Source organism: Mercenaria mercenaria, chromosome 3, assembly GCF_021730395.1.
Source record: "Mercenaria mercenaria strain notata chromosome 3, MADL_Memer_1, whole genome shotgun sequence".
Lineage (NCBI taxonomy): Eukaryota > Metazoa > Mollusca > Bivalvia > Venerida > Veneridae > Mercenaria > Mercenaria mercenaria.
Genome location: NC_069363.1, coordinates 34,456,927 through 34,582,832, shown reverse-complemented (window position 1 = coordinate 34,582,832; position 125,906 = coordinate 34,456,927). Strand labels below are relative to the sequence as shown.

General features: G+C 35.6%; 4 protein-coding genes across 12 annotated transcripts; 2 read left to right on the top strand and 2 right to left on the bottom strand.

Moving 5' to 3' along the window:
- Positions 1 to 14,604: 14,604 nt before the first annotated feature.
- LOC123525108 (rRNA-processing protein UTP23 homolog) lies at positions 14,605 to 41,865 on the bottom strand. Of its 2 annotated transcripts, none has more exons than XM_045303860.2 (4): positions 41,732 to 41,865; positions 19,743 to 19,981; positions 18,327 to 18,466; positions 14,605 to 17,922 (listed from the first exon to the last, which is right to left on the bottom strand). In XM_045303860.2, the coding sequence occupies exons 2-4, from the start codon at positions 19,957 to 19,959 to the stop codon at positions 17,545 to 17,547; spliced, it is 735 nt and encodes a 244-aa protein (XP_045159795.2). In that variant the 5' UTR covers positions 19,960 to 19,981; positions 41,732 to 41,865; the 3' UTR covers positions 14,605 to 17,544. The 2 variants fall into 2 exon arrangements, with proteins under 2 accessions (XP_045159795.2, XP_053394146.1); XM_053538171.1 differs by lacking the exon at positions 41,732 to 41,865 and adding an exon at positions 28,516 to 28,534.
- A 109-nt stretch (positions 41,866 to 41,974) lies between these two features.
- LOC123525107 (RING finger and CHY zinc finger domain-containing protein 1-like) lies at positions 41,975 to 65,120 on the top strand. The gene is made up of 8 exons (XM_045303859.2): positions 41,975 to 42,124; positions 45,343 to 45,462; positions 54,141 to 54,259; positions 55,468 to 55,546; positions 59,380 to 59,483; positions 59,917 to 59,946; positions 60,345 to 60,489; positions 61,614 to 65,120. Exons 1-8 carry the CDS (start codon positions 42,035 to 42,037, stop codon positions 61,845 to 61,847), a joined length of 921 nt encoding a protein of 306 aa, XP_045159794.1. The 5' UTR covers positions 41,975 to 42,034; the 3' UTR covers positions 61,848 to 65,120.
- Positions 65,121 to 66,109: 989 nt separating this feature from the next.
- Positions 66,110 to 95,851, bottom strand: LOC123525111 (uncharacterized). 8 transcript variants are annotated; one of them, XM_045303861.2, is made up of 13 exons: positions 95,571 to 95,851; positions 84,552 to 84,735; positions 83,364 to 83,396; positions 82,996 to 83,040; positions 78,787 to 78,924; positions 78,096 to 78,331; positions 77,344 to 77,563; positions 73,627 to 75,193; positions 73,072 to 73,215; positions 70,768 to 70,935; positions 70,208 to 70,488; positions 69,508 to 69,693; positions 66,110 to 67,878 (listed from the first exon to the last, which is right to left on the bottom strand). In XM_045303861.2, the coding sequence occupies exons 2-13, from the start codon at positions 84,690 to 84,692 to the stop codon at positions 67,762 to 67,764; spliced, it is 3,276 nt and encodes a 1,091-aa protein (XP_045159796.2). In that variant the 5' UTR covers positions 84,693 to 84,735; positions 95,571 to 95,851; the 3' UTR covers positions 66,110 to 67,761. The 8 variants fall into 8 exon arrangements, with proteins under 8 accessions (XP_045159796.2, XP_053394140.1, XP_053394139.1 ...); XM_053538165.1 differs by having other exon boundaries at positions 95,691 to 95,842; XM_053538164.1 differs by lacking the exon at positions 95,571 to 95,851 and adding an exon at positions 87,519 to 87,645.
- A 1,874-nt stretch (positions 95,852 to 97,725) lies between these two features.
- On the top strand, positions 97,726 to 122,531 carry LOC123525112 (endoplasmic reticulum metallopeptidase 1-like). Its single transcript, XM_045303862.2, has 14 exons — positions 97,726 to 98,299; positions 99,412 to 99,539; positions 99,909 to 100,014; positions 101,334 to 101,480; positions 101,984 to 102,076; positions 104,763 to 104,975; positions 105,976 to 106,205; positions 109,152 to 109,335; positions 110,062 to 110,252; positions 114,411 to 114,566; positions 116,584 to 116,789; positions 117,495 to 117,607; positions 119,162 to 119,346; positions 120,010 to 122,531. Exons 1-14 carry the CDS (start codon positions 97,732 to 97,734, stop codon positions 120,178 to 120,180), a joined length of 2,691 nt encoding a protein of 896 aa, XP_045159797.2. The 5' UTR covers positions 97,726 to 97,731; the 3' UTR covers positions 120,181 to 122,531.
- The last annotated feature ends 3,375 nt before the right edge of the window (positions 122,532 to 125,906 follow it).

The window sequence follows — 125,906 nt, the reverse complement described above, 5'->3', positions numbered from 1 at the left end:
GACCTAGTGACCTACTTTTTGACCCGAGATGACCCATATTCAAACTCGACCTAAATTTCATCAAGGCAATCATTCTGACCAAATTTCATGAAAATCAATTGAAAAATAGTCTCTATCACATACACAAAATTTTTCTATAATTTGACCTAGTGACCTAGTTTTTGACCTCAGATGACCCATACTCAAACTCGACCTAGATGACCCATTTTCGAACTTGGCCTAGATTTCATCAAGGTTATCATTCTGACAAAATTTCATGAAGATCAGTTGAAAAGTACAGCCTCTATCGCATACACAAGGTTTTTCTTTGATTTGACCTAGTGACCTACTTTTTGACCCCAGATGACCCATTTTCGAACCTGGCCTAGATTTCATCAATGTTATCATTCTTAAATTTTTTTATGAAGATCAGTTGAAAAATACAGCCTCTATCACCTACACAATGTTTTTCTTTGTTTTGACCTAGTGACCTAGTTTTTGACCCCAGATGACCCATTTACGAAAATGGCCTAGATTTCATCAAGGTTATCATTCTGACCAAAATTCATGAAGATCAATTGAAAAATACAGCCTCTATCGCATACACAATGTTTTTCTTTGATTTGACCTAGTGACCTACTTTTTGACTCCAGATGACCCATTTTCGAACTTGGCTTAGATTTCATCAAGCTTATCATTCTGACAAAATTTCATGAAGATCAGTTAAAAAGTACAGCCTCTATCGCATACACAAGGTTTTTCTTTGATTTGACCTAGTGACCTACTTTTTGAACCAAGATGACCCATTTTCGAACTTGGCCTAGATTTCATCAAAGTTATCATTCTGACCAAAATTCATGAAGATCAATTGAAAAATACAGCCACTATCGCATACACAAGGTTTTTCTTTGATTTGACCTAGTGACCTACTTTTTGACTCCAGATGACCCTATTCAAACTTGACCTAGATTTCAACAAGGCAATCATTCTGACCAAATTTCATGAAGACCAATTGAACAAGAGCTGTCTGATGACAGCGCGCTCGACTATTCGAAGAATTGATTGAAGAATGGGGTCAAAATATTTCCATGGATATTCAGACAAAAGAAATAAATAGATTAGACAAACAATGTTCCTGTATTACTTTGATTTCGATAAGTCTTGCACTAAATGGCAATATATGAGCCAATTTCAAAGTCCAAAAAGGGCCATAATTCAGCCAAAATAGTTATGTACTCCTGCCTACAGATGGAAATCATAATGATAAACAAGTGTTCAAAGTTTAAAAGCCATATGTCAAATAGTTTTGACAAAACATGGACTTGTATGAAAACAGAACCAATTTCAAAGTCCAAAAAGGGCCATAATTCAGCCAAAATAGATGACAGAGTTATGTACTCTTTCCTACAGATAGAGACTATTATACTAAACAAGTGATAAAAGTTTAAAAGTCATATGTCAAACACTTTACAAAAAATATGAACTGGTACGAAAAACTTAACCAAGATTTCTAAGTCAAAAGGGGCCATAATTCAGCCAAAATCTTTGATGGAGTTATGTACTCTTGCCTATAACTGAACATGGTGATGGTAAACAGGTGCTGAAAGTTTCAAAGCTTTATCTCAAAAGACTTTGTCAAAATATGAACTGGTACGGAATATTAACCCAGATTTCTAAGTCAAAAGGGCCATAATTCAGCCAAAATCCTTGATGGAGTTATGTGCTCTTGCGTATAACTGGACATGGTGATGGTAAACAAGTGTTGAAAGTTTCAAAGCTTTATCTCAAAAGACTTTGTCTAAATATGAACTGGTACGAAAACTTAACCAAGATTTCTAAGTCGAAAGGGGCCATAATTCAGCCAAAATCCCTGATGGAGTTACGTACTCTTGCCTATAACTGGCCATGGTGATGGTAAACAAGTGTTGAAAGTTTCAAAGCTTTATCTCAAAAGACTTTGTCTAAATATGAACTGGTACGAAAAACTTAACCAAGATTTCTAAGTCGAAAGGGGCCATAATTCAGCCAAAATCCCTGATGGAGTTACGTACTCTTGCCTATAACTGGCCATGGTGATGGTAAACAAGTGTTGAAAGTTTCAAAGCTTTATCTCAAAAGACTTTGTCTAAATATGAACTGGTACGAAAAACTTAACCAAGATTTCTAAGTTTAAAGGGGCCATAATTCAGCCAAAATTCCTGATGGAGTTATGTACTCTTGCCTATAACTGGCCATGGTGATGGTAAACAAGTGTTGAAAGTTTCAAAGCTTTATCTTAAAAGACTTTGTCAAAATATGAACTGGTACGAAAAATTTAACCATGATTTCTAAGTCAAAAGGGGCCATAATTCAGCCAAAATCCTTGATGGAGTTATGTGCTCTTGCCTATAACTGGCCATGATGATGGTAAACAAATGTTGAAAGTTTCAAAGCTTTATCTCAAAAGACTTTGTCAAAATGTGGACTGGTACGAAAAACTTAACCAAGGTGTGACGCCGACGCCGACGCCGACGCCGACGCCGTGGTGAGTAGGATAGCTCTACTTATTCTTCGAATAGTCGAGCTAAAAATGCAGTCTCTATCGCATACACAACGATTTTCTTTGATTTGACCTAGTGACCTACTTTTTGACTTCAATGACCCATATTCAAACTCGACCTAGACTTCATCAAGGCAATCATTCTGACATAATTTTATGAAGATCAATTGAAGAATACAGCCACTATCGCATACAGAAGATTTTTCTTTGATTTGAGCTAGTGACCTAGCTTTTTACCCCAGATAGCCCATATTCGAACTTGACCTAGATTTCATCAAGGCAATCATTCTGATCAAATTTTATGAAGATCAATTAAAAATACAGCCTCTATCGCATACACAAGGTTTCTTTGATTTGACCTAGTGACCTACTTTTTTGACCCCAGATGACCCATTTTCGAACATGGCCTAGATTTCATCAAGGTTATCATTCTGACAAAATTTCATGAAGATCAGCCTCTATCGCATTTAAGATTTTTCTTTGATTTGAGCTAGTGACCTAGTTTTTTACCCCAGATAGCCCATATTCGAACTTGACCTAGATTTTATCAAGGCAATCATTCTGATCAAATTTCATGAAGAACAATTAAAAATACAGCCTCTATCGCATACACAAGGCTTCTTTGATTTGAGCTAGTGACCTACTTTTTTGACCCCAGATGACCAATATTCAAACTCGACCTAAATTTCATCAAGGCAATCATTCTGGACAAATTTCATAAAAATCAATTGAAAAATACAGTCTCTATCGCATACACAAGATTTTTCTTTAATTTGATCTAGTGACCTAGGTTTTGACCTCAGATGAATCCATATTCAAATTAGATTTCATCAAGGCAGTCATTCTGATTTCATGAAGATCAATTGAAAAATACAGCCTCTACCGCATACACAAGGTTTTTCTTTGATTTGATTTGACCTTGTGACCTACTTTTTGACCCCAGATTACCCATTTTCGAACTTGGCCTAGATTTCATCAAGGTTATCATTCTGACAAAATTTCAAAGAGATCAGTTGAAAAATACAGCCTCTATCGCATACACAAGGTTTTTCTTTGATCTGACCTAATGACCTAGTTTTTGACCCCAGGTAATCATTCTGACCAAAATTCATGAAGATCAATTGAAAAATACAGTCTCTATTGCACACACAAGGTTTTTCTTTGATTTGACCTAGTGACCTAGTTTTTGACCCTGGATGACCCATTTTTGAAGTTGGCCTGGATTTCATCAAAGTTATCATTCTTACAAAATTTCATGAAGATCAGTTGAAAAATACAGCCTCTATTGCATACACAAGGTTTTTCTTTGATTTGACCTGTTGACCTACTTTTTGACTACAGATGACCCATTTTTGAATTTGGCCTAGATTTCATCAAGGTAATCATTCTGACAAAATTTCATGAAGATCAGTTGAAAAATACAGCCTCTATTGCATACACAAGCTAAATGTTGACAGACAGACAGACGACCGGACATCGAGCGATCACAAAAACTCACATTGCTCAGGTGAGCTAAAAATATAATGATATCCATCTAGCGAGTACAATTATTTGGAGTAGGGTACAATTGCCGGGGACGCCACAACGACGTTTCTAGACAAATGTGTTTGAAATCGTTCGTCCGTCTTTGATTAATGTGGGGAAGTTGTCAGTTATGTGCAAAAAACATGTTTGTATAGGTACAGAATCCAGGAACACTGGTAAGGCTAACGTTAATTAAACTTAAGGTGTCTCAATGCTCAACTGGCTCAAGTCCTGTTCATACATCATGTCATAATTTAAAAGCAACAATTGCTTGCTGATGAAGCTTTATTTTCTTTCAAAGGCTGGCATGATAATCACAGAAGTATAAAATCAATGATTTTTTTTTTAAGTTCAATAACTTATCTAGAAATGAAGAATACATTATATTTACAACTGTAACTTTATTTTGAGTAGTTTTTATCAAAATAATGTTTATTCCTGGCCATTCTAAAATATTTCAGCTAACTGTCATTACAACTAAATCATTACTGTTTATTGAACCAAAAATGTTATTTTGTTAATAATATAAGGTCGTATCTGTTACTTATTACCCAATTTTAGTCTGTTTTGGAAATAGCTACAGAAGAAAAAGGTCATATATGCCACTTACAACTTTTAAGATGGCATCTTACGTGATTTTAGATACAACGTTTTATACAGTAAAACTGTTGTAAGTCATTACTGGTGGCTGTATAAAGGCATAGCTACAATTTCTAAATTATCATATTCTGATAAACACATAACCATCGGTTCTGTCAGTATATGAAAGCTTAAGCTATGAGGTTGAAATGAGCTGTGCCATGAGAAAACCAACATAGTGGTTTTTTGCGACCAGCATGGATCCAGACCAGCCTGCGCATCCGCGCAGTCTGGTCAGGATCCATGCTGTTCGCTTTTAAAGCCTATTGTAATTAGAGAAACCGTTAGCGAACAGTATGGATCCTGACCAGACTGTGCGGATGCGCATGCTGGTCTGGATCCATGCTGGTCGCAAAGCCACTATGCTGATTTTCTCATGGTGCGGCTCAAATATAGATATCAACAGTTTCAGTGAGAACTATGAAATAAAATACAATGTATTAAGCTTTTTCAGTTTCTCAAAAGCACTGTTTTTCACTTACGACATTTTATTTCTAGGGTGTCGAATTATTGTCAATACCCATTACGAAACATAGACAGAACTGGAACCCATCCAGGACAATTTCAGGAAAATTTTCAAAAATATCACATGTTGTATGATTTCAGTTATCAAACAGCTTTATTCTCCTCCCTGTACTTCAATATGTTTTTTTTTTTTTTTTAAGAATTCAGAAAATTAACAAGAGCCAGGAAGACCCTGTTTTGCTCACCTAAGTGAATAAGATGACCTAATGTCACACCTGTTACAGATTCCATAAAGACAAAGTTTTTCTAACATTTGAGTCGTGATTTGACCAAATAATCTCCATATGACGAAGATTCAAACTGTTCTGTCCATTTCCCATGTAAATCAGGACAAAGATACAGCTGCTAGAGTTTTACAAGTTTTTTTCATGACTTTACCCAGATGACCAGGTTTTAGTGTTGACCTAGGTTTCATCAGGGCAAACATTCCAACAAGTTTACATGTAGATCAGATAGAAAATGTGGCCTCGAGTGTTAACAAAATTTGTCTATGATTTCACTTAGTGACCGTTCTGTTTAACCCTGATGACACAGTTTCCACATTGGTCCGAATTTCATCAAGAAAAAACTTTCTACCAAAGAATAATGTAAATCAGGTAAACAAGAGGGCCATGATGGCCTAGATTGCTCACCTTAGTTTCGGATATTAAACAGGTTACAGATTGTGCAACTTTGAAAGAGGAAATATGCTCCAGGTGTGGAACGTTTCATGGGCAGTAGAAGCTGATTACATAAATTAGTAAGACAGATGACAAACAGTTTAAACAAAACATGCTTCCTCGTTTTTTGTTTTTGTTTTAACTGGGTGGAAAAAACACACAAAGAGAATTGGAGCAGACAGAGGGCGTTTTGAAAGATTTCTTTACAATGGCTTCTATTTCACCTGTAGTGGTCCCTAAAAGGGGCCAAGTGCCCCTATTTGCATATAACTGGGAGAGGACTTTATTAAGATGCTACAGAACAAGTTTGATAGAGATTTATCTAGCAGTTCTTAAAAAGAACTTGCTTAAAGGTATTTCTATATTTAGCCCTAGTGACTATTAAAAGGTGCTGGGTGCCCCCATTTGAACAAGTTTGTTTTTTAGCGTATAAACATTTAACAAGAGGGTCATGATGACCCTGAATCGCTCACAAGAGTAATATGAGCCACATGTTTAAAATGGCAAACTGATGCTAAAATATTAGAAAGTAGGTCAGTAGGTCACATTCATGGTCACTGAGAGTCAGTTTTAAGATTGGTGTGAAAAACTGTACATGTCATCCAAATTTCAAGGCTGTATCTTAAAAAACAAGAAAGTAGGTCAGTAGGTCAAGGTCACAGTCAAGTGACCCCTAATCACTTCGGGTCATCAGGTAATTATGATTAAGCACTCTAGGAAATATGATTTGATAATTTTTGAAGTATTTATTCCTATATAACTCATATAACAAGTGACCCCCAGGGCGGGGCCTCTTTTCACCCCAGGGGCATAATTTAAACAATCTTGTATGAGATCCACTAGGCAGTGCTACATACCCAATATCAAAGGCCTAGGCTTTGAACTTTCAGACAAGAAGATTTTTCCCCTATAGATATGTCTATGTTAAATTTGGGAACCCTAGGGCTGGGCCTCTTTTCACCCCAGGGGCATAATTTGAACAATTTTGGTAGAGGAACACTAGGCAATGCAACATACCAAATATCAAAAGCCTATGCCATGCAGTTTCAGGCAAGAAGATTTTTAAAGTTTTTTCCTATATAAGTCTATGTAAAACTTGAGACCCCCCCCCCCCCCCCCCGGGCAGGGCCTCTTTTCACCCCAGGGTTATAATTTGAACAACTTTGGTAGAGGACCATAAGGCAATGCTACATACCAAATATCAAAAGCCTAGGTATTGTGGTTTTAGACAAGAAGATTTTTAAATTTTTTTCCTATATAAGTCTATGTAAAACTTGTGAACCCCGGGGCGGGGCCTCTTTAAACCCCAGGGACACAATTTGAACAATCTTACTAGAGGACCATTAGATAATGTTACACGCCAAATATCAAGGCTTTACGCCTTGCGGTTTTAGATAAAAAGATTTTTAAAGTTTTTCCTTTCGGCTTCCATGGCAACCAGTGTTCTGCATGGAATTCAATTCTTTGAACAATTTTGAAAGGGGGCCATCGAAGGATCATTTCTGTGAAGTTTGGTTTAATTCTGCTCAGTGGTTTTCAAGACGAAGAATTTTTTAGAAAATGTTGGGGGACGGACAACGCACAACTGACGACGGACATTGAGCAGTCATAAAAGCTCACCATGAGCCTTTGGCTCAGGTGAGCTAAAAATTGTAAAATCACCCAAAGATGTATTTAGATTAATTTCACTGCCTTATCATACTGCTCTGAGCGAAGAATATTGAACGAAGTTGAAAAAAACAAAAACACTTCAATTGTAAAGAAAGATTATTTTAGCCCAAATCTGGAGGTTAGTGCCTTTAATACATGTAGTAAATATATAATTACGTAAACATATTAAGTTGCAACAAAATCAAGTTGCAAAAAGTCACGGTATCACCCGATTCATTTTACTATAGGCAGATGTACCCGTTAAAAAAATTACAGCAAAGTAATTGTAAAATTATCTGGCCTATGAATATCATTTAGATTTCCTTTTTTTTAGATTGCCATTGATGAAATTCATGATGTTCAGTGGGGAAACAAGGGCCAGGTAGATATTGCTGTAATCATTGCATCTGGTTCAGAGAAGGACATGCGGACTTGTTCAGGACAGAAACAAAGGAGCAAGCTGCAAAAGAGGAAAGCAACGGAATCAAACAAAGTAAGATGATAATAAGAATACTGTTTTAATGCCTTCTTAGGAACGCACAAAACTGGTTTTCTCAACGCTTTATATTTATTTTGTCTCTGTACAGAAAAACATTTAACAAATGATTACATTCGTTGTCAAACAAAGAGTATAATTCCAAAGACTAACAACACATTTTGACGGACCTTTGACCTTTGGGTCTTGCGCGCGACACATCGTCTTACTGTGCCACACATTCATGCGTAGTTATTTGAAAATCCATGCATGAATGACAAAGATATGGACCGGACACGCCCATCAATGCACTATCATGAAATATGACCTTTAACGTCTAAGTGTGACCTTGATCTTTGAGCTACAGACCTGGGTCTTGCGCACGACACGTCGTTTTACTGTGGTAAACATTCATGCCCAATAATTTTAAAATCCATGCATGAATGACAAAGATATGGACCGGACACACCCATCAATGCACTATCATGAAATATGACCTTTAACGTCTAAGTGTGACCTTGACCTTTGAGCTACAGACCTGGGTCTTGCGCGCGACACGTCGTCTTACTGTGCCACACATTTATGCATAGTTACTTGAAAATCCATCCATGGATGACAAAGATATGGACCGGACACGCCCATCAATGCACTATCATGAAAAATGACCTTTAACGTCTAAGTGTGACCTTGACCTTTAAACTACGGATCTGGGTCTTGCGCGCGACACATCGTCTTACTGTGGTACACATTCATGCCAAGTTATTTGAAAATCCATCCATGGATGACAAAGATATGGACCGGACACGAAAATTGCAGACAGACCGACAGACGGTTCAAAAACTATATGCCTCCCTTCAGGGGCATAAAAAATAAACATAGGTATCATGCTAAATATGTGTCGAGGATGGAAATTTTGATTGACAAGTAGTCATTTTTAAGAGACAAATAAGCTTTAGTACTTTAAAGGTTAGGTCACGAAATCATTATATAGAGTACCTACTAAGTGGTGGTCGTATCGCTAATGCTGTATATAGCTTTTAATATTGTGACAGGGTGATGTTTATGATGTAAATTTTTATATTATATATAATGTTTAAAATAAATATTCAAGATACATTTAACATTTAGACAATGAGATTTATGTAAAGGTAATTAGTTATAAAGCATTAGCTTCAGGCTGATAGTAATTGATAAGTCTTTGAATGTGGGTTCCATACAGGTGTTACAAATTGATGCATAATTATAATCTATGTCTACAATACTGGACCAACTATTGAGGATAGTTATGCCTGATTAAGGTTCAAAGAAAGTAACACCTACTTATCAAGTTCTTTGAGTCTGGGAGTTCTAGTAGCAGAAACCATATTGGGATGAGAATAATTAATTATGATTGATATGGGAAGCTACATGTCTATTGGCTAATATTTGTAAAAGGGTGTGTTAATACATGAAAATCTTAAGGGCTGAAGAATGAATGAAAGAGTCGTGGGGGAGGGAGAAAAAAAGAGGTAGTGATAGAAGGAAGTAGTGTTAGAAGTTTGACGGAAGAATATTAGTAAATAAATGCAAAGTTATAAGTGATGGAAATGGATATTGGAATTAAATATTGAAAATAAATATAGTAGAACACAGAAAGCGAGTTGTATGTGTTAATTCCCCAAAATGAGTAAGAATAGTCATAATACTAAAGACACGAATATGAGCCGGTTATAATATGTATATAATTAACGTTTCAATGTTATAATTATTTTATATTTCTATTTCAGACACCAAGTGGTAAACCAGCAGCCAAGGTACTAGATGCATGTTCTACGCCAGGCTTTTACCCAGCGACGACTTATAGGTGATCGGAAGCAGCATCACCGTAACCATGATGACGACCATCAACAGTTCGCCTGTAACTTGTGTGTCAGCAATTCCAGTGTTGACAGCTATACCAGAGCCCACAGATCCGCTGCCGGCTGTACCTGAGACTGTGCTCACAAGCACACCTCATATATCTCTACCATCAGCAACTCCAGTGTTGACAGCTACACCTGTCCATGTAAATGAAGCTCCAAAATGACTTATACTAGAGCCTGTAGATCTGCTGCCGGCTGTACCGGAGACTGTGCTCACAAGCACACCTCATGTATTTTTACCATCAACAAACACTGATGCACTCATACCATCAACACTGTCATGGCTGGAGTTCAGTTTTCGTTCAGTACGACCAGCCTCAGGTAACCAGCTTCTTACTTACCTGCAAAGCATAGAAGCCGCCCATGGATCGCTCCTGCGAGAGGTTGAAAAGTTAAAGAAACAGGGTGAGGCGACATCTAGAAAATACACCAAAATCATAGACAATCAGAGGGCAATCAGGGAGTTACTGGAGAGGTTAGTGGCCCAGGGATCGGCGCCTTCAGGAACAACACAGAATGCTAAAGCAGCACAAGACCTCCGATCTGATGATGTACCCTACCAATACACGATCAACGATGGAGTACTGAGGCAAATGGTTGCCGATTCACACTGCCCGGGACACTTTGCCGGAAAACTAGTCCTTAGGTTCTTTCCGGAACTCTTCGGAATCAGGAATTTAAGGTTTCAATATAACTGGTACGGTGGCGGAAAACTTCAAACAAGATGGCCATAATGGCCCTATATCGCTCACCTGTTAACATTGCACTTAAGGACAAGAAGTTGAAGAAATTTAACCAAAAAGACAAAATAAAATCAAGTGACCCCTGGGGCAGGGTCAATTTTGACCCTATGTGTCATGATTTAAACAAATTTGTAGAGGTCCACTAGGCAATGCTACATGTGAAATACCTAAGCTCTAGGTCTTCTGGTTTATTTTTAGAAATTTTTTGAAGATTTTCCTATGTAAAATCAAGTGACCCCTGGGGCGGGGTCAATTTTGACCTCAGGGGTCATGATTTGAACAAATTTTGTAGAGGTCCACTAGGCAACGCTACATGTGAAATATGTAAGCTCTATGCCTTCTGGTTTATTTTTAGAAAATTTTGAAGATTTTTCTATGTACAGTCAAGTAACCCCATGGGGCGGGGTCAATTTTACCCCAGAGATCATGATTTGAACAAATTTTGTAGAAGTCTACTAGGCAATGCTACATGTCAAATATCTAAGATCTAGGCCTTCTGGTTTATTTTTAGAAATTTTTGAAGATTTTCCTATGTAAAATCAAGTGACCCCTGGGGCGGGGTCATTTTGACCCCAGGGATCATGATTTGAACAAATTTTGTAGAGATCCACTAGGCAATGCTACATGTGAAATATCTAAGTACTAGGCCTTCTGGTTTATTTTTAGAAAAATTTTCAAGATTTTCCTAGGTAAAACAAGTGAATGAAGTATTGCCATGCAATACAAAGTCCCCTACTGGAAGGCACCTAATTTTCTCTACTGCAGTATAACATAATGAACTGATATCTGTCAATGATGTATAAATAATATTGTACTACATATACAATATGTTATAACAACACACTTGGATTAAAATGTGCATATATAAAAACCCACAGTTGTTTTCATATTGAATTTTTTTGGCTGATTATAAAAATGTTATCATGTAAGTTATTTATAGTAACAACAAAGGGAAATTAATCTTTAAAAAAAAAAAAAAAAAAATCTATATAATATAAGTCCACAAGAAACTCTTTACCAGGTAGAGATAGATCAAAATACACCTAAAAATTGGATGTAACATGCATGCTGTACCACAGAAAAGTGGTCTCGATTTTTCTCTACCGCCAGTAATAAAAAAGTTACAATAAAATCTATTTATAGTAACAACAAAGGGACGTAATTCTAAAAACAAGGGTGCCTCATGGTGGTGAACATTTGTTCCAAGTTACATCAAAATCCCTCCATGCATGAAGAAGAAATGTTCCGTACAAAGTCATTCTTGAATTTGACCTTTGACCTCTAAATATGACCTTGACCTTAGACCTAGGGACCTGGTTCTTGCGCATGCCATGTTGTCTCATCCAGGGGAATATTTGTGCCAACTGATATCTAAATCCTGCTTTGCATGACAAAGTTATAGACCGGACAGGAAAAAAATCCTCTTGACCTTTGATCTCAGTGTGACCTTGACCTTTAAGCTAGGGTACTGGGTGTTGCGCATGACACGTCGTCTCATCATGGGAAACATTTGTGCCAAGTAATATTAAAATCCCTTCATGGATGGCACAGTTATGGACGGGACAGGAAAAAAACTCTCTTGACCTTTGACCCCCAATTGTGACCTTGACCTTTGAGCTAGGGATCCGGGATTTGCGCATGACACGTCGTCTCATTATGGGGAACACTTGTGCTAAGTGATATTAAAATCCCTTAATGAATGTCAGAGTTATGGACCGGACACGAAACAGACCCTGTTTATGCTATGTTAACATTTGACTGCTTAGTGTGACCTTGACCTTTGAGCTAGGGGTCTGAAAGTTGTGCATGACACATTGTCTTATTATGAGGTACATTTCTGCCAAGTAATATTAAAATCCCTTCATAGATGGGAGAGTTATGGACCGGACAGGAAAAAAGCCTTGTTGACCTTCGACCTCCAATTGTGACCTTGACCTTTAAGCTAGGGGTCCGGGTTTTGTGCATGACACATCGTCTCCTCATGGGGAACATTTGTGCCAAGTAATATTAAAATCTCTTCATGGATGGGAGAGTTATGGACTGGACAGGAAAAAAGCCCTGTTGACCTTTGACCTCCAATTGTGACCTTGACCTTTGAGCTAGGGGTCCGAGATTTGCGCATGACACATCATCTCATCATGGGGAACATTTGTGCCAAGTAATACTAAAATCCCTTCAAGGATGGGAGAGTTATGGACCGGACAGGAAAAAAGCCCTGTTGACCTTTGACCTCCAATTGTGACCTTGACCTTTGAGCTAGGGGTCCGGGTTTTGCGCATGACACGTCGTCTCATCATGGGGAACATTTGTGCCAAGTAATATTAAAATCCCTTCATGGATGACAGAGTTATGGACCGGACACGAAATTGCAGACGGACGGACGGACGGATGGACAGACGGACAGACAGAAGGACGGAATGACGGAAAGTGCATTCCTATAGTCCCTGAAACTGGTTTTCAACCAGTAGGGGACTAATAAAGTGACCCATGGGGCAAGGTCAATTTTGACCCCGGGGGTCATGATTTGAACAAATTTTGTAGAGGTCCACTAGGCAATGCTACATGCGAAATATCTAAGCTCTAGGCCTTCTGGTTTATTTTTAGAAAAATTTTCAAGATTTTCCTATGTAAAATAAAGTGACCCATGGGGCGGGGTCAATTTTGACCCCGGGGTCATGATTTGAACAACTTTAGTAGAGGTCCACTAGGCAATGCTACAGGTCAAATATCTAAGCTTTAGGGCTTCCGGTTTTTGAGAAGAAGATTTTTTAAGATTTTCCTATGTAAAATCAAGTGACCCCTGGGGCGGGGTCAATTTTGACCCCGGGGTCATGATTTGAATAAACTTGGTAGAGGTCCACTGGGCAATGCTTCACACCCAATATCTAAGCTCTAGGGCTTCTGGTTTTTGAGAAGAAGATTTTTAAAGTTTTTCCTTTTGGTTGACAGGTGAGCTAAAAAGTGAACTTTGCCCAATTAGGAAGTGTGTTATTAGAAAGTATGTTACATACTATTATTCTGATTAACTGCCGAAATAGTGTGGAAAGAACGCGTTGTTCCCAAAATTAATGAACTCTTTAAGACGACAGACCCGCTAGGCTGAGAATGATCAGAACCTAGGGGTGCCGTTGACGGACTTGTCACTGGGTCAGTTCATGAACTTTTTCAACATGGATTAAGATGGGGACGCTCAAAACCCCCTCGGTCATGAATCATGAGTATATTTGTCATTTTTGTGCAGGCATTGTTGATAAGTATTTTGTTTTGTTTTTTTATGTTCACGTCCCTGTTATTCTGTCCACATGTATTAGTGTCTATGTGTAATTTTCTGCTTCTTATTATGTTTTTTATTTGTCTCCTTGTGTACATGTATGTATATTGCTGTATATAATGTTATTCGGTCATGACTCCGAAGTATATTTACGTCAAATCTGTGTAAGCAATGCTGATGTGTTTTATTTGTTTTTGTTATTTTATGCTCACGTTCCTGTTATTTTGTCTACATGTCTACATGACATGTGTAAGCGTCTATGTACAATTGTGTGCTTGTTATTATGTATCATTTTTGTCTCATTGTGTAAATGTATGTATATTGCTGTATAATGTTATTCTTAATAGATGATTATTATATGATTGAAGAAAATAAAAGAAAAACTTCTCACTTTTTTATTGTTTGCCCAATAAAAGTGCCAGTAGTTGAGTCCATGTAGTTATTAAGAGTCCCTACAAAAAAGCGACGTCTTCACAATGAGTCGCAACAACTGTCCTTATCAATGTGAAAAATATGAAAATCACGCTAAGACTTCCTATGTACATGAAACATGCTATTATTTAATATCACAATATAGTCGGTCTATGTCTGACTTTTATATTTTATATTAGGAAAATTGTTAAGTACGGACCAAGGTTGTTGGTGAATTATAACATTAATATCCGTATCTGGATATCTGGATACAAACTGGATCTGAAGAAATCAAGCGAAACAATTTATTATTGTCGGCACATGTTAAATACAAATGCGATGCAAGTTGCAAGAATTACTGTAACAAATTACTTTCATTCATTATTTAGAATTCAGATGCATTAAAGCTGTTATGTTATATTAAAGCTGCACGATTTCATGTGCATAATGTAATGATATCCCGTACGCTTCATGCAGGTATCGTAAAGTATGATCACATTCTATCACATCTATTATAAAAAAAAGTAAAATACTACAAAATCATTGAAATTTAATACTATATATATCATACATATTTAATTTTTAAGTAAAACAATATTAGTGAATAAACTGAACAAATAAAATCGTGAAAAAATGTAAATTACTGGTTCGAGTCGTAAATTCGGCCACTTTTTGCGGTTTTTCATAAATATTTCTTTCGTTTTACAACTGATTTGTACAAAATTTCTACCATATGTGCTTTGATACAAGCAAAATTGATTGTTATCATTAACGGCCGTTTACAGTATAGTAAACAATGCAACCGCGCTAAAAATAACAGACAGGTTTAGCATCCACATTATACCTTCTAGAGGTTGTAAATATTCGGCCACTTTTTAAACATAAAGTTGGTTGTATTTTCAACATTTTGTTGGAAATAAATCGATGCAACAGCCAAAATTGTTCTTTTATCAACCAACTGCAATCAATTTTCAACAGCATACCTCGTGGGAAATATTTGCCAACAGAGATTTAAAAAGCGCCTGTCATTCTTCTCACACTGGCATGACGTAGTTGAATTTTTACGTCACTGTTTTATTACACATTCTAGCAAAAACTGCTGTTCTTGTTATTTTCCGTATTGTTTTAACAAGAGAGAAAACGTGTGTTAACAGAAAGATTCTCGCGCTCACGTGCTGTTATAACACCTTTTTATATATGCAGGTCCGTTGCAAAGCGTAAACGTATAAGGGCCCAGTATGGATAATTCAAAAGGAATTGACGTCAACGTGAAACAACGTAGATTTTACCGCGCATATCATGTAAACTCAAAGACGTTGAGGGACAATACATTCATTTACTTGGTTTTTACGCGTTTTATGCTAGTTAGCGCATGTTTTTATGTTTATAAATTTGAATTAACCCTTGCCGGGCCTTAGCATAAACAAGCGCATGCGATGACGTCACGCGACCCGCGAGACAAAATATTTACTATTTAGAGTACGCAACTTTAGGTAAGGATAACTTTTTTTCTACTCACCTCAACTTGTTGTTTTTGCCGACTTTGTTGCCTACGCATGCGCTTGTGATGACACAGATGCATTCTCAAGCATCTGGCTCCAAAATAAGGTTTAAAGTGGGTGGCCGAATATTTACGACCTGGCCGAATTTACGACTCAAACCAGTACTTCTAACATCGCTGAAATTTATTCCTGTATTTAATATTTACGTAAAACAATATCAATACTATTATTAAATATAACAAGAGCTGTCGGAGGACAGCAACACTCGACTATTCAACAGCCTTATCAATAGAATGAATATTAAAGTTGAAAAGGGGCATAATTTTGTTAAATTGCAAAACAGGGTTATGGAACATGTAAAATGCGTATCAGCTCATGACAATGGACAATTGTGTGAACTTTCAATCCATTGAGATACCAGCTTACATACAAAAACTTAACCAAAAAATGCTAAGTTGAAAAAGAGGCATAGTTTTGTAAAATTGCAAAGTACAGTTATGGAACATGTGCGCTGCAAGTCAGATCATTGCAGTAAACAAGTGTGTGAAGTTTCAATCCATTCTCATCAGTGGGTACTGAGATACCAGCTTACATACAAAAACTTAACCAAAAACTGCTAAGTCGAAAAAGGGGCATAATTTTGTAAAAATGCAAAGTAGAGTTATGGAACCTGTGCACTGCATGTCAGATCATGACAGTGAACAAGTGTGTAAAGTTTCAATCCATTCCCATAAGTGGATACTGAGATACCAGCTTACATATAAAACCTTAACCAAAAATTTCTAAGTCGAAAAAGGGGCATAATTTTGTAAAAAAGCAAAATAGAGTTATGGAATTTGTGCACTGCAAGTCAGTTTATTACTGTGAATAAGTGTGTGAAGTTTCAATCCATTCCCATTAGTGGTTACTGAGATACCAGCTTACATATAAAAACTTAACCAAATCAGGATGCCAACACATGGGTGAGTCCAACAGCTCTACCTATTCTTTGAATAGTCAAGCTAATGAACAAATAAAAAACTTTGAACTTTTCGCATTCATCTCAAACAGCACTGAACTACAGCAACCTGTTAATAACAAGAACAGTATTTTCAACGGGTATATAATAAACAGAAAACACGTGATCAACATATAGAGTGATAATATCATTATACTTAAGTTTACGACAAGTGCCTGAAATGTACGACGTGACTATTGTTTTTCACATAATGAACATAAACGTTAAACAAATCAAATAATTTCTTTTTTTATTTATACCTACAAGACTCAGTTTTAAGAGAAAACATCTGCATTTCGTTAATAGAAATTACACATGACACCATTATTATTGATTTATCAATTGAACACGGAGACGCATGATGTCCGGACACCGCAAATCACCATGTGCGCATTGCAGTGCAGACTTAAATAAGCAATCATGGTGTCCGTTCAGGACTACTAGCGTGTCCAGGACACCGAAACTGAACACGCTTGGTAAGTTTTTGTTGCGAGGGTCACACGAAAACTTGACTTTTCATCTTGGACGCACTGTAGCTACTTTCTTTCAAATAACCAAAATCTTAGTAAATGTAACAAGAAATAGCTTGTACATAATTCTTGCCTCCAAGTAACAAGTGTTATGTGAGTGTAAGAAGAGATATGTTGCATACAGCTCCTTACTTTCAACTATGTTTGTACACAAAACCTCTAATGAATTTGTACGTACAAGCAGGTCTATTACTGTTAATCAAGATACATTTTCCATAGCTGCTATTGTTTCTAAAGTCACTTTTTGTTTCTTTGTCTTTTTTCTTTTCTTTTTCTGTTTTAACATTTGAATCTCTTCAGCAGTTCTTTTCTTTTTCTTTTTACAAGACAAGGGATTTTTTCCTTTGATTTTATGTTTTTTCTTCTTCTTTTTCTCTATTTCTTCACCAAAGGTTTCTCGCTTCAGCTCCTTGATCTGACTCATAGCAAAGTCTGTTGGAGCAAGTCTTCTTTCTAGTTTTTCATGAGCAACACTTTTAGACATCTCTGCTGGTGATTCCAGAATAATTGTGTTGAAGGCTATAAACAACAGTGGAACTCCCGATAATGATCGAATTAACTCGGTAAACTCTGGGTCCTAAAATGTAAAATTGTAACTTACAGAGAAAGAATTTAGACAGGTATGTCATCACAGTATGCTTTAAATTACTGAAAATCAAGGGTTATCTATGCAAATTTTATCAATGGAGGGGGTGACGGGTCAATCAAAACAATTAAATTTATTTTAATGGTTTTGCTATTGATTTTAAGAGGAATTTTAAGGTGACAATCCTTCTCAAAAATAAATGTGACAATAATTCGTTTCAACAAGAAGACCAGTTCCTGGCAAATTCCTAGTAACTTTTAAGGTAAACGTTTTCCATTGAATGTTTGAGACATGGATACAATGACTGAAATATTAAATAAGTCAATGATTTCTTAACACCAAAATGTTACTACAAGTTGTGATAGATATTTGTTTGAATCAATATCTTCACCTACCTGAGTAGCAACAAAGAACTTATGTTTGTTTCTTTTCATCACTGATCGTATACATTTTGTAGCTGGTTTTGGAGTGTCATGTTTACAAGGCTGGACATGAAACTGTCGTAGAACTTTCAGTGGGCCATACAATAAGGTTCCTGCAAAAAAAAATTCAGAGGCATGTTTTATACATTTCAATAATTTTGTTTGAATGTGCAACTGCTTAAATTTCCTTCTGTTTTCATTACACTTACTTTATTACCAAAATACTGTAAAATCATTTATAGTTTAACTTGTCAAAACATATCTGCCAGCTAAATGATCAACTTTGTGAATTCACTTATTATTAAAATAGGAACTATATAACCTGGGATAAAATACAAATCAGTCAGATTTCAATTTTATTTAAAATGAACACTCTGCTTGTCATTTAGAAATACTTATTTCTTGTTTATCTGTTTAAAACTCAGTGTATTTGAAATAAAAAAACCATAATATAAGGGTTGAGAGTAAAAGTCTTACTGCCTCTTGATTTATATGCAATTTTACTTTCACCAATACCAGTAATTTATATGCACTTTTGCTCTCACGCAGGATTTATAAATTACAGAATGACAAAACCAACTTTATATAAATTTCATAAGGCCATTGAAATACATGTGTTATGGTTACCCTACTAAACCTTAAATTAAGCCCTGGCCCTAACATGTGCTTTTTTCAATCAGAAGTGAACCTGGGATTTTTTGGTAGCATTTCTTAAAATTCATTCATAAAAAAGTTTACCGGTATTTATAACAACTATATTCACATTTTTATGACACATTCTCCTTGAAATAAAAATAGGGAAAGAATTTAGGAAATAAACTAGAATTGTGTCCATAGGACACGGATGCCCCCACATACTGTGCCATCCTCTATACAGCACAAACTATCAACGGACCATAATTTCAGTACAAATATTCACAGAAACAATTCCGTCCTTTATGGTCATATGCACATTAAGCTCGTTCATCTATGAAAGTTTGAAGCAAATCAGGCTAATAGTGAGTGAGGAGTTGGACACACAAGATTTTTCTCTATATTCTACATAGCAAAACTATTAAAGGGCCATAATAGTGGTAAAAATAGTCATAGAAAAAATCCTTTGTCTATCATCAGACTATGGTCATCTGCACATCTAGGTTGTTCAGCTTTGACAGTCTGAAGCAAATCAGGCTAATAGTGGGAGGCATTGGACACACAAGATTTTGGGATGGACGGACATGTGGCTGTACGGACGTACATACAGACGGACAGCAGCAACGCTATATGCCCACCACATAAATGTGTGGGGGCATGAAAATTGCCAACCTGCTCAATTTTCTTTGTCAAGTATCCCGAAATGTAAGTATCTTTTATGGCCTTAAAAATTCTGCAATGACAGGCTACATGTACCTAATGCTTCACATTCGGCAAGTACACATTTTGTAGTGAAGTACTTGACTTCAGCATCCAGATATTTAGGCATTTGATCCCTAATGTTGATCTTGTTCTGGAGAGCTGCCTTACAGAATGTCCCATCAATCAATACACTGTATGGTGGACTAAACTTGAAAAAGTTCTTGTAAAATAATAGGCACTTCTTGCGATTCTTCTGTCTTTTCCCCTTCATGGTGTAGGCAGTGACAGATCACCTGTAATAAAGCAACAGAGATGTTTTATAGTGACCATAAATCAAAATCAAGATTTTTTTTTCATTTTACAAAAATCTTCTTCAATATGTACTCTATAATTTTCAGCAATCATAAGGATATGTCACACTGTCCATTTTTATGTTATAGACAGGGTAAGTGCCAGAGTTGCAGCAAGACCATTTTGAAACCTAGAACTGGTGCAAACTGTATACTATAGGCACATTATGATAGTTGTGAAAATTTAAATATTACATGAGGCAAAGAAAACAATATTTTATAATCTGACTGGCAATTTAGTGGTCCACTTATGAATATGTGGAAACAAATTTGTATATAAATTATATTGAAGCGTTAGCTTCATTTTTAGTTTATACATAATTTATTTCAGGTCGATTGTGAAGAAAATTCTACAACTTATTATAAATATTAATCACTCTCGGCACCTCATTCCTGATGGAATCCATCGCCACGAGGGTATGAGAGAAGAGGCCAGTTTCCCTTTTAATGTTGGGCGTCAAGCAATGGAGCTACTGGTACCATTTTTCACATCTTTGGTATGACGCGGCCGGGGATCGAACCCACGACCTACCGCACTCGAAGCGGACGCTCTACCACTAGGCTATATAGGGGCAGTAAGTTTCATTTTTATTTTCTGAAAAAGGTTTGGAATAAAAATGTACCACCAATGCTTTTGACACTGAAGTGTGTTGATGTGTACTGATCTGTACCGCAAAATCTTTTCCAAGAGGTACCAATCCTAACCATTAGACAATACTGCAGAGGTTGTCTAGGAGTATGGACCTCCTTTTATCAAACAGTGTACCTTAATTATAACTTTAATTTTGTTGCAAATGAAAAATCAAGAAAGATTAGAACAATAAATTATTATTCACATAAAACTTGAATCTAATAATATTATGGTCCACTCCTCGAACACTTACTCAATTTGTTTTGAAATGTAAATAAGCAAGGATCACCAAATATATCACACTGAATTGCATGATTACAAACAGATTGGACAAAAAGATGTTACAACAAACCACTTTTCGTTTTTCATTAAAACATAAAACTAAATATGACTGGGATAATTATGTTTTCTGTATGTTCAGTGGCAACATAGTGAGCATTTATGAGATGAAAGTTCCACAAACATTCTACTCATGTTAATAGATTCATTATTAAACTAGATGTGTGTACCTAGGACACTGGTACCCCCATTTCCTGTCACTGAATGATCATATGTTACTTGATGTCAGACTGTGTAAACTTTCATCTTATTAAGATGAGGTGAAGGCATGTGATTGTGGGGATGGGGCGGGGGAGTATATGCTAGGTACACAACTTCACATGCTGAAAAACATTACTATAGTTTCATGCCATCACCTCAAACACTTTTTTGAGATGTGTGATACAACACCGTGTCCAACGTATACATCGCATTTACGGCGGGTACGCTACATACATGGTATATTGTACGTTCCATTACCGGCATTTCCTGTTTATTTTGTCAACATCCTGTATGATGAGGTTAGAAAAACTACTTATTTTCATTGAAGTTCAATGAGTTTAAAGAAGCGATATATTCAGTACGAGCTGCAGATCATTCACGCTCCCCATGGTAATGTGGTTTGGCCAGTAATTCTCTAGTTTCTTCAAACATTTGAGTAAACTGACGTGTGAAGTCGGTTTCAAACTCAGAGGCTCACTTTCAGGTTCATTTTCTGTCTCTCAAAATCATTCTGTTGACTGTTCACCTGTTTGACACGATTTACAAATAAACTTATATATCACAGCGTAAATTCATGTTTTAGGGGAGCTTTATGCCAAAATTAGCGATGTACGCGCCATAAAACGGCGCGTCTACAGAAGTACGCCACATAAAAAGGCCGTTATCTTATGCCATTCAATTAGTACTTACTGTATTTTTCACTTGAGAGCTGGTTTGATATAGTATTTTTGACTTTGTGATACATGTTTTGTATAGATCACTCATAGAGCTATATGATAAACTATGGCTTAAGATAAAAAGTGTCACACCAAATTGATTACCGTAGGCTGTTCACGGATTTCCTGCTCCATTTTTCCCAGAATAAAAGAAAAGTGTTTTTTTTTCTTTTTGTTGGAAATCAGCTTCCGCTCGCTTCAGTTTCTGCAGACTGATTTCAAAATTTCAAAGCAGGCCTTTTTTCACTGTTTAGGTGCCTTTTTTTTGATGTGAAGCGACATGAACTAATAAAATTTAATACTTTGAATCGTAATTGTCCATTAAAACACCACAAGAACATGTTTCAGGCCCTGTATTGCTTGACAGCCGATATAACAGTTAGATTGTGTAAATAAATCTGGGAAAGGTCATACTTAGAACAGTGTCATCTAATAATCATTGATGATAAGAACAAAAGTTTTGCTGCTATCCTTAAAACTATACAGCTGTATTTAAATTGCGGAAATCGGAATTCACTCGAAACCAATACATGTATAAGTTTGATGGACACTTTAGAACGGACAATGATGTAACACTGGATGTGTAGTCCAAACTGAATTTTACAACCTGTTCATCATTTAACTGCTACCCAGTTATTGCTGATATAATTTTATGTGTATAATTTTAAGGATAGCAGCAAAACTTTTGTTCTTATCAATGATTATTAGATGACACTGTCCTAAATATGACCTTTCCCAGATTTATTTACACAATCTAACTGTTATATCGGTTGTCAACTTTGCAAACTGGTGCAACAGAGCCTGAAACATGTTCTCGTGGTTATTTAATGGACAATTACGATTCAAAGTATTCAATTTTATTAATTCATGTCACTTCACATAGAAAAAAGGCACCTAAACAGTGTAAAAAGGCCCGCTTTGAAATTTTGAAATCGGTCTGCAAAAACTGAAACGAGCGGCAGCTGATTTCAAAAAAAAAAAAAATTCTTTTATTCTGGGAAAAATGGAGCGGGAAATCCATTGACCAAGTAATCAATTTGGTGTGGCCTAACACTTAAAAAATCTTATGCCATAGTTTATCATATAGCTCTATGAGTGATCTATACAAAACATGTATCACAAAATCAATAAGGGTCATCTGCTGGTCATGATTAACTTTCCTATCAACTTTCTTGATCCTAGGCCCAAGCATTCTCAAGTTATCATCCGGAAACGGTTTAACTGTTCTGGGTTACTGTGACCTTGACCTCTGGTCTCAAAATCAATAGGGGTCATCTGCTGGTCATGACCATCCTCCCTATCAATTTTCATGATCCTAGGCCAAAGCGTTCTTGAGTTATTGTCTGGAAACTGTTTAACTGTTCCGGGTCACTGTGATCTTGACCTTTGACCTACTGACCTCAAAATCAATAGGGGTCATCTGCTGATCATGATCAACTTCCCTATCAAGTTTTGTGATCCTAGGCCCAAGTGTTCTCAAGTTATCATCAAGAAACGGTTTAACTGTTCAAGGTCTCTGTAACCTTGACCTTTGACCTACTGACCTCAAATTCAATAGGGGTCATCTGCTGGTCATTATAAATCTCCCTATCAACTTTCATGATCCTAGGCCCAAGCGTTCTTGAGTTATCTGGAAATCATTTAACTGTTCCGTGTCACTGTGACCTTGACCTTTGACCTACTGACCTCAAAATCAATAGGAGTCATCTGCTGCTCATGACTAACTTCCCTATCAATTTTCATGATCCTAGGCCCAAGCAATCTTGAGTTATCATCCGGAAACCGTTTAACTGTTTCAGGTCACTGTGACCTTGACCTTTGACCTACTGATCTCAAAATCAATAGGGGTCATCTGCTGGTTATGACCAACCTCCCTACCAACTTTCATGCTCCCAGGCCCAAGCGTTCTTGAGTCATCATCCAGAAACCGTTTAACTGTTCCGGGTCACTGTGACCTTGACCTTTGACCTACTGACTGAAAATCAATAGGGGTCATCTGCTGGTTATGACCAACCTCCCTATCAACTTTCATGATCCTAGGACCAAGCGTTCTTGAGTTATCATCCGGAAACGGATTGGTCTACATACCGACCGACCGACATCTGCAAAACAATATACCCTCCTTCTTTGAAGGGGGGCATAATTACCATGACTACCATCTGTGTTGTACCACAGAAAAGTGCTCTTGGTTAATAAGTTATGCTCCATGATGGAAAGGTTTGACCTTTGAGCTCAATTTGTAACCTTGACCTTAAATCTACAGACAAGGTTCATGTTCTCTGCACATCCTCTCATTAAGACTTGCCTACATGTCAAGTTTGAAGTCAATACCTTGGATGGTTATTTAGTTATGTTCCGGACCCAAATATGATGGACATTTTTGACATTTTAGCTCAATTTGTGACCTTGACCTTTGACCTACAGAGCCAGTTGAAATGCTGTACACACTGTCTCATCACCATCTACCTATATGCCAAGTTTAAAGTCAATATCTTTAATGGTTATAAAGTTATGCTCTGGACACGAATTATGACAAACAGACGGATGCACATGCCATCACATAATACAACCCGTTTTTCCAAAATGGGCTTATAAAATGATGTTTTTTCTTTGTCCTCTTTTCATCATTTCATTGCTGCATAACTGCGTAAATACCAAGTAAAATTTATAAAGTACTCAATCAAAACTCGTATGTAAAACCAAAATTACCAATTCTCCTAATGCATGCGTATCATCATATATGTACCCCCAACTCGCTATAATGTCATTCAAAGTACTTTTTACATCCTGTTCTCTAAATGGAGCCGACTTACTGCTATGAAACCAATGTTGGGCAGTTAAAATGGGCCCCCCCACCCCACCCCTGTTATAACTGGCAGTTCGACCGCCCCAGTCAATACTCCCTGAAGTGGTCAATACTGGTCATGCAATTAGTCAATACTGACTGGGTAGATAATTTACAGGGTTTTTGAACAATTAAATAATGACTGTTTAAGAGCATTTAGGGCTTTGATTTAGGTGAATGAAGGCATTATTATTTAGTTAAAGCAACCTAATCAATACTCCTAAATTGGTCAGATGTGGTCGATTGGTCAATACTGGTTGATACTGGTCATTGAACATTTTCTGTTAGATTAGATTACAAAGATATATCATGTTACTACTAAAATGTCAAAATAAGTGGAAAAACTGCTAATTTAACTGAACTAAATTTGTAGAAAGTATTTCATAAACTATAGCAGTAAGTGTTTGATTCACAAGTGATATTTACTGGTATAAATATTTTAATGAAAAAATGCTGTGAACACCTGGACCCTTTCATTGAAGTGGTTTATTTGATGGATCCGGGCTGTCAATCAAACTAATTGTTATCTATGATATTGACAAATAAGATAACGCGGATTATTCAGTGCACTTCCCTTGTTGCTAACCAGCCACTGATTCCCACAAGCTTTCACTTAGAAACCGTCACTGATTAATTCTTATAAGTTTGATACATTTTTTTTCGAAGGAAGTGATGTTGAGGTGTGAGTTGGGAATATGTAACGCCGAAGAGTGGTAATCCGAAAGGGTAGAAGGGGGAGAATTATTTTTTTCCGTAAACCAAGGCAGATTTAGAAAAAAGTAAGCGTTGAACGATGAACGGATCAATAATAATCTGTTCAAATGTAATTCTAATAAACTTTATGTTAAAACTGCCGTGTGTGTCACTAATGTGCATGGTATAATATGATAGCATACGTAATACATCATGAATTGTCTGTCTCTCTTTACTAGAAATTTTAATATGAATTGGCTTGATTTATTTTGATTTAGGCCGATCGCGGAATTATTCAGTTCAAGACATTAGATATATAAGTCATTTATATCTTATTTCATACAAAGGAATCAGCTAACCTTCTTCAGCAATATATTCTCGCCGTTCAAAGTATGATCTATATTTTCGCATTTGACTGTATGTTAACTACTAGTATACCAGCCCGCCCGCTTAGCTCAGTAGGTAAGAGCGTTGGTCTACGGATCGCGGAGTCTTGAGTTCGATCCTCGGGCGGGGCGTATGTTCTCCGTGACTATTTGATAAACGACACTGTGTCTGAAATCATTAGTCCTCCACCTCTGATTCATGTGGGGAAGTTGGCAGTTACTTGCGGAGAACAGGTTTGTACTGGTACAGAATCCAGGAACATTGGTTAGGTTAACTGCCCCCTGTTACATGACTGAAATACTGTTGAAAAACGGTGTTAAACCCAAAACAAACAAACAAACAAACATAAAAATGCTTTATTAAGCGACCAATCTTCTTAATAATTTTACAAAAAATACCAACATTACTATTCATAATATAAATAAGATCTGGACAGTGCACAGTATATTAACTTTATTTCAAGACGTTTTTTTTTTGTGAAAGATGAAACGTAAGCTTTTATTAAACAGACATTAAATTGAGAGCATACAGATAAATATTTGAGAGTGGATTTTAATACTTTCTCAATATTTATTATACATATAACGATATTTCTTTAATATCTGTAGACAGCAAGTATGACAACAGTTTCCCCTGTTTCGACACCATTCTGCTTTATTCTAGGAAGTCTGACAATTGATAAGTTTAAACTGATGTTCCTGTCAATGGCTTGCTTTTAAATGCAATTCAAAGAAAACTAGAGCTATCACTAAAGGTGATGAATGTACCCCCCGCATGCACTGACACAGTACATTGCAACTGGACGCACACAAAATTGCATAATTATGTGGACTGTATGTATATAGACTGTGTGTATACAGTATAGTAACAAAAAACAAAGTCCCATAACTATGCGCACAAGATTGCGTCTACGGACAGATGGCCAGCTGGACAGACAGACAAACGGACTAACAGACAACCTGAAACCAGTATATCCCCCCTTACAACTTTGTCAGGGGGTAAAAAAATAAATAAATATACGCACATATCCATGCGGTTTAGAATGTCGCTAATTATTTTGTTTCATTTTTTTTACCTTACGACTATCGTAAACTATTTATAACTACCATTAATACTATGATATAATAAATGCAAATGGATTCATTTTATCTGTTTTCTCTTTTTTCATGTTTTTTTTTCTTTTTTCTTTTTTTCTTTCAAAATGAATATACATGTATATTTAATTATATGAACTGTCAAGTTGACAGATCACAGGTTTTTGTTTCCTTGTTTCCAGCGGTCTAGACACAACAACATGGTTAATAGGTTTCGGCAAGATCTTTGTCCCTCTTGGTTTGTGCCATTGCTGTGATAGATTTGTACAACTTTGCTGGTCTGGAATTTGTTTAACTTAATTGTGGAGGAGATTTAATCAGCCCTATGATATGCGAGCAATGTCCGTCCGCACTGAAACAAAATTAATAAGACTACCAAATGTTCAAAATTTGTAAGTTTGTACGCAAAAATTAGTGCTGAAATATACACCAAGCATGGACATATGTTTATTTTTAAGACAACTGCGTGGTATTTTACAAATATATATTATAATATAATGGAAAAAATTAACTTGATTGATATCACAGCGGTGATCGACAGATCCGCAATCAGTTGCAACAGCAGCGCAAGCGCAAAACATACTTGTAAAATGAGAACAGCTGAGTATTACGCAACGTTAATAAAGAGCTATTGAATTAATTAATAAAGGAAATTGCATAGTTATGATAGTTGAAGATCATTTCTTGATAAATGCGACTTCATTTTACAAGTTTATGAACAAAAAAGAAGACTTTGTAGAAATTTCTCATTCTCTTTTCTATTAAAATATGAACATAAATCATTTTTACGTTTTAAACATCTTTCCCACCAGTGACGCAACAAAATAGTTCACATGCCTTTGTAAATAATTATTATATACGTATGCTGCAAAAATGGCACTTGGTCACAGGTGGGAAAGTGTTTAAAACTGAAAAAAACTATGTACAGGGTGTTAGTAAATAAATTTTTACATAAATATTGACACTTATTGCATGTGTTTCCTAAACCTTACATATATACAGCTTTATTCATTTTTGTAAATATTTCAAGTATAGAAAACACTAAACTAAATAAATAGCGGACATAGAAAGTCGTAAGTCAAGAACCAAGCAAGTGGCCTCGACATATTACATATGTGTCTTCAACTTAAACATAACAAAGAAATACAAACGAACTTCTATGGGAATAGCGCCACTTAGGTGCAATTTAATTTTTTTACCTTTTGTAGGACACAGTAGAAGCGAACCTAGAATGCATTTTAAGAGCAACATTTGCTTTTATTCGATCCAGCATACTATATCCTAACAGAACTACACCAGACACAATCTCATTAACTAACCTAGTTGCTTCTAGAACTTACACTGACACCCATAGAACTAATACTGACTCGCCCATAACTAACACTGACACTCCAAGAATAAACATCAATTCACTCACACGTCTGAAACTTATTTCGAAGCCAACCGAAATACTAGTAAGGACCTCAAAGAACTAACACAGACACCCAAAGAATATCTATATAAATGTTGATACTAATTAGTGAAGTTCTGTTCCACTGATATAAAATGCTAAAAGTAAGGCATCCATAAACCCGCAGTGAAATAGGCAGTCTCCTGCACCCCTCCGTCTCAATTGAAAAAGGCCAACTACGCCAATGTATGGCCAGCTACAACACTGCATGTATTCAATAATAATCCTCCACATAATGCCCGGTCAGTATTGTACATGTGTATAAATACAGTATATAATAGCAATAGATGTATAGAAAACAAACAATAGGATATGATCAATGCATCAGTGTTATCATGGGCACTCGGGTGGAAATAACTGAAGTACAGTTAGGGACCAAATGTTTTGTTCTACTTTTATTTTTTCTGTTTCGTTTATTTTCAAAAATGTCAGTAAAACTGATAATCTGCATGGTATCAGTTTATTTATTGTGTTAAAATATTTCATAGTAGACATACCTTAAATACCAATGCTTATTTTAACTAAAAATACACATTTTAAATTTTTCAAAAATATGACCCTTAGTTACAAACTGTTCGAATTTCAATTTTTTTTTGTTTTTTTTTTTTTGGGGGGTTTAACGTCGCACCGACACAATTTTAGGTCATATGGCGACTTTCGAATTTCAAGAAAACGAATATGAAATAAAACTAATTTTTGTGACAATTTGATAGGAATATAACTTATTTATCAGTATTTGAAGCTGTTATATAAAACTATCAGCTACTGAAGTGAAAACATAGCATTGAACTTAGGGCAAAATCCCTAGCATAATGTCCGATGTCCTTTCTTTATCTGTTGAAAATGTTATCTAGATGTAAGAAATCACTTACACCATATGTGACTGCACATAGTGTTTGATATTTTATCGTATAAGTCTAGCGTGGAAGTACAGTCTCTCTATATATACGACAGAAGTAGACATAATATTTTGATCAAATAAATTTATATAATAATCTAAGACGTAATTTCTTTTCAAATGTTGCTTAAAAGATAACTATGATTATGATTATACCATGCATCTGCATACGGACGCAACAATTTTCCTGCCAATAATATCTAGCGAAAGACGGAAAGTGTTCTTTCTTTGAGAACGCCGGCATTTGGCGCTAACTTTTAAAGTGGTTTCTTCCGAGTCAACTTTAATGTCATGTACATAACATTTAGTGAAACAATTACGCCTCTTTGACAGCTATTTTGATGCACTTTTGTTCATAATTTGATAAGTTTTTCACATAGAAATCATCTGAAATACTTTCTATCGAGTCAATTGCTAATGTACATTAATCCGCCATTTTGAAAGAAGCTTGTGGGAAGCAGCAACAGTAACTAAGGGGCGGAGTTTATTGATCGGTTTACGGATCCATGCATTGTGTTTTGATAGCAACTGTCACACTGCCTAATTGACACCATGTCTTACAATATACAATAGATATATTGCTAGCCTGTTTATCTAGTCACTAATTATTTTCCGCAAGTATTGACCTGGCACTCATGAATATTCCGTATTTTTCCGTAATTTAATTCTTGTAGTCCAAACCTAAATAGCGATATAACTATATTAAGACAAGAGGACCATGATGGTCCTGAATCGCTCACCTCTTCCCACATGACCCAGTTTTGAGTATGACGTTGTTTTTTCTATTATTTGACATAGTGACCTAGTTTTTAAGCTCATGTGTCCCAGTTTTGAACTTGACCTAGATATTATCAAGATAAAAATTCTGACCAATTTTCATGAAGATCCATTGAAAAATATGATCTCTAGAGATGTCACAAGGTTTTTCTATTATTTGAATTATTGACCTAGTTTTCGAAGGTACGTGACCCTGTTTTGAACTTTACCTAGATATCATCAAGGTGAACATTCTCACTAATTTTCATGAAGATCTCATGAAAAAAATGGCCTCTAGAGAGGTCACAAGGTTTTTCTATTTTTATATACCTACTGGCCTAGTTTTTGACCGCACATGACCCAGTTTCGAAACTGACCTAGATATCATCAAGGTGAACATTCAGATCAATTTTCATGAAGATCCATTGAAAAATATGGCCTCTATAGAGGTCAAAAGATTTTAATAATTTTAGACCTACTGACCTAGTTTTTGACCGCAGTTGACCCAGTTTCGAATTTGACCTAGATATCATCAAGATGAACATTCAGACCAACTTTCATACAGATCCCATGAAAAGTATGGCCTCTAGAGAGGTCACAAGGTTTTTTTATTATTTGACCTACTGACCTAGTTTTTAAGGCACGTGACCCAGTTTCAAATCTGACCTAGATATCATCAAGGTGAACATTCTGACCAATTTTCATGAAGATCTCATGAAATATATGGCCTCTAGAGAGGTCACAAGGTTTTTCTATTTTTAGACCTACTGACCTAGTTTTTGACCGCACATGACCCAGTTTAGAAATTGACCTAGATATCATCAAGATGAACATTCAGACCAACTTTCATACAGATCCCATGAAAAATATGGCCTTTAGAGAGGTCACAAGGTTTTTCTATTATCTGACCTACTGACCTAGTTTTTGAAGGCACATGACCCAGTTTCGAACTTGACCTAGATATCATCAAGATGAACAATCTGACCCATTTTCATGAAGATCTTGTGAAATATATGGCTTCTAGAGAGGTCACAAGGTTTTTCTATTTTTAGACCTACTGACCTAGTTTTTGATGGCACCTGACCCAGTTTCGGACTTAACCTAGATATCATCAAGGTGAACATTTTGACCAATTTTCATGAAGATCTTGTGAAATATATGGCCTCTAGAGAGGTCACAAGGTTTTTCTATTTTTAGACCTACTGACATAGTTTTTGACAGCACGTGACCCAGTTTCGAACTTGACCTAGATATCATCAAGATGAACATTCTGACCAACTTTCATAAAGATCACAAGAAAAATGTGACCTCTAGAGTGGTCACAAGCAAAAGTTTACGGACGCACGGACGGACGGACGACGGACACCGCGCGATCACAAAAGCTCACCTTGTCACTTTGTGACAGGTGAGCTAAAAATATTGCATGTGCAAGTAGCTGTGGGGACAAAATGATTAGCCATCAATCTCAGTGCGTGGAAGTCAGACACCTTACCACTATGCCAACGTGTCACCGGTTAACTATAAAGGTTATTTCTGTAATAATAGATATTTTCAGGATACATTATTGCGTAAACTAATGAAAATGCCAAAAATATTAGTGAAGATTAATGAGTGCCAGGTCAATACTTACGGACAATAGCTGGCATTAAGCCAGTGGTAAATTGAAAATGTCATGATCAATAATGCCAATGCTTGTTGTTGGGTTTAACCTTGCACCGACACAATTATAGGTCATATGGCGACTTTCCAGCTTGATGGTGGAGGAAGACCCCAGTTACCCCTCCGTGCACTATTTCATCACGAGCTGGCACATGGGTAGAACCACCGACTTTCCGTAAGCCAGCAGGGTGGCTTCCTCACATGAAGAATTCAATGCCCCAAGTGAGGCTCGAACCCACATCGATGAGGGGCAACTGATTTGAAGTCAGCGACCTTAACCACTCCCCCCCCACCAATACTTGAACATGATAAATTTATTTTTAAAAAATAAGTAAAGCAATCAAAGTATTCAATTGACCAGTATTGGCCACTACATGTACTGATGAGGAATATTGCGTAGGACCAAAATTTTAATTGACCAGTATTGTCCGTTTCAATTAGTGTAATTTTTAGTAATAAAATCTTTAATTAATTTGAAATAAAGGCACTGTAAGAAGATAAAGGCATTGAATAAACTAGTATTGACCAGTCTAAGAATATTGTCCAAAATGGAGCCTGACCAGGACACATTACCTACCATAACACCTTCCGTATACATATTCAAACTTTGAAATGTATAAATGTGTCACTAATGAAATGCGTTTAAAGTATAACAAGATTTAAAAATAAACCGACTGATACACACACAGCTTTACTTGACTGCAATGTTGGGCGGTTAACCAGCGGTTTTAACCGGTTAAAACCGCCCTGGTCAATACTCCCTGAAGTGGTCAATACCGGTCAATACTGATCGATTGATCAATACTGGTCAATTAGTCAATACTGACAGTTAAGATATTTTGCAGAGTTTATGAACAATTAATCAATGACTGTTTAAGAGCATTTTGGGCTTGATTAAGGTGAATGCAGGCATTATTATCTAGTTAAAGCAACCAAATCAATACTCCCTAATTGGTCAGAAGTGGCCGATTGGTCAATACTGGTTAATACTGGTCATTAAACATTTTCTGTTAGATTAGATTACAAAAATATATTATTTTTCTTCAAAAATGTCACAGTAAGTGGAAAAACTGCTAATTTAACTTAAGGTAGTTCTGCACGTTTGATAAACCGGAAGTAATGGCGTAACGTCTTTTATCCGGAAAACGTAGAATAAAGCCTGAATTCGGCGTACGGAAATGAAAATTATTTTATGAAGTAATGGCACCCTGTAAGTAAATCTATTACAACGGATCTGTTTCTATCTGTCTAAAGTTAAAATATGATATTAAAACATCTGACACGTTAAATAATTCAAAACAATGTCTTAAAATTAGCATGAAATGTGTGGTTTACTTTTAAGGATGAGAATCAGACCTTGAGAAACAAAACTCAAACAACACTAAATCATAGAAAGAAAGAGTTGTTTGACATGAAAATTGAACAGCGTGTAAAGCATGTATATTACTTTACGAAACTAGTGTCAGTAGACTGATAAAAACATTGAATTCCGGAAAAGGACCGCCTAAAGGGGCTCCACTTCCGGACAGTTAAATGCCTTTAAAAACTCACCATTTTTAAAGAACAGTTACACATGTTTTTTTTATGCATTTGCAATAGCGTGCGAGTGGAGAAATTTCGCATAACAAGGTGGAACACAGTTTTCAGCAATTGTTTATCTTTATTTCTTTACAAATGGCATTCTTTGTCAAAGGGAGACAACTTTTCCGGAATACTTTAGGTACAAATGGCATTCATTTTCAAAGGGAGACAACTTTTTCGGAATACTTTAGGTACAAATGGCATTCATTTTCAAAGGGAGACAACTTTTTCCGACTATTTTAAGTAATCGTCGAGAAAAAGTTGTTTCCCTTTGAAAATGAATGCCATTTGTAAAGAAATAAAGATAAACAATTGCTGAAAACTGTGTCCCACCTTGTTATGTGAAATTTCACAACTCGCACGCTATTGCAAATGCATCAAAACGAACATGTGTAACATTTCTTTGAAAATGGTGAGTTTTTAAAGTGGTTTGACTGTCCGGAAGTGGGGCCCCTATAGGCAGTCATTTTCTGGAATTCAATGTTTATATCAGTATACTGACACTTGTTTCGTAAAGTAATATACATCTTTTACATGCTGTTTAATTTTCATGTCAAACAAATCTTTCTTTCTATGACTTGGTGTTGTTTGATTTTTGTTTCTCAAGGCCTTTTTCGTAACCTTAACATGGTCAAATATCTCAAAAATAAGCACATGGACCTATACATTTTATTTCACCACATTATAGACCATATGTTTATTTACAACTGTGAGAGGTTTCATTAAAATCTACATTGTAGAAAAATTTCTATTCGCGAAAATGTTTTGAAAGTTATAATTTTCCCATAGACTCTCATTATGAAAAATTGCACGAGGTCCAAATTTTTCAAATCAGTCTAGCAAAAAATCAAGCACACGACCCTATCTTTTTTTACTTGCTGATTTTTCTAAGTATATTCTGAAGTTTTGAAAAATCAGAGTTTAATGAAATTCTACATTGTAAAAAAAATTTCGATCCGAACGTGCAGAACTACCTTAATTTGTAGAAAGTATTTCATAAATTGTAGCAGTAAGTGTTTGATTCACAAGTAATAAATCTAATTATTTTTACTGGTATATAATTTAATGAAAAATGCTGTGAACACCTGGATCCTTTCATGGAAGTGGTTTAATTGTGTTTTGATAGCAATTGTCACACTGCCTGACTGACACCATGTCTTACAATATACAATAGATTATATGTTGCAGGCCTGTCTATCTAGTCACTAATTAGCTGCCATGATCAATAATACCTCTGTCTTTATTATTGAGATACTTGAACATGAAAACTTTATTTAAAAAAATTAAGTTATGCAATCAAAGTATTCAACTGACCAGTATTGGCCACTATATGCATCGATCAGGGATATTGTGTAGGACCAAAGTTTGAATTGATCAGTACTGTCCATTTCACTGAGAGTAATAAAATCTTTAATTAATTAAAAATAAAGGCTACTACATTAGAAGATAAAAGCATTGAATAAACTTAGTATTGAACACTGACCAGTCTAAGTATATTGTCCAAAATTGAGCCTGACCAGGACACATTGCCAAGGTCCAAAACTGAATCGACCAGTATTGACCACTACACTTTTTAATGAACAAAATTTCATATTATTCAAAGTGCTTTATTACTTTTATATAACTACTACAGCCTGTGCTAATTTGTGAATGTACATTATTATATATATTACAAAAGTGTTGAATAAACCAGTATTGACCACACAAGAGTGACCATTATATTATGTATTGAATCAACCAGTATTGACCGGTATTGACCGGTTTTAACCAGTATTGACCGCCGGCCCAGTCAATACTCATATTAACCGGCCTTTTGCCAACATTTCTTGACTGAGGTAGAAATTTAACGATGTAAGCGGAAAACACACTGACACACATGGAGTTTAAAAGTGTTTTGCCTACAAAATGGAGGTTTTCTCATTAGTTAGGACATATAATGATTGTATTTGGAATGAGCTTTCCAGACATGTATAAATTTTTAGTGTTAAAAAATTGGTTTAAATATGTATTTGAAGCCTCCAAAGTTATATACACATAGAAAGAAAACTTTTCACATTGTTTTGAATGGTAAGTGGGTTGTGCACGGAGAAACAATACAATACAAATTCTATTTAAAGTCGGTGCATATATATATAAACAGGAAAACATTAGCTATGTATAGCTATTTACCGACATACATAACACAAACAAGTAACATGCATATCAACTTATGGGTTATACATATATATTAATCATGAAAATAGGCATATGAATTAAATATATAAATATATGTTAAGACCTGTGAGAGTAGCACTAATCTTGACCATGGGCCTAAATACTTCTCTAAAAGAAAAAACAATACAAGAAACGCGGCAATGCCACTAAACCAGGTTTTCAACACTTTTCATAAGAATAAACAAGAGTGCCAGAATGTCACAATATACGCCCGTCACAGCAAATTTCTTTACTCTAGCACCTGTATTTGCAGATGTAATTTTAATTTTGTGGTTGTTTAGTAATCACTGTAATTCTTTTGTTTTTTCTAAGTCCACAAAAAAACTCCTTACCAGGTAGAGATACCTTAAAATACACCTAAAATTAGAAAGTAACAACTATGTTGTACCACAGAAAAGTGGTCTTGGTTTTTCCCTACGGTCAATTATAAAAAAAGTTACAATATAAGTTATTTATAGTAACAACTAAGGGAAGTTAATCTTAAAAAAAAAAAAAAAAAAAAAAAAAAAAAAGTTTTAAGTCCAAACAGAAATCCTTACCAGGTAGAGATTGGTCAAAATACACCTAAAAATTGGATGTAACATGCATGTTGTACTACAGAAAAGTGGTCTCGATTTTTCCCTACGTCTAGTAATGAAAAAGTTACAATATAAGCTATTTATAGTAACAACAAAGGGAAGTAATTCTAAAGAAGGGAACTGCGCAAGACACTTCGTCTCATGATGGTGTATAATTGTGCCAAGTTACATCAAAATCCCTCTATGCATGAAGAAGATATGCTCCGGACAAAGTTTTCATTCTTGTATCCTTTGACCGCTAAGTGTGACCTTGACCTTAGACCTAGGGACCTGGTTCTTGCGCATGACACTCCGTCTCATGATGGTGAACAATTGTGCCAACTTTCATCAAAATCCCTCCATACATGTAGAAGATATGCTAACCCTAACCCTAACCTAACCCTAACCCTATTTTTAGTAACAATGACCTTGACCTTGATCCCAGAAACCCCAAAATCAATCCCAAGCTACAACTTTATATAAGTTTTCTATACACCAAGTTTCATCATGATAGCTCATTCTTAAGTTAAGTTATTGACCGGAAACCCTTTTTCTATTTTAAGTAACAGTGACCTTGACCTTGACCCTAGAAACCCCAAAATCAATTCCAGCCTTTGTCTTGATATAAGCTACATACATACCAAGTTTTATTCAAATATCTTTACCGAAACAAAAGTTATTGACCGGAAACCCTTTTTCTATTTTAAGTAACAGTGACCTTGACCTTGACCCCAGAAACCCCAAAATCAATCCCAGCCTTTGTCTTGATATAAGCTACATACATACCAAGTTTTATTCAAATATCTTTAACGAAACAAAAGTTATTGACCGGAAACACCAGTTTGACGCCGCCGCCGCCGCCCGCCCGCCCGCCCAACCGACATCTACCCCAATCTAATAACTCAGGTTTTCGTTGAAAACCTGGTTAAAAACCTGCAAAGGGAAAAAGACACAAACTGTGTATAATTAAGAAACTGTATAAAATCAACTATTGACCTGTGCAAAAATTATCACAATATCGCGATTCGCGTACAATTAGTTGGACTAGACATCAGGAGTTAACTGACCAATCTGACAGATAGCTGCATTTACAAGTGGGTCGGGGTAATCACCTCGGGATACCCTGTGACACCCCAGGATACCTTTATTTTACATAGAAAGTTTTGAATTTAACTTTTTTGTTGCATGTTTTCCATGTATAGCGATAATTTGAGCATTTATATAGGTGTATCCTAAGAAGCAGACTCATAACACAAACACCAGGCACCTGATTCATTCGAGAATTGCATACTGCATAACACTGACGAAACAGGCATCCTGGAGTATGCATTATGAGCAGTATAGCCTACTTAGAATTTCTATCTTTAAATTTATGCTTTATTTATTTAAGAAATAAGTACATCTTCAAAACAAAATAAGTATTTGCAAGCTTTCTTAAGGTGTCCCAGTGTATGCAGTTTATCACTGTAATCGCGAAGAAGAATCGGGCGTCCCGGGGTTCGTGTTATGAGTTTTCTACATATAAAGCTATATACATACTCAATCTATTGCTTAATATGATAAAGCTGCAATAAAAACAATTATATTCAAAGCTTTCTATAAGATAAAGGTATCCCGGGGTGTCCCGTGGAATTAGGGACAATACGAACCATGGGACGACCCGGACCAGACAACCCGGACCATATTCGGGACAACCCGGACCATGTTCTAGGACGACCCGGACCACATTCTAGGACGACCCGGACCACGTTTTAGGACGGCCCGGACCGTAATGTTACATTTTACTTCAAAATCTATATATGTGAACAATATTCTTATCAAAACAAAACGGAACATCTCTTTTATTCTCTCAAACATGTACAAAACATGCAATATGAGGTATTATCAGGGACGACCAAGACCATCATTTAATGAAGTTTTGTAATCCGTTAATTGTTATCAAAATTGTCAAGTGTGTCTGTTAAACATGATTATTGAAATAATTGCAATTATGCTTGCCTTTTCATGTAGGTGCAACATACGTATCTTTAGGGAACCAATCAAAATCCCCTTGATCAAAATCCCCTACACTGAAAAATGACAGGGTGTTACAAAACCCCCTTCATACTTTTGCAGGGGGTATCATAATCCCCTCTGTGATTTTTACTTATTTCATCAAATTCAAATACAACTATATACAACTTAAAAGTCTGTTGCATAAAACACGTAAATACAATGCCTTTAGCAAACATAATATCATTTGGAGCACTGATATCTATATATCTATAATGTTAATCACAGAGGGGATTATGACACCCCCTGCAAATGTGGAAGGGGATTTTGTAACACCCAGTCATTTTTCAGTGGAGGGGATTTTGATATACACTCGTATCTTTAATCATACGTTAATTGAGATACTTACCTTTTCATGTTTTAAATGTTGAGATACATAAAATATGATAAATTAAATGGTAAATGAGAAGGAGATATATAAAAGCCACACAATCCATTTAGTCCATACCTGCTTTTTATCAGTATTCTCTGACTTTCCTTCAGTGTGCTACATTTTAACTTGGATTATTTGCTTAGTGTTATACTAGTATTTTATTTAATTGTGGATTATTAAAAATGTGCTTGTGTTCTGTACTTTATTTGTGTCTGAGTTTATGGTGTAAGTTATGGCAGAAAACTGGGTCTTTTGTGATGAATTACTAATTATTAGTGTGCTCTCGACAGCAGGCATTGTCTTGTGACATATGCACAAAATGGCAGCATCGCACGTGTAACATGGGTAAGTTTGTTTGAATTCGAAATAGGTAATTATATAATATTAAAGACCATGCATAAATATTTATATCATATAGCTTATACGATTATAAAAATTTCAATTATTAAAACATACATTCGATTTTGAAGTCTTGTAAGATAACGTGTATCATACTTTATTAAATAAATTCCACTATTCATTTATATTTATTAAGACTTACGAAGAAATACTAATTTCCTTATTAAACAGTGATGTATTTTTTAATAATATCTAATCCATTAAAAGGGTAATTTCTATATACGACTCTTGATATGTATCGGGTCAAAAGTTTTAAAAACTTTGAAAATGTGCAAATTCAAAGAATTTACAAGATGAAGGACAAACCTGGGCATAACTTGAATAAATGAATCTGAGGTTTTGTATTTGAATAGAAAGTCAGCTCATTGTACATTTTATGGCTGGTTAATCATCACAGACAATATTCAAAAGAAAGTAATTAGAATGAATTACTCCCCTTGGACAAGTTGATGCAAGTCCTTCTGCAGTTTTTTTGTGATGTCATTTAAATGGTTAAAGCAAGCATTGTAGTATTTTTGCAGTATTTTGTGATTACATTAAACTGCATAAAACTGATCCTGCAGTTTTTTGTGACATCATTATACTTCTTAGCTCATTTACATATATCGGCCAATTTAACTGCTCTTTCACTACATTTTCACTGCTTTCTATTAAATATGTTAATGCAGGCATTTGAAGACAAATAAGGGCTAAAAACTGCATTTTGAACGCTCTGAAAAATAATGCTGAAAAACTGCAGTTTTACTGCCTTCCTTTCTCCTAATGGATATGTATCCGTTGTGTTGTGTTCATCATTTGAAATAAAAAAAAAAAAATATTACAGGGATAAGTGTTACACAGTATAGAGCTGCTGTACGTGATGGAACCACTCTCCAGTTTTTCTGCTACCTTTGTAAGAATGCCATGCCCGAACCAATGGATGTTACAGAGTCGGACCAGGTAAAGCTTTCATATGTTATTTCCTTGATATAATTTATAAAAATGATCGGTCTTTAAAATGGAAATTGAGGTCAATTTGTTATGCATATTAAAAGAATATAATCGCTTACATACATTTTATAATATTAGAATATAATCGCGTACAACTTTACAAAACACAGCTCAGTTTCGTTCTGAAACGTGGTCCGGGTTGTCCCAAATATGGTCCGGGTTGTCGGGTCCGTATTGTCCCAGTACCGTCCTGTGGTATCCCTGGGTGTTTACACCGACCGTTTACAAGTACCTGCCAGTTTCCACTTGGGTAAATAAGCAAAAAGTGACTTTAGAAATAGATATCTCACTATTTCACTTTCAGAAATCAAAATTAGATTTTTGACTGCACAAGTGAATCATACACTGTCAGGGCTTTTTTCCCCTATGAATCTACCTCCTGTAAAAGGAGGTAATCCCAATGCCAAAAAGTATGTTTTTTTCCCAAAGTTGAATTTAAAATTCCCAAATGATTATACCTTTTAGGGTTTTTGCTGTTTTAAGATAGTTTTGCTAATATGTATGTATATTTAGGTAAATTATAATACTGTTGAACAATTACTGAAATGCAATTCATTAATATTTCACATAAAAACACATTTATGTAGATTTTGGTAATTTGCAAATGGAAGTGTCTAGGGGTACGGATCCGTATTCTAGAGGTACGGATCCGTACCTCTAGACAAGCCTGTTAGGGGTTTTCTAGGGGTACGGACCTCCCTTTTCTAGAGATTTATAGTTATTTACATGTTAAATTTTGTTGAAAATGAAATAACAAATAAGTCTTTACCAGTCTTCACTTAAAACTTGGATCTAATTGGTTTACAGATACCAGCGTTCACCCGATTGTTTACCTTCTCTTTCAAAACCTAAATAACCGAGGAACTCCAAATGAATACACACAGTTCCTATCGATTAGATTGTTGTCAAATAAACTGTTGATAAAAGCTAGATTAATGAATGAATCTATTCCTTAAATGAATTCTATTTGAAATTCAGCAAAAATAAATAAATAAATTTGGCATGATAATATGAACCAATTTATGTTGTTATTTAACAAGGTATAATGACAATCGGCACGGAACTGATTGCTTAGTAATCAATCAAGCGAAAAGAAACTGTTTGTGAAAATGTCCCATGTTTCTCATCATGGCTACCAAATGTGTGAAAAACATAAATACACTAAGGGTTAATTATCAATTTAAAATATTTTTCCCAACATAATTTATTTAACATTATTTTGTTTAATCTTTATATTTTTTCTGCCAGTTCGAATCCTCGTGATTTATTTGGTGTTCCTCGGTATATTTATGTTCCGAAAGAAAATGTAGAAAATCGGATGAGCGTTGTTATCTGTAAACCATTTAGATCCAAGTTTAAGGTGAATTCTGATGAAATGTTATTTGTTCTTCCATTTTAAACAAAATTTGAAATGTAAATGACCCTTAATCTCTAGAAAAACGGAGGTCCGTACCCCTAGAAAACCCCTAACAGGCTTGTCTAGAGGTACGGATCCGTACCTCTAGAATCAGATTCTAGAGGTACGGATCCGTACCCCTAGACACTTCCTTTGCAAATTGTCCCAATTAAGATAATTTCCGAGAGCATTTTCCCAATTCCAACGGTGTCGGTGGCATTCCCAAATTGATGAAAAATAGGCCTGACTGTCATACTCACAGATTAGTCGAACTAATCCGACGTATACAGTTTGTTTTATATTGTGACGGTCAAACTGCAAAAGTCAGAAATTAAAAAGCAGCCACTCAGCGACAGTAAGCTTGTCTAACTCACAGATTAATCATTTACTCCCAACTCTCTGTGCAAATTGACAAAACTGCAAAAAGTTCATATATTTTGATAACATAACAAAAATCCTTACATTAGAAAATATTGTGACAGACTGGTATGAAGCACAGTTCTTTTCTGAACACCAAACTCGATTCACGTTGTTTTAGGACTAAGTTAACGAGAATATTCCTACAAAACACCGCTTTCGGCTGCTTCCAACATCAATAAATTTATTATTGAATTGAAGTTGGTTATTGTATGTTTCGTCTGATTGATAATCATTTAGGTTGTTAAAAAGTCTATTTTCTTCATTGATAATTCGTTTTAGCCGATTTTTAAACATTTCAAACCACGAGAATTTTATTATATTGTATGATGTAAGAGACTAAAGAAAATGTCAGAAGTTGTGGAAAAAGATACCAAAGATTCCAGCGCGACTGGAAGACTTGGATGCCAGCATTACGCGAGAAAATGCCAGTTCGTTGTACGTTATAAATTCTTTCCCCATAAATTGTTCTTTCAGATGTTTTCAGTAAGCTTTACGTTATCTGTCGTTTGTTGACATCAACCAAAGAAGTATAAAATACACAGAAATGCCATTATGGCAACTGGCTGTAATCTCGCGTGAGCTCTTGTCAGAGCGTGATTCGGCGTTATCTTACTAAAAACAAATCGGCGAGCATGCAGTTACAATTTGTACCTTTAAAACTACATTTAAAATACATGTTAGCTTCTAAAACAAAATTAGTTTAATGAGAAATGGTCTTAAGACACGAAGTACAGGGGTTTTTTTTGCCATCGAAAGAAGCGTGGTCATACGGTGATAATTATTTTACCGATGAATAATTGCTTTCGCATACAAAATGGCGCGTGGATAAAGCGCCACTTCCGGTAACGAGATCTTGTTTTTTTGTCACGGGAGGTTGGCGAGATTTGCTCTATATGCCTTTCAAGTTGCCAATCTATTTATTTTATAGCTCTTTGCATCAACAAATCTTTAACAGGCTGGGCACATCTCCCAATCGGGGTAAACAAGAACAACAGAAAGATACAAAATATTTGATAACTTTTTTATAGGCGAGATCGCCATGACTTCACGCATAAATACCTGTTTATCTGATGGTGGGTAAAACAAATGTTTTTACATCGTTTGTGTATGGGATCTGAATTTTTAATTTTTAATAACTTTTTCGCTCATTTATGGATTTTAAAAATTCAAAAAGTTTTGAAATGCTTACGATTTTCATATTTTCCCATTTAAATATCTTTTTAAAATGAATAACCGTTTTAAATGACATAAGATTTTAATAGCGGCGTAGCGATCCTCCAAACTTTTTGAAAAAACACTGTAAGTTAAGCGTTCATAATTAATCCAATAAATTTCGAAATTATAATCAAAAGTAATCAATAAATTGCTTGTTTTATACACTTTCCATTGATCAAAAAATTATTGATATTATTTGTGTTTTAAGAAAGTTTAAGCCGTTAGAAAAACATCACTGTTTACAAAAAACATGGACGCTCGGCATCTGCCCACACGGTCTTTGTCTTATCAGTTCTAGAAATAGAAAATACAATGGATTTGTTTACAAACACGATCTCTCCTATTAAGGAAGTGCTAATGCTCATAATCTCAGGTCAACTTTGTAATATGAAAAAGGCAAAGCCACTGAGTGAGCATAGCTTAAACGACAAAGAAACTATTCACAGCTTAAAATAATTCGCGAGAACCTATTCACTTGAAAAGAAACAAAAATTTAGTGTCATCATACCTGTAACAGCGAATATCATATGTTGCAAAATATAGGGAAAGCCTGTGTCACGATGACGTCATTACCTGTTAACCGCGTTCTTATGGCTTTATGCTTATTAAGGACATTTTATCCCATTTTCTGGCCAATGCTTGATCTTTTCAAAGAAAATAATATTTATTCCTACCAACTGGAAATCTTTTAGCATTATTTTTGAGTGATGGATAATATTCAGCAATCAAATGAAGTTCTGTATTCACTGCTAACAAAGCATTTCCTGTGAGCACCTATCCACTAGGGACGCGCTTTTCGTAAAATAAAAGCAAAACTGAATTATTTCCATAACATAACTTTTTAAAAATGAAGACACCTAAATGAATATAGAGACTGTAACTCAAATGTGAAATTAAAAAAAAAAAAATCCCGACTTTGACAGAAGTAGAAAAAAATGGCGGCGCCCAGATGTCGACGAAAATTTTTCAGCTACATCCCTTTGCCTCATTCGGCTAACCTTTGTTATATTCACCTACACATTGCCGTAAGAAACATAACTCCATCCTGCTTCTTGCAAGAATTATTGCCCCTTGGCCCCATGTGGTTCTGGGACAATCTGTGTATGAAAAGAATTGGAACCACTGCCTTACCCTTGCATGATCGTAAGAGGCGACTAATAGGGTCTTAACACTTGGTTTTGCAGTAACTCTGTGATTTCAGCAGGTATGCAGATTTTGATTCCATACCTCATGTTTTTATTTCGATGTAAATGAGATGTGGAACCAAAATTTGTAGTCCTGTTTGGCACCGTATAACCTATACTGTGTTGGTGCGCCGTAAAACCCAAATAGATAAATAGACCTTTTGGACTTGGAAAATCAGTTTTCTTGGTCAAGTTTCATGTTTAGGTCAGCTTTTCTCCTAAACTATCAAAGCTATTGCTTTAAAACTTGCAACTCTTGTTCACCATCATAAGCTGACCCTGTACAGCAAGAAACATAACTCTGTCCTGCTTTTTGCAAGATTTATGGCCCCTTTTGGACTTAGAAAATATCAGATTTCTTGGTTAAGTTTTATGTTTAGGTCAACTTTTCCTCTTAAACTATCAAAGCTATTGCTTTGAAACATGCAACACTTGTTTACCATCATAAGCTGACCCTGTACATCAAGAAACATAACTCCATCCTACTTTTTGCAATAATTATTACCCCTTTTGGACTTAGAAAATCAGTTGTCTTGGTTGAGTATTTTGTTTAAGTCAGCTTTTCTCATAAACTATCAAAGCTATTGCTTTAAAACTTGCAACAGTTTTTCACCATCATAAGCGGACGCTGTATGTCAAGAAACATAACTCTATCCTGCTTTTTGCAAGAATGATGGCCCTTTTTAGACTTAGAAAATCATGGGTAGGACAATATTTCTATTATACAAAAAAAATCAGATGAGCGTCAGCACCCGCAAGGCGGTGCTCTTGTTTGAAATCATCTCATGTTTTCGAAAGATAAATTATAGTCTCCTAGAGCTTCAAATACCATTTTCAGTATTCATATTGATAACCCGACCCTAGACAGCACTATACAGGTTGTCTAGACGTCTGGTAACCGTACCCCTAGACTACGGGTCTTGAGGTCCAGTTACTGGACCCCTAGCCACTGTCTTAAGTGTAAAGTAAATGGTTCATAGATACCAGCATTCACCTGATTTTAACAATTTTCTTCTGAAAAGTAAATAACCAAGGAACAGCAAACATTGATAAATCACTACAAAAAATTTTGGCCAGTTTACTCACTGTGTGTTTCTGGGACCTCAAAATCTTGCCATTTATTTATGTATTCTATTATCAAATTTTGCTAAAATGATCTGTTATTTTTACATTTAGTGTTACTGAATATATACAATGTAACATGATGACTCAGGTTTTTAAAAACAAGCAAAAAATATAATTATTTACTTTCAGTCTCCATGCTGTAAGAAGTATTATGCCTGCAGGGTGTGTCATGATGAAGCAGAAAGTCATGAGATAGATCGCAGTGCTGTTTCTCAGATCAAATGCTTGGTCTGTGCAGTTGTACAGAAAGTAAGTTTCAGTAGTGTTTTTAGTCCAGTACTATGTTTCACTGGATAGGTCATATGAAGTGGAATCCTGTGATGACTTTGAAAATCAAAAGATATTTTTTTCATGAAACGTGGTACATGGATGCATGGCAATATGGAGAACATGCACATCTTTTTATTTTATTACTAGGGCAAAAAATGTGGTTGCTGTGGCAACAGTTAGTCAAAATATGACCCAAAAAAAATGGCAGAGTGGGATCCTGCAGTACCTTGAAAAAGAGTAGATATTTTTTCATGAAACTTGATACATGGATAGATTGCAATGTGGAAAATATGAACATTCTTTTATCTTGTTGCTATGGCAAGAAGTATTTTAAAAAAAGACAAAAAGTGGACTTTGCGTTAAGTTTAAAAGTACAAGAGATTTTTTCATGAAATTTGGTAAATAGATAGAAGACAGTCTTGAAAATGTGCACTTTGTGTTATTTTCTCTGTTTGTCTGTCTGTCATTCTGTCAGTCACAAATGGTGGATTCTGTCATAACTTCTAATGAAAGTTCTGTTCTGATTTTTAGCTCACCTGAGCCAAAGGGTCATGGTGAGCTTTTGTGACCGCTCAATGTCCGTCGTCAGTCCTCCATCGTGCGTCCGTCAACATTTTATAAAAAAATCTTCTTGAAAACCACTGGGCAGAATTACACCAAACTTAACAGGAAAGATCCTTGGTTGCCCCCCTTTCAAAATTGTTCAAAGAATTGAATTCCATCCAGAACTCTGGTTGCCATGGCAACCGAAAGGAAAAACTTTAAAAAATCTTTTAGTCCAAAACCACAGGTCATAGGGCTTTTATATTTGGTATGTAGCATCATCTAGTGTTCCTCTACCAAGATTGTTCAAATTATCTCCCTAGGGGCAAATATTGCCCCGTCCTGGGGGTCACATGGTTTAGATATACTTACATAGGGAAAACTTTGAAAATCTTCTTGTCCGAAAGCACAGGGCATAGAGCCTCAATATTTGGCATGTGATATCATCTAATAATCCTCTATAAAGACTGTTCAAATTATGTTCCTGTGGTAAAAAGAGGCCCCGCCCAAGGGGTCCCAAGTTTCACATAGATTTATATAGGAAAAATCTTAAAAAATCTTCTTGTCCAAAACCATAAGACCTAGGCCTTTGATATTTGGTATGTAGCATTGCCTTGAGGTCCTCTACCAAGATTGTTCAAATTATGCCCCTGGGGTAAAAAGAGGCCCTGCCCTTGGGGTCCCAAGTTTTACATAGAATTGGAAAACTTTTGATAATCTTCTTGACTGAAAGTTCAAGGCCTAGGCTTTTGATATTTGGTATGTAGCATTGCCATGTGGCTCTCTAACAAGATTGTTCAAATTATGCCCCTTGGGTGAAAAGAGGCCCCACCCGAGGGTCACTTAGTTTTTATAGGAGTTATATAGGAAAAAATACTTCAAAAATTGTCTGATCATATTTCCTAGACTGTTTAATTATAATTACTTGATAAACCAAAGTAATTAGGGGTCATTTGACTGTGACCTTGACCTACTTTCTTGTTTCTTAAGATACAGCCTTGAAATTTGAATGACATATACAGTTTTGCACACGGATCTTTAAACTGACTTTCAGTGACCATGAATGTGACCTACTGACCTACTTTATTAATATTTTGCATCAGTTTTACATTTGAAACATGTAGCTCATATTACTCAGGTGAGCGATCCAGGGTCATCATGACCCTCATGTTTCATGAAACCTAAGACATACTGCAGGGTTGTTTTTTTTTTACCAGGAGGGGAAGGGGCCCAGACCTGTGATTTGGGGGAAAAAATAGCTCGGTATTTGGGCAAAGGGGAATAAAAATCTGATGTAAAGTAAATTTTTGGGGAAAACTGCATTATTTAAAAGAAATTTTCTGAGGGGAAGGAGCCTATTAACGGCCCCTATTATGAAGGGAAAAAAACCTGCATACCGGTAGATAGAAAGCAGTATGTAGAATATACAGATCAATTTTAGCTCGACTTTTCGAAGAAAAAGTAAATCTATTGTACTTGCCCTGGCGTCACCGTTGGTTAAAGTTTTTGATGAAGTCAAATATCTCTGTTACTATCAAAGCTATTGACTTGAAACTTAAAATAGTTAATTATCAAATTTTACACCAGGAGAAACAATCCCCATAACTCTGATTGAATTTTGACAGAGTTATGCCCCTTTTTAACATAGAATTTTTTGGTTAAAACGTTTTGATAAAGTCAGAAATCTCTGTTACTATCAAAGCTTTTAACTTGAAAATTAAAATAGGTATTTACTATCAAAGTCTACACCAAGAGAAACAATCCCCATAACTCTGATTGAATTTTGATGAGAGTTATGCCCCTTTTTATCTTAGAATTTTTTGGTTTAAGTTTTTGATAAAGTCAAATATCTCTGTTACTATCAAAGCTTTTGACTTGAAGCTTAAAATAGTAATTTCTATCAAAGTCTACACCAGGAGAAACAATCCTCATTTAACTCTGATTTGAATTTTCACAGAGTTATGCCCCTTTTAGCATAGATTTTTTGGTTAAAGTTTTATCAAGTTTTTACTTGCAAAGCTCTAATTCAGAATCAAGCACTGAGAAAAGTTGAGCATGCTGTCTTACGGACAGCTCTTGTTATTTTGTCAGTTAATCCATGTGTTTTTCCATCCATATATCATAAAAGATAGATCCTTTTTATCCCCCGCCGATGAAATCGGGAGGGGGGTATTGAAATGGCGTTGTCCGTCCGTCAGTCCGTCCGTCCGTCCGTCCGCAGCCATTTCTCAGTAACTACTTGGTAGAATTTCATGAAACTTGAAATAAACATGAACCAACATACTGCGATGATGCCCGTCAAGTTTTTTTTTTGATTGGTCAATTTCCCTCAGAGTTATTGCCCTTGATTTAATAAAAAATGTCTGTCTGCAGCCATTTCTCAGTAACTAACAGGTAGAATTTCATCAGATTTGAAATAGACATGAACAAAGATACTGCCCTGATGCCCGTCAAGTTTTTTTTTTGATAGGTCAATTTCCCTCAGAGTTATTGCCCTTGATTTAATGAAAAATGTCCGTCTGCAGCCATTTCTCAGTAACTAGCAGGTAGAATTTCATCAAACTTGAAATAGACATGAACCAAGATACTGCGACGATGCCCTTCAAGTTTTTTTTTGATTGGTCAATTTTCCATTTAGTTATTGCCCTTTAATTGTTTAAAAATCCACAGATCTGTACATAACAAACCAACCAATTGGAAGAATTTCATTAAACTTCTTCCATTCTTTTCCATGCACATTTATTATAAACATGTGATGTTGTGTACCTACACCTGGTCACCACCTTACATTGGTCACCCCCCTCCCTCTCACCCCCCCCCCCCCCCCCCCCATTTTTTTTTTTTTTTTTTTTATTTCATTTTTCGTTTTCTACCAATATTTATAATCAACATGTAAACTGTTGTATCCTCACCCCCCCCCCCCCACACCCAAACAAACCATTCATTTTCTTTTAATTTGATTTGGCTAATGAAATTATTTGCTTCTTGGTAACATTCTTAACTTTTTGCAGGATATTGCCGTTCCTCAACTCTGACCCTTTCGGCGGGGGATTCCAATTCATCGAATTTGCTTGTTTTACTTAAATTTCAAGGTACAAGATTTGTTTTCATGACAAATGGCTAAAGAATGGTAGTTTGTTTTTTTCAGAGAATATAAAGATTTTTCAAATAAATTTCAATATAAAAATGTGGTACTTATGGCAGAAATTATGACAGATGCCACTTCTGGTATGGGGCTTTTATTGATGGGCAATAGTGTTGTTAGATCATAATATAATCTTAATTATTTGTGTGTTTCTTTTTAACAATAGGTCAATCAATAACAACACTTGTTAGCTTGAAACAGAACTGGCAGTTTCAATGATGATTTTTTTCAGGCATCTTTGTGAGTTTCTGTGTCATTTTAAAACATTTTGCAATAGTATCACATTAAAGATGTACTAAATAAAGCTCTGTAATTTTTTACATTTACTCTTTTTAGCTCACCTGTCACATAGTGACAAGGTGAGCTTTTGTGATCACCCTTCGTCCGTCGTCAGTCCGTGCTTGCGTCCGTCCGTGCGTCAACAATTTCTTATCTGCACGATAATGGTTTCATTTATGATTTTTAATCAAACTTGCACACAACTTGTATCACCATAAGATCTTGGTTCCTTTCTTGAACTGGCCAGATCCCATCATGGGTTCCAGAGTTATGGCCCCTGAAACGACCAAAATTAGCTATTTTGACCTTGTCTGCGCAATAGCAGCTTTATTAGCTCACCTGTCACAAAGTGACAAGGTGAGCTTTTGTGATCGTGCGGCGTCCGTTGTCCGTCGTCCGTCCGTCCGTCCGTCCGTCCGTGCGTCCGTCCGTCCGTAAACTTTTGCTTGTGACCACTCTAGAGGTCACATTTTTCATGGGATCTTTATGAAAATTGGTCAGAATGTTCACCTTGATGATATCTAGGTCAAGTTCGAAACTTGGTCACGTGCCATCAAAAACTAGGTCAGTAGGTCTAAAAATAGAAAAACCTTGTGACCTCTCTAGAGGCCATATATTTCACAAGATCTTCATGAAAATTGGTCAGAATGCTCACCTTGATGATATCTAGGTCAAATTCGAAACTGGGTCACGTGGGGTCAAAAACTAGGTCAGTAGGTCTAAAAATAGAAAAACCTTGTGACCTCTCTAGAGGCCATATTTTTCATGAGATCTTCATGAATATTGGTCAGAATGTTCACCTTGATGATATCTAGGTCAAGTTCGAAACTGGGTCACGTGGGGTCAAAAACTAGGTCAGTAGGTCTAAAAATAGAAAAACCTTGTGACCTCTCTAGAGGCCATATTTTTCATGAGATCTTCATGAATATTGGTCAGAATGTTCACCTTGATGATATCTAGGTCAAGTTCGAAACTGGGTCACGTGGGGGCAAAAACTAGGTCAGTAGGTCTAAAAATAGAAAAACCTTGTGACCTCTCTAGAGGCCATATTTCTCAATGGATCTTCATGAAAATTGGTCAGAATGTTCAGCTTGATGATATCTAGGTCAAGTTCGAAACTGGGTCACGTGGGGGTAAAAACTAGGTCAGTAGATCTAAAAATAGAAAAACCTTGTGACCTCTCTAGAGGCCATATTTTTCATGAGATCTTCATGAATATTGGTCAGAATGTTCACCTTGATGATATCTAGGTCAAGTTCGATACTGGGTCATGTGGGATCAAAAACTAGGTCAGTAGGTCTAAAAATAGAAAAACCTTGTGACCTCTCTAGAGGCCATATTTCTCAAAGGATCTTCATGAAAATTAGTCAGAATGTTCACCTTGATGATATCTAGGTCAAGTTCGAAACTGGGTAACGTGCGGTCAAAAACTAGGTCAGTAGGTCTTAAAATAGAAAAACCTTGTGACCTCTCTAGAGGCCATATTTTTCAATAGATCTTCATGAAAATTGGTCAGAATGTTTACCTTGATGATATCTAGATCAAGTTCGAAACTGGGTCATGTGGGGTTAAAAACTAGGTCAGTAGATCTAAAAGTAGAAAAACCTTGTGACCTCTCTAGAGGCCATATTTTTCATGAGATCTTCATGAATATTGGTCAGAAGGTTCACCTTGATGATATCTAGGTCAGGTTCGAAACTGGGTCACGTGGGGTCAAAAACTAGGTCAGTAGGTCTAAAAATAGAAAAACCTTGTGACCTCTCTAGAGGCCATATTTCTCTATGGATCTTCATGAAAATTGGTGAGAATGTTCAGCTTGATGATATCTAGGTCAGGTTCGTAACTGGGTCATGTGCCATCAAAAACTAGGTCATTAGGTCAAATAATAGAAAAACCTTGTGACCTCTCTAGAGGCCATATTTTTCAATGGATCTTCATGAAAATTGGTCAGAATTTTTTATCTTGATGATAACTAGGTCACTTTGTCAAATAATAGAAATAACGACGTCATACTCAGTTCAACACTGGGTCATGTGGGGATAGGTGAGCGATTCAGGACCATTATGGTCCTCTTGTTTTTTATTTGGTTTTTACCAAACTTGCACACAACTTGTATCACCATAAGATCTTGGTTCCTTTCTTGAACTGGCCAGATTCCAATATGCGTTCCAGAGTTATGGCCCCTGAAAGGGCCAAAATTAGCTATTTTGACCTTGTCTGCACAATAGCAGCTTCATTTATGATTTGAATTTAATCAAACTTGCACAAAACTTGTATCACCATAAGATCTCGGTTCGTTTCTTGAACCGGCCAGATCCTGTAATGGGTTCCAGAGTTATGGCCCCTGAAAGGGCCAAAATTAGCTATTTTGACCTTGTTTGCACAATAGCAGCTTCATTTATGATTTGATTTTAACCAAACTTGCACACAACTTGTATCACCACAAGATCTTGGTTCCTTTTTTAAACTGGCCAGATTCCATCATAGGTTCCAGAGTTATGGCCCCTTAAAGGTCCAAAATTGGCTATTTTGGCTTTTGCTGCCATATAGAGACTTCATTTATGGTTTTATTTGATACAAACTTCCAAAATATCTTCAACAACAATACATCTTAGATTCCATGACAAATCAGATCCAATCGTAGGTTCCAGAGTTATTTTATATCTGATTACCTCCCCTGATTGTAATCAAAATGGATTTATATCAGTAAGTACTTATAGGACTTATTTGAAATTTCATTATTGTCATTAGTTGGACTGAGCCAATCAGGGTAGATAACTATGGACTGATTTTATGTCAAATTACCTCCCTTTATTTCAAATTAAAATGGGTACATCTCCGTAACTAATGAAGATACTGGTCTGAAATTTCATTTATGTCAACAGATTTATTTGGCAGATCCTTCTTTTGTTCACTTACAATAAAAAATTTTTTAATTACTTCCCTTTTACGTTACTATAAATAGCTTATTTTTAGTAACTTTTTTATTATTGGCCATAGGGAAAAACCGAGACCATTTTTCTGTGGTACAACATGGATGGTACCTCCAATTTTTAGGTGTATTTTGACATATCTGTACCTTGTAAGAATTTTTTTTCTTTTTCGTTAAATTTCTTCCCTTTGTTGTTCCTGTCCTTTGGACTTAGATATTTTTTCTGAGGACTTTCTTGTCCTCAAGTGCAATGATAACAGGTGAGCGATATAGGGCCATCATGGCCCTCTTGTTTTTTTAGCTCACCTGAGCACTAAGTGCTCAAAGGTGAGCTTTTGTGATCGCCCTATGTCCATCGTCGTTGTCAACAATTTGACTGTTAACACTCTAGAGGTCACAATTTTGGCCCAATCTTAATGAAACTTGGTCAGAATGTGACTCTCAATTAAATCTTGGATGAGTTCGATATTGGGTCATCTGGGGTCAAAAAATAGGTCACCTGGTCAATTAAAGGAAAAGCTTGTTAACACTGTAGAGGCCACATTTATGATCATATCTTCATGAAATTTGGTCAGAATGTTAATCTTGATGATTTATAGGTCATGTTCACATCTGGGTCAGATGGGGTCAAAAACTAGGTCACCAGGTCAAATCAAAGGAAAAGCTAGTTAACACTGTAGAGGCCAACATTTATGACCATATCTTAATGAAATTTGGTCAGAATGTTAATCTTGATGATTTATAGGTCATGTTCAAATCTGGGTGAAATTTGGTCAGAATGTTAATCTTGATGATTTATAGGTCATGTTCAAATCTGGGTCAGATGGGGTCAAAAACTAGGTCACTAGGTCAAATCAAAGGAAAAGCTTGTTAACACTGTAGAGGCCACATTTACGACTGTATCTTCATGAAACTTAGTCAGAATGTTAATCTTGATGTTCTTTAGGTCAAGTTCAAATCTGGGTCATATGGGGTCCAAAACTAGGTCACCGGGTCAAATCAAGGAAAAGCTAGTGAACACTTTAGATGCCTTATTTATGACCATATCTTAATGAAACTTGGTCAGAATGTTAATCTTGATGATCTAAAGTTCATGTTTAAATCTAGGTCAGGTGGGGTAAAAAACTAGGTCACTAGGTCAAATCAAAGGAAAAGCTTGTTAACACTGTAGAGGCCACATCTATGACTGTATCTTCATGAAACTTGGTCAGAATGTTAATCATAATGATCTTTAGGTCAAGTTCGAATCTGGGTCATGCGGGGTCAAAATCTAGGTCACCGGGTCAAATCAAAGGAAAAGCTTGTTAACAGTCTAGAGGCCATATTTAAGACTATATCTTCATGAAACTAGGTCAAATCAAAGGAAAAGCTTGTTAACACTGTAGAGGCCACATCTATGACTGTATCTTCATGAAACTTGGTCAGAATGTTAATCATAATGATCTTTAGGTCAAGTTCGAATTTGGGTCATGTGGGGTAAAAAGCTAGGTCACTGGGTCAAATCGAAGGAAAAGCTAGTTACCACTTTTAAGGTCACATTTATGACCATATCTTAATGAAACTTAGTCAGAATGTTAATCTTGATGATCTTTAGGTCAGTAGGTCAGGTGAGCGATACAGGGCCTTCATGGCCCTCTTGTTATAGTGTTTGATCAATTTATAATACAATGCCATATGTATTGTCTTATTTTTCTATTACCAACGTTAGATATAAAGCAAAAGGATTTATTTCTCCAATATTTTTCTGTCAATATTTAGGTACAGAAGTCCTGTGAAAGCTGTGACACCTTATTTGGTAAATATTTCTGTGAGAAATGTCGTCTCTATGATGATGATGATAAAGGACAATTTCACTGCGATGACTGCGGACTGTGCAGGTTTGATAACCTTTTCTTTGTGTGTGAAACTTTTTAACTTTTGGATGATAAACAACAAAGAATAAAATCAGTTCTAGTATACAGTATGCAGGGCATGAGTACTTGTAAGTTTGTGACCAAGTCTACGGCTGCCTCAAAAGTGTTGATCAAGTAGGCCAAATTTTCCAGTCTGTATCAATAATGACGTCAGAGGTGGTAAATTATGCTGCATTGAACTACATTGTACAGCGGATATATACGAAATAGTTGTGAGACAGTCTATTCCTGATTAAGTTCTGCGCGGTTACATAGAGAAGGTGATTTTGATTTTGATAAATCACCTTCAAAAATGGTTAAGTTTTACATGCAAGTTACTATAATTGCAATGCCATTGTAAAAAAAATGGTTGGAGTTTTGCAAGCAAGTTACTGTATTTTGCAGTTCCATAGTCAATAATTTGGTTGGAGTTTTCCATGCAAGTTACTGGTATTTGCAATGCCAAAATTAAACTTTAATTTGTAATGAATTGTAATAAAATAACTCAGTTACTTAAGTCTTGCAAAGTTATGGCCCTTGTTTGACTTGGAAGTTGTTGAATAGCTAAGTGCACTGCCTTATCGACAGCTTTAATTACAACAATTTTAAGGTGCAACTGCAGAAATCCATAAATCTGTCTTTATATGAAATAAGGATATTAAGTACATGTACGTCAATTGATTAAGAAATAATATATCTCATCCAGTGATTTGTCGTTGATTAAATCATTGTTTGGAGTTCAGATGCGAAGGAATTATATCACGAGGGCAAAGCCCGAGTGATATAATAATACGCATCTGAACGACAAACAATGATTTATTCAAGAGCAAATCACTGGATGAGATATATTATTTTGATTCTAACACATTAACAAGGATTTTTAAGTACATCCTTGACGACATTCATTAAATATTTGCCCGTTTTCAATCGGTTTCTTTTCTAGCGCGCCGCTATGCCGTTTGACGCCATGACATAATAACTGTGACGTCAGAACAGTGATTAATTGTATTATAATTCACTGTTTTCTGCCTTCTTTGTTTAATAAGAAAATGAATCAGATCGTGTTAGAATGTATAATTAAATATGTTTAACTAAGTGCTTTTTACTAATATCTTATATATTTAATTTGTTAACTGGCTTAGCTCAAGCATAAGAGGTGGTTTTATTAATTTGTGTCATTTATAATATTGCAGAGTTGGGGGCAGAAGCAAGTTCTTCCATTGCAAGAAATGTGATATGTGTCTTTCTGTTAAACTTAGAGATAACCATAAGGTAGGTAACAAGGCAGTATTTTCAAAGTTTTACTGAAAGTCACAAATCAGAATCATAAGTTATTATTTTAGCTCACCAGAGAATAATGTGCTCAGTGGATATTATTATGATCACTTATCATCTGTCTGCAGGTGTCAACATTTTTGTCCAATGACATCTCTGAAACATTCAGTTTGAAATAGATGAAGTTTGGCCTGGATGTTCCTTGTGTTGTTCACTTTCAAGTTGTTAAAGCCAATCTGCTTAGATGCACAAAAGAGCTGGAGGACATAAAACATGAAAAAACTTGAAATGACATCTCCCTAACCTCTGGCTTTTAGCTCACCTGAGCACAAAGTGCTCAAAGGTGAGCTTTTGTGATCACCCTGTGTCAGTCGTCTGTCGTCGTCCGTCCGTCCGTCGTTGTCAACAATTTGACTGTTAACACTCTAGAGGTCACAATTTTGGCCCGATCTGAATGAAACTTGGTCAGGATGTTACTCTCAATAAAATCTTGGATGAGTTCGATATTGGGTCATCTGGGGTCAAAAACTAGGTCACCAGGTCAAATCAAAGGAAAAGCTTGTTAACACTCCAGAGGTCACAATTTTGGCCCAATCTTAATGAAACTTGGTCAGAATGTTACCCTCAATAAAATCTTGGATGAGTTCGATATTGGGTCATCTGGGTTCAAAAACTAGGTCACCAGGTCAAATCAAAGGAAAAGCTAGTTAACACTTTAGAGGCCACATTTATAACCATATCTTAATGAAACTTGGTCAGAATGTTAATCTTTATGATCTTTAGGTCAGTAGGTCAGGTGAGCGATACAGGGCCTTCATGGCCCTCTTGTTTTTAGAAATAATTTCAAAGCAGTGTTTGTTTAACAGTCCTCTAACAAGATTGTTCAAATGTTTACAATTCAAGTTGTCACTGTTCCTTTTATGCATATAGTTGAAATTTTAAAAATCTTCTTATGAGGAACTGTTGTCCTGATCTTGAAATAATTTTATTTAAATTAACCATGGATGAACCAGCTTTAATATTTTTCAAATTATATTCCATTTCATCAAAAGACAAGGCTGCCAGAGGGCGTGGTCACTTTTTCCTATCTGCAGATATATTTTTAGCTCACCTGAGCATGAATTGCTCAAAGGTGAGCTTTTGTGATCGTCCTGTGTCCGTCGTCCGTCCATGGTCGTCAACAATTTGACTGTTTACACTCTAGAGGTCACAATTTTGGCCCAATCTTAATGAAACATGGTCAGAATGTTACCCTCAATAAAATCTTGGACGAGTTCGATATTGGGTCATCTGGGGTAAAAACTAGGCCACAAGGTCAAATCAAAGGAAAAGTTTGTTAACACTCTAGAGGTCACAATTTTGGCCCAATCTTAATGAAACTTGGTCAGAATGTTACCCTTAATAAAATCTTGGACGAGTTCGATATATGGTCATCTGGGGTCAAAAACTAGGTCACCAGGTCAGATCAAAGGAAAAGCTTGTTAACACTTTAGAGGCCACGTTTATGACTGTATCTTCATGAATCTTGGTCAGAAAGTTAATCTTGATGGTCTCAACTTCCAGTTTGAATCTGGGTCATGTAGGGTCAAAAACTAGGTCACCAGGTCAAATCAAAGGAAAAGCTAGTTAACACCGTAGAGGCCACATTTATGACCATATCTTAATGAAATTTAGTCATAATGTTGGTCTTGATGATTTATAGGTCAAGTTCGAATCTGGGTCAGGTGGGGTCAAAAACTAAGTCACTAGGTCAAATCAAAGGAAAATCTTATTAACATTCTAGAGGTCACATTTATGACTGTATTTTCATGAAACTTAGTCAGAATGTTAATCTTGATGATCTTTAGGTCGAATCTGTGTCATGTGAGTCAAAAACTAGGTCACCAGGTCAAATCAAAGGAAAAGCTAGAAAACACTTTAGAGACCACATTTATGACCATATCTTAATAATACCTGGTCAGAATGTTAATCTTGATGATCTTTAGGTCAATAGGTCAGGTGAGCGATACAGGGCCTTCATGGCCTTCTTGTTTAGTGGAAGCTGTAAAAATCTCTTTGTTGAGAAGAAGTCTTGCATACAGACCACAGGCCCTATCTTCAAGGTAAAGATCATACTGGGGTGTCAAAGGTTATATAAGTTCTTGCGTGGATCAAAACTTTATCTTGCATTTTTATACGCCCATCTCTGTAAGAGCGAGGCGTATTATGTGAACACCCATGGTGGGCAGATGGGCGGGCAGCAGTTGGCTTCCAAAGCATGTCCGCTAAAGTCGAATAGTTTTCATCCGATCTTCACCAGACTTGCTGACAGTGTTTGATGGCATAATATCTCAGCCATATTTGATAACCAGCCAAATCGCTCCAGGCACTCTTGAATTATGGCCCTTAAATTACTCAAAAAACTGCGAGTTTAGCCTTGTCTACTCTCTCAGTCGAACAGTTTTCATCTGATCTTAACCAAACTTGCTGACAATGTTTGTGGTCATAATATCTCGGCCAAGTGTGATAACCACCCAGATCGCCCCAGGCACTCTTGGATTGTGGCCCGTGAATTACTCGAAAAACTGCGCATAGAGTCTGCATATGCAATCTTGTGCATACCTAATCTCCTGAACCCTTGCACACAATTTAATGAAACTTCACACAAGTGATCAGTAGTGACCCTAGTTGAGCATGGTGCATGTTGGCTTCTTTCAGAAAAATTTTGCAGAGTTACGGGACTTTGTTTTTTTGTTACTGTACTACAGTGTAACTTCCGAAAACCAGACCTTTTGAAAATCGGAAACCTTTAAAAACCGCACGAAAGTCAAGGTCCCGTTTTTTTCTGTTTTTATTTCTATATATTTTTAACCTCTGAAAACCGGAACTTCCGAATTCTGAAAACCGGACGATTTTTGAAGCACCGTTTATATTTTAACACTAAAATTGACTTCTGAAAACCGAACAGCAAAATATTTTCTGGATTAAAAGTGTCACCTGATAATCCAGAAATGCTGTCAACATGTTCTTTTGTTTAGTTATTAACGGTGCGCGTTTATTATGACATGCTGTATAATCACAATGATCATTTGATGCAAAAGTAAGGAAGTAAATAGCGGTTATTTTCATTTGTATTCAATTTATGAAAACGTGATGAATTAAATATCTTATGTGTTAAAAATGTTTGCGTAAATGCTATTATTAAAGTTCGGTTGTTTCTTTTTATACTTGTTATTTATGTATTTATTATCCTTAATGTTTGTAAATAATTAATTAATTATCTAATTAATTAATTAATTAATTAATATGAAATTGTAAAATTAAAAAGGATAAAAATCTCCGTCATCTAACGTGTAAGAAAACGAAACATAACTCATGTGCACAACGTCCACTTTGCCTACAAACATTCAAACTTCTGAAAATTCGGAAACTTCCAAAAACTGAACTTTTAGGCTGGTCCGGAGGTTGTTCGGTTTTCGGAAGTTACACTGTATATACATAGAGTCTGCATGTGCAATCTTGTGCATGCATTATTTCCTGAACCCATACACACAGTTTAATGAAACTTCACACAAGTGATCAGTACCAACCCAAGTTGTGCATGGTGCATGTTAGGTTCTTTCAGAAAAAAAATCTTCAGTGTTATTGATTTTGTTTTTTATTACTTTACATTGTGTGCGTCAAATTGCAATGTACTGTGTCAGTGCCTGCGGGGGGTACATTCATCACCTTCAGGGATAGCTCTAGTTGTGTCGGTGCGATGTTAAACCCAAGAAAATAAAGAAACAATAGTCATATTATCATGTTTATAATAACATTGCTTCTAAATAAAATATTTTATTGTCACATAGTGTGTAGAAGAGAATTCAAGAAGAAATTGTGCGGTATGTCTTGAAGACCTGCATACATCACGGATGGATGCACATATACCCAGCTGTGGTCATCTAATACACAGGTACATACTCTGCCAATAGTGTTTCTTGAAAAGCTTTTTAAAAATGTAAAATAGTAGATTGTATATTATTTATTGGTTTGATGTCTTAAACGTTACTCATTTTAGAGCTTTTGTATCCCAAACTAAAATAATATTGTGATATGCATACATAAATTAATTAAAACAAAACTTCAGGGATGGCTTGTGTCATCCTTACTATGCCCAACTGTGCATACAAGATATCTTGCATAACTTTTTCAAGATATAAGGTATGCATTCTTATTGGAATGTTTCTTTCTGTGAAAGCTCTAGAGGAAATACCATGTAATATCAGTAAATTTATCAGGAAAAGACTGAAGATTATTGGTTTTCATCATTTTATATGCATAAATATATATTTGTAGAAAAGGGGACGTTTTTTTGTAGTTGAACAAACTCACTTTTTGTATTGTAGGGTATGCTTAGAACAGTGTATTAAAACTGGGTAAGTAAATTTAGAAATGGCAATGGTTATCAAAAGTATTATTTTACTTTGTTGGCAGTCTGATCATTTCATGCAAATATACTTAACATCATTTAATACTGAAGCCATCATATATATATATATAAATATACTGAATTTTAGAAAAATGCCAACAATTTTACAGTTAAACAATACTGTTGTTATGACAGTTTTTGAGTAGGCAGTGGAATCAGTCATGATTAAGAGAGAGAAAGAGGGGTTCTCCATGCCTGAAATAATACCTACTAAGAGGGCCACCTTGGTTCTTTGTCTACCATTAATTGCTGGAAGTGGCAGAGCTATATAACTGTGATTTAACCTCCACAACAAGTAATCAAAGTATCAGAATGAAAGGTGACGTAAAGTGTTACGTTTTACAGCAATTATTCGTGTCCTACCTGTGGCCACAGTCTATATGACATGCAGAAAGCTTGGGAAATGCTAGACAATGAGATTGCCAATACGCCAATGCCAGAAGAGTATAGGAACTTCTATGTTTATGTTCTTTGTAAAGACTGTCATAAGGTTAGTTTTCATCTTTTGTATGTAGTAATGTATGTTATAGTGACTTAGTGTTTTTTTTTTTTATGAATATGAGATTTTTCAAGACTCCATAGATTACTGAAGTCTATGTTCCACAAGAGCCTCTAAAATATAGAAACACTTTCGGACTATAAATTTATTTAGTGTTAAGGGTTTATTTCTTTAATTTTTTATGCCACATAATATATGTCAAATTATATTGGGGACATTGAATTTTTTACTTAATAAATGCTAAAAGGTAGCTTTAAGATTACTTGTTAACCTTATTTGGAAATAGTCTAGCCTTGTGTGTTTCCTAAATATATACAGCAATGATCCTGTTGTCACAGAATATGAAATACAAAATTGACTAAGTGTTCCTGCAGGTAGGTTGCCGCAACTCGGGCCAGGTAAGTGGATATATAAGCCCAACTTGGTATGTGATTGCACTCCTCAACTCCTTCAGTTGTTTTGCTAATAATACAGACACGATAGTTATTCCTAGAAAATTTAAACAACGCTTGTGAGGAGCAAATGCTTCTGTAAAAAGGCAAATACATTTTTTTCTAGCAGAGTCCAAGACTGTATAATTGAGATTTGAGACCAGATTAGAAGTCTATATTTTTCCACTGGTCAGTTTAAAGTTTGTGCTCAAAATGAGTATTAGATGCTGGCTCAAAGACTTTGAGACCAGGCCCAGAATACAAATCCTGCCATTGGTCAACTTCAAATTCCAGCTCAGAAACAACCAGTCATACGCTGGAGTTTGAGATTGGTCTGCAAACTGAATTTTATAATCATGGACCCTGGAGATTTGAGACTGGTAAATTTTATATTACAGGAACCTGGATATCTGGCACTTATCTGTAAACTCAGTTTTATAACCTAGGACCTGGAGATCTAGAAATGATCTTGAAAATCAGTTTTATAATCTAGGAACCTTGAGAATGGGAATTGGTTTTCAAACTCAGTTTTATAACGTTTTTCCCAGCTCCTTCGCTAATTTACCTTCTTAAGAGCAACATTATTTATGCAACAAACAAGATCATAACATATTTATTGTGCAGTATGGTTGTTTTTAATGTATCCTCTACAATGTTGTATGTTTTATCTCATTGTTCGTACAGGAGAGCAAGGTATTGTTCCATGTGATCGGCTTGAAGTGTCAGGAGTGTGGCTCATACAACACATGTAGAACTGAAGATCCCAATAACTCTGCTTCAAAACTGGTTTCAGTACCAAATGGTGATGGGGCCGATTCATCAGGGGCAACAGGGGTCAGTCAGCCTTCATCATCATCACCAGAAAGGTCAACAGACAATAACAATATACCTCCAGAAGGTGCTAATAGTAAAAAATAGTTCAGAAAAAGAAGTAGATAGATTTACAGCTGTGAAAACAAATTTTTGTAGTGTTCAGCTTTTATAAATATTTTTGTAGTACATTTGAAGTAGAAGAATGTTATTTAACCCCACTAAACTTGGTTTGTTGGGGGAGGGGGCGGGGGCAGCTATATAGGAATCGCTTTATCCTGTACTGTCAGTCCTTGTCCTAGCCAAGCCTCACCTGTGCTGTCTCTGGAACCCATACAGATATTATGTTTAAACTAATAATATGTTTTTGGAATCATATGACAAGTTTATGTACTAGGTCCAATAACTGACTTTTCCTGTTTCACTTCGAAAAATTCCACGAATTAACATTTGGTTCAGTACTTCTGAATTTTTTTTTTTTAGATTTGGTTGCCATACTAAAATCTTATAAAATTTAAACTTGTTATTTATAGTAATACTGGTCAAATAACTTAAGTGTTGTCAAGTTAAGGCCCATGTTTGACCTAATTATGGACAGCCCTTGTTTTAAGAATGCTTAGTTATACTAGTGCCAAAATATTGTTTTTAAGACATCATTTTTAAGGGCTATCACAGATTTCTTTGATGTCAAAACACTTATTTTGTATGTTATAAGGTGTCCTGTTCTAATTCAAAACATTTCAAAATGTCTCAGGAACGAAATGAAGTAATTATTTATGCTATTGTATTACATCCATAGTTTAGCTCTTTTTAAGCATTCACTTTATTTGAAGGATGATGAAAAAAAAAGAGTCTTCAAATGATAAAAAGAGCTTTGTTTGTATGCATCAAGGTTATAAACATATCTCAGAATCACAGCCGTTGTCTTTTTTCTTGTAGTTTCTTTTTTTCATATTGTCTAGCTTCTCATTTTATGTTGCTGATATTTAGCTAGTGTAATACAAGTTGCTTTTACTACATACCCGCTATGTAAAGCACCTTTGAACGTGTTTATCATGAAAAGGGCTGTTATAACATCACATTACATCTGTTACACTGGTAAAAAGATATGTATAAAATGTACTATACTTGACATATGGAAATCATTGGTTTTCATGAAAAAATAGAATGCTCATTTTTGACTTTAACAAATCTTCAGTGATTTCAAATGCCATACTGTATAAGTGGTAAAGTTCGCAACATGGAAAATATCAGCCAATGTTAATATCCATGTTCACCGAGAGCTTCGTTATAGTCAAGTTAAGATAAACAAAGTAAGCTTTTGCGCTTCAGTTTAAGGGAAATCACAAATGTTTCCGTGCACGAAACATCCGGAAAAGGCAATTCGCTAACTTTTTGACCTGCAAATATACCCACTTATACAGTAACTCTGTTTTTAGCAGTATTGAGATTTTGGTACCATTTTGTTTGTCTTGAAGAGCTCTATCTTCTTGTAGTATGTTCATCTTGATAGAACTAATGAATACAGTAAAAAGAGGTTCCAGATAGCAGAATGTCTCTTTAACCATTAACAATTCAAAACTTAAAAACTTGTTTTCTCAGAATGCCAAAAATGGACTAATGGCATTGTGGAATTAAGCTGAAGGAAATGTATACAGAATATATTGCTGTACATATACTTGTAATGATGAATTGACCTTGGGTTTCATATTTGAATGATATTTAACTCAGTAGATTAAGTTACAAATTAATTTTTGTGTCTCTCCAAAATTCTTGAGAGGTGCTCTTCGATTTGCCATTGTCCGTCTGTCCTATTTTGTGTTGTGCATATCTCATAAAGTACTTGACCTTAAGTCATTATCTCATAGAAATGTTAATTAACATGTAAATTTGTGCCCCTGGTGTTTCGTTTTGAATTTCACTCTGCCAGGCCATAGTTATGGCACTGACTGTCAAAAATATGCATTGAGGACATAAAAGTTTGTGTCCGATATATCTCAAAATGTACTTGAATTAGGTCATAAAACTTTTAGAGGATTGTTACCGTACTTTGGGATATTTTCGTGTCGACAAATTTTCGCCCTTTTAACCCAAAATTTAGTGGTTTTATTTTGGCATGTGTATTTTTTGCCATCTTACATAGGTGGCGAAAATTTGCCTGAAAATTTCATCAAAATCCAACAACAATACCTGCATTTTTGAAGATTATCCAACAACACAAACTACATACATTGGACTTTATTATATCTGGTATATACATACTGAAATTTATTGCAAACTGTATTAAAATATAAAAGCAATAAAATTCGTTACAATTTTCACGAATATCTCAGGATACAATGTTGTACTTCCAACGTTGCGGCCGGGTGTTTCATTGTATATTTCTTGTAATTCCACATTACACAACTTGCGTAAATAACAGTCCTCGCTGCTTTTTTCTACTGGAAGAAGAAGAACTTCTTTTTCTTTCGGTTGAAAATATTTGAGAATAGACATGTTTGTTTTCACACTGTGACAACCATGTACAGTATGTGTATCAAAATTCTAACTGAGGATTATCAACTACACATATTCATATAGATTCAATAAAAATTGGTCAAGGTGAGAAAATCTCGGGTTTCATGTTTTTGTAACAATACAGGTAATACAAAAGCAATTATCATTTCATACCCGATGTCGGGTATTCTAGTGTTAATAATCATATGGTTTCAAATTTTGGACATAGGTATATTTTTGAGCGTTATATTTTCGCCACTTCATAAGGGTGGCGAAATAGGCGAAAAATTTACCGTGATGAAAATATCCCAAAGTACGGTATATAGCATGTGAAGTTCAGCACCTGGTGTTCTCTTTGGGATTTCACTCCACCAGACCAGACTTGACTTAGTGAAAAATACACTTAAAGTGCTTAAAAGTTTGTCCTGCATATACAACAGATATTTCACCTAGAGTCGTGAAACCATGTACAGTGACAGTAAGTGAGGACACACTAGTTTTTATTTATATTGAAAATATTTATACATCAGAACATTTAGTATACTAGGAAAGCATTTAATTTCATGCACACAGCGTTTCGTGGTTTTTCTGATGGGGGTATGAACTTGTGGGTTTCAAAATTTGAACAGAAGATGAATGGAAATTTTACTTGTTTATTGGAATTGATTTTCAGAAATTGACTCAGCCACAAAATTCGCCCCCACTAGGAAAATGATGACTTCACAGTAGACAAAAAGTAAAATCACTATAGCTGTTGCTAGATGAATTAGTGTGATACTGGTCTTTTTTGTATCCTGAGATAATACAATGTGTTTAATTCACTTTATTATATTCAGTTAACATTTAAGATGTTTGTTTGAAGCATGATTAAATAATTTTACAGTTTGAAGTTTTCGTTTTGACATGTAAGTCCATATGGACCTAGGGGTACAACAATCTGTATACTAGAGTCACCTACAAGATAAACTAAATTTACTTCAGCTCAAACTGTATCCTGGCAGAACCACTCTTATCTTGTTGACAATGATGCTCACTTTATGTCCTTGCTATTGACAATCAGTCCTTAAGAATTGACTTTACTGATTTGTGTAATAGTATCATATGAAGTAAAGTTAATAGTTTTGATGGCAATGAACTAAGACATTTTCCTCCTCTTTCTGACCACTTCATACCAACGACATTGAAAACGGTACTAGTAGCTTCTTGGCTTAGCATTCAGTATTAACCCTTACCATGTTGGACACAATTGGTTCTGCCTTGGCGACCAGTGTAGATCATGATCTGCACTGTTCACCATTCAGTCTGTATTTTTTTTTGTATGCACCCCTTTTAACAGTTAATGGTACTGTCCAAATTGAAAGATAGACAAGTTCATTACAGAAATTTAGCAGGGTAAGGGTTAATAGGATAGTTCAAGGACCGGTCAGCTGTTTCAGTTTAATATGACTGGGTAGGGTATCCTGTCACATGTCTGTATGGCATGATATTCCAGGCAGCGCTAAAAAAGTTGGGCACTGTACTGCTTTCTTAGAAGTAGACACTGTCCTTTGTATGACAGAGAAATTTGTGAAAAGATGCTTTAACTGGAACACAGGCACATACACACAAACACATCTCATAAACCATTTCATGTCATGGTGTATCAAAGATTCACCACAGATGCAAATGAAACTCCACTATATGTGTGCTGTCATGTCAGGACTCTTTCCTCTGCTGCAACTGTGATCAGTAGAGCCGAGCATGGAAGTCGCGTATCATACAATTCACCTACAGATTTGGGACTTAATGTTGTTCTAAAATGGAAATATGTCAGACAGGCCCAATCATGTATATTCAAAGGTAACTTGGGGAAAATGAATAAAAACTAAAAAGAGAACAATATGAATCTAAGTTTATCAAATACATTAAGCTATGTCAAGACATCTCCAAGAATGAACAAAGATATCCGTGCTGTATGATTGTAATGTTAAATAAATAAGTTATTTGATTGTGCATATTTCATGGAATATCACAAATGAACAAGACAGGACTCTGAGTAAACATTACTATTGAATAGAAAGTCACAAAATCACAATATAACTTAATGTTTCTAGAATGCAACCAACAGAATTGTTTTACACAATCCATCTATAGAAAGAGCTGTTTACGTCGCATTTTAGATGTAATGAATTCTACTTTTCACACCTTGGACCTAATGTCGACTTTTCACATCTTGGACAAAATGACGTCGACTTTTCACACCAAAGGCCTAATGTCGACTTTTCACACCTTGGACAAAATGAAGTCGACTTTTCACACCAAAGACCTAATGATTTTGATTTTTCACACCTTGAACCTAATGACGTCGACTTTGCACAACTTAGACCAATTGACACCGATTTCTCACAACTTAGACCTAATGACATCGACTTTTGAAATATTTCTTATGTACTGTATACTAGAATCTACAAAATACAATAGTAACGATACTCAAAAATACAAACAGAATGATGGGTAAAGTCTGAAAATGGGACTAATGCATGCGAATAACGCGAACTGAATTGTACATTAGCTACCTTGTATGCTAACTTTAACAACCGCGTCTGTGTTAAAATATAATCAAAATGTATAGAGAGGACTGAGCGCGAAACTATTGTATCTTGTTCTTTCTTTATGTACAGATACAATGATTTTCGCGCTTAGCTCTCGATATAGCGAAAGGAGGACCGTCTCTGCAGCTAGCAAGAAGATACTGCATTGCTTCTTTAATCAGTTGTAATGATGATATATTGTGAAATATTTTTTCTATCTAAAGTAAATATATACAATGCATCCCTATAATATTTTTGGGAGGATTAAAATATTCATATAATGTTAAAGATTAGTACATATTTCAACGATAGGTTTGCAGGTCCTCTGTAAAGACAATGCATGTATAATCGAATACAATTGAAGATAATTATCACAGTATAAAACTATTTCAAGTTATAAAAATATGTTGCGCATATATCTAATGTACAGACTTCCCTAAAGTTCTTATGTACAGAAGGACGGAACGAATATCTTAATGGATGGAATGTAAAAAAAAACACGTACTACATGTATATTTTCGACCAAGCCAAAAACGATGGTAAAAATAGACAGCATAGTGTAAAGCGACCTCGACTTGCATAGAGTGCGAAGAAATAGAACTGCAAGTAAATTTCATGATTTAGCAAAAATGACGAAACCCTACCATATCCTAGTTATCTGATGGAGAAGCTATTCCATGTCTACAGTTGAGTTTAGTCGTGACTAGCAAAACATTTAATCCTTTGTTAGTGATATTTTGTTCGAAGATTAGTGAAACTGCCTTCAATTAACATATCTTGAAAGTCATTGCCTTCAATTAACATATCTTGAAAGTCATGCCCTTTGAATATCCTTATTTATGTAAATTTCAGGAACAAACTTAGTTATCTACAAGATTATCGATTTTTCAAAAAAGGCTTATCAGCAGTCGCGTTTAGTACTGAAAGTTCGATATGTTTGCACGTGCATCACGAGTCTATCTCCTCCTGTTGCTACGGTTTGTCTTGGGTCGCTCTTGTTTTTGGGGTGGTTTACTGATAATGCCCACACCGGATCCACCAGTGGACTCGATTTCTTCTATCATACCCAAGGACTGAAAAACAAAGATAGCCGCTGTTGATCAATACACTGATTACATGAATTATACATGAATTTCGTGTGAGTCATTACATTAATTTTCATCTGATCGTTTATTTCAAACAGGTAGGAATAAGTTTTCTTTTAAAGAAAATTCAGTTAAAACGGTCTTTATTCTCAAACTGGAAACCCATTTTAAATAACGTTTATTAACTATTTACTATATTTTATTGACATCGGCCGAACATAAAATTTAGTAAACAGAAAGGTTCTTTTGACGTGAGAGCTCGAACTGTTTGAGAGCTTTTCTTTGATTAATGCAAGTTACATGAGTAGAAAAATATCACGTCATTAAAATCCAATAAATCACCAGAATAAATTTAAGCACGCGTTGAAACGTTTTAAAATACAATAAATTATTTACAATACCGTGCAGAGTGGTTGCATTTAATTGTTTAAGTTGACAATGAAAGAATAAGCGGTGATAAAGCATGTACAGGTACAACAATTATTTTACGACAATAATTATTAGACCTGCGACAACGCAAACAGAGAACATAGACTTTTTTACGGCAACGACAGAAATAACTCGCATGCCCACGAGTGCAGTGCAGACATAAAATCTAATTACCTTTTTGTCTAAGCACTTTTATTGTGCTTAGCCTTTCTTTCAGCAGCATTTGCTGATTTGATTTCTATCTCTTTAAATTTAGCAGATATCCTAGCGGTTTTCTTATCAACTTTTTGTTCTATTTCATTCTTTTTCTTTTTGGATTTTTTAATTTCAATAGTTTTAATGCGTTTTTTCTTTCTTTTAGAGTGATCCGGGTTTTCTCTTTCAGGAGCATGGAAAGTTTTTGCCCTTTCGTGAGTTATAGGATAAATTCTTCTCCCAGTTGTAATTTCTACTAATAGTCTTAACTGATTTATATCGTCTTCATCGTCATCATTTTCACTAGGGCAGTCACTTCCAAACCCGCTAGTTACGCTTAATGTGTCACTATCAATATCTACGTGTTTAGCTATTTCAGCCATTCGCTTCACACAATCCGAACATAAAATACTATTGTTATCATCACCGGCTAGAATGTATGCTATTTCCCGAATAAATTCATGCAGCTTGTTAAGAAATAATAAAATAGATATATTAGCTACTGTTTCTAAAGAAATCTCTTCTACTTCTAATAAAGAATGACAGAGAAAGAAGATACGTTGTACATGTATATGTCATATCTATCTATCGTGTTAGTCTCCTCAAGACCGTTAGTTAATTGACTGACACTAATCTAAAGTTTCCCAGATACATAAACATGCAATTGTTGTATATTCTAGTTTTGATTTTTCTAAGAAGAGTGCATGCAGGTAATATGTGCGAAATGAATTATTTTCGAAGTTGAGTGCATTAATCTACACATAGGTATTCCAAGAAAATGTAAGTCATTTATTTGGATAATAAAGAGTTTTCAGCATTAGCTTACTGAAGATATCGGCTTTAACAATCTACTTTTTCCAGAAGATTCGCGCACCTGATTCACAAGACTACTGAACAGAAGGCAGGGCAAAGATCACTAATTGTTATGAGATAGGCATTAGAAAGCATAACAACTCTACTCGAAAGTCTACACATGGTAAAGTGATTGCTTACCCATCCAAAGAATGTTGCTGCTCCAGCGCTGACGTCTCGGATCTGGGACATTGAGTAATTCTCTATCATATGTTTGGCTGTCTGGGCTACAGCCAGACTGCAGTCCTTCGGGTCAAAGGATGATATACGTCTCATTAGAGACTCTCGTCCTGTTTTACCAACCAATGCTTGGCATGTCCGCCAGTTCTGAAAAAAAATGATGTTTTATTATTTTCATTTTTAACCCCTTCCCTGCTAAATTTCTTTAATGAAATTGTCCTTGGACTGTACCATTAACTGTTAAAAGGGGTGCTTACCCAAAGATACAAAAGTGTACACGTTACAATTTAGATTTTACAGAAAGCTAGACGACTAGTTTAGAAAAAAGTAAATATGAGAGAAAATTTATGAACTATCGTATCAAGCCGATCAGTTTAGTATTTCACCTATAAGTTTCTAGTACAGAATGATAGCAACATAATACAAAGTGCAAAAACATCTCTGTGAATGAAAGGGGTTCCAACATGGCATCAGCAAGGAGTTACTATTGCAGCTCTTATCAAAGAGTATAGAAATCCAAACTTGGTACTTTCCACACCTAAATTTCTGCTTCATTAAATTACATCCTCAAAAATCTGTTTAAAAGAATTGGTGATACATATTATAACAGGTTTCTTTCATGTCTATAGCTGTAATTAAGGTCATAATATTTCATAATTACCCGGACTTCTTTCGGTGCGTTGCCCAGCAGTATAAAAGTTGCCATCATAGATTGGTGGACGCCATCTGGCGGGTTGGAATACGTTTTGATTTCAGCGATTGTCTTGCTATCAAGGTTGAGAACTGAATGCCTGAGTTTTTCTATTCTCTCAAGCTGATCCCTGAGTCTGTTTGCCAGGGCCAGCTGCAGATCAAGTTGATGTTCGTAGTTAACTTCCTTCGCACGTGCAATTGCTTTTTTCAGCGAATCTAGGTCACGTCTCTGACATGCCTGAATCAGTTCTAAAAATACGAAAAAATAATAGTACATTTGTATCTGAGATTTAAATGAAAGATGGTACGCTAACGTTTTGCCATGCTAATCATAGTACATATTATGTTGTTGTTTTTTTTCCAGAGTTATAGCCCGCTCGGACTTCTTAAGAGGAGTCGAGTTACTCTATGAATCACTATCGTATACCTTAACACAATGATTGTCTTTTTGTCAATCAATTTTAATGTGTTTGCAAAGTGTTTGACGAGGATCCATAATGAAGTGAATATAGTAAAGTTATAAGTTACCTTCTTTGGCGTCGAGTGCAGCCAGCGTTTTCCTGGCTTTAAGAAGTGCCTCGTCGTCGTACGGAGGATTTAGTTTCTCGTAGGCTTGTATATAGCGTTCTAACATTTCCGGATCTTTCATGTCTATCGCCTTCTGAATCTGTCGTCTAGTCGCTCGGCGTTGTTCCTCTACAAACGTTATGATATCGTTATTTAAAAATATTAATTTACACTGTTTGAAATTTTGTTTGTTCGCTAAGTAAAACAACATTGTATTGCGTCAACATTTGTATCAAGACGAAAAGATGTTTCTTTCCTTCATTTACATGGAAATAATCGAGGACAAGACATGTTATATGTAACATTCCAGTTTTATAAAGATGGTAGATCGTAATGACCCGGTATTGCAGATATATTTTATTTATTTTGGGGATCCATTTCATTTCCAATTCAGTGATAACTGATTTTGCAGACGGCTGTATTAGTATTATCAGTATAGTTAGAAATGTCAAAAGACATTTTTCATGTGGTTTGAACCCACATTAAATCGACCGAAAACGAACTTCCCCTCCGCGAATATTAAAAATGCATCGGACGTGGAGTGTGCACTTTTGTCCATGAAATAAAGGCTTTAGAAGCTGCATCTTCAAATATTTATAGCAGGGTGTCAGGTTAATAAATAGATGCAGTTCAATGCTTTTGAAATTTCATAACAAAATTATGTTGTATTTGTTTCAATTTATAACCAGTTACTGTCAAAATTCCATTGTAATGTATGATTTGAAGCTTCCTCCTTTTTGTTAATAAATTCTTTACACTATAATGTAGATTGGCATTAAATTGCATGTACAAAAAGCAATGCACAGAAGGGAATATGTTAACACAGATCCGGATGTTGCAATACAAAAAGTATATACATAGCAAATGTGAAAAAATGATTCAACGCAACAATGCTTTAGAAATTTACATTTTTTTTCTGGCTGATATCAGAACATATGTCGACGGACTGCAACATTCTTCAAACATTAATTTCTGGTTGTTTTTATGACAAAAGTGCGTCCTGTGGTATTTGAAAAATATCGAAAAACAATACTTGTATATTAATCAAGCATTTTATTGACAACTGTACCGAAACAAACTGACGTGCCTCTAATAGAAAAATGCCATTACCTAATTGCAGTATGTATACATAATACATGGCGTGGCATTTAACTACATCAGAAATTCAGAAGTATAACCAATCATAGTACCATAGTGTTGTAAAAAAAAAAGAAGAAAAGATATCGTTCATAATAAAAAAAAGCAAATAAGGATAATGTCATTAATACGTTCAAACTGTATATATGGTGTAAATCCAGCTCAATATTGTTTTTGATAAAAAAGGAATTTTACACGTAAAGGTATAGCCAAAGCAGTCAAAGATGCAAATTTAAAGTTCTTTCAAGCAAAATATGCTTAAGCAGTTTTACCAAAAGTTATATGCATTAGTTACGGATATAAAGGAGGCTTATTTCGATAAGACAGACTTCCTAACTGTGCATTTAAAACGACATCATCTAATTTCCTTACATACTGTATGTTATAAAAAAAAAACATTCTCGCATACCAGAGGTCTACCATGGTTTCCTGCTTTTTTTCCGGGACTATGGCGAACCTATGATCGTGTTGATGGAATCCTGCTTATATTGCTATCCGCTAAAAGATTTCATCTCAAATTATTTGCACCCCACCCCTCCCGAAAAAAACCCCCAGATTTAGTGCAGGAAGAATTGTAGAAGAAAGTTTAATATAATATATAATATTGGAGAAAAAAAGGAAATTCTGTGGCTATTATATTATCAAGCGTTAGATTCTTTTATTTCTATCTCCTTTATTTTTCAAACAAGATTTGCAAACTTTTATCTCGCAGAATGGGCTTAAGTTACAAACGGGCTGCAGAGAATTAAGTCGTGATTAAAAAGATATAATAAATATTCTGAAAATTCTATTTAAAACACGGAATACGTTATAAGCCAGATAAAACGCAAATATACTTTTACACAGATCTGAAATTCGTTTAAAATCGTCTACTCACTCCTGAACCGTTCTACAATACATCTGGCTTGAAAATTAGTATCTATAGAAAAAAATATTAAGCAATTTCGATAAATGTGACAAGCAAAATGGCTTGAACTCAGCGAAACAAATATACTTCTCTAAAATTTATTTAAGGCAAGTTTTTTTAACAGGGTCTACCTGCAGTACCTAGTTTAAACAATACTAATAGTAATTAACTTTGTACGACTCCAGTGGGAACAGAAGTGACCTAACATAAAAGATACCTACCTTCAAGTCTCTTCTTTTTGTCCTCGTCAGTCTCGTTTTTATCATTTTTGACTTGACTGTAGTCCTCCTCGTCCTCTTCCATAATTGGTTGCTGAGCTCCCAGGTTCTGCATCAGCATCTTAGTGTTGTCTTCATACAGCTCACCTAGACAACATAACACTGATCCTTTGAAATTATGTTAAAACTATTTTAGTGTAAGAAAGGTATTCTGTATGAAACAGAAGAACTGTTGTCCTGGAGAGTGGGGTCGGATCTTAAAATATGGATTTTTTTTCAGACAAATACAAATTGATGGATATAGCCACATAATGTTTTACACATAAACGGAAGCGGCGATTTTAGATCGAACTTTGCGACTTTGTAACTAAATGAATCGTCAAGTTATAAACTAATTCTCAATTTTTCAGATGGGACAAATAAATTAAGTTTTATAGTCTTATGTCATATTCATACTATCGGTATGTCAACAAATAAAGACCTCACTTGTAATTTATGAATTTTACATCCTCTTAAATATGTTCATGAATAATTGACAACCTGTAGTTAAAAAATTACCTGGCGGCCGTCTGTTAATCTGGTACTTCGCAATATTTCGCAGAACAGCTTTCTTCTCTCTGTCGTACAGGTTCATCTGGTATTCGCCGAACTCCGGAAGTCTTGCTCGGATAAGCTGTATCCCGTCCTGTTCTATGATATCCACCTGATGTGCGTTCGGAGGGTCATTTGCATTTCGTCTGTGAAGCGACGCGCAGACATCATCGAAACCAGGCGGTATAGGTATCAGTACCTCGTTATCGGAGGTCTGCACCGTTTCAATGGGCACGTGAGTTTGCACGTGCTTGCTTTGCTGTCTCATATCTAGTTCGGCTGCATCCAGTTTCCTACCTTCCGATTTCACAAGGTATGAATGTATGTTATATATCCTGTCCGTACTGTTCTTAGAGCATGCAAAAACATTCAGTGAATATTCCCCTTCCTCAGGCATATCTAGGTCAAATACCCACTTGCCGTTTTCTTCTTTTGGTGCCACCAACATTCTCTTGCAAGCAAGTTCATCACTACTATGCAACTCTGCCATAAGTTGTAATCCGCTCCGTGCCTGAAATTCCATCCTTACCCGTCCATTTTTCGCCGTTGCATGTCCACCTTTGTGGCTCAAAGCTTTCGTACCCAATGCTTCTGCTGCCGGCTTAGATCCAAGGGACCCATCGCTCACATTCGGGAAGGGCAAATTGTTGACATTCTTCCCTTCACTCTTGATTAAGTAATTCAAAACATTCGGAGCGACCCCTTCTTTGCCCGCGTCATCAGCGTACAATTTAAGGGCATATTCTCCACCCTGGGGTAACCGTATGTTTACAATAGCCTCCCCATTCTCAAGTCTTGTGACTGCGTAATTGCTTAAGGTAGCTTCATCAATAAGAGCGTGTTTTAACATCTGATGAAGTTGAATGTTTTTCTCCGCTGCGAGACGAATTTCGACAGTGCCGTCTTTGGTGACAATGATAGCGCCATCGTGCGTAATTGGCTTGAGACCTGCTTCTTTTGCGTTTGCACCAGGACCCCAGCCGATAGGAGGCACATCCGGTAAAGGTAAACAATTTTTCTTTGCTTCATTGCACTGAATAATATACGTACATGCCAAGTCAAATATGTCCGACTCTGTAATATCGAGTCCAAATATGTCCATCTTGAATTTACCTGTGATAGGAAACCTGAGTGTGAACCTCAGTAGGTTTGCTGTATGTTCAAACATCACAAATCTGTCCAATAATACATCTTCCTCGGAAGTTTTGTTTTTCTGTCCATGATACAACATGTACTTGAAACGCGAATTTTCACTTTGTTTCACTGGTAGAGAGAAAACAAGTTCTATTTCACCGTCTTTAGAAGTTAACATACATTTATCATGGCTGTTAGGCATGAGTTTCATACCCAGGTAATGGAATCGTTCCCGGATGTACACGTGCTCCTCGTATTCTTTCAAGGTGACGGGGCGGTCCAAAAGTTGCCACTGCATCTCATCCGGGAAATGCGTCCACACTATTTTGTCCGGGTCGGGGAAAAAGTAGAACTCATTTATTCTGTGTTGCGTTGTACCCTCTGACGTTTCCTCGTCTTCCTGTTAAACGACATAATGTGAGAAAATCAAACTAGAAGATGCTTTTGTAGAAAATCGCATGTCTCCCCCAATGGATAGTCATATAGGCAGGAAGTCAATAGGGGACAGGAGCAAAAGTCTAAGCAACACTGGTGGCTGGATGCAATAGGAATCATCTATTTGGCATGTCCAATCATTCCACAAAGTTTCAACATTCTGGGCTAAGTGGTTCTCAGGTTATGAATTGGAAACTGTTTTCCATGTTCAAGCCCCTGTGACCTTGACCTTTGATCGGGTGACCCCAAAATCAGTAGGGGTCATCTTCTCTGCATGTCCAATCATCCTATGAAGTTTCAAAATTCTGGGTCAAGTAGTTCTCAAGTTACTGACCGGAAATGTTTTTCCATGTTCAGGCCCCTGTGACCTTGACCTTTAATAGAGTGATCCAAAAATCAAAAAGGACCATCTACTATGCATATCCAATCATCCTATGAAGTTTCAATATTCTGGGTCAAGTGGTTCTCAAGTTATTGATCAGAAATGGTTTTCCATGTTCGGGCCCCTGTGACCTTGATCTTTAACGGAGTGAACCCAAAATCAATAGGGGTCATCTACTCTGCATGTCCAATCATCCTATGAATTTTCAACATTCTGGGTCATGACCAATCATCCTATGAAGTTTCAACATTCTGGGTCAAGTGATTCTCAAGTTATTGATCGGAAATGGTTTTCCATGTTCGGGCCCCTGTGACCTTGACCTTTGACGGAGTAACCCCAAAAACAATAGGGGTTGTCTCCTCTATAAGCCCTGCCATCCTATGAAGTTTGAAGGTTCTAGGTCAAATGGTTCTCCAGTTATTGATCGGAAATGAAGTGTGACGTACGGACGGACAGACGGACAGGGCAAAAACAATATGTCTCCCCCAGAGGTTGCGGGGGGGGGGGGGGAGACATAATTTTCATACACCATAAAAAAAAGACAATCATGACTCAAACACATAACGTAGACACATGTGTGCGATATGTTTGAGTTTTTTTAACGTCATTACTGTTGGCGCAATCAACTTTTGTAATTATGATACGGATCGGATGTCATAAACCGGGAAGGAACGCGGGTAACATGTCTTAAAACTTTAAAATCTAGAGTACATATGAAATTCAATAGGCTACATCAGAAAAATGAAAACAATTAAGAAGCAATTTGCTTGCAATCTGCTTCGGCGTACGGGACAGGGAGCGGAAAGCAAGCCTGCTAGTTTCTTTTCGAACAAATCCGAAATCGAAGCAAGATAAATGACATTTTCGCATGATATTTCTTTTTATTTTTCGTCATTTTGTATAAACTGCTTAAAGTGTTATTTTGTACTAAAAGACGTATTTATTTCAAGGACAGTTGAAAAAAGTACAATTGAAATTCAACAAACAACGCTATTAAAACTGACAGTTTAAATTGAATTATACAACGTTTGGATAATTTGGTACGATTTGAATACAATGTCATTTCTATTTCATTTAAAGGTACAGTATGTGTGAAATATAATCGTTATAAACTTTAAACGGCCAAAACTTGTACAGAAAACACAAGTAATAGATATTTTATTGTAAAGTAATAACATGCGTGATTTCAATATTACTGAAGCGTCATTGCTTGTTCAAAAAACGCGTTAAGAATTGCTTGCAATACTTTTCTGTATCAGTATAAAAATCCGTTTACAGTCGCACAATAGAATATACCATATCAGTAGCACATTATCACATCTGTTCGGTTCTAAGACACAACAGCACAAGTTCAGATCATACGGCGACTGTCCAACTTTTGGTGGTTGAAAGAGTCCTCGGATGCGACTCCAGGCATAACGTTAGACATGGATGGGCACCTGTGTATCATAATCGACCTTCTGAAAGCCCGAGTAATAGCTTCGTCTCGTGAAATAAACCTACATACAAGCAAGCTTTCGAACCCACAGCGATGGGGTGGGGGCAAGTTATTTAATATCAACAACTTCAACCGTTTGGCCACGGAAGCTCCGGTGCATGTCATTACCATTCTGTACGTGAAACAGTCACAAAACATACCCGAGTGTGCAGCTTGCGTTTTCTTCTATTGACAAAGTTGGAAAGTGTGGATGTGACTTCAGACGATGTTGTGATATTAAAGTTAAACAAGTTACCTGTGTAACATTTCCATCAGAATCTACCAGCGTCCATTCCCCTGATTTTCTTCCAACCACGCAAGCGGACGCCCAGAATGCATCAAGGAACCGCCAATCATCATTCACATACACGGCGTTCCATTGAGCGCCCATGCTCTTCCGGTCACACCTAGTACCAATCTCATACGCAGCACTTTTGTTCATTCCGCTGATTATGACACACGGAATCCCTGCCATTCTAAATGAGATACAAATATCAAAATGATAGTCAAATTTCATACGTTGCTCCATACAAAAATCAATTACTAGTAGATTTTTTTTTATATCTGGCAATAACTTGAATCTTTACAGGCATTTCAGGCTTTTCTTGTCGAATTTTAAGATCAATGAATGAGTCACAAGTTAGAGCCGATAAATTGCCTGCAATATTATGAAAAAGCATCCTCCTCCTTCATTATTTGGACGATGCAAGTTTAACTATTTATTATAACTTTATGTACCAGATTTACACACAAGCTTGAATTTTGGCTGGACACTTGCATAAGTTGTTAAAGAAATTGTGAAAGTTATAAAATGTTTGTATATTTTCTACTTCAAAATTAACTAATTCAGATAAAAGTTGAAAAAGCAATGATAGGTTGTATGTTAACCAGTAGTACCAGAAGCCTTGCAATCCAATAAATTGAGATACGTGCAATGCAGTGGGCATATAACATAAGTTAAAGGTTTTAATGTCGAGATAAGAGTATCAGGAAATGAATTCGACTTACTGACATAATCCTGATATGAGATGGGCGTGGTTACCCATGTTACACTGAATCTTGGTGAAATATTCAAGCGGGGAGTGTGTAGGAGGGACACCGTCTACTTTGAGGTTGTACACGTCAATTGACGTCACCCATAGAAATATGGCACGCACTTTGCACATGTCGTCCCATCTGTCATTACTACGGGTTAAATATTTGATCAGTTCGTTGAAGTTCCCCACAAGAAGCTTTGGAGGAGCCTGAAACGTTTATCGATATGAACAGTCTCTTAGTTGAATATAAAATCATGTACACAATGTTAAAGCTGTGCTAAAAACACCTGACAATGAAGGTCACGCGTTTCATTTCCAGTATGAAGTGTTTTTAAACAATAAATAAATATATCACATCTAAATAACGACCAATGTTTGGTCCCCACCCCCTCCCAGTGGTCATTATATACAAGTCTAACTGTACTGACACATTTTTACATTGCAAACAGTTGTAGACTGTTATGCAAGGTGGTAATACAGCGAAGAGAGTAGTGCCCATATTACACGCTACTGTTTTTGAATTCCTTTTACTTTGGGTGTATACGGACAATTGCAATAAAATTTAGATCTAGATTTATACAATCTGCAAGATATACAGACTACTATATTGTATTATTCTCTTCGATATACTAACATTCTTTTCGATATACATTTTTACTTACATTCAAAACATAATCATCAACCTCCTTGTATCTCTCAATGGAGAAGATATCAGCTTTCAATGTCCTTGGAGGTCGAGGTGGGGGTATTTGGGACCTGTGGTAGTTTGGTGGGTCCCCGGGCTGCGTTGTTCTTGAACCCTATAATAAACATCAAATAAACGTATTAAGACTGTTGTCATTAATGCGGACATTGTCACTCACTTTTATATAAATTAAAGGTAATATTTTAATTGAAATATTACGAAATTACTTTTTATTAAACCATATTTTTTCATGCAAAAAAAGTATATGACGTTTAAGCGGAACAGACATTATAGTAAGGCATTACGGATAAACAAGATTCGTGTCTTATTTTCTCTATGTATTATCATTATAGTCAATACAAATTATTTTGTTGTATTACAGTATAAAGACTTATCAAAATAAATATAAAACCGATATCTTAATCTCATACAAACACGGCACACTTTTTGGACACGAACGGTCGTGCCCGGGCGCAGACAACTGCACTCCGTGATATCGGGGTGATCAGAATAAATCAAATACCGGTATATCCATTATGTCTGGTAGTCACAAAGTGCTCTCTTCAATCGCAAGTGTGTCTGTATATTCCCAAACTAAGATAATTAAACCATATTCAACGCATAGTGCATGCTTACGCTAAATAAGCCCTGTTATGACTGTATTGCCCGCTCCACCAAATATAACATCCTATTTTTCATGACGTGCATTTTTACGGTGCAGGGAAAATGTCTACAGGGTGAGTTTTCCCAGGAAAGCAATAATATTTGGGTACGTATTTATTTTAAAACATTTTGAAGTGGTCATGTAATTAAGTTTTTGTAGACATGTATTTTCACCATGGCTCGGAGATACATCCACCATCTGTCGTGAACACAATTCAGAAACGACTCTTATAAAAGACATCCTGTTAGTTAGTCTGTCTATATGCATTGACTATATTCAGATCACCGTAACCACCTTAATTAAGTGCATGTTTGTGCATTTGATACATTACCTTTGGGTACCACTCATCAACCTTTCATGTATAAAGCAACATTTTTTGAAATGAAAATACAAGTTGAAATTACTACGGCTGTAATAAAACGTAGGTCAAGTATTTATTCTTTTACTAAAGTTAATTATGTCTTTACTAGTGAAAACTATAGGCCTACACTACTGAAAAAAAATAAATAAATAAATAAATAAATAAATAGATAAATAAATACATGAATGAATGAATGAATGAATGAATGAGTGGATGGATTGATGGATGGATGGATGGATGGATGAATGAATGAATAAATTCTAGACTATGAAATGTACAATTGCTGGTCCAATAATAACTGCTTAGTTTTTTTTGCCGGCAAAATTCTTAGCACCCCATGTTATAGACCGCATTAAACTTTGATGGCGCAGTTAGGAAGCAAACAAGCCTAAAATATGAGAATGTTGCTTACTACTTTAAAATGAACAGGGTTTAAGTTTCCATTAGATTTCCCACATATCAGAGAAGAATAAACCATCTAGAAGTTTTCAAAACTTTAATAAAACCAAATGATACGATTCATCGTGAAAGCTGTGTATTTATTAAACCGGTGCATCATATATAAGGAAACCTGACATTGTGCAGATGTTGACAAATGTCAGCCAGATATAGTGATCTTCTTAGTTTTCGCATCACGGCCACGTTATTTTGCCATTGTTTTTTGTGTTGTTTCTTTTGTCCCTCTACGGACAGCGGTCAAAAATTTATCCTAAACACCCACTATCATAGTAATATAAATATTATTCTAGACTATGTGCATCGTTTGTGTCCCTTTCCAAAACGGTGGCCGTAAAATGGACTCAGTTATAACATCATGATTGAATGCTTCAGTTTTATTCAAATTTTGATATGATATTACCGACATACCCTTCATAAAAACTAATTTCAAAGATATTGGCAAAATACCAACACTGTTATTAGGTGAATACATTAACTAAAAAACACCATGCAATCCATTCAAGAAAGAAAATATACACCTATACTGTAAATTAAGTGAAAAGTTGGGACACGATTTTAGCATATGTAAACTAAAATGTTCATGGTTTTGTTCAAAGGTTTATAGAACCAGCATGAATTAAAGCTACTCGCCCACAGTTTGGGTGAATTTTTCAACATATTCATTTCCACCTAGTTTGGCATAGAATGTATATATGACACTGAAAAAATTGGTGAGAATAAAACTTAGATATTATATATATATATAGTAATGCAAGAATAATGTAAATTTTCTGCATCATTTCAAAAGCTTTGCAACGGTTTATTACCTTCTGCACAATAGTTTTGGTTATTTATAAGAATATCTTGCAAAACTCTTATGTCAATAAGTTTGTACCACTAGTCACTTTCAGAGAACCCACTTTTTATGGATTTTTGAGAGATTAGTTTGCCTAAAATGTGTGGGTTTAAAGTTTTGAGTGCAGCTACCAAGCTGTACCTCAGTAAGAACCTCATACAGGCATCTTTCTGATCACTTTCAGAGTATTCACTTTTTGTGGATTTTTGAGAAAAAATATTTTTCGCCTAAATATGTGTGGGTTAGTCCCTTTAAATGTCTAAAGTGTAGTCTTTTGAATGACAAAATGCACATTCATATATTAATCAGGTTATCTTTGTATACTGATGACACATGATTAAAACCTGGTAAAACATTAGACTTCGGTCGAATCTTTTATGAATATAGGGTATGAAATATTTGAACAATTTATGTACAATATATTCATGCATGATTTTAATGTATGTACCTCTCAGAATAAGTTGAACTGACAATCCTGTGCTGTATACTATGTATATTAACATACTATACCTAGATTGGATATATGTGTTGTTTTAGTCTAAAAGACAGTAAGAAATAAAAAACCAACAGAACGGTACTACAGAACCCGAAATAGTACATGTTAACACCACCTGTCAGTATATGTCTAAGACCCATCCTGTAACGTGTACCAGTTTAAAAAATCTTACATTACGTTTTTCGCTTTGGTAACCATAGAGACTAGCACCGTAGAAATTCACAACATCGTTTATTTCCTTTTGATTAAATTACACTGTCAAACCTGTGTTAAAGACCACCTTCGGATAACGGCCACTGCTATAAACCTGCCTTTAATGGCTACTGTTTTCTCTTCCCGTTTCACTATAATCATTTAGAGAGACCGCCTGTCAACAATGGCCGCTTTGAATGGTCTTTACAGACAGGTTTGACTGCATATATACATACATGTACATATATATTATAAGAATCTTTCACCGGGTGGAGGTACGGATGGAAAGATCTGGCTTGAGGGTGACAGTTTTGCGGTAACTCGGCAGAACCTCGTTACCGCAAAACAATTAGCCGAGAGCCAGATATTTCAATCAGCACCTTCTACCTGTGACAGACTTGCATACCGTAATTTTTCGAACAAAAGAAATGAAATAAAACGAATGCTTTTCTTTTAAGCACTATTTTGTTATATTAGCGTATGAATTTATGCATTCATTCATAAATTCATACGCTAGTGAGTCATCTTACACCCAGGGTATAAGCACCGACAAAAGCACGTGAAGATCCTGTCTCTGGTATGCAAGAAACATCGATCAAATTCAGTACATATTCTAAGCAAGTCAATTCTCATTTAGCTAGAACATATTTGTATGACATACAGAAAAGGGTCCAGAAACTAACACTTTACATCATTTATCCCGCTCTGTAGTGTTGGTCAGACACTAATTTTTAATGAGATATATTGCATGGTATATACGCTTACATAATAGTCAGACACAAAAAGGGAAAACGGAGATTATTCAACCTGGTACCAGAAGCATACATGTACATAGACAGGAACAATGTGACAGGAAAATATCTTGTTCAGACGACAGAACAAAAATTTACAATAAAAGCAGTTAAAGGAATACTGAATTATACATTAAAGCTATAAATACTCTTCACGACAGTCAGATTTCACAGTGCAACATTGGGATCAAGTTATAGAGAAACAATGCATATTCAGTTGACTGTAGTGAACGTCTTTTTTGTTTTTTATTTCTTTTTTTTATCTAAACGTATTGCAGTACGAGTCCTTCGACACACTGATTATGCTGAAATACTCATTTTTTTTTTTAAATAACAGCTTACTGAGCCCGACAATGCACTGTGTGTGAAGAGTATATAATTAACGTACCGACGACGACGAAGGTTTTTCCTCCTGTTCATTACTTCCCTTTTCCTGATTTCATTAATGTAACGACGTATGATCATTTTCAGTTTCATGCATTTTTATAAACATTATAGAATACTTTATCATTTAAAGTTTATCTAGCTAATTTAAAAATTCTCAAGTAAGAAACTGCTTTAAAGTTTGACTAATTTCATGTTGTTGTTTTTCTATCAATGTAAACTGATACAAACATTTAATGCGAATCATTTACCTTACAGTTAACTGCATGCACTTGTTAATTCAATACAGTACTATATATGTAATTAATACCACACGCAGTGCCCTAATATACTAAAGTCAGTCTACAACACTAAGTTAATTTTCTTACATACCACTGTTGTTTTTTCCTTACGTAAGCCGTTCACCTGTATGTAAATGGTTCAAGAGTGACTAGCAGAATGAACATAATTACACAGGGTATCACTATCTTTATAAATTTACAAAAAAAAGACGACCATTTAGTGTCATTGTTTGTATTCAAACAATCACACATGATACCGAGTACTGCCCTTCAACATACACATGCGGGAATTCAGCTATAACATAAATAAATAAACAAGCATTATTTTCTAGATTTTCGTCCAAAAGCATTTTTTTAAAGAATAAATCTTACCCTGGCACTCATATTAATCCAGGAATTTGCCGTTCGTAATAGTGCTCATGTATGAACAATTAGTACTAATTTGCAACAATATCAAAGTCAACTAAATTTCATGTTTGAACAAAAGTAAATGCTGAGGCCAGGCAGATGTACTGTATGAATGTGAAATCGTTTTAATGTTAAAATATAACACGAAAATATTAGCTGTTACATGAAAAGGAATGTTGCAATTTTAAGACAATTTTTAAATTTTGAAAATATTTTAATTTGTTAACTCTATATTATATCAATCTGAAAGTTTAGGTTTAAAATTATATCAAAACACCCTTCCATAATCTTAAATTTAGAATGTTATTTTTCTACATAGTATTGACTAATCGATCTCTCTTCTATTGTTTTTAAACATAATTTTATTCAACCAAAACTCTTATCGGTTTACCCTTAAAGCCCCCGTAGAAAGTAAAAAAGGAATCGATCTATATAATGATACTCGCTCAGACAACGTTAAACTAAACATTATAGAATTTCTCTTTCTTTTGCTCGAGTTCAATACATTTGAATGGAATAAAACACTTTTAATCTTAGATTTGTTATATGTTTTTTGTTTTAAACATGTCAGCTGGTCCCATTCATATATTTCACCGCAATCATAATTACGCATACATGATTAAGTCGCCTTGATTGTAAAAATTATATACACATAAACTGTTATATGAGTCAGTATAAGACCACAATGCCAAAAGAAGAATTCCCGTTTTCGAGGCATTTCTTTCAAATAAAAAAGGGTGATATACCAATTTAGTGCGAATTTAAAACCAACTTTTACATCCCTGTGCACTGTTCTGAATCTTGTTCGAAATAACATGTGTTCTTAATAACAATGTCTCATCCCTTCAAACAGACATGCAAACACACCTACCGCAGATTTTGGGGGCGGTCTTGATTCGCCTGACGAGCCAGCCGTTCCATTCATCGCTGTTTTAGTGACCCCTGGTGCCGTTCTGGGACGGGTTGGTTGCTGCACAACAGCTCCGCCGCCATTTGACGCGCCAGCTCCCATGTTTGTTTAGTGTCTGTATGTCACGTATTCATGTTCGAAAGTCCTGAAATAAGACTCATCTTTATATTATGTTATAGACCTCTTCCCGTTTACCCTTACCCTGCTAAATTTCTATAATGAACTTATCCGTCTTTCAATTTGGACAGTACCATTTACTGTTAAAAGGGGTGCCAATAAGATACTGATTGAATGGCGAACAATGCAGATCATGATCAGACTGCACAGATCATTATCTACACTGGTCGCAAAGGCAGAACCAGTCGTATCCAGTGCGATCAGGGTTAAAGTTAGTGCTTTATATAACCAAATATCATTTATAAGGATAACTTCGATATAAATATTGACTTTTCACCGAAATATGATCGAATATTGAAGTCAAGTTTAATTTGTTGCCAATATATGACATGATATACACGCTATTTTTTTGTTTGTTTTGTTTTGTTTTTGTCATGATTTTTCTGCCTTATAACGAAATTCGCTCGTTTCTTAAATCTAGACATTTGTGTATTTTTATGACTTTTTTGTGTAAATCAAATGATACCATAGTATCATTCAACTTTGTTGAAATTTTAATTTGTTATTTGCAACATGTGAACACTTCTGCAAAAGACTTTTTCATACCTAGTAACAATGAAAAACCACAAAATTCGCAATAGGAACATTTCAGTTTAGAAAGGGAGCTTATTAAACCATCATATATGTCTCGTACTACATTCATATACGTGTTTCTGTAGAAATATTTGGCAACGCCTGTCAGTTCTCAATTCGAGAGCGATCAAGTGACAGCGACGATTTGACAAAAAATCACACCACAGTTTTTCACCTATTTCCATTTCGTCATACCTAATGAGAACGAATTCGGTTTTAAAATTCGTAATAGTGTTACGTCAAGAAGTAAAATTTGTTCTTATTCATTATTTGCATTTACATGAAATGTTACACAGATTACCCTTTACCTTCAGTCAGATATACTTTACTGATACTGTTTCAATGAACCAACCACGGCCTTTAAACTGTTTATTTGTTCAAGTATTTACAAATACATAAATTTACTATCTTGATATTTCCGTTAAACCATTTTTTCCCAGACTGAAGGATCTTATATTGTAAGCATTAGCATTTTAACAATTTCCAAGCCTTGTATTTTATACCAACGCATGTCAAGGTTGCACAATAAAATTCCAGTATATAAAATACGAAATAGTCACATTTCATGAATAATTTCTAAATCGTATCAGCTGTTTTTAAAGTATGCTAGCCATCGATTAGATATGTACGAATCCAAAAATAAATTCCCAGAGATAATAAAACATGACCGATTATAAGCGGGGATTTTTTTCGATGGCATGTTTTGTTTTGACTGGTCATGAAAAATAATTCAATACTTAAATGATAAATATGTATTACACAGGTTTAAAACCTATTTCGATACGTCAGTATGTATCCACGTCAAAACCCGGTATATGATAGCTACACCGATACGTCAGTGAATATCCAAGTCAAAACTTGGTATATCATAGCTACACCGATACGTCAGTGTGTATCCATGTCAAAACCCGGTATATAATTGCTACACCGATACGTCATTACGTATCCATGTCAAAACCCGGTATGTCATAGCTACATCGAAACGTCAGTGTGTATCCAAGTCAAAACTCGGTATATCATAGCTACACCGAAACGTCAGTATGTATCCAAGTCAACACCCGGTATACCGGTATCATAGCTACACCGAAACGTCAGTATGTATCCAAGTCAAATCCCGGTATATCATAGCTACACCAATACGTCAAAACCAGGCATGTCAAAGCTACACCGATATGTCAGTGTGTATCCAAGTCAAAACCAGGTATGGCATAGCTACACCGATACGTCAGAGTGTATACAAGTCAAAACCTGATATACCCTATAGCTACACCGATACGCCAGTGTTTATCCAAGTCAGCACCCCGTATTTCATAGCTACACCGATACGTCAGTATGAATCCAAGTCAAAACTCGGTATATCATAGCTACACCGATACGTTAGTGTGTATCCAAGTGAAAACCCGGTATATCATAGCTACACCGATACGTCAGTGTGTATCCAAGTGAAAACCCGGTATATCATAGCTACACCGATACGTCAGTGTGTATCCAAGTGAAAACCCGGTATATCATAGCTACACCGATACGTCAGTGTGAATCCAAGTGAAAACCCGGTATATCATAGCTACACCGATACGTCAGTGTGTATCCAAGTGAAAATCCGGTATAGATAATATCTACGATATTAATCCTTACATTCATTTTCTCTCTAACTGAAAAATTTCTAACAAACAGTATAGCACTTTTATTAAATATTATGCTGATATTTGTTTAGTAGAGATCAAATGGTCACATAAAGTCTACAGAGGCTACTTATATCATGGAACTATTGACAAATTTTAAATGTTCATTATGACCCAGTCTGTTTTATTGGATATTTTGAAGTGAGATCTGGTAAAATTTCCACACAACGGTGAATACAGTGTACTTTTATTTCCATGATTTTCTAGCAACACAAGTACAAGCACCACAGCGTGGTGCATTTCCAACGCCGTATTTCCAACAGCAATCAAATTTATAAAAATATATATTTTTTATTCGTTCTTCTTAAATGAAATCATTGTGACGTGTCGTGATATAATTCCTTCGCATCTGAACTCCAATCAATAATTATATTTAAAGACAAGTCACAGTTTTGGATATAGCATTTCTTAAATCACACAATTTTTACTTATCCAAAATGTTGTGTTTTTTTTAACTGTTTATTTGCATAAATAGATTACAAATACATGATACTACCTTGATTATATTTTAATCCTCGAAATAACATTAAGTCAAAATGGTTCCATTTTAAAGCAGCTGTATAGTTTTCGTTAGCATTTTAAAACACTTGCCATGCCTTGTATCTTATACAAACACGTCTACGAAAATGGCAAAATTTCATGAATAAATTCTGAATCTTATCAGCTGTTTTAATGTATATAATTGTTAGTCATCGATTATGTACGCTGCGTATACTACAAAACCGACAGGCCTAATATAAGATTTTTCACTCAGCTAAATGTAAGTACATTTGTATTTTGATACCATAATGCCGCCTTTTTAAAAGTTCCCAAGTCAAAACTCTGCATCACGACTTTAAAAATACAAAGCCTATGTCTGTTTGACTTGCGACTATGAAGCACAATGAAAATGTTTTAATTAATACCAAATTGATATCAATTTAGTACATTTAAATAATCACAGAAACTTTCTAAACCGTAGCACTAACACATTTTAATTTATCAGTATCACATTCACTGGATAATTAGACATTTTAAAGTGAGTTTGAGTTTTTGAGTCACGTAACGAACCGCTGACCAGCTGCCAGACCACGTAACGGACCGCTGTTCAGCTGCCAGACCACGTAACGGACCGCTGACCAGCTGCCAGGCCACGTAACGGACCGCTGACCAGCTGTCAGACCACGTAACGGACCGCTGTTCAGCTGTCAGACCACGCAACGGACCGCTGACCAGCTGCCAGGCCACGTAACGGAACGCTGTTCAGCTGTCAGACCACGCAACGGACCGCTGACCAGCTGCCAGGCAACGTAACAGACCGCTGTTCAGCTGTCAGACCACGCAACGGACCGCTGACCAGCTGCCAGGCCACGCAACGGACCACTGTTCAGCTGTCAGACCACGCAACGGACCGCTGACCAGCTGCCAGGCCACGCAACGGACCGCTGTTCAGCTGTCAGACCACGCAACGGACCGCTGACCAGCTGCCAGGCCACGTAACGCTGACCAGCTGCCAGACCACGCAACGGACCGCTGACCAGCTGCCAGACCACGTTACGGACCGCTGTTCAGCTGCCAGACCACGTCACGGACCGCTGACCAGCTGCCAGACCACGTAACGGACTGCTGTTCAGCTGCCAGACCACGTAACGGACCGCTGACCAGCTGCCAGACCACGCAACGGACCGCTGACCAGCTGCCAGACCACGCAACGGACCGCTGACCAGCTGCCAGACCACGTTACGGACCGCTGTTCAGCTGCCAGACCACGTCACGGACCGCTGACCAGCTGCCAGACCACGCAACGGACCGCTGTTCAGCTGTCAGACCACGTAACGGACTGCTGTCTAGCTGCCAGACCACGTAACGGACCGCTGACCGGCGCCAGACCACGTAATGGACCGCTGACCAGCTGCCAGACCACGTAAAGGACTGCTGTTCAGCTGTCAGACCACGTAACGGACCGATGACCAGCTGCCAGACCACATAACGGACCGCTGATCAGCTACCAGACCACGTAACGGACCGCTGTTCAGCTGCCAGACCACGTAACAGACAGCTGACCAGTTGCAAGACCACGCAACGGACAGCTGATCAGCCTCCAGACCACGTAAAGAGACCACTGACCAGCTGTACGTGAAATTTTCATCCTTATGTGGGTACAAAAAATGTCTTTGTTTTAGGCCGATTTGAACTACAACTTCTTTTAATCGCTCCTGGTCCTGGTCGATGGTATCCGCGGCCAAAAAGAAGCCAGTTTTGCTGAGCGCCAAGCAAAGGATTTACTGGTACAATTATTACATCCACACAACATGAGACTGCGAATCCGTCTATGGATTATGTTAGAACAAGAGGTTTTTGGATTAATAGTTGAATAGTCTGCGTGTACATTTTTATTATACAAAGTATCAATCATTGACAAAACAAATGAGCCGAATACCTCTGGAAAGAACAAAGACACGGGTGGTAAACGCGCAATCCTATTCCCATTGGGAATACGCTTAAAATGGGTTGCGCGACTTCCGGTGCTGGTGTTGCGCATCAATATATACAAAATCGAGGTAGGTGGGTTTTTGTTTTTGTAAATAATGACACATTTATGAGTGTTTTCGAAAAAAGCAAAATGCTATTCGACCACAAAAAATGAATAAAGACATATGTTTGAAATGCGAAATTATTAATTTAAGAATCAGCCCTGATATCATGAAAACCTGCTGGCTCGGTCTGTCAGAAAAGTTTGGAATCATAAAAATGCATATTTTCTAACTCTTGTGCCTTCTTTTCGGAAATGTGACGCTTCTAATGATGAAACACGTGTATAACAGTCATGAATATTACATACACTTGAACGAAATGTTGCTTTAGGGGGAAAGATTGGCAAAAAAAAAAACAAAAACAATCGGGAATGGGGTTGCGCCCTGGGAATGGAGTTGCGCGTATACATTATATACATTATGATGTATACGAGCAACTCCATTCCCGATGCGCAACCCCATTCCCGATGGTTTTTTGTCAATTATGTCCCTGTAAGCAGGATTTGAAGCAAATAATTTTGATATTCGTTACTATATAACAGTTGAGTTATCATAAAAAGCATCAGATGTCCTCAGATTAGGTATATGAGGTCAGAAACTTCCATTTTTGTTGATTTCATACTTTTTTCACACTTCGTGTCGCCAGAGTTTTTTGTGATAATAGAGCCGAATCATAAATTACAAACCAGATATTTTATATATACGATGTTACATATTTGTGTCGAATAGCATTTCCTTTTTTCGAGAAAAAATATTCTTGTCCTCATACGAAGCAAAAATCATGACTTCACATATCTCAATTTCGCTATTTTTACGCGCAACACCAGCACCGGAAGTCGCGCAACCCATTTTAAGCGTATTCCCGGCGGGTATTGGGTTGCGCGTTTACCACCCGTGAAAGATACATTTTAAATGGTAGTAAATTATCTCATCACTACTAGTGTACGTGTGTCCCGGTATATTGTTTTGCAATACAAGGTTCGTTTACTGTTTATTAAAGAAATACCTTATATTTTAGCAAATATTGAACTATGTGGTCAATTATTTAATACTACATGTAGTTGTTCGTATTTCTCAGGTTGCGTGGTGAAGGACTGATTGCTAATTAATTATTTACAATGCTCTATATCGTAAAAGTTCCCGTCTGTATCATAACACACTTTTATAGTTACCAAGGATAATACTAAAAATAAGGTCTTTATTTACATCTAATGCCTTCCTGTAACATTCTGGAAAAAAATGTTTATCTATTGATAATGTGGCAGTTGAGTCCAATAAGTCCAGGGGTGTTCAAAGATAATCCGTCACAGATCTATTGTAAAGCAGTCGTTGGATTTACCTGTATTGGAAAATAAACAGTCTTGATTGTGTTGGGGTCAACTGCCACATTATCAAAATTTATTAGTTTTTTAGTATCTGCAAAATGGGACAGTGTAAATTTATATATCGGCGCCGCGGGGTGAATAATATTTCCTGTTTCGAGTAGTGAATTTATTTTCAAAGTAATAACATAATGTTGTCATATTAACATACTATAAAAGTTCATGTAAGTATTGTTCAATTTATTTGACCTGTCAAAAAATGGACCCGGCTTTCATTATATTCTGTTTGAGCCTATATAAGATTAACATGAAAGCCGGAAACATGTTTTGACAGGTCAATTAAATTGTACAATAATACATTTTAGCTAAATGTGCACAATTGCCTATCACTTACTTTATATCCATCAATGTTAGAAAGCATGTGTTTGAACATACAACGGTAATTTTGCGCACTAAAGAAAGTCTTTAACTAAAAAGGTCTAGTAGTATTAAAGTATCTTATAGTTTGACTAGTCTAAACATCAAATCAGCAACCAGAGATGTTTAGAGGGTTGTCTCACTTATTTGTATATTATGTCAATACCTATCTGCTAACAGGACCATTTGGAGTTCTTAATAGTTAGGCCTACCAACAGCTCTCCCGTTATTGCATTCACTTCGTTACTGCAAAACTTAAATTTCATTAGAAGGTCAATAAATGATCTAAAACCGACACATAACACTTGTTAAAACACGAGAATAAGAATAACATAAGAATTTTATTTCTAAAATGCACGAATTGATTCTGTATACTCGTATACGGCAAATTAAAAAAAAAAATTGTAGACCAATGCCAAAAAAAAAAAAAAAAAAAAAAAAAAAAAAAAAAAGATAAAAATTGCAAAAAATTGATCTTTATCGGCAAATGTAAACAACCTCATTTTCCCACATTTGAAAGTCAAACTATAAGTGAAAACTACTTCAAACAGGTACTAAAATCAATCGTTTTGTTTGATTTTAAAGTTGGTTATTGGTATGTTGTCAGTACACATATTTGAACAAATATGAATTCATTTTTAGCCAAATTATTAAGTTATTATTGATGTCGTGTTGACAGCAGTAACAGTGTTGCTAGAATCGTTGTCGTCTGTAAGATTTTTAGTTAGAATTTAGTGAAAAACAATGTCATACATCACCTCAAGCATGCATTGTACAAGGTTAGTATCAGCGAATAGTTAAAATATGAAGCAATTTTATGAATGCCACACTTTCATATTTTTGTTAGCGAGCGAAAAATCAAATATTCAAGTTTTATCGAGTGTCCAGTATAAAAAGCTAAAACTCTTTCCGCAGTATGTATACTACCTGGCCACGGGTGCATGTGATGATTTTTTTTTATAATTTGCTGATTTTAAACTGATTTATTTTGTATACGTTTTCCATCGATTATCTGAAAAAAAAACCTATAGACTCAAAATGCCAATAGCTGATTGGTTGTTTTTGAGCACAGTTCTTAATGACCCAATGACAAACTTAGATTCTGTGACTGGTCTCCCAGGATGTCAAACCTTCGCCACGTTACACAATTTCTATAAACATTCATTAATGAATAAAAGAGGCAATATAACTTCCATTTACTTGTAAAAACCTGTTATAAATCAAATGACATATCGTATAAAGTACTTATCGAACACTAACCAAATATTGAATTAACAAGCAAACTAACTATATTTCTTAACGAAATATTTTGACTGCAAGTGAAAATAAACAGCACAGTTCTCCGAGTTTAATAGGATTAAGATTAGTTTGATCCGAAATCAGTCGCCATCTTATTAAATTGTGTCCCTGGTCAGAAAAAGTGTGTCTGACTGGATATATAATGTGACGCTGCTATGTTAGATACAGTAAATAAAATTAACTACTATTTTATTGGCATTCTCTATAGTGGGTGCCTATATTTGAGATGCTGAGCTACGCCACAGAATGCTGCTAATACACTATTGCAAAAAGACGACTAACATGAAAAAAATGATATGAGCCGTGCCATGGGAAAACCAACATAGTGGCTTTGCGACCAGCATGGATCCAGACCAGCCTGCGCATCCGCGCAGTCTGGTCAGGATCCATGCTGTTCGCTAACAGTTTCTCTAATAGCAATAGGCTTTGAAAGCGAACAGCATAGATCCTGACCAGACTGCGCGGATGCGCAGGCTGGTCTGGATCCATGCTGGTCGCAAAGCCACTATGTTGGTTTTCCCATGGCACGGGTCATATATTTATGTAATTTATTACAGTTTTATATGTTTAATTTTGAGCATATCATCATATGTATTTAAATCTACACAAACAGCAATATCTCTTGACAAGTTATAAGTTGTCTGCTATGTACTATGTAGTCTATATAGAATATATACCTATAATCTTTCTTATTAATCTCTAGCTGTCACAAGTTGATTTGTATATCTTCGTGTGAACTGAAATGTTATGCACAATACCTTGCAAAACACTTCAGGGATAAACTTACCACATAGAGAAGTAGCATTTTTCAGTCCCCAGTTATTATATATTATATATAGACCGTATAATTTCAATCAGTAATTTCAATCAGTAAAATTAAAACATAACCATATTTTTTTATGTTTTGCACGCAACTAAGAATTTTCTTCCATATACATATTTGCATATTTTGGAGACATAAACCAATAATGACGTAAAAGGAATCTTTGGGAAGAGTGTGTTGATATTTAGGCAGACTTGTATCCAATTCCAATAGGCTTTAAAAGCGAACAGCATGGAGCCTGACCAGACTGCGCGGATGCGCAGGCTGGTCTGGATCCATGCTGGTCGCACACCCACTATGTTGGTTTTCTCATGGCACGGCTCAATTCATCCTGATTCTTACAGCAATACTTCTCAATATTTTGCATCGTCATTTTTAACTCGATGACATACATATTCTTTTGATTTATGCGAAATGTTTGAGAAATCGTGGGACCAAACCAGTTGGCTATATAAGACATTTATACGTAAAACTAGTGGTTTAATTAAAAATTAATTGCGAATAAATTTCTCAACATTTATCAGTTGAGATTTTTGCAATTTTTCTAGTATGCGTGAGAAACAAGATCGTCTGCTGTGATCAACCCTTCTGACTGATTATACATACAGACATTACAAAATCTCAAGGTATTATATATATATGATATTTTGGTATAAGAAGTTTAATAGATTAATTAAGTTTGGTCACTTTAAGCCGGTCAATTTATGCTTTTAATAGAGTAACATTGATTAACTCGAACACTTTATATACACACAAGAAATTGACGTTTTAAAAATAAATGCAATGTTTCAGTCACATCATCTTCACACAGTCGTCTGTAATGCCATTGGACATGTATATTTAGTATACCAATATTGACACAATTAAAACATTCAGATTTTCCGGATTTATTATTATTTATAGAGATCTATTTCCTTACCCTTCACACTTCCAAGTTTGAAGCAGAACGGCTGAAGTGAGATATGCAGTGGGAGAACCGTTTTGCAGTCGGAATGTTTTAATACATCTAAAGTGTATATAAGCCTGAGAAACCCATGCATATCTCTTTATACAATGGTTACTGCCATATCGAGGGATGAAAGAAGTATGCGCATATAAATAAAGCAGAGAGACGTCTATTGCCGCACTTTCATTGAAATAGTTAAAGGGTCACATAATGTCTTCGGTCATATTATAAATGCATTTTTTTTAAATATACTAATTTCTGGCTGAACCGCCTATTTTCGATAACTATCATACATTTTTCATCGGTTTGATTATTTGATTAACACAGAAGAAAGCATTATTAAACAGATTCTTTTTTACTATCTCCATTTATGGCTCTGTTAGTATTTATAAGTTTATGTGTAACACTGGAAAATACTACTAATAGTAGTAGAGTGCTTTTTGGTTGCGGGTTTATCCCGCTACCAAAGTTACAAGTGTATTTCTGACAGTCATATAGCATCTTTATTTTATTCCAAATCACATCCAAAGGATGTTCATGTGCTACACAAAATAGTCCCATTCATGAACAATGCGGATGAATTATCAATGAACAAGCAGTTCTTATTCAACCTGTATCCACTCACACTGACCATTTAGATTATATAAGATCTATCAATGATAAGGTATTCCAGCCCATGGTTACATCACAAGCTAGGCCAGGCAGAGTTCATCTTAGATATGAGCACATTAAATTTGTATTTGTTTCTCATTCATGTATATATTGATAGACTGGCATTTAAACGGAAAATAAATCTACCAAAAACCCGCAACCATCAGACATTTCAAGGCTTTGATTTCTATTCTTAACACAGAATTAAATGCAGTATGGAACTTCAGATGGTGTCACTTCAAGGACGGTATTTTTCGAAATGATAAAAGTAGGCAAATTGGTACAAACGAACTTGTCCTCATATATAAACTGTTCGGTGAGTTCATTGGTGAGGGTTCGTGAATTCCTTCACACTCTTAGTTCAGTAATGTATAACTTCCCAAAGCTTGTCGTTCTTAATTAAACCGGAAATATTCTTTCGGCGGACAACAAAATACGGATAGAAATTCGGGGAACGACTATTCTAAATATCGTAGAAATCCCCGATCACTTTTACAACCTAAAATATCGACCTATATAAAAAGTATTAAAATACACGTGGTTCTGTAACTAAGAAGTTAAAATATATTAAACCTACCTGTATATAAGCAGAGATTATTAATTCTGTTTTAAACAGATCCCGTTTGCACGTTTCACTAGTATTCCTCTCTATTTTTTTTCTCTTTATCAACGAAATAAAACACAAAAATATATTCACCCAAATGCTATCTGTTATCTTAAAAACACGGTTAGATCACTGGTAAAAATGCTGTTCGATTTTATCGATACCAGCTGAACTTGTTACAGAACAGTTCGTAGTTGTCCATAATTAAAAATACCCGATCTGCGTGACGCTTTGTTTAAACATGTTTATATCCACAATGGAAAAAGAAATGGGATCGATCAAAGATTTAAAAGCTACTAACAATACATTCAATCATTCGTTACAAGAAGTCCATTGCATATATAATCTCAAAATAGTTACGTATTGTAAACAATGCTTCATTGCTGTCTTACAAGATTAATTGATTGGTTAATGAAATAAGAGAAAAGAAGTTTTATTGTCACCCAATACAAGTAGTATAATTAAAAATCGTTCAAATTAAAATTTGGCTATTTAAGCCACTAAAAATATTGGGTGTATTCTTCTGGGTAAAGTGTGTTGGTTTAACAAAAAGTGTATTAACAGTCCCATTGAGTCGCGTTATCAAGGCGCTAAATTTTATTAAATGCCCTGCTCCCGATTTTCATGGCTTAAATTATGACCTCTCAATATTTTTCCGTTTATCATGACTGTAGTAAACAAACCCCATTTATCATGACTGGGGAACAAGTCGTATTTCTATTGACCATGCAGTGAACAAGTATTTTCGCTCTATTTTGGAGAGAGTACGAAGCTTTTTTATCAACTGACCAAGTGTCCTCCAGGTAATGTCAAGACCCTGTCTGTATTCGTCCTCGATTTCCCCGTCTAGAATTTGCTAGGAGACAGAAAACAACAGATGCTTACAGCTCATGTAAAAATGCTATGAAAAGGCTTGACAGCAAAGATATGCCCTGAGAACAGTGATTATTTGCAGTTTAAATCGTGATCGATAAATAATTTCAAGGAATTGATATCTATAATGCGTTTATACCCTGTAACCGTAACATGACTGTAGAATTATCCAATTTACTGACCTACAACCGTAAAAAATATTGTATTTTAATAAAATTAGACGATGATAGTTTTACGTTATGACCGATTTTTTTGTTATCAATATCGAACTGATACATGCACGTATAAAATCTAGTCAGTGTATCAGTAGTTTGTGAAGCTTTTCTGTCTCCAGTGTTAAGACTTGCCTGTTAAGCTTGTACTAGCTTATGTCGGGAGACTGGCATTATTAGACGCTGCTCTGGACATCGTTCGACGCTGTCCCTTGGGTCTGTGTCTATGGCAAAGATGACGTGGTAGCCTAGATCTTATCAGAGAGGTTATGTCCTTATGAAATTTCAGAAGCGTGTGAAATATGTAATATATTTCTATGTGAAAACACTGTTGTGACAGATGATATTATACTTACTCGTGCGCACGCATAAATTACTACGTGCACACGTAATAACTAGAGCACGTGCGCACGTAATAACTACCGTGTTTAGGGTATGGCGGATTTTAGGGTATAGGGTCAGGAAAGGCAGATGTTTTTTATATTTAGACTGAAATTTTCATTTCATTCATTTATTACCTTGCCAACTCAGTAGATCTAACATAATATTGTCTTATACATTTTAAATGTTGTGTTTTTTCACATTACCCAAAGGAGTATATTTTTATAGCTCTTTGCATTACCATTGTATAAAAATCAAAGCTATCATGTAGCTACTGACTGAATAAGTGTATGTAAAACATCAGTAAATGAAAAGAACTTTATAGAAACTTAAAAAGCAGATTTTTTTTTTAAGAGAGTGTAGATTCTATGACATTATTTAATATTCCGCTCTATAGATCTATAGTAAAAACTCCTGGGGTGGCTTTTATACTTGTTAATCAAAAACAACCAAAGCTATATCCTGTACGCACTAAGTGCTAAGTGCGTATGTAAACAATTACAATGATGTCATTTCTTTCCGACGTCAAAATGAACGTTACTCGTGCGCACGCATTAATTACTACGTGCACACGTAATAACTAGAGCACGTGCATGAGTGTTTATGCTGTATCCAAGATAGAGATGTATTTCAACCAATCACAATACAGCCTTATCTTAACATCCAAGATGTCTGCGCCCATGAATGAAAGTTTTGCCAGGAAAAGGCGTAAAGAAACGGATATTTTAGAGAAACCAGAGAATGATTGCCATTCAAACCAGAATGAATTGAAAGATACAAATTGGATCTTCGATGGGAGACTTCTGTATTCATTGATCTGTCTTTTTTATTTTGCAATCTTTGTGTTTGTCCAGTACCGAATAAATCACTTCCCTGAACCGCAAACTCATCTAGCAAATTCACCTAAAGATGCTTTTTATGAAAGCAATGCTAGGATTCATCTGGAACATTTCGCTCTTCATGGACCAAGGGTGGTTGGAAGTAAAGCAAATGAAATTCATGCGTACAATTACATACATGAAGAACTAAAGAAAATAAAAAAGAGTAGTCTCCCTTCTAAGGAAATTCTTATTGATGAACAAAATGTAACAGGAACCTTTGATATTGCCTTTTTGTCAGACTTTGTGAGTGTTTACAGAAACATCAAGAATATTGCAGTAAAGATAACATCAGAGACGGGGTCGCAGCACAGCTTGTTAATGAGCTGTCACTTCGATAGTTCTATAGATAGTCCTGGTATGATGGTATTTCTTAGGAAGTGTCTAGCCGTCCAGTAACCGGACGCCTAGCCTGCATTCTAGCCGTCCGTTAATAGATTTTGTAATGAATAAGTAATTATACCTGTTATTTACTAATGATATCGATATGATACTTATCTGCAAACAAAATTTTGTGCGAATACATACTAAAGATTTACTTTTAAAGGTCTTGAATAAATTGCTGCATTATTCAGCTGATAAAACAAAAGTTTGCCGTAATCAATAATAGCAAGATCGCTGTGATGTCACTCATTGAAATCTGAGCAAAACAATATTTTTATGGTATCGGAATTTTTAAATTTTAATAACTTTTTCACTGTATTTTCAAAATTAAAACAGTTTTGAAATACTTACAATATTCATATTTTAGTATTCAAATGAATAACTGTTATAAAGCAATAGCGACAGTGTGATGTTAAAAACTTTTAGAAAAACAGCAGTTAAGTGTTCTTAATTAATCCATTTTATTTCGAAATAATAGTCAAAATTAATTAATGAATTGCTTGTTTTATAAGCTTTCCATTCATCAAAAAAAATATAAATTTGTGTTTTAAGAAATAAAGTTTAGGCCAGTAGAAAAATATCACTTTTTACAAAATAACGTGGACTTTCGGCGATCAGTGTTTTTTCAAAAAATAGAATATCAAGAGATTTGTATACAAACACAATCTCATTTGTTTTATCAACTGAAAAATCACTAACTTATTTGAGACGATGAAAAATATACTTTGGTATGTATTCACACAATATTTTGTTCAAAGATAAGTAATGATATCTTTTAAAAGTAAATAACAGTTAAAACTAAAAAAATCATTACCGGACGGTTAGAATGCAGGCTAGGCGTCCAGTTACCGGATGCTAGACACTTCCTATTTTTTATTTCATTATTCTTAACTATTCAAATGCTTTCTTACCATATGCTACATTTAACATAATCTGCTCTCTTTTTTTTTTTTGAAAGATTTGTAGTAACTGTTTCACTCATTTTTATTTTATATATTTATTGTGGAGATACTGCTTATGACTGTAAATCCACAGTACTTACCGTACTACTATAAATGAACTAGATCGTTGTTTGTTTTACTTCAGGGGCTGGAGACAATGCAATAAGTTGTGCAATTATGATAGAGATTATCCGAGTGTTATCACAGTCCACTACACCAGTTCAGCATAGCATGGTCTTTCTCTTTAATGGGGCAGAAGAAAACTTATTACAGGTTTGCTTGTGCCTGTTATTGAAGTTAAAATATATTGGATTAGTTGTGACTACACCTTAGACAACAGTGAATAAATTGTTTAAATCAACTTTATTGCAGTAATCTGTTGGGATCTTAATGTTTTATCCTCTTTTCATGAAAGAACTACCTTTAAACCAACAAAAGATTTAAATAATGTGATGGAAGTAGCCACTGTTATAATTGTGTAATCGTTCAAGTAGCCTTGCCATACTTCAGTTTTTCTTGTTCATTTTGTTTTGGTGTCTACATAATTTCTGACTTATCAACTTATCATTACTAAAATTGATTTTTAACAATCCATGGTCAAGGTGAATTTTTCTCACAGGTTGGAAATTTAAATATTTTCAGGCTAGTCATGGATTTATCACGAAGCATCCTTGGGTTGACTCTATTAAAGCATTTGTTAACATTGACTCTGCTGGCAATGGTGGATGGGAAGTTGTCTTTCAAACAGGTAAATAGAGGTGCCATTTAGATTATGCTTGAATACATAGAGGATATTTGTTTGTTTTTCATGAATATGGAATATATCTCACCTCGAAGTGAGAAAATTTCAAATATTTTCACGAGCACGTAGTGCGAGTGAAAATGTAAAGATTTTCTCACTTCGAGGTGAGATATATTCCATATTCATGAAAAACCAACAAATTTTCTTTTTATTTTATGCTTAATTATGTTGAGATATGCATTTTGCAACAAATTTTAATCTCAGCGCAGGAAACAGACACGCGTAAACAGACATGACGTCTGACTTGCTATGATGTTAGAAAGACGCACACAACATAAAGTTCCATTTTATTTTATTTTTTGCTGCATAACGTTTTGAAATTTTCATTAAATAAAATAATTTGGATCGAGAAATATACAATAACGAAGAAAGTGTGACTACAATTTTCATCCTGTTTTAAGCAAATGGTTTAAAAATTCATACACAATACACGAGGGGGTGGAGCTATATCTCTCACAGTGTGAAAATATAGATTTCATATTTTCACAGTGTGAGTGATGAGATATAAAAATATTTAACTGATAGAATACAGTATTTCATTAGTTAGCATAAAATAAAAGGAAACCTTTCTATAGTTATCAATCAATGGTGCAACTCATTCTAGTGAGTTTTTAAAATCAGTTATGAAACATTTTTTAGCTCGACTATTCAAAGAATAGGGGAGCTGTCCTAATCGCCCCGGCGTCGGCGTGAGTGTCACACAAAAGTTAAAAGTTTGCATACCACCCCAAATATTTTCAAAGTCCATTGAGATACTGCTTTGATATTTTGCATACTTGTTTACCATCATGACCCCAGTCTGTAAAAAGGAGGAGGCAACTCTATCAAGCATTTTGACTGAATTATGGCCCCTTTTCGACTTAGAATATGCTATATTATGCTTATTGTAATGTTAAAGTTTGCGTACCACCCCAAATATTTTCAAAGTCCATTGAGATGTTGCTTTCATATTTTGCATACTTGTTTACCATCATCACCCCAGTCTGTAAAAAGGAGGAGGCAACTCTATCAAGCATTTTGACTGAATTATGACTCCTTTTTGACTTAGAATATGCTTATTGTATTGTTAAAGTTTTACTCATAGCTTATATTATACTATCAAGCAATGAGAATAGTCGAGCACGCTGTCCACTGACAGCTCTTGTTAATAAAATTGTTTGCCCTCACTGTCAAAATTAGCTGCCTTGCACATTGGGCTAACATTTTTGAATATAGTGACCTGTATTATATAGGACATCTGAATTTAAGTTGTTAGTATATTTCAGGGCCACTTCACCCATGGTTGACGAGAGCTTATGCAGAGTCAGCACCCTATCCAAGTGGATCCATTCTTGGTCAGGAATTGTTTCAGAGTGGTATCATACCCTCAGATACAGACTACAGGATATACAGAGACTTTGGTGACATTCCAGGTACACTGACCTAAACTTTTGTTTTAGTAGAGACATTCCAGGTACACTGATTTAAACTTTTATTTTAGTGGAGACATTCCAGGTACACTGATTTAAACTTGTATTTTAGTTTCTGATTGAACTCTATTGTCTAAGTGGAGCATACTGTGTACAGATATTCCAGGTATACTTGAGTGTTTCCTCTGAAACTGCATTGATAAATTTACTCCCATAGAATCTTTTGTCTCAGTGGAGACATTCCAGATACACTGATACAACCATATATCTAAGAAGAGAAATGTCCAGATTGTGTTAGGTGCAAGCAGAAAAGTAATTTTTGAAACTTTTAAGACCTTAAAAATTTGATTGATGTTTAATGGCTATTTGAAATGCAAAGTTTACGAAAAATTACCATTGTGAACATTTCTGACTAGATTTCGTTTGAGTATTTTGTTCTCATATGTTGACTGGCTTGTGCTTCTTAATTGTAAATTCACTGCATACATATATTCTGACAATTCCAGGTTTGGATATAGCATACATCACCAATGGATACGTATATCATACACAAAATGATCAGAACAGATTTATACATCCTGGATGTCTACAGAGGGGAGGTGAGTTCTTGTTTAACCAGTAATCACATTTTCATATTAAACATTACATTGATGGGAGAAGGCTATATTGTCTTGCTCCTAACTTGGGAGATGACAGTTACAAACTATAGTTTACAATGTAGAGTAAAGATAAATACTTGTAATTGCTAAGATCAAATTGTCAGGTCAGAAATATTAAGTTTTAGTTGATTTAGTGTCACATCCTTATCCTGCAGTTGGAAATGAAACTTGGGATAAAAGATACAAAATCTAATTTAGAGACTAATCACAGATCTCTAGCATCTGTGTGGTTAATTCTGAATTCAGATTGGAAATTCTAAGACTGGTCTGTAAACATATATGGCCCAAAATGTGCACCTCAACCAAATGCATATAATAGGTTACAAATGGACTCATTTGTGCAGGGGTGCACATTTTGTGCCATATCTATCTGTAAATGCAGTATTATAATAACTTTGACCCAGATCTTGTGTAATAAAACACCAGTTAGACAGAGAACAATAAGTTTTCAGAGCTAGAAATATAAGCTAAAAATTCATTTGTAAGTCCTCCAAATTATTAAAGGCTGTGACTAAATACAGAGCTGGTGCGCCTGTGATATATTACAGACTCCGGTATATACCAGATTAACTAAATTTGAACAAAAATATCTTAAATGTATATATTTTGTAACCATGGTGATACTAACCCTAACCTTTAGTCAATATATTGTGCATATTATACACTAAATGGGTGCGGGCATGCAAAAAATTGCATAATTTTGCCGTGCGCTCCAATGGGTAATCATTCCGGGCATGCGCAGAACGGCTGCACCAGCTCTGTAATGAGAAACATCCATTATTAAAAGATATCTTTACAAACTTGTATTTTATTTAAGAAATGATACAGTCCAAACAGTGATTTGTTATTGAATAAAACCTTTGTTTGAAGTTCAGATGCGAGGGAATTACATCATGAGGAAGCAGCCAGAGTGATATGATAGTACACATCTAAATGACAATATTTTTGTTTCAAGAGCAAATCATTGTTTTCAGTCTTTTCTGTTTAATAAGGAAAATAAATCTGGTTGTATTTGAATATCTGGGAAAATTGTTATGTATATTATTGCAGATGGTAGCAACTTTTGCCTCAGGTAGGTATTTATGTGGTACCTGACAGATATCTATAATAAATCTATTTTTCAAATTATGGTCAAAGGGTGATCATAATTGTGAAATAAATGAAAACTGATTTTGACATGATTGTCAGACCTTAGACAAATTGGATATCTTCTTATTATCAAGGTGCAGATTTAGATAGACATACAAGCTAAAATCCTAGTGGAATTTTACAATAGCATGTGGTCTTGGAATGTACTAGCTAATTTTATATTGTCAAGATCAAACCAAGCAGAAGTCTTCAAAACTTAGATCCAGTTTATTCTACAAAAGGAAAGGAACAGTATTATTTATGTTTTTTAACCTTTACCCTGCTAAATTTCAAATGGACTGGTCTGTTATTTAATTTGGGCAGTACCATTTATTATTCAAAGGATATTCACTGAAAATTTACTGACTGAATAGCAAACAGTGCAGAATCAATTGCCGCCAGCAGGCTAAAGGTTAAATATAAATTTTTTTTTAGGCCTAAAAAAATTTCTTTGTTTCCAGTAACATGCTTAAAAAAATTAGGGTGGGGAGGTCGGAAAATTATTTTTTTCAATTTTTTTTGTATTAATGGAGACTTTGCAGAAATTATTTTTGTGTCAAAAAATGAACACAAATAAGGGGGTTATGCCTTAAGAGCATCAATAAGTTGATTTCTAACATCACTGGCCATGTTTAAAGCATAAAAAGTGCAGTTTTACAACTTTGTGTTAAAAAGTTGAAAAAAATATTTTCCAAGGCCATAAAAACATTTAGGGTTGGGCCAAAAATTTAGGGTAGGTCAGGATACCAGAAACAAACAATTTTTTTTTACGCCTTATTGTTCAACAAACTTCATGCATGATGTACATATAAGAATGTTTGCAAGTAACATAATAATAATAAAAAAAAAAGAATAGCTTGCATTGCTACAATAACACATGGTTAACTAACACATGGTTATCTAAGTTTCACTTTAGCTGGTAAGTGGATAAAAAATGGCACAAGCTATTTTTAGTTAGTAGAAAATGGTTTTGTTTGTCACTTGTTACTTACAGGTATTAATCATTTAGAAGGCTTTGACCAGGAAAATATTAATAAAGTGATTACTGGTAGATATTATTGTTTAGCTTTATCTGGTAGCTTTTATTTTCAGCTAGTGAACAAAAAAGGCACTAGCTAAATTTAGCTAGTAGAAAATATCGCTAAATTTGACCCTTGTTGTTATTAATTTACTTTGCATCGTAGATACAGATGTTTCTGTAAACTTAATAACTGTCAAATGACTTAATTAATGATAATAACCTGATTGATATTTCATCATGCAGATAGTACTTCTTTGGTTTGATTCATATTGATGAATAGGTGTTGCACTACCTCAAAGGATGGATTTGTGAAGGTGTAATTATTTTGATTTGCAGGGCCAGTGATATTCTATAGCTAAATGGCATGTATTTCAGTTGTTTTACAGTAACTTGGATCCACTGGTAATGAAAATTAAGAAGAGTTCTAGTTTTCGGCTGAGATATTTCAAGTTTGAACTTGGCTTTATATTTATCTAGGTGAAAATTTATTGGGTGTCCTATGGAAGCTGTCTACAAGTTCCCACCTGGCAGACCCGGGTCCTGAGAGAGACGGCACTATGATATTCTTCGATCTTGTTGGTTATATGATGATTTATTACCCACAACGTGTAGCTGTCGTCATTAACAGTGCTCTCATGGCAGCCATCTTGTTCAGAATTTTGCGTAAAACTTTCAACATAGATAGATCTGGTATGTATTTTGTACTATAGTAAGATTAGCATTGTGTTTTTCGATGTTCTATTTTTCTTTTCTTTTTTACATTAAATTTTGTAAAAGTAGACAATATTTAATAGATTTAAATGAGTTATGTACATTGCAATCAGAATATTACTGTAATTAGTATCTTCATATAATTTTTGGAAAGACGTATTTGTTTGTCTGTTTGTCCTTGACATTTTATGTCCTCTAACCTTTCTCTTTATCCCCTGAAATGATGTTCAGCAACAAAATGTTTAGGGTAATAATCGATGAAATGCAGAATGCAGGTTTCTTTCAATTCATTTCAAGGTCAAGGTCATATAGTTAGACCAGAGGTCAGTAATGCAGTGTTTTTTTGTCTGCTGTATATTTGACCACTTTAAAGGATTTTTTTCAAATACATTTCCACAAATAAATGCCCATAATAATCTGTCACTAGTTGTAGATGCAGATAGGAATATCCTGTCCAAGGGTAACTGTTTTAACAGTATTGAGGCTCTGCCAAGTTACCCCCAGAACAAATACCTGAGGGCCTGATATTTCCATCTGCATTTAAAACCAGTGGATTATTTTTCTTATAAACGTATTTTACAAATTAAAGATTTAATAAAGCAAAACAAAATAATTCCTATGCAGGAGTCTTTCTTTTAATGCATAAGCAAGAATTCCTGTATATGAGATGGGCAAAATTTTTCCCATTGATAGAATTTCTTCTAACTTTGGATATTGATGGATAATCATCTAAGAAACAAAAATATGCAATAAAAGTCATAGGTCTCTGGTATTTAAAAAGAGTTATCTGCCCTTGAAAACAGCATTACCCCCTCCCCCCCACACCCCCTACCCCAAAACCCCAAAATGCCATTTTCAAGGGCAGAGTGTTAAGAGTGATTAATCTAAGTTGTAAATCTTGTTTGTGTACATGTTATCTGTTATTGTTCTTGATAGTTAATCATTCATATTCTTTATTCAGAACTCATTTTATTTTCAGATAATCATGATGTGAAGTATTTCCAGAATCTTGTGAAGGCGATAGTTTTCATGATCATGACTTGGATTGTCATTGTACTGACCACTGTTGCCATGGCGATGTTAGTTACTCTTTTTGGTCGCAACATGAGCTGGTTTACACACAACTATAACCTTGTTCCTCTGTTTTTGCTTCCGTCATGTGTCACTGTACTTCTGCTGCATGAGTTCTTGAAGAGCAGACTATTTAAGGTAATTTTTAGAAAACTGAAGGTGTATTTATGACTAATAATGGGGGCCTCCGTGGCCGAGTGGTTAAGGTCGCTGACTTCAAATCACTTGCCCCTCATCGATGTGGGTTCAAGCCTCACTCGGGGTGTTGAATTCTTCATGTGAGGAAGCCATCCAGCTGGCTTATGGAAGGTCGGTGGTTCTACCCAGGTGCCCGCTCGTGATGAAATAATGCACGGAGGGGCACCTGGGGTCTTCCTCCACCACTAAAGCTGGAAAGTCGCCATATGACCTATCATGTGTCTGTCCGACGTTAAATCCAACAAAATAAATGACTAATAATGCTTTAATTATCACAAAGATATGACGTTGATGTCACTTTGATGTGATATTTAGTGCAATGTACATGTACACATCAAGAAATAGCACTTTTAAATTTGATCAAATACAGTTGAACTTCGATGGATCGAACTCAGATCTTTCGAACACCCGGGATCGCTCGAACTCTTCGCCCGGTCCCGAATTTATTCCTTCTTTATTCTATATAGTTCTACCTCGGACAGCTTGAACTTGAAAATTCGAACTCTCGAACACATTTGGTGGTCCCCTTGGCTTAATTACAGTGATAATTACACCTATTCTGTCGAACAGACAATTTGTCGCCGGAATGGCTTGTGTTTACAAAGTTTTTCACACCTCTGCCTGACATTCGCCAAGCTTCCCCTTTAATCGGCGCGTGCGTAACTTTCACACGCTTATGTAATTAGCGTCGGTATACGACAAACAAATTAAACAAAGTGACTTTCGTTCATTGCAATGCTTTAATGGGTTTTGATTTATACGATTAAATTTATCTAAAATAATTGAGCAATGTCTGTCTTTATTTTTTTCTGTATAAAATCCGGAGATCCGATGTCAACTTTCATACTGCTTTAGTATGGCTGAACAAAACTATGATTCATAAATGTTTGCTATTCATGTCTCTCTATTTGATGCTGTCTTCACCAAATTCTTATAATTATATTAGTGTTTTATTGTGCCCCCCCCCACCCCATGAGTGGTGGGGGCATATAGATTTGGTCTTGTCCGTGCGTCCGTCTGTGCGTCCGTCCGAAGTTCGTGACGCGCCTAGCTTGAAAAGTATTTGATATAAATTGATGAAACCTTGCATGAGTCTTTATCATGATATGAACTTGCGCACCTCCTATTTTTCGTCTGGCTCCGCCCCCTATTTTCAGAGTTATGGCCCTTGAAATAGTCAAAAATGCACATTCTGTGACACGCCTAGCTCAAAAGTATTTGATATAAATTCATGAAACCTTGCATGAGTCTTATCATGATATGAACTTGCGCACCTCCTATTTTTCGTCTGGCTCAGCCCCCTATTTTCAGAGTTATGGCCCTTGAAATAGTCAAAAATGCACATTTTTACCTTGTGACACGCCTAGCTCAAAAAGTATTTGATATAGATTCATGAAACCTTGCATGAGTCTTAATCATGATATGAACTTGCGCACCTTCTATTTTTCATTTGGCTCTGCCCCCTATTTTCAGAGTTATGGCCCCTGAAATAGTCAAAAAGTCACATTTTTACCTTGTGACACGCCTAGCTCAAAAAGTATTTGATATAGATTCATGAAACCTTGCATGAGTCTTAATCATGATATGAACTTGGGCACTTCCTATTTTTCATCTGGCTCCGCCCCCTTTTTTTAGAGTTATGGCCCCTGAAATAGTCAAAAATGCACATTTTCACCTTGTGACATGCCGAGCTCAAAAAGTATTTGATATAAATTCATGAAACCTTGCATAAGTCTTAATCATGATATGAATTTGCGCACCTCCTATTTTTCATTAGTTATGGCCCCTGAAATAGTCAAAAATGTACATTTTCACTTTGTGAGGCACATAGCTCAAAAAGTATTTAATATAAATGGTTGAAAGCTTGCATAAGTCTTAATCATGATATAAACTTGCACACCTCTAATTTTTTGGCTGGCTCCACCCCCTATTTTTAAAGTTATGGCCCCTGAAATAGCAAAAAAATGCACTTTTTCACCTAATTATGTGCCTAGCTCAAAAAGTATTTGATGTAAATTCAGAAAACCTTACTGGAGTCTTTATCGTGATGTGAACTTGCACACTTGGCATTCTTTTTAAGAATTTTAGCTCTTATTACAGAGTTATAGCCCTTGAAATAGCCAAAATAGTGGATTCTTTGTTTGTGATGCACATAGCTCAAAAAGTATATGGCCTAGAATAATGAATCCTTTTCTAGAATGTTTGTTGAGGCTATACCCTCAAACTGAGACTACAAACATTTGAATTATTGCCCCTTATTTGTGACAAATGTACCAGTGGGGGGCACACCCTGTGTCCTACAGACACATTCTAGTCTGTGTTTTATTTTTGTATCTGTGTCATGTTTGTAAATAGATAATAAAGCATATTGCAGTGTTTGTTTTTTATTTATCATCATATCATACACACATTTAGGTACAATATGATAATATATTACGATGTAAAGTTTGTAACATATCATGCCCTCAAATTCCCGAATTCAAAATGGCCACCATTTGGATGGCTCGAACAATGGAAAACTCGAACTAATTTCAACTGGACACTCGAGTTCGAGCCATCGAAGTTTGACTGTATTTTACTTACATTTGTAAAAACATGTTTAAAACAAAATGTCACATAGCATAACTGTCTGAGTTAATTTACACACACACAGAGTTGGTTGTTAGCTGTGTGGAATATTTCACCATCGTTTGTGCCCTAATGTAACTATTCTGCAAGAGGTATTAACATTACCCTCATTAACAGAAGGAAATATCTGTTCTCAGGTAACTGTTTATGCAGTAACTTTGGAGAGACTTACTACTGCCTAAACAGTTATGCTCGGGAATATTCCCACCTGCACCTACCGGTACAACCAGTGAAAGGTTCTTATAAAATTATTTGCAGAATAATGTATCCTGGTACAATGAGCAGATGTTTTTTGAAGCCAACATGACAATCTGGAGTGTTATAATGGTGGTTCTAACAATAAAGGGGATAGGAAGTGCCTTCTTCCCTATGTTGTATGTTCTGGGACCACTTTTCATCAGGGATAGAACACTGTGGATCTTCAAAAATAGAAACTGGAAAGGTAATTTTATTATTTATTGCATTGATCTATAATACAGACATGGAAAGGTAATGCCTTGTTCGCAAAATAGAAATGAGAAAGGTAATTTACTGCCTACATTTCAGATCCTCTAATGTAGAAACTGGAAAGGTAATTTACTGTCTACATTTCGGATCCTCTAATGTAGAAACTGGAAAGGTAATTTACTGCCCACATTTTGGATCCTCTAATGTAGAAACTGGAAAGGTAATTTACTGCCTACATTTCGGATCCTCTAATGTAGAAACTGGAAAGGTAATTTACTGCCTACATTTCAGATCCTCTAATTTAGAAACTGGAAAGGTAATTTACTGCCTACATTTTGGATCCTCTAATGTAGAAACTGGAAAGGTAATTTACTGCCTAGATTTCGGATCCTCCAATGTAGAAACTGGAAAAGTAATTTACTGTCTCCATTGTGGATCTTCAAAAATAAACACTTGAAAGATAATTGTACATGTGTACATAATGGATCTTCAGAAAGGTAATTTAGGGGTTACATTATGGATCTTCAAAAATAGAAACTGGAAAGGTAATTTTTATCTACAGTATGGATCTTCAAAAATAGAAACTGGAAGAGTAATTATTGTCTATGTTATGGATCTTGTTGTTGTTGTTGTTGATTTCCTGTGAATAGTCGATTATATAAAAAAGAAACAGTTCTGAAATTAACTTATTATCGTTGTTTATTGTGTTATTTACTTTCAGGTCATCCATATAGATTTCTCTGCCTACACATGTTATCTCTGTTAGTGCCAAGTTTGATTACAATCTACATGGGAAATGCTGTTTTAGTTTTGTTCCTTCCAATTGTGGGAAGGACTGGTACAGAAATAAATTCTGATATTACAATAGGAGTCATTTGCTCATTGTTCCTGATACTTCTGTCAGGGTATTTAGTAAGTATTTTTATTGTATATCCAATATATTTCCTTGCAAGAGTGTTGCAGTAAGCTTGGAGTGGAAAATAACAACATCTTTATTCCATAGTCTCACCAGTTATTTACTCATAGTTTCTCTCATGTACTGGGTGGGGAAAGTATCACTGCTGTGGAGGTTTTTGATTTTGTATTTAACACTAGCTCTTGCAAATACAGTGAATTGCTTTGTATTTATCTCTTAAAGTGCAATGAATACTGCTGAATTATTTATTTTTGTGGGACAAAATTTCCTGAATTAGGTCAAGATGACTATTTCATGGGGATAGGAATTCGTGGATTTCTACTTTTGGACACAGTATGCATGGAAATTTTTATTTGGTCATTTGGATTAAATTTCATGGATAAACTCAACCATGAAATCCATGAAAACTAGTCCTCCTCAAATATTAATGATTTCCCAGTACTACAGCCATTATTTATATTACATCTATCATTTCAATGAAATATACAACATCTTGGAGTTCATTTTCTTCAAGTGAATTCTTAAGAGGGTACCCAGGTTAAATTATGGATGAAAAATTCTAATGCTTTAAATTACCAGTACTGTAGAAACACTGTCTCGCACATTTTACTGGCATGCTTAGTTAAAATGAACAGATTATTTCTTATATTGATGACCATGTGCAATATACATGATTTTGCTAGCCTGGCCTAACTTTTACAAAATGTTTTAAGTTTCATTTGAATTTGATTTCCAAACTTTATTTGTCAGTTATATCTAAACTTCAAGTTAAATGTTGAGTATCATTTGGGATTTAATCTTGAATTTTTAATAAAAATTGCTATCAAATTTCAATCCCAATCTTGGCTGAGACAGTCTCTTTCTGTTCCATCTAATTGACTGAAAAGATACGTGAATATCGACCTTCTACAAATAGTGTTCAGATTTTTTTGATACGTTAAAAAACGCCGCCAGAGGGTCTGGTCACTTTTCATCAACAATTTCTTTAAACAACCTCTCCTCCAAAACCACTGAATGGATTTTGATGAAACTTTACATAAATTATCTCTGGGTAGCCCTCTTTCAAAGTTGTTAAATGGCTCAGGTTCATTGATATAAGGGTGTGACTCTCTACCATAAATGTCCAAATTATTACCCTAAGGACTATAGGCTTATATATAAGAAACTTTGAAAATCTTCTTCTCTGAATCAATATTAGCTAGAGCCTTGATATTTGGCATGTGATATCAGAGTTGTACTGTCTGCCATAATCATTCAAATTATTTCCCTAAGTTCAAAAGTGTGTGTGACATGTATATAATATAGGCTAAGAAGATACCGAACGTTGTACCATTACATTACACAAACACACTTGAAGCCTTGTACACAGGTGAGTGCTTTAGGGTCAATGACCCTCTTGTTTTAGTACCACACTGAAGTGTCCCCATGATTAGGCTATGTGTCGCCCACATGACCAATGGTTGTCGGTCAAAGGTCAAGATCACTATTTTAAGGTCACACTCAAGTAAAATTGTTTTTAGCTCACCTGTCACAAAGTGACAAGGTGAGCTTTTGTCCGTGCGTGCGTGCGTCAGTCAGTAAACTTTTGCTTGTGACCACTCTAGAGGTCACATTTTTCATGGGATCTTTATGAAAGTTGGTCAGAATGTTCATCTTGATGATATCTAGGTCAAGTTCGAAACTAAGTCACGTGCCGTCAAAAAATAGGTCAGTAGGTCTAAAAATAGAAAAACCTTGTGACCTCTCTAGAGGCCATATATTTCACAAGATCTTCATGAAAATTGGTCAGAATGTTCACCTTGATGATATCTAGATCAAGTTTGAAACTGGGTCACGTGCCGTCAAAAACTAGGTCAGTAGGTCTAAAAATAGAAAAACCTTGTTACCTCTCTAGAGGCCATATATTTCACAAGATCTTCATGAAAATTGGTCAGAACGTTCACCTTGATGATATCTAGGTCAAGTTCGAAACTGGGTCATGTGCCGTCAAAAACTAGGTCAGTAGTTCAAATAATAGAAAAACCTTGTGACCTCTCTAAAGGCCATATTTTTCATGGGATCTGTATGAAAGTTGGTCTGAATGTTCATCTTGATGATATCTAGGTCAGGTTTGAAACTGGGTCATGTGCGGTCAAAAACTAGGTCAGTAGGTCTAAAAATAGAAAAACCTTGTGACCTCTCCAGAGGCCATATATTTCATGAGATCTTCATGAAAATTTGTCAGAATGTTCACCTTGATGATATCTAGATCAAGTTCAAAAGTGGGTCATGTGCCTTCAAAAACTAGGTCAGTAGGTCAAATAATAGAAAAACCTTGTGACCTCTCTAGAGGCCATATTTTTCATGGGATTTGTATGAAAATTGGTCAGAACGTTCACCTTGATGATATCTAGGTCAAGTTGGAAACTGGGTCACATGCCGTCAAAAACTATGTCAGTAGGTCAAATAATGGAAAAACCTTGTGACCTCTCTAAAGGCCATATTTTTCATGGGATCTGTATGAAAATTGGTCTGAATGTTCATCTTGATGATATCTAGGTCAAGTTCGAAACAGGGTCATGTGCGGTCAAAAACTAGGTCAGTAGGTCTAAAAATAGAAAAACCTTGTGAACTCTGTAGAGGCCATACTTGTGAATGGATCTCCATAAAAATTGGTCAGAATGTTCATCTTGATGATATCTAGGTCAAGTTTGAAACTGGGTCACATACCATAAAAAACTAGGTCAGTAGGTCAAATAATAAATAAACCTTGTGACCTCTCTAGAGGCCATACTTTTCATGGGATCTGTATGGAAGTTGGTCTGAATGTTCATCTTGACGATATCTAGGTCAAATTTTAAACTGGATTAACTGCGATCAAAAACTAGGTCAGTAGGTCTAAAATTATTAAAATCTTTTGACCTCTCTAGAGGCCATATTTTTCAATGGATCTTCATGAAAATTGATCTGAATGTTCACCTTGATGATTTCGAAACTGGGTCACGTGCGGTCAAAAACTAGGCCAGTAGGTATAAAAATAGAAAAACCTTGTGACCTCTCTAGAGGCCATATTTTTCATGAGATCTTCATGAAAATTAGTGAGAATGTTCACCTTGATGATATCTAGGTAAAGTTCAAAACAGGGTCACGTACCTTCGAAAACTAGGTCAATAGGTCAAATAATAGAAAAACCTTGTGACCTCTCTAGAGACCATATTTTCAATGGATCTTCATGTAAATTGGTCAGAATTTTTATCTTGATAATATCTAGGTCAAGTTCAAAACTGGGTCACATGAGCTCAAAAACTAGGTCACCATGTCAAATAATAGAAAAAACGATGTCATACTCAAAACTGGGTCATGTGGGAAGAGGTGAGCGATTCAGGACCATCATGGTCCTCTTGTTTAACTGGCAGGGCACTTCTGTATTAGCACTGCAATACTCAGTCACTTGTTATTTAAGGCAGTGGTTTTGTTTGACATGAAATCAAGCAATCAAATCTTCTTTCAGTGATACTTTTGTTAAATTTATGAACTTACTGTCTACCACTTTCTGCTGCCAGTTTCAGTGAAACTGATATTTTGATATATTTTCTTTTGTACATGCTAAATGTGATGCTATTTATAACTTTTGCAGAAATGAATTTCATAATTTTGATAATTCATGTTGTTAAAGCTAGAAGTACAGTTTTATATTACTATTGCTGCCCCACCCCATCCCCCTTCTGAAAAACAGGGTATATTGTTTTGATCATGCAAGTCAGTGTGTCCTTCTGCTGTTAAGTCAGTTGATATGTTGACCATTTGGTTACTACCAATAACTTGAGAACATTGCCTGTGGTCAGTATATGACTGGTAGTATTTGGAGGTTAGTAGATTAAAGGTCAAGGTCACAGTGACTCTGAGACTGAAAACAATATCCGTTGTTGATAACTGGAGAATAGTAGGGCATATGACCCTCAGATATCATAGATGATTGCCGGCTGTTAGAAGATAACCCTATTTACAGGAGTTTGGAGATCAAAGGTCATGAACTAAACCTTGACAATAAAAATGGATTCTTATTTTTATATATTTATAATTAGAAAATGCTTAGACTTACATATACAGTTGTCAAACTTCAGGCTGTCATGAAGGGCATATAAGTTTTACAAACATTTCCTGTATAATTTCAGGTTAGTCTAATATATTTGTGTAGTAATATGAAGAAAGTCATATCATTCCTGAGTGCCATATCAGCTGTCTGGCTCCTGGCCATACTTTTCACGCCACTGGGATTTCCCTACAGTGGGAACCAGCAACAGCCTTCACCAATGAGATTATTATCTTTGGTAAGTTGTTTCTCTTACTCTTGGCCAGTATTTGCGATAATTTTATGTGAGCTTATATTCGGGAATAATGCCACTCGCAAATTCAAAATACAGTTGAAACTCAAGTCCTTAAAAATGTCTTCGAGATAGCCAGAATTTCGAGAAAAGTGAGTTCAAGATATTGAGTTTCAACTGTATTTGTGAATACATGTATTAAGGAAGTAGGTTACCTTGTTACAAGGGTAAATTCAAATTAGTTGAACCGCAGCATTTTTTTGAATTTCATCTAATATGAAGTTTTAACTGCTACAATCTCATTTTCGTTTTTCTCTGTCCCTTCTAGTTCAGTTTTTATCAAGGTTTGAAGAACATGGCCCTCCAAAGGTATTTCATATTGAAAGAAGAAGGAATATACGGATATTTAACACTTTAAAGTGTATTTTAGTTTCATTGATATCCGTAGAAGTCTGCATAATTGATAATTTTACTAGAATGCACGTTAGCTTTCTAATATCAGCTTAAAATGTGTATGTCGCGGGGCTCGTGTTTCCTTGGTAACGCAGTTTCTCTCATTTTTAAACAACTATGAATAAAAATACGGGTTTTCGACGGCATCAGTGCCATTCTGTTAATGACCGGCATGGAATATTTGGGTAATATTATCAGCCAAATACCAAGCACTTTACATGGAACCCTATTTTTCTTAAAGTTTAAAGTAACCATGGCAACAGAGACGTTTAAAATAGCTTATATCTTGCTTTTTGTTGTAATTTCTTATAAAAAGATATTGAATAAGATTATCTTTCTAGTTAATGTATCATTAAAACATATTATTTCTAACGTAAGTTATATTTTCGTGTTATTTGCATTTATTCAAACAAATTTCACAGCTTAGAATACTTACAGCAGTACCCCTCGTCTGGCATTTTTTATGGAAAAATCGTTCAGCATGCTGCTATTATTCTCATGGATATTGTTGAAATGAAAATAAAAAGTCGAAGCTGTGTTTCTTAAATAGACCAGTGTCAACACTTTTGAAGTTTACATTTAGATACATAGGTCACGGGCTTCGTTTCCATGGTAACATCAATTTAATTCAAGAAACCATAATTTTCTACTGAAATTTGAACAATTTTAGATCTTAATTCTAGTATATAAGTAACAAATTATCAATGGAACCTGAAAAACAGGTATTACAAATCAAACTGCTAGATTTTTTATTTGAAAATGGCCGTAATAAGTAACCTTTCACCCAACTGTATTCCAGATAACATTGGCTATCTTCGTCCATTTTCTTACATTCCGCATAACATTTCAATATAACTACATAAAAGAAGCAAAATATTGATTATTATTCCTAGCAATAGACTCATAAGAAATATTTAAGCAAATAATGGTTATTTGAAAATAGTTAAAATAAAAAAAATGCACAGAATTACGTACTTTCAAGATAAAAGCTGTTAATTTTGCCAGTAACTGACACGTAACGTCATGATGTCAATGACGTCATTTTAAGAACACATTGTTTTGAAGCGTTTCTGCGGCAATTTATTCATTATTTCTGCATTATTAAGCAGTAAAGCAACAGATCAAAGACAGGTTTATGATTTGTTTTCAGAAGAATGAATATACAAACACATTTAGTTTGTCGTAAACGTCGTCGTAAATCGTCACGTTAGCTTCCGGTTGGACATGCGCATATACAAACATGAAGGTAACCTACCTCCTTAATCTACATTCAGCCTGAAAACACGAACAATCATGTTTCGCAAATTCTTAACACTGTAAATAAGACTGCTAACACCATGAAACGCGTATGCAAATATTACCCTTTCTGCAGCTAGAGCACAACCTCTGCTTCCTAATCTAATGATCAATTAGAAAAAAAGAAAGACTGTGTGAAGATGATGTGACCTGTAAACTCTCATCCACCAGAGGTTCAGTGTAGTAGACACAAAATAGCTGCAAACAATATTGAAGTGCATTTGAAAATCAAAATAAAATCCCAACTGTTTCGAAGTGTGTTTTGTTTTTCTAGCATGCAAGAAGAAGATCTCATGACATTCAAGGAACAATGACATACGAGGACTCAGGAATATGGTTAATACCGTTTGACTACAACAACAACAAACAGCTGATTGCTGCCATGCCACAGCTGCAAACAGCAGAAAAAGTGCAATGTCATCTCGGCCCCTATTGTGGGATGCCTTTCATCATACCTGTCATAGATATGCTTCATCCAAAGTAAGATTATTGTAGGCTTATAAGGAATTATAATATGTTTCAAGTGAACATATTAATTATTATGCCCCCAGCATCTACTGATGCGGGAGGCATATAGTGATTGTCCTGTCTGTCCGTTCGTTCATCCGTACGAGGCCATCCGTTCGTTCGTCCATGGGACTGTTTCGTCTAGCATCAGTACCCCTTACAAGAATGACTTGATACTAATGCAGATGTAACCTGTGACCATTCCTCATCTTCAGACATCACCTGACCTCAGTTTGACCTTGACCTCATTTTGGACTTAGGTTGCTTTATATGGGCCATCTCTTGGTTAACCAAATGGGACCGTTTTTTCTAGCATCAATACCGCTTACAAGAATGAATTGATACTAATACAGATGTAACCTGTAACCATTCCCCATCTTCAAACATCACCTGACCTCAGTTTGACCTTGACCTTGTTTTGGACTTAGGTTGCTTTGTATTGACAAGGATGCCACCGGGGGCATCAAACGTTTATTGAATGCAGCTCCTTGTTTTTAAAGGATTTTGAGTTGTATAAGTATTCTAATAAACAGATCTTGTGCCAAACCTACTTTCTCTCAACATTTTCAGTCATAGTTTTTATAACTTTACACTATTGATAGACAAACTTCAATGCATGATGAAGAAAAACTTTATTTTGTGCCATTTAAACTTCACATTGATTGTTTATACTTTCAGGAATAGTTTATATATGCGAGTAAACAAACACGACAGACCAGATGTGATTTGTAAGAAAGTCAAAACAGAGAAAGATGAGATAGGCCTTACAAAAATGACTTTTGAAGTTACAGGTAAGTTTGTTCCCTTTTACATGACATGATATTATACAATTATCGACTTTTTTTATAGGTTGATATCAGGGTTGATAAATCATGATATCAACCCATGAAAAAGTCAATAATTGTTTTATTACATGAATAGATGTATAGTCAGTCTCGTTATTACTATTGCATTCTCATTTAATTGGACGATTGATATTGGAAATATAGCTGTCTATTTTTAGACCAAATCAGGTTCATATTGGTTTTCCAAGCACCTACTTCGATCTATTTTTATTATCGTACTATTTATAACCCAAGATAAGTTGATATGATATGTACTCATTACTTTTCAAACTGTTTTCAGCCAATCGGAGAACCAATAGAATACAGTCATGTAATAATAATTATGGTGAGATGATTTGATCTTAAGTGTCAGTGTTTGAAATACAAAAAATGTATATCTTCTTCATGAAAAATACTGTATTTGGTCAGGGTTTTAAACCAACATTTAGGAGGGGATATGTCGATGTATTTGTCCATGTGTCTGTGCACCAATGGGATTTGGTGTAGAGTGCAGGTTTTTGACATGTAAATTGGATAGGGATTTTTATGCCTCCAAAGGGAGGCATATAGTTTTTGAACCGTCTGTCGGTCTGTCCGCAATTTTCGTGTCCGGTCCATATCTTTGTCATCCATGGATGGATTTTCAAATAACTTGGCATGAATGTGTACCACAGTAAGACAACTTGTCGCAAGACCCAGGTCCGTAGCTCAGAGGTCATGGTCACACTTAGATGTTAAAGGTCATTTTTCATGATAGTGCATTGATGGGCGTGTCCGGTCCATATCTTTGTCATCCATGGATGGATTTTCAAGTAACTACGCATAAATGTGTGGCACAGTAAGTATCCATGTCGCGCGCAAGACCCAGGTCTGAAGCTCAAAGGTCAAGGTCACACTTAGACGTTAAAGGTTTTATTTCATGATAGCACAATGATGGGCGTGTCCGGTCCATATCTTTGTCATCCATGGATGGATTTTCAAGTAACTACGCATAAATGTGTGGCACAGTAAGACGATGTGTCGCGCGCAAGACCCAGGTCTGTAGCTCAAAAGTCAAGGTCACACTTAGACGTTAACGGTCATATTTCATGATAGGACAATGATGGGCTTGTCCGGTCCATATCTTTGTCATTCATGCATGGATTTTAAAATAACTACGCTGAATGTGTGGCACAGTAAGACGACGTGTCGCACGCAAGACCCAGGTCCTAATCAAAGGTCCTAAACTCTAACATCGGCCATAACTATTCATTCAAAGTGCCATCGGGGGCATGTGTCATCCTATGGAGACAGCTCTTGTTTTGTCCAATCTTTATCTTTTTATCCCTTTGAAAATTTTTCAGACAACTTGCCATAACTATTAACCATGATAAAATGTGCAGAACATAAGTTTCTGGTTGTCAGGGTGTGAATTGTTAGTTACTAGTAAATGATGTGTATAAAAAACAGTAGAATACCAAGGATTTAGTTACTGCTTTCTAATTTATTATACCTAATACGGTAATTATGTTGTTTTTCTAGGTCCAGATCATATCACCTTACAAGTACGACCACATCACGGTGTGTCCCTGCAGAGGTGGAGTGTAAGTGAATACAGGCCATATCCAGCTGCCATGCCGTCTGATGTAAATGAAACTACATACTTTGTATATTACTCGTATGGTGAGACCCCAGCAACACCATGGACATTTTCTCTACATTTCAAGGTATGTCATCATGCATAAGGCTTGTGCGAAAAGTAAGGTTTAGTTTAAGAACGTTTTAGTTTTGGTAGCTTGTATTTATCATTAATTCTTAGGACACTCTTTAGATTTGTGAAAATAACTTTTTTCGTCCTTTCAATTTGAGGCAAAATTTTGAAGCTGTTTTTGTTTTCTAGCAGTAAAAGAACAGAAATTTTGAGTTGTAAATCATGCATTCTTTGAAATTGTTTCTCATCATCCGCATGAAATTTTAGTGTTTTAATGATAGGATATGAACCGACAGAATTCAAATTTAAGAGGGAAAGTAAACAGGATGTTTTATTGTTATTTGGACTTTCAAAAAAAAGCATTGCAGAGGAGAACATATCAAAGCTTGATTAAAACGTTGTCATGACTTTTTGACTTTGAGAATACACTAACCCTGGAAAATACAGTAAAAAGCTGTGGGAAACATACAGATGACATGTTTTTAGTCTCGAAATCACATAATTCCTGGAGTTGGCTCCACTAGGCTAAGTGCATGTCTGCAGTAAAAACTTATAAACTTGTTAACCATGCAGATAAAAATACTGAAAAAAATGAATGAAAATAATGTTTTGAAATTACTTGCACAAACTGAATGAGCAGTTGCTACAGATACAAAATATCATTTTTCCTCTCTTCAAGGTACCACACCATCATGATACTAGTAAAGGAATAGTTGATATTGGCTTGGCTGGACACTATTTACACAGTGAAAATAAACACACACTAGAGATGGATACCTTCCTTGCACAAGCTCCTGATTGGACAACTCCTGTAACATGGTCCGCCTCCTGGGACGGCTTTGTATTTTAAGGCATTTCATTGGATAGTTCTGATACTGCTTGCATATGTATTGTTGATGTTGAGTAGCTTTTCAGCTAGGTCTTATGAATTGGTTTCCAAGTTAAAGCCATATTCCACTATTGAGGAATTTAAGAAATTTTATTTTAAAAGGATATTGACTAACTTAATTGACAGGGATTTAGATAAGTCATGGTATTCAAGTTTATACTGATAATTAGTACCGTAGATAGGGTAATTTTCATGTGAGTTTAATTTAGCAGTTTCATCACTAGCAGCCTTATATGTCATGTTAAGCATTTGCAAAACGTGTTTGTGTTTTATGATGTGATGCAGATAAATATTCACAACTATTTTTATTTATGAGAGACATGATTTGTGACTTTTGGCAAAAATGAAGCTTGACAAATATTACCCAATTTACAGTAACTAAGATTTAGAAGGAAAGAGTACATGTATATACAGAGTAAGAAAGAAGAATTCTCCTGTTACCAGTGTTGCTTTAATTTTAGTGAAGTGGCAATGCCTTGATAACTAGCCTTTCCTCTAGGAGTTGCTTAGGAGAAAAAAATTGATGTCCAATTTTGAAAACTTGCTGTTCATTGCTTTTACTGTTCTCGAATAGCAAACAGTGCAGACCATGATCTTGGTCTGCACCGGCCGCAAAGACAGAATCACGCGCCACCAGCAGACTAAAGGTTTAGAAGATAGAACACTACCAAGCAAAATAAAAGCAGACTTGGGAGGTAATGAAATGTGCAGTGCCCACATGCCTCCTAACTCCGGCTTAAGTGGAAGTCTGTTACTCACGATATTAAAATTGAATAGACTGCATGATCACATATTAAAACAATATGCTGAACTATTTTTGTTATAACATAACAGTGTTTAATTGGGTATTAATTGTTCTTATTTAAGTGTTTAGTGTTTACTTAGGAGGTAGAAGCTTTTAAAGCTTTCAAGGTATGAAGTAGAGTAGTATACAGTTTTAGAGCATTTAGTATACATTCCATCTGAGAACTAGGTATTTTGAATATGTATTATAATGAAACTAGTCTAGGTTTTTCAAACATTTTGTGATCATCAAACAAGGTGTTTGGATCCTATCTGGTAGATTTGATATTGTCTGTTTTTAAGCATACCTACCAAGCAATTCATTGTCAGGCTGAAGTAGTTTTAATCTTTCACTCTTGTTCACCAGTGACAAGATGTTCATAAAGAACTTGTGTGAGCTTTGAAGGGGCAATATTTCTTTATGAGCCTTTAAATTGTTAATTTGTTGTGAAGTAGAAAGTGTGTAGGATGACCGGAATGTGTTGTTTTTGGTATATTAAAACACAAGCAGATCTGCTACATGCACAATGTCATGTTGCACTACATAATTAACTCTTCCTGGCAGATTTTGCTACAGATAGAATTTACCATGTTATTTAGTTCTAGTAGTATGTAGCTGGGTCACATGTCATTTTTAGATGTGATTATATCACTATTATTTATTAAATTTGCATCATTTTGAATTGCACCAGCTGCCTAGTTATTCACACCAAATTTTGTAAGCATTTCTATTGCAGTATTGAATGTTTTCCACAGGATGATATATATCTTTATTACACAGTTTTTACATCTTCTAGCTTAATACAGCACTGATCTACAAGCCTGATATATTCCAAGCCGTATCAGGCTAGAAGATTTACCTAGCAATTTTTCAATATAAAAAAAATCCCATGCACAGAAGCTGACAATCTTAGATTATTAGGCTTAAAATAAAAAAAATAGAAGACTTGCTAAAGCTTGTCTTTCAGTTTCTTCAAACAGTCACCAACTAAACTAATATTGCTTGCTGTTGTGCATGTAATTCTAATATAGTTCTCTACTTTTAGCTTCATTTCTTGTTTATAGCACACCTTAACTTTGTTCAGAATGAGTTATAAGTATTGGTTGATGGTTCAGCATCTGTTGTCCACTATCCTGCTTCAACATTTTTACTTAAAAATCTATGGGTCAGAATTGCACCAAATTTAGTCAGTAGCATCTGGCATTATCTTGTATAAAATTTGTTGTTTGACCCTATTTAGGGGCTGCCAGGGTGAAAAAAAAAATAAAATAAAAACCTTGAAATGACTTTCCATGAACCTCTTATTGGCTGTTCATCAGACTTGGTCTATGGCATCATTGCAAGGCCCTCTCACAAAATTCTTCAAGTTGGGGTACTTGGCCGCCCCTTTTGGGGACCACTAAAGCATAAAATAGAAAACACTTAAATGACTATTTCTTATGAACAGCCAGATGGATCTTCATCAAACTTGGTCAGTAGCATAACTTTAAGGTCCTCTCCCATCATTTTACAAGTAGGGTTGAGCGCTGTTAAGAGCTAAAAATAGAAATACATATAAATGACTTTTTCTTGTGAACCACTGAATAGATCTTCATCAGACTTGGTCTGTAGCAACATCATAAGATGTTCTCCCAATTTTTTTCAGATGGGTGCACTTTGCCCTTTTTAGGGGTTGCTGGAGCTAAAAGTAGAATAACCTTTAATCAACTTTACTCCTTAGCCACTTGAAGGGTCTGCATCAAACTTGGTCTATAGTATCATTGTAATGGTTCCACTTGGTCCCTTTTAAAGGTCACCAGAGCAGAAAATAGCTTTTTATGGGCCACCATAGTTAGACATAGAGAACAGTTAAATATAGATAAAAAAATAAAAATAACTTTTGATAAATTGCTCAAAGGATTTTAACCAAACTTAATTAGAAGCAAGATCAGATGGTCAAGGTCCTTTTCTGGTGATTACTAGTAACTTAGGCTTACTGTGGCACCTTGTATATATTTTGTTTTAAAGGCAGCTTTACAAGCATAACCAAATGTAAATGTACATATTCAGATACACTGTAGGATTTAAATTTTAATTCGGTCATTCAATATCCTATTCATTTATGTATAGCTAGCCACTTTGTTACCTTTATCAAACAATTTTTAACAGATTGTTATGTTAGGAATTTACTACACATAATGTCATATAAGTACATATATTGATATATGTTGTATGTTGTTACTTTTTTACAGATGTATACATAAAGCAGTGTATGTTAGAAACATAGTTATTGGACATTTGTATACGATGAACTATGCACAGAATTTAGTAACTACCTCCTGAAGTATAGGGTTTGTCTTGTTTTTTTATTAAGAACTGTTACATTATGTTAAATATTTATTCAAAGCCTGGAAGGGTAATTCATTTAAAAATTCATTCCATTTTTTTACTTTATTTGAGAGCGATTGTCATAGTGTGTGGATTTTATGGAGAGCAGTTGACGTTCTAAGAGACATTCAAGCCAATTTGTACACTTGATTCTTAAGATTCAAAATAGTAAATAAATCAGGGGTGAAATTTTTATATTTTAGAAGAATATATTTGATATATTAGACATTATGTATGTTTTGTCTCATGTTTATATATAATCATACAAAATACATTGGTGGACATATTAAAATCGCACTGTCCGTCCGTCCGTCTGTGTAAATTCTTGTCCGGGCTGTAACTCTGCCATCCATAAAAGGATTTTGAAATAACTTGGCATAAATGAGGCAATGTGTCATGCGCAAGACCCAGACCCCCTAGCTCCAAGGTCAAGGTCACACTTATAGGTCAAAGGTTTACAGGGTCTGTTTCGTGTCCGGTCCATAACTCTGCCATCCATGAAGTGATTTTGAAATTATTTGGCATAAATGTTTACCATAATCAGACAACATGTTCTGCGCAAGATCCAGACCCCTAGCTCCAAGGTCAAGGTGAAACTTAGAAGTCAAAGATTAACAGGGTCTTTTTCGTGTCTGGTCCATTATTCTGTCATTGATGATGGGATTTTCAAATTACTTAATATAAATGTTCCCCATAATGAGACGATGTGTCATGAGCAAGCTCCAAGGTCAAGGTCACACTTAGAAGTCAAAGCTGTTTCTTGTCTGGTCCATAACTCTGCCATTTATCAAGGGATTTGAAAATAATTTGACACAAATGTTAACCATATTGAGAAGGTGTGTCATGCTTATGACCTGGGTCTCTCGGGTCAAGGTCAAGTTCACGAAATGATAGATTTTTTTGTGCAGACAATTGTAGCATTTTTGGGCACTCTTCGGGAGCATTTGTCACCAATAGTGACAGCTCTGGTTTTTTAGGGGGCTGGATGTCTAAGGGTATGGATCAGTACCTCAAGAATAAGATTCTGGAGGTACCGGTCTGTACCCTTAGACACTTTTTTTTTAATTCACAGAATAATATATTTTATTTATGTTTATGTGTGTTAATTTAAAACATTTATTTTAAGAGATCTATATTGGTATTAAATATAAACTGGCAATGACTTTTCATATTCTGTTGTCAGATGTTACTAGAATAAACATTTGAAAAATATTTTGTGACCGTATTAATTAATTGTTTTTTTATTGATCTTCAGTTATCAAGGATTAAAAAACTGTATGTTTAGGGTGAAGCAAACTGTCAAAATCACCTACCCTAGAGATTTTGCTCCAGTTTTTTAGCACAGTTTCCAAAAGTTGTCACAAAGGGAGTTTTAAAGGTATCAAAATAAAGATAAACTTATAATCTGTCAAAACAATCCCTATGTTTTCTATTTTACTAACAATTACAGTTCCTGTCCCATGTAAAATAGACTAATAGATTTGGAGACCTCACCCTAAACAAATTATTTTGTTAGACTTAATTGAGATACTTTATTCAAATTGCTATGCTCACCCAGTTTTGGCAAAGATTGTAATCTTCTGTATATTTGATGGGTTCTTTTAGCTCGTATGAACCAGAAGGTCCAGGGTCAGCTATCATTAGTACAGGCTGGTGATCGGATGTCTGTTGTCCGTTATTCGTTTTCAGCATCTTAGCTTAAACATTACGCTTCTCTGAAACTACTGGCCTTAATTAAATGAAACTTGGTCTGTCATGTCCTGGCAAGGGCTTTCTCAAGTTCTTTTAAATGATTCTACTTGACCTCTTTTTAGAAGCTGCCAGAGCTAAGAATAGAAAAAAACCTTTTAACGACTTCTCATGACCCACTTGATAGATTATCACCAGGCTTGGTCTTTTGAATCATTGTAGGGTCCTTTATCAAGTTTTTTCCAAATGGTTTTGCTTGGCCTCTTGATCACGAAAGCTAAATATATTTATGAATTTTTCTCACAAACCGCTCAGTCAAACTTGGTCAGAAGTATCAGTGTAATGTCATTCCTCAAGTTTGTTCAAATGGTTCCACTTGGCCCTTTTCAGGGGCAGCCACAGCTAATGATAGGAAAACCTTTAACCCTTTTTTTCTCATGAACCACAGGATGGATGATCACCAAGCTTGCTGTAGCATTCTTTTAAGGTCTTATCTCATACTTCTTCAAGTTATATCACTTGGCCCCTTTTGGCGGCCTCTCAGAGCTAAAAATAGAAAACTTCTAATTACCTCTTTTCCTTGAACCACTTCTCCAAACTTGGTTTGTAGCATTCTTGTATGGACCTTCCTCAGACTTGTTCAAACTATTCCGCTTTGGCCCCTTTAAGGGGATGCACGAGCTAAAAAAATAGAAAAATCTTTTAGCTACTTCTTCTCTTTATTCAAATGATAGGTTTTCACTAAACTTGGTCAGCTTGATTGATCTCCATCAAATTGTAGCATCCTTGGATGGCATTCTGTCAGTTTTATACATCTGGTTGTGCAGGGCCCCTGTATTGACCACCT

Excerpts from the sequence above, each read along its gene's own strand:
- LOC123525108 (XM_045303860.2), bottom strand. The coding sequence starts at position 19,959 with ATGAAGGGGAAAAGACAGAAGAATCGCAAGAAGTGCCTATTATTTTAC. Across the intron at positions 18,467-19,742 it reads TGCCGAATGTGAAGCATTAG|GAACCTTATTGTATGGCCCA; the intron begins GTACATGTAGCC and ends TTTTTTTTGCAG. Across the intron at positions 17,923-18,326 it reads AGTTCTTTGTTGCTACTCAG|GACCCAGAGTTTACCGAGTT; the intron begins GTAGGTGAAGAT and ends TTTACATTTTAG.
- LOC123525107 (XM_045303859.2), top strand. The coding sequence starts at position 42,035 with ATGTCAGAAGTTGTGGAAAAAGATACCAAAGATTCCAGCGCGACTGGA. Across the intron at positions 54,260-55,467 it reads GATGACTGCGGACTGTGCAG|AGTTGGGGGCAGAAGCAAGT; the intron begins GTTTGATAACCT and ends ATAATATTGCAG. Across the intron at positions 55,547-59,379 it reads AACTTAGAGATAACCATAAG|TGTGTAGAAGAGAATTCAAG; the intron begins GTAGGTAACAAG and ends ATTGTCACATAG.
- LOC123525111 (XM_045303861.2), bottom strand. The coding sequence starts at position 84,692 with ATGGGAGCTGGCGCGTCAAATGGCGGCGGAGCTGTTGTGCAGCAACCA. Across the intron at positions 78,925-82,995 it reads AAAAACCTTCGTCGTCGTCG|GGTTCAAGAACAACGCAGCC; the intron begins GTACGTTAATTA and ends TGTTTATTATAG. Across the intron at positions 75,194-77,343 it reads CTGATGGAAATGTTACACAG|GAAGACGAGGAAACGTCAGA; the intron begins GTAACTTGTTTA and ends GTCGTTTAACAG.
- LOC123525112 (XM_045303862.2), top strand. The coding sequence starts at position 97,732 with ATGTCTGCGCCCATGAATGAAAGTTTTGCCAGGAAAAGGCGTAAAGAA. Across the intron at positions 106,206-109,151 it reads TGAAGAGCAGACTATTTAAG|AATAATGTATCCTGGTACAA; the intron begins GTAATTTTTAGA and ends AATTATTTGCAG. Across the intron at positions 119,347-120,009 it reads CATTTTCTCTACATTTCAAG|GTACCACACCATCATGATAC; the intron begins GTATGTCATCAT and ends CCTCTCTTCAAG.